Source organism: Cololabis saira, chromosome 3 (assembly GCF_033807715.1).
Source record: "Cololabis saira isolate AMF1-May2022 chromosome 3, fColSai1.1, whole genome shotgun sequence".
NCBI classification, from domain to species: Eukaryota; Metazoa; Chordata; class Actinopteri; order Beloniformes; family Belonidae; genus Cololabis; species Cololabis saira.
In genome coordinates this window covers 7,065,657-7,209,835 of record NC_084589.1, presented here as the reverse complement: position 1 = coordinate 7,209,835, position 144,179 = coordinate 7,065,657, and the positions used below count along the sequence as shown (strand labels likewise).

General features: G+C 42.3%; 5 protein-coding genes across 8 annotated transcripts in view; 2 read left to right on the top strand and 3 right to left on the bottom strand.

The window, feature by feature from the left end:
* Positions 1-44,115, top strand: part of LOC133440842 (adenylate cyclase type 3-like) — a 53,200-nt gene extending 9,085 nt beyond the window's left edge. Inside the window, exons 4-20 of the mRNA XM_061718170.1 lie at positions 4,844-4,955; positions 7,746-7,873; positions 9,894-10,052; positions 11,577-11,742; positions 13,952-14,071; positions 14,703-14,845; positions 19,704-19,865; positions 19,955-20,042; positions 24,690-24,806; positions 25,900-26,171; positions 27,313-27,394; positions 29,619-29,777; positions 33,962-34,108; positions 36,985-37,098; positions 38,235-38,361; positions 41,734-41,858; positions 43,774-44,115. Coding sequence (XP_061574154.1) covers positions 4,844-4,955; positions 7,746-7,873; positions 9,894-10,052; positions 11,577-11,742; positions 13,952-14,071; positions 14,703-14,845; positions 19,704-19,865; positions 19,955-20,042; positions 24,690-24,806; positions 25,900-26,171; positions 27,313-27,394; positions 29,619-29,777; positions 33,962-34,108; positions 36,985-37,098; positions 38,235-38,361; positions 41,734-41,858; positions 43,774-43,953 — 2,401 coding nt within the window. The 3' untranslated portion in view covers positions 43,954-44,115. The remainder of the gene's footprint in view (positions 1-4,843; positions 4,956-7,745; positions 7,874-9,893; positions 10,053-11,576; positions 11,743-13,951; positions 14,072-14,702; positions 14,846-19,703; positions 19,866-19,954; positions 20,043-24,689; positions 24,807-25,899; positions 26,172-27,312; positions 27,395-29,618; positions 29,778-33,961; positions 34,109-36,984; positions 37,099-38,234; positions 38,362-41,733; positions 41,859-43,773) is intronic.
* Positions 44,116-48,649: 4,534 nt separating this feature from the next.
* On the bottom strand, positions 48,650-84,243 carry LOC133424974 (NACHT, LRR and PYD domains-containing protein 3-like). 3 transcript variants are annotated; one of them, XM_061715607.1, is made up of 13 exons: positions 84,146-84,243; positions 68,023-68,155; positions 67,797-67,940; positions 64,430-64,508; positions 63,934-64,141; positions 61,009-62,803; positions 60,538-60,711; positions 57,013-57,186; positions 54,084-54,257; positions 50,570-50,722; positions 49,829-49,875; positions 49,581-49,698; positions 48,650-48,846 (listed from the first exon to the last, which is right to left on the bottom strand). In XM_061715607.1, exons 2-13 carry the CDS (start codon positions 68,109-68,111, stop codon positions 48,831-48,833), a joined length of 3,171 nt encoding a protein of 1,056 aa, XP_061571591.1. In that variant the 5' UTR covers positions 68,112-68,155; positions 84,146-84,243; the 3' UTR covers positions 48,650-48,830. The 3 variants fall into 3 exon arrangements, with proteins under 3 accessions (XP_061571591.1, XP_061571583.1, XP_061571599.1); XM_061715599.1 differs by having other exon boundaries at positions 48,650-49,698; XM_061715615.1 differs by lacking the exons at positions 63,934-64,141; positions 64,430-64,508; positions 67,797-67,940; positions 68,023-68,155; positions 84,146-84,243 and adding an exon at positions 63,478-63,687 and having other exon boundaries at positions 48,650-49,698.
* Positions 84,244-93,155: 8,912 nt separating this feature from the next.
* On the bottom strand, positions 93,156-97,396 carry LOC133424257 (uncharacterized). The gene is made up of 2 exons (XM_061714753.1): positions 96,221-97,396; positions 93,156-96,132 (listed from the first exon to the last, which is right to left on the bottom strand). The coding sequence occupies exons 1-2, from the start codon at positions 97,394-97,396 to the stop codon at positions 93,928-93,930; spliced, it is 3,381 nt and encodes a 1,126-aa protein (XP_061570737.1). The 3' UTR covers positions 93,156-93,927.
* A 4,500-nt stretch (positions 97,397-101,896) lies between these two features.
* Positions 101,897-130,458, top strand: LOC133424963 (WD repeat-containing protein 26-like). Of its 2 annotated transcripts, XM_061715584.1 has the most exons (14): positions 101,897-101,997; positions 107,977-108,076; positions 108,255-108,311; positions 109,140-109,276; positions 110,776-110,873; positions 112,362-112,518; positions 112,851-112,989; positions 113,126-113,266; positions 113,895-114,014; positions 120,291-120,436; positions 121,003-121,081; positions 122,813-122,942; positions 124,041-124,235; positions 127,290-130,458. In XM_061715584.1, exons 2-14 carry the CDS (start codon positions 107,996-107,998, stop codon positions 127,310-127,312), a joined length of 1,503 nt encoding a protein of 500 aa, XP_061571568.1. In that variant the 5' UTR covers positions 101,897-101,997; positions 107,977-107,995; the 3' UTR covers positions 127,313-130,458. The 2 variants fall into 2 exon arrangements, 1 of the variants encoding a protein (XP_061571568.1); XR_009770926.1 differs by lacking the exon at positions 127,290-130,458 and having other exon boundaries at positions 122,813-123,134; positions 124,041-124,173.
* A 2,993-nt stretch (positions 130,459-133,451) lies between these two features.
* Positions 133,452-140,251, bottom strand: LOC133440841 (protein cornichon homolog 4). Its single transcript, XM_061718169.1, has 5 exons — positions 140,176-140,251; positions 138,377-138,445; positions 137,301-137,413; positions 135,952-136,092; positions 133,452-134,023 (listed from the first exon to the last, which is right to left on the bottom strand). Exons 1-5 carry the CDS (start codon positions 140,242-140,244, stop codon positions 133,996-133,998), a joined length of 420 nt encoding a protein of 139 aa, XP_061574153.1. The 5' UTR covers positions 140,245-140,251; the 3' UTR covers positions 133,452-133,995.
* Between the last annotated feature and the right edge of the window lie 3,928 nt (positions 140,252-144,179).

Below are 144,179 nucleotides of genomic sequence, written 5' to 3'. Positions count from 1 at the left end.
GTCTCTGTGATCGTGTCAGTGATATTAACGAGTCTCTGATCGTGTCAGTGATATTAACGAGTCTCTGTGATCGTGTCAGTGATATTAACGAGTCTCTGATCGTGTCAGTGATATTAACGAGTCTGTGATCGTGTCAGTGATATTAACGAGTCTCTGATCGTGTCAGTGATATTAACGAGTCTCTGTGATCGTGTCAGTGATATTAACGAGTCTCTGTGATCGTGTCAGTGATATTAACGAGTCTCTCTGATCGTGTCAGTGATATTAACGAGTCTCTGATCGTGTCAGTGATATTAACGAGTCTCTGTGATCGTGTCAGTGATATTAACGAGTCTCTGTGATCGTGTCAGTGATATTAACGAGTCTCTCTGATCGTGTCAGTGATATTAACGAGTCTCTGATCGTGTCAGTGATATTAACGAGTCTGTGATCGTGTCAGTGATATTAACGAGTCTCTGTGATCGTGTCAGTGATATTAACGAGTCTCTGATCGTGTCAGTGATATTAACGAGTCTCTGATCGTGTCAGTGATATTAACGAGTCTCTGTGATCGTATCAGTGATATTAACGAGTCTCTGTGATCGTGTCAGTGATATTAACGAGTCTCTGATCGTGTCAGTGATATTAACGAGTCTCTGTGATCGTGTCAGTGATATTAACGAGTCTCTCTGATCGTGTCAGTGATATTAACGAGTCTCTGATCGTGTCAGTGATATTAACGAGTCTCTGTGATCGTGTCAGTGATATTAACGAGTCTCTGTGATCGTGTCAGTGATATTAACGAGTCTCTCTGATCGTGTCAGTGATATTAACGAGTCTCTGATCGTGTCAGTGATATTAACGAGTCTCTGTGATCGTGTCAGTGATATTAACGAGTCTCTCTGATCGTGTCAGTGATATTAACGAGTCTCTGATCGTGTCAGTGATATTAACGAGTCTCTGTGATCGTGTCAGTGATATTAACGAGTCTCTGTGATCGTGTCAGTGATATTAACGAGTCTCTGATCGTGTCAGTGATATTAACGAGTCTCTGTGATCGTGTCAGTGATATTAACGAGTCTCTGTGATCGTGTCAGTGATATTAACGAGTCTCTGATCGTGTCAGTGATATTAACGAGTCTCTGTGATCGTGTCAGTGATGTTAACGAGTCTCTGATCGTGTCAGTGATATTAACGAGTCTCTGTGATCGTGTCAGTGATATTAACGAGTCTCTGATCGTGTCAGTGATATTAACGAGTCTCTGATCGTGTCAGTGATATTAACGAGTCTCTGATCGTGTCAGTGATGTTAACGAGTCTCTGATCGTGTCAGTGATATTAACGAGTCTCTGATCGTGTCAGTGATGTTAACGAGTCTCTGATCGTGTCAGTGATGTTAACGAGTCTCTGATCGTGTCAGTGATATTAACGAGTCTCTGTGATTGTGTCAGTGATATTAACGAGTCTCTGATCGTGTCAGTGATATTAACGAGTCTCTGATCGTGTCAGTGATGTTAACGAGTCTCTGATCGTGTCAGTGATGTTAACGAGTCTCTGTGATCGTGTCAGTGATATTAACGAGTCTCTGATCGTGTCAGTGATGTTAACGAGTCTCTGATCGTGTCAGTGATATTAACGAGTCTCTGTGATTGTGTCAGTGATATTAACGAGTCTCTGATCGTGTCAGTGATATTAACGAGTCTCTGTGATTGTGTCAGTGATATTAACGAGTCTCTGATCGTGTCAGTGATGTTAACGAGTCTCTGTGATCGTGTCAGTGATATTAACGAGTCTCTCTGATCGTGTCAGTGATATTAACGAGTCTCTGATCGTGTCAGTGATATTAACGAGTCTCTGTGATCGTGTCAGTGATATTAACGAGTCTGTGATCGTGTCAGTGATATTAACGAGTCTCTGTGATCGTGTCAGTGATATTAACGAGTCTCTGTGATCGTGTCAGTGATGTTAACGAGTCTCTGATCGTGTCAGTGATATTAACGAGTCTCTGATCGTGTCAGTGATATTAACGAGTCTCTGTGATCGTGTCAGTGATATTAACGAGTCTCTGATCGTGTCAGTGATATTAACGAGTCTGTGATCGTGTCAGTGATATTAACGAGTCTCTGTGATCGTGTCAGTGATGTTAACGAGTCTCTGTGATCGTGTCAGTGATATTAACGAGTCTCTGTGATCGTGTCAGTGATATTAACGAGTCTCTCTGATCGTGTCAGTGATATTAACGAGTCTCTGATCGTGTCAGTGATATTAACGAGTCTCTGTGATCGTGTCAGTGATATTAACGAGTCTCTGATCGTGTCAGTGATATTAACGAGTCTGTGATCGTGTCAGTGATATTAACGAGTCTCTGTGATCGTGTCAGTGATATTAACGAGTCTCTGTGATCGTGTCAGTGATATTAACGAGTCTCTGATCGTGTCAGTGATATTAACGAGTCTCTGTGATCGTGTCAGTGATATTAACGAGTCTCTCTGATCGTGTCAGTGATATTAACGAGTCTCTGATCGTGTCAGTGATATTAACGAGTCTCTGTGATCGTGTCAGTGATATTAACGAGTCTCTGATCGTGTCAGTGATATTAACGAGTCTCTGTGATCGTGTCAGTGATATTAACGAGTCTCTGATCGTGTCAGTGATATTAACGAGTCTCTGTGATCGTGTCAGTGATATTAACGAGTCTCTGATCGTGTCAGTGATATTAACGAGTCTCTGATCGTGTCAGTGATATTAACGAGTCTCTGTGATCGTGTCAGTGATATTAACGAGTCTCTGTGATCGTGTCATTGATATTAACGAGTCTCTGATCGTGTCAGTGATGTTAACGAGTCTCTGATCGTGTCAGTGATATTAACGAGTCTCTGATCGTGTCAGTGATGTTAACGAGTCTCTGATCGTGTCAGTGATATTAACGAGTCTCTGTGATCGTGTCAGTGATGTTAACGAGTCTCTGATCGTGTCAGTGATATTAACGAGTCTCTGTGATCGTGTCAGTGATATTAACGAGTCTCTGATCGTGTCAGTGATATTAACGAGTCTCTGTGATCGTGTCAGTGATATTAACGAGTCTGTGATCGTGTCAGTGATATTAACGAGTCTCTGTGATCGTGTCAGTGATATTAACGAGTCTCTGTGATCGTGTCAGTGATGTTAACGAGTCTCTGATCGTGTCAGTGATATTAACGAGTCTCTGATCGTGTCAGTGATATTAACGAGTCTCTGTGATCGTGTCAGTGATATTAACGAGTCTCTGATCGTGTCAGTGATATTAACGAGTCTGTGATCGTGTCAGTGATATTAACGAGTCTCTGTGATCGTGTCAGTGATGTTAACGAGTCTCTGTGATCGTGTCAGTGATATTAACGAGTCTCTGTGATCGTGTCAGTGATATTAACGAGTCTCTCTGATCGTGTCAGTGATATTAACGAGTCTCTGATCGTGTCAGTGATATTAACGAGTCTCTGTGATCGTGTCAGTGATATTAACGAGTCTCTGATCGTGTCAGTGATATTAACGAGTCTGTGATCGTGTCAGTGATATTAACGAGTCTCTGTGATCGTGTCAGTGATATTAACGAGTCTCTGTGATCGTGTCAGTGATATTAACGAGTCTCTGATCGTGTCAGTGATATTAACGAGTCTCTGTGATCGTGTCAGTGATATTAACGAGTCTCTCTGATCGTGTCAGTGATATTAACGAGTCTCTGATCGTGTCAGTGATATTAACGAGTCTCTGTGATCGTGTCAGTGATATTAACGAGTCTCTGATCGTGTCAGTGATATTAACGAGTCTCTGTGATCGTGTCAGTGATATTAACGAGTCTCTGATCGTGTCAGTGATATTAACGAGTCTCTGTGATCGTGTCAGTGATATTAACGAGTCTCTGTGATCGTGTCATTGATATTAACGAGTCTCTGATCGTGTCAGTGATGTTAACGAGTCTCTGATCGTGTCAGTGATATTAACGAGTCTCTGATCGTGTCAGTGATGTTAACGAGTCTCTGATCGTGTCAGTGATATTAACGAGTCTCTGTGATCGTGTCAGTGATGTTAACGAGTCTCTGATCGTGTCAGTGATATTAACGAGTCTCTGTGATCGTGTCAGTGATATTAACGAGTCTCTGATCGTGTCAGTGATATTAACGAGTCTCTGTGATCGTGTCAGTGATATTAACGAGTCTCTGATCGTGTCAGTGATATTAACGAGTCTCTGATCGTGTCAGTGATATTAACGAGTCTCTGATCGTGTCAGTGATATTAACGAGTCTCTGTGATCGTGTCAGTGATATTAACGAGTCTCTGTGATCGTGTCAGTGATATTAACGAGTCTCTGATCGTGTCAGTGATATTAACGAGTCTCTGTGATCGTGTCAGTGATATTAACGAGTCTCTGTGATCGTGTCAGTGATATTAACGAGTCTCTGTGATCGTGTCAGTGATATTAACGAGTCTCTGTGATCGTGTCAGTGATATTAACGAGTCTCTGATCGTGTCAGTGATATTAACGAGTCTCTGTGATCGTGTCAGTGATATTAACGAGTCTCTGTGATCGTGTCAGTGATATTAACGAGTCTCTGTGATCGTGTCAGTGATATTAACGAGTCTCTGATCGTGTCAGTGATATTAACGAGTCTCTGATCGTATCAGTGATATTAACGAGTCTCTGTGATCGTGTCAGTGATATTAATGAGTCTCTGTGATCGTGTCAGTGATATTAACGAGTCTCTGTGATCGTGTCAGTGATGTTAACGAGTCTCTGTGATCGTGTCAGTGATGTTAACGAGTCTCTGTGAGTCTCTAACGTTATCCGACCATCTCATTGATTGAAAGTTTCTCTTTTGTCCTGCAGTATTCTGTTCGCCGACATCGTCGGCTTCACCCAGCTGTCGTCGTCTTGCAGCGCTCAGGAACTCGTCAAGCTCCTGAATGAGTTGTTTGCCCGCTTTGACAAGTTGGCTGCCGTAAGTTTTATTCTACCTACACTCGCAGGGGCGAAAATCCCGGGGGGGACAGGGGGGACAAGTCCCCCCCCATTAGTAAAGCTGTCCCCCCCTAGAATAATTTGAGACAGAATTAATAATTTTGGAACAATGCAGTACTATTTAGTAGTGATGCACCAACATGAAAATTGTGGCCGAAACCGAAATCGAAAATAATAATAAGCAGTAAAATCTCATTACACTTAAAACAAGAGTCATCACCAGAAAAATAACTTATTTGACAATTTTCACCTGTTTCAAGTAATTTTTCACTTGAAATAAGTAGAAAAATCTGCCAGTGCGACAAGATTTATCTTATAAGCAAAACAATCTTGTTCCACTAGCAGATTTTTAAGTGAAAATCTACTTGAAACAGGTGAAAATTGTTGTTTTTTTCCAGTGATGAGTCTTGTTTTAAGTGTAATGAGATTTTTTTTTACTAAAAATTAGACATTTTAACTTGAAATAAGACAAATATTCTTGTTAAGATGTTGGGTTTTTGCAGTGTATTATGTCAGATGTGCTGTATTATTGCACCTTCCACCTAATACCATTGTTTTGTATTGCTCTAAGAAAGGTCTTCTGCCTGTTTGCGAGATAGAGTTGAAAATGTCAAAATGCTGTATTAAAGGAAGGCTAAAACTTTTATTCCTTGTCCCCCCCTGGATTTATTCTCTAAAATTTTACTGTTTATTGTCCCCCCCAACTATGAAACGGGATTTTCGCCCCTGTACACTCGTATGATGTTTGAACCTTGTACTGCGTCATATAGATAGATTTAGGTAGACTGTCCATCCATTATTTTAACATTTTCATCTCCGGGTGCTGGTTGACAGGAAAAATGAACCCAACAGGAGAACTGTCTCCTGAAATAACAAAAGCATCATAAAACTCAGAAAGGTTATTCAACAAAGGACTTTCCCGCCGCCTGGGTCTGAGATGGGCTGGCTTTCAATGCTTCGTAGTCCAAGTTCGAAAGCAGAAAATGACTAACAAAAGAGCAGAAACCAGAGTGAATGTTTGTTAGTTAACTGAGAAATCAGCTGAAGGAACTTCCACAAAGAGCAATTCCAAACATAAGACAAGGCAATGCAAGTTTATTTATATAGCACAACTCAACACAAGGTAATTCAAAGTGCTTTACATTAACATTAAAGGCTGCAAGACACAATTTAACAGTAAATAACAAATAAAATGAAATAAAATGATAAGAAAAGAGGTAAAATAATAAAAAGCACAAGTCATTAAAAAGTAAGGGCAGTAGATCCAGCAGGTTCATCTCATTCTTACAATGGCAAGAATTACGTTTCTATACGGTCAAAACGTACAAAGACCGGGTCAAATACAGTATTACAAAAGTAATCTGTAACAATTCTTACAGTGAATTAAACCAATTTGGCAATTCTATGCCACAATGTCTGTTTCCAGGCCTTATTTCACACAACTGACGAGAATTACGTTTCTATACGGTCAAAACGTACAAAGACCGTCATTAATCATCCATCATTAACAATTAACAATTAACACAGGGAGATGAACAGCATCGTTGATGACCTGGTATTTTATGATACTTCTCAGTCCATCAATGAAGTTGTCAGAAAGAGCCTTCAAAGCTTTTCTCCAGGAATTGCAGATCAACGCCATGACATGAGCAGAAATCAGCCCAGATGCTAATCTGACTGAGCATTTCTGGTCCATGACCCGGCTTCATCCTGCAGAACTGAGACCAACCTGTGTTGCAGATCTGAAATAGAAGACCTTGTTTATTCACAAATGAGATGAAGTTGAGGAGAAAAAAAACATCTTGGGTTCATAGTGACAGTATATTACGGAAGAGTATTAGGGCCAGGCAGGAGAAAAATTAAAATAATATTTTAGAGGAGGAAGATTTTTTTTTTCATTATGCACTTTGAGAAAAAAGTCGAAATGTCGAGAAAAAGTCGAAATGTCGAGATTAATGTTGAAATACAATTTCGAGAAAAAAGTCGAAATCACCAGATTAATGCTGAAATACAATTTCAAGAATAAAGTCGAAAATTTCGCCTTTTTTCTCAACATTTCAACTTTATTCGCAACATTTTGACTTTTTTCTCGAAATTGTACTATACGTTTTTTAAATACAAGGGACAAAGAGATTTTTGACTGATGAATGTTTTTATCTTAGTTTTCAGGGTATCCTTGTTGACCAGTCAGGGCTGCGGTACAGATGTATTTCCCATGATGCATCATTGTTTCTAACTAACCTCAGCAAATGAATGGGACAGAACTGGAAACATCCTGTGTATGTCACCATTTGTCCCAGCATTCACCTCCTACGGGGTAAAGCAACAGGAAAAATTGCACCAGGTTTTAGCAGGTCTCTCAGCTCTTCAGTTGCTGAACGTCCGTAAGATGACGTAGATGTCTTTTAGGGATGCCCCGATACCATTTTTTTCACATGAGTACGAGTATTGTAATTTGTGTACCACTAAAATAACTAGGCTAAAAATGCAATGAAAAATGCAATAAATTGGAAGACCGGTTTTATTTGCAACAGATAAATTCAATAAAAAAAAAGAAAATGAGTAGAATAACTGTTTTAAACAAAACATCTCCCCTAGAGTCACTTATCAGTAACTACCACAACAATGAAGTGGTATCGGTATTGGAGAATATTTGCGAGTACGAGTGTATGAGAGCAGTATCGGCCCCGATACCAGTATCGGTATCGGGGCTTCCCTAATGTCTTTGTCTGATCTTTGCGTTCGTCTGTCTCTGCATCTCCGCCGTCAGAAATACCACCAGCTGAGGATTAAGATCCTGGGAGACTGCTACTACTGCATCTGCGGGCTGCCGGACTACCGGGAGGACCACGCCGCCTGCTCCATCATGATGGGCCTGGCCATGGTGGAGGCCATCTCGTGAGTGGACGCATGAGACGTCAGGAACCCGCTCATTTCTGCTTCCACGCTCAACATTATTAGCAATAATTCACCAGAGACTGCAGTTTCATAACCTTTAGTATCATCTTTTTTTATTTTTTTGTGGTTCTAGTGGCCCTTTATTGAAGTTGCAGACAGGAAGGGGGTAGAGAGAGAGGATGGGGATGACATGCAGCAAAGGTGCACAGGCTGGGATTCAAACCTGCAACCACTACAGGACTGTAGTATCAGTATATGAGCTGCTGCTTAACCCACTGCACCACCGAGCGGCCCGACCTTTAGTTTAGTCTTTGATGAAGGCAAACATGTGCATGCACGGCTTTTGACCAATCACAGTCAAGAAGGCCATTGCTTCTCTCCCATCACATTGATTTAAACTAAGGAGGGGCAGAAAATAGTTACAACAGTGTCACCAAGGGCATCACTGGTCCTTAATGCTCTAGTACTGGGTTCCATATCCTGGAGATCTTCAGAAGAATGCCAGATAGTTCATGTCTCAGTCTTTCAACCAAGCCCCAAACTTGGGGCTGAATCAGATTTCCACAGTTTTAGGATACATCTGTTGGCGATCATCATGCCAAGTGTCAGGGCAATATCTATGTTTCGGTACAAGTTTTCCATAGTGGCAAAATAGGGCAAATAAAGCAAATAGAGCCGTTTCAGGATCAGGTGTTACAGTAATCTTGAAGAGACCAAAAAGTGTACAGTTTCGAGCAGGTGAAGACTATTTCTAAGCCTCCAATGATATAATATACTGTCTAACATTAAGTCAAGTTGCCAAGTGAGCCAGAAGTTGCTAAACTATGTTGTGATCCATTTTATGTAACGGAAAGCTTGTCTGCATCAGTGTTTTAACCAAAGGTGGGTAGAGTAGCCAAAAATTGTACTCAAGTAAAAGTACTTGGTGAAAAAACTACTCAAGTACTGAGTAACTGTTGAGTAACGTCTGATTTATTTTTTTAACGCAACCCTTCAAACAAAATAATAATCTTCAGGCAAATTAAATCAATAAAATAATAAAATAAATTAAAATTAATACAAAATAAAAAATAGCTTACATTAAAATAATCTTAAAGTAAATTCAAGTACTTTAATAAATAATAAAATAATAACAGAATAAAAAAATAAATTAAGTACAAGTAGCACAAAATTTCAAGCATTTGTACTTTTCTTTTTTAACCAGGCAGAACTAGAACAAGCCCATGAACTCATAGAAACTCTGTGTGTGTTTGAGTCTGTGTAAATGTGACAAAACATGCAAAAACTAACATTTTTCCCAAAGAATCCATCAGTGATGTCATGAGATTGACGCGTACGCGGATAAAAGGGATAAAAGAAAAGTAACAGCTCAACGTAGCCTAATGTAGCGGAGTAAGAGGAACAGTTTCTTCTTCACAAATCTACTCAAGTAAAAGTAAAAGGTATAGTGATTCAAAACTACTCCTAAAAGTACAAAATATCCCAAAACTTACTCAAGTAAATGTAACGGAGTAAATGTAACTCGTTACTACCCACCTCTGGATTTAACATTAAGCATTGGGCTTCCAGTTCAGTACAGAGTAGCAGTAACCCCTCATCCTCCATCCATCAAGGTTGTGTGAGAACACAGAACCTCAGAGGTGGATGCTGCTTCATAATTATAGCTTTTACCACATCCATCCTGTGACTGCTCTTATCAGTCAGACACTCTCGGAAATCAAAAAGTATAGTAACCATCAGTTAAAACACTGAAAAAAGACATTCCCTACATTTTGGTGGCCCTCAGCCAGTAGATGGCTCCTCCAGGTTACTAGGCAACATGGTCCACTGAGTGGCTGTTATGCATCTGCCTCTAAAAGTATTGTGAGGTCTTTTTCTCCGATTTGATGTTGATCGGGTGCTTGAAATGAGCTCTGTATTAGCTGGATTTATGGCTTGGACATGGATTTCTGAGCTTTGTTTCCGTTTTTCAGCAGCTTCATGCTGCTGCTGATTCACTTCCTCTGTCAATCATCGTCAGGTATGTGCGGGAGAAAACCCAGACGGACGTGGACATGAGGGTCGGGGTGCACAGCGGCACTGTCCTGGGAGGAGTTCTGGGCCAGAAACGCTGGCAGTACGACGTCTGGTCCACCGACGTCACCGTGGCCAACAAGATGGAGGCCGGAGGCATTCCAGGGTAAGAAGAGTTTTTATTTTTACTTATTTCTTTATTTCATTCATTAAAAGAAAAACAAAACAGCTCAATATAATTACAACAAATCTCTTTCCTTGAATGAAAGGGAACAGAAAGAAGACTAAGCTTATTTTATCTGCCCCTTTTTCCTAAGAAATCAAATTTCAATTAATGTAATAATTAAATAAAACAAATTACAAATAACGCAATAAAAAAACACTTTTCAATAAACGTAATTAAAAAAAAAAAACAAAAAAAAAAACAAACAAACGTCAAACACAGATAGTCGTATTCTTTTTGATTCAAAGAAAAAAATATGACAATAATGCTAAAAAGAGAGAGAAAAAAAAGAAAACCCACCTAACATAACAATTTTCATGATATTTCTTCATCAAACTGGCTTTTATTATTCTTTTAAATGTAATGTTTGATTTGCATTCTTTGGCTTCTGTATCCAGATTGTTCCATAAACTGATACCTTTTACAGAAACACAACGTTCCAATAATTTCAACCTGAATTTTGTTTTTTTAAAGATCTCTGTTCCTTATAAGTTATACTTATTTTCTCCTTTTTCATTTTTTTTTCTGTATATTGATTGGCAACATTTCTTATGAGCTTTCCACATAATTTGCATAATTCTGTGGTCCACTAATTCAAGAAATTAGAAATTATTCCTTCAGTTTTAACTGAAGGAATAATGGATTTGATGGAAGATCACCCTGGAGAAGTTGGAAGCTCGGCTTGGCGGGAAGTGATTACAAATTCGACTGATTGGAGTCGCCATTGATGAACCAGGGACTGAAGGCAGACGGAAAATTACTGTGGCTGCCTGTTTTCAATATAATTGTTGATCCTATAATCTGGCCTTGACAGAGCGGTTTTTGGCCGATCGCTCTGGTCACAATCTTCCTGGTGGAATGTAAACAAGGTGACTCTGCCCCCACTACTAACCCTCCCCCTCTCCCACAAACACCTGTGGATCCCTGTTTTCAGAACTGCCTGATAACATCAAGGACATTTGGCTGAGAGCAGCTCTGGGCGAAGGTTCAGGGACTCATCGCTTCACATACACTTACTGATAAACACACACACCTCCTTCAACTCAACGCCTTCCTCGGCCCCTCCCTCTTATCAGCCCCCCCCAACAGTCTCCGGGTTTCGAGCGGATGATGTCTGTTGCTCTGTGTGCTGCTGAGGTGTTTTTTTCACCTTGATACTGTGTATATACTCAGTGTGAAGATGTTTCCCCCCCCCCCCCCCCCCCCCCCCCCCCCATCCCAGTGTTACCCTTTGGAAAACAGGCGCACAATACCATCGTGCCGCCACCGGTGTATCCGAAGTTTTCTAAGCTGACTTAATAAACTTGATTCTGATAAACTTGATTCTGATTCTGATTCTGAAGATGGTCACTTCCAGTAAGAACCGTGTCTGTTGCAGGAAGAACCAGGTCCTCGATTTGTTTAACTTAAACTTGCATTCTGAACAGATGAGACACTTTCTGATCTTCTGACCTCTGTGTGCACCAGGCGCGTGCACATCTCTCAGAGCACCATGGAATGTCTTCACGGGGAATTCGATGTGGAGCCGGGGAACGGCGGCGAGCGCTGCGATTACCTGAGGGAGCGGGGCATCGAGACCTACCTGGTGGTGGTTCCTAAAGGACCGCTGCGGAAAAACGGCATCAGTGGCGTGGTGAGTCCCGCCTGCTCAACCCTCCAGACACCCACCGTGACGTCAAATGTCACCCCATACTTGGTAAAACTTTATCCTTATAGACATGAGATCAGGCACTTCAGCGGTCTCAGAATTATGCTGGATTCACACTGAAAGTGTGAAAAATCTCCTGTGGAGGCTCAGGACGCCGGCATAACTGCTTGATAGTCTGTCGAGGCCTGCAGTGGGCGGGGCCTGCAGTGGGCGGGGCTTTCAAGCTGCAGAACTGGAGGGAACAAAGTGCATATAGTCTACATATATTTATATATAGCATCTTCCGTTTCCTATTTCACCATGGATCACACTTTGGGAAGCCTTTTTTCATATTTCAGCATTATCTCTGCATAGAAAGGAGTGAGTTTTGATGATCCTTAACCAGGTTGGTCCTGGATCAACAGCAACCACACTGCAAAAACTCAAAATCTTACCAGGAATATTTGTCTTATTTCTAGTTAAAATGTCTAATTTTTAGTAAAAAAAAAAAAAACAAGAGTAATCACTGGAAAAAACAACAATTTTCACCTGTTTCAAGTAGATTTTCACTTGAAATAAGTAGAAAAATCTGCCAGTGGAACAAGATTTTTTTGCTTGTAATGAGAAGATAAATCTTGTCCCACTGGCAGATTTTTCTACTTATTTCAAGTGAAAATTTACTTGCTGCGCCGCATGCGGCTCTTTGCCCGGTGTCATGCTCTTGCAACTTTATTTGGTAGGTGCAGTGAAAGACAGACACGTCGGAAGTGGGGGAAAAATATGCCGCGACTGGAATCCAACCCGCGTCGCTGTACAGGGGAAGGTTTACATGAGTCACCTGCTCAACCCGTTGAGCCATACGGGCGCGCGCTCCTGTTGAATTTTGCGTTTGTGGTGCACTCTCAAAATGGCAGGGAAAAATGCGCAGCCAAACTTTAATTTAATAACTATTAATATATATTATATACATACATATTAATTTTTAAGCAACACATCCCGACAGGCCGTGGCTACGCTCACACAGCTGAGGGGCGTTCTCCGGCCCGATGCGAAGTGATGTATTGCTTTTATAAAACGGTTACCAATAATGTAAATATGAAAGAGGAACTCACAGTATATTTTATGTGGTTTTTAATTAATCAGAAATACATATTATCCAGTAAAAATAGCTCCACTGTGGAAAAAAGTAGTCCCATCTCTCCAGATGTAGCTCCGCATGTCGGAGACAGGAACTCCTAAATCCATTCATCCATCGTTAGCTCCTCCCCGGAGATCAAGGTTTACCGTGGACATGGCAGATTAATTGTTAACAAAAATAAAAAAATATACTTTAACACCAGCTACTTTTGCTACCTGCTGTAACCGTCAAAAAATATGTAACAGTTGGTTGTTGTCATTGATACAGTGTTGCTTCCCTGACGCGGAATGATATGCTGTGATAAGGCCGTAGAATAGAAGCCGTGGTTTTAATGAAAAAAAAATCGCTTTCCGTCTGAACAACCGCAAAGTCTTGAGGTGTCTGTGCAAAGACGACAAACTAATACCAATACCATCTATATAACTTAAAGACAAGAGTATCTCTGAATGTTTCAAACCAAAAGCAAAATAAAACTGGACAGGTGGAAAATGTTTGCTTCCATGAAATCCTGCTCTCAAGTGAATGACAGCTTCTTGCATGTTGTGAGGCATCTGCTTAATTCAGAAAAACAGAGCAGATTTTTTTTCATTAAAACTTTTCTCAGAATTCTGAGATAATTATCTCGTTAATTCAGAAAAACAGAGCAGATTTTTATTTCTCAAGTGAGAGTAGCCACTCAGAAAATTCAGGGGCCTGATAAAACTGTTAAAAAAAACAGAGTTCAAATAAATCCCACTTACTGCAACAACACAGCATGTGCACAGTTCATTGGTGTTATTGCTTGTATGAAAAAGCAGTACATTGCTATTACTGTAAATTATCTGTGTTTATTGCTAAATTATCAGTAATGCAGTTAATATAGACAAAATTATGAATATGTTGTGTCGATATAGATGCTCCTAAATGTTGTGCTGGTGCTCCTAAAATTTTCAGTAAGGAGCACTGGTGCTCCTAGTGGAAAAAGTTAGTCTGGAGCCCTGAGACATAAATATTAGATTCTGTACCATGCAACGTCCAGAACGCACAGATTTGAAGATTTGATTGCTCATTGCTTCCTCTCTGTTGGCGTCCCATCAGAAGCTGTCTGTGACCTCGTCCAACGGAAACTCCCCCCTGCTGATCAACACCACCGAGTGCAATGGCAGCATGAACACGTGCTGCACCACCCCTGAGGAGCCGGAGGACCTGGACACGAGGGTAACGACAACAAACACACCCACTAGAACCGGCTTCAACTCCATTAGACCTGATCTAGCTCATATAACTCTCCTTTAGCAGCTGGTTTAAAACCACCGTACACTGGCAGGTTTGATGTTGAATGTCAAAGTCAAAATTTCGCGAAAAAAGTCGAAATGTCTTGATGTAATGACTTGGCAACGGGAGATATTCTAGTCCGCTCAGCTCCTTGTGCTGTTTCTCTGGTTTCTTTTCATTTTCTTTTCTCTCCTCTTCTGCATCCCAGTCATCAAAATTGTTAAATTCACCGAATAAATTAAAAGAAATGACTAAATCACTCATGTCGCCGTCCTGCGGTAGCCGGCTCTTCTCTGAATCTCTGTTGCCGTGGTTACCACCTGGCAGTTGATCCAGCACAATGATATTAAAGATTTCAGGCAATTTGACCAAACTTGTTTTCTAGGTGTAGGTTATCACTTTTAATGGACACCTGCCAGCCAATCAGAATCAAGTATTCACACAGACATTGGTATAAGATCTCAGTAGTAGCATGTTTGTTGCCAGAAATGTAACATGGAGCGAGTAGCCCGCAAACAGAAGCTGAGCTCTTTTCAGAGTATTATATTATGCCTTTCTCCATGTTTGTTGTCAGGTGGTGAATCCATCCTTCCCCAACCCTCGGAGAAGGCTGCGGCTGCGGGACCTGGCTGAGAGGGTGATTGATGCTCAGGAGAACGAGCAGGAGCTCAACAAGCTGCTGAATGAGGCTCTGCTGGAGAGGGAGACCGTTCAAGCGTATGTGAAACATACCTACCCATGTCTGGAGCCGGTGGGCCATCAGAACAGCTCTGATCAGGGGACCTCACTTAGAGGTTTACTAACACGAACTAGAGGTTTACTGACACTAACTAGAGGTTTACTAACACTAACTAGAGGTTTATTAAACACTAACTAGAGGTTTACTAACACTAACTAGAGGTTTACTAACACTAACTAGAGGTTTACTAACACTAACTAGAGGTTTACTAAACACTAACTAGAGGTTTACTAAACACTAACTAGAGGTTTACTAAACACTAACTATAGGCTTTACTAAACAGAAAGGTTTTAAGTTTAGTTTTAAAGGTGGAGGTGGTGTCAGCCCCCTTAACCCAGATTGGAAGTTGGTTCCAAAGTAATGGTGCCTGATAGCAGAACGCCCGCCCTCCAAATCTACATTTAGATACTCTAGGAACTACGAGTAAACCTGCACTCTGAGAGCCGAGAGCTCTGCCAGGAACATAAGGCACTATCAGGTCTTGCAAATAATGCAGAGCTAAGCCGTTTTGAGCTTTATATGCAAGTAATAACATTTTAAATTGGATTCTGAATTTTACGGGTAGCAAATGGAGCGACGCTAACACTGGAGAGACGTGGTCTCTCCTGCTGATTCCTGTCAGTACTCGTGCTGCTGCATTTTGGATCAGCTGGAGCCTATTCAGCAAATTACTTGGACATCCTGCTAATAAAACATTACAGTAATCTAGTCTAGAAGATACAAACGCATGAACTAGTTTTTCTGCATCACTCTGCTAGAGGATTTTCCTAATCTTTGAGATATTACGGAGATGGAAAAATGCTATTTCAGGGCTCCAGACTAACTTTTTTCACTAGGAGCACAGTAGCCCCTAACTGAAAATTTTTAGGGGCACAATCAGAAATTTTAGGAGCGCACATCGTTTATCGACACGCTAACCAGATTTTTACATTTCTACTACATTTCAGTATATTAGTAATACATATTTCATAATAGATTAATGAATTCAGGGATTAAAGCAAAAAAAAATATTTTTGACTGAAAACATTTTTTTCAGGCCAGTTCATATTCCCCCGCCATCTATGCGCTGCACCACACTTTAAGAATGGCCCCTTTTTTGCCGTGCGGTCGTTTCCCAAAGGTTTCAAGTAAAAAAGTTAAATGCTGTATTAGCCCTTCTGTTTTCTGTTTTTTATCACCATTTGATTCGATCCGATATTAATGTGGGTTAGTGTTATTAAAAATGTTTTTTGAGCTGTTGCCTGAATTATACGACTGTAAAATAACTAGTGAAATAATAATTTCACAATAATTATTGTGAAATAACTAAAAAATAAATAACTCAAATGGGTCTTTCAATATCCATTTAAAGTGCAAAAAGAAGGAAATATCAACAGCTCATGCAGTAAACAAATAATTTTAGCTTGTCTAATTTATTCTGTCACCAGACACACAGCTTGCCATGAAGCATCAGGGATTTTTCAGGTATGTCATGACAAACTGTGTGTCCAATAACAGAAAAAACCAAACAAGCTATGAACTTCATTGAACTTATATAACATTTTGAAATTTAAGCTGAAATATCCAAAACACTGAACACTGGTTGTGCACGGGTGGAGGTGTGTATGAGTGTATATGAGTGTATATGAGTGTGTATGAGTGTGTATGAGTGTGTATGGGTGTGTCCTTGTCTGTGTGTAACGTGCCTGGCGATTCAATGATCTGCAAGTTTTGCCCGCACACAGTTGACTGGACACGAAAAGATACATGCGAAAAAAGATCATTTACTTTAACGGCGACGTCTGTAGGTGTAATAATCATAATGTTGTGTTACAGTACCACGCGCTCTCCTCACGTGGAGCGCGAGAGCGGGGTCTGTTTCTTAACGCAGCTGGTTGTCTGCGAGATTGACGCACATGGCAGCATAAACACAGTCTCAAACAGCAAGTAATTTCCAGCATTAACAGTCCTGCTCAGCCCGCCGTCTGTACGGAGTAAACTTTGGTTCTGTATTTTCTGAGCTGGTTTCTCAGGCGGCCGCTTCGACGTTTGTTTTCTTCACGAGGGCAGCGGGGGCGGGCGGGGGAAAGAAGCGCAGGTTCCCCGGCTCTTTTTTCAGCATTTTTTCAAAAGAAAACTTAATTTAGTTCAAGTTTTAAAAACCAGCGCTTTGTTAACGCTACCGCTGCTCTTTGACGCCGTGTTCATTGTTTGATAGTTTCACACCACACGCATGTGTGAATTAAATGACGTGACTGCTGGTCCCCCAGTCTCTGACAAGTCGTCTTCCCTGAGGGACGGGGGCGAACCCGCCCTCCTCTGGTTCTGATTGGATAATACCAAGGCTCTGGCAGCTTTATTGGTTTACAACAGCGTCAGTTTAATGTCCAACATGATTTAATTGGATAGTCTAACGGCTGATTTATGGTTCCGCGTTACACCAACGCAGAGCCTACGGCGTTGGTGTAACGCTGGCAAATTTACTGGTCGCACGTGTGCGAGTGGACATGAAATTCAGTCGCACATACTCAAATTTTGGTCGCAAAATGCGAGCATTTGGTCGCAGTCTGGAGCCCTGTATTTTACAAACCTGATTAATATACAGTTTAAACGACAAAACAACACCAAGGCTTCTCACAGTTGTACTGGAGGCCATCGCAACACCATCCAAAACCCTTCCCAAGGGAAAACAATAACCAATATCACTAGTTGTTGTTTTGAAAATAGTTGCTGCACCTGTCTGAAAACCAGAAACAAACTAAGTTGGGAACACTGACGTCAGCTCAGTAGCTACAACTGCTACTACAGGTTAAAGATGGGTCAGGGAACGGGCCCGTGAGTTGGGCCAGGAGCCTTGTTGCTTGGCAACAGTGCCAACCACTACTTCCTGCCCCACGCAAGCAGCACCTAGCAGCAGATGTTGGGCCCCAGCACTGCTCGTGTTACGGTATATCACACTGTTGAAAGTTTAAAGCATTTACTTCTTGCTTCATTGGCTTTCCATCCTGACGGTGATGTCACCTTGCTCTTTGATAGCCTGTAGCGCGATTGACCAAACGAGTTAATTCCCTCTAGCCTTGCTCAAGGGCTCCGGATATTTGCGTATTACCCCGCCTGTAATATGGCAGCATACTGCGTATAACCCTTCACCAGTTCCATTAAGAGCAGAGTCCCAAATTTTCCCAAGGGCAATAATCAAATGTTAAATCCCTCTTGCAGAGGGGTCACCACGGGGATCATAACCGGCACATCGATGTGGGCACATGTACGGAAGAGTATTAGGGCCATGCAGGAGAAAAAATATTTGAGAGGGGAAGATTTTTATTTTTTTTTATTGTGCAGAAAAAAGTCGAAAATGTTGAGAAAAAAGTTGAAATGTCGAGATTAATGTTGAAATACAATTTCAAGAATAAAGTCGAAATTTTGCCTTTTTCTCAACATTTCAACTTTATTCACAAAATTGTACTTCAACATTAATCTCGACATTTCGACTTTTTTCTTGACATTTCGACTTTTTTCTCGACATTTTGACTTTTTTCTCGAAGTGCTTAATTGAAAAAAAAAATCTTCCTCCTCTAAAATATATTTTTATTTTTCTCCTTCCTGGCCCTAATACTCTTCTGTAACTGTAGCGTGATTGACCAAACAAGTTAATTCCCTCCAGCCTTCCGCAAGGGCTCCGGATATTTGCGTATTACCCCGCCTGTAATATGGCAGCACACTGCTCCTAATGGAACTGGTGATGGGTTATAAGAGTCCCCAATTTTCCCAAGGGGAATGATCAAATATTAAATCTCTCTTGCAGAGGGGTCACCACGGGGATCATAGCCAGCACATCTATGTATGTGGGCACATAGATTTGCCCTGATTTTACGGCGGATGCCCTTCCTGACGGGCATCCGGGAGAGACCGACAAGCATTCCCACTCAGATACAGTACACACCTACAGGGGCTTTAGAGTTATCAATCCATCCAGAGATACAGGGTTTGGACTGTGGGAGGAAGCCGGAGTAGCTGGAGAGAACCTACACGAGCACGGGGGAACATGCAGACTCCACGCATGTGTGTGCGTGTCTTAACAAAGTATCTAATTATTATTATTATTATTATTGATATTGAAATCATGCAGCATACAGCACCTCTGTACACATGCAGGTTCAGGATAGTGCATGTCCACATGACAGATAAGCTAAGTTGTCAGTTGTGTGAAATAACACTTGGAAGACCTGGAAACAGGCATTGTGGCATAGAATTGTCAAATTGGTTTAATTCACCATACGAATTGTTACAGATTATTTTTGTAATACTGTATTTGACCCGGTCTTTGTACGTTTTGACCATACACTGCAAAAACTCAAAATCTTACCAGGAATATTTGTCTTATTTCTAGTTAAAATGTCAAAAAATCTCATTACACTTAAAACAAGAGTTATTACCAGAAAAATAACTTCTTTGACAATTTTCACCTGTTTCAAGTAAATTTTCACTTGAAATAAGTAGAAAAATCTGCCAGTGGGACAAGATTTATCTTCTTATTACAAGCAAAAAAATCTTGTTCCACTGGCAGATTTTTCTACTTATTTTAAGTGAAAATCTACTTGAAACAGGTGAAAATTGTTGTTTTTTTTTTTTCCAGTGATGAGTCTTGTTTTAAGTGTAATGAGATTTTTTTGACTAAAAATGAGATAAAAACTTTAACTAGAAATAAGACAAATATTTTATACTTTTTATTTGTTATTTATTGTTTAATTGTGTCTTGCTGCTTTTAATGTTGATGTAAAGCACTTTGAATCACCTTGTGTTGAATTGTGCTATACAAATAAACTTGCCTTGCCTAAGTCCGGTGTGTTTCCACAGGCTGAAGGGGAAGCACACCAACAAACTGTCCCTGAGGTTTGTGGACCCGGAGCTGGAGACCCGCTACTCGGTGGAGAAGGAGAAGCAGAGCGGAGCTGCCTTCTGCTGCTCCTGCGTGGTGCTGCTCTTCACCGCAGTCATGGAGGTGCTGATCGACCCCTGGTCAGTCCCTCAGCACCAGCCACGCTGCTCCCTGCAGGACTAGAGGGGCTGGACACTGATCACTGCTCTTCTGCTGGGTTTCCCAACAGGCTCATTGCTAACTACGTCACCTTCGCAGTGGGAGAGGTGCTGCTGCTCGTCCTGACCGTCTGCTCTCTGGCTGCCATCTTCCCCAGAGTGAGTCTCAGACGCCCACCTGCAGTTTCACCTGCTGGATTCTCAAAGAACATACCGTCTGTTAGCTTTGATTCCAAGTTACAAACAGGAACCTACTGGAGAGGTGTGTCCGCAGGTGTTCCTCCAGACACACCTACTGGGGATTCTAATGGCGCTTTTCCACCAGCACCTACTCGGCTCGACTCAACTCGGCCTGATTTCTTTTCTACAGGACTGTCTCAGAAAATTAGAATATTGTGATAAAGTTCTTTATTTTCTGTAATGCAATTAAAAAAAACTTCATACATTCTGGATTAATTACAAATCAACTAAAATATTGCAAGCCTTTTATTATTTTAATATTGCTGATTATGGTTTACAGCTTAAGATGAAGATTCCCAGAATATTCTAATTTTTTGAGATAGGATATTTGAGTTTTCTTAAGCTCTAAGCCACGATCAGCAATATTAAAATAATAAAAGGCTTGCAATATTTCAGTTTATTTGTAATTAATCCAGAATGTATGACGTTTTTGTAATTGCATTACAGAAAATCACAATATTCTAATTTTCTGAGACAGTCCTGTATAACAATTCAGCACCTGGATCAGAAGTAGGAGGTTGGAGAAGCTGCTGTGACGTATTTGATTGTGTGATCTAAACGAAGAAGACAACAACACTAAAGATGTAGAACCTGGAGGAGATGATAGATGTGCTGCTGGATCTGTGGCTTGTGTTTGATATCAAGTTAAAAAATGAGAGTGAGAGAAGATTCAAGCAGCAACGCTTTATTTTGTTAGTTCGTCTCGGTGCTGCTGAAAAGTCAGCTGGAGCCGTGAGCAGCTATGAAGTGACAGAGCTCCTGGTAGATCTGGTCGTTCCTTATCTCCGTCTAGATCTTTTTAATTCTCTCCTCAGCACCAGGTTTATGAACATCTGACCCTCAGAGTTGGATCATGAAACAGACTTTTGCTGCTGTTGCTGGTTGAATAAAATGGACAAGAATCCGTCAGAGTCTACTAACTTATCAGACGTCTGACTCCAACCCCCCGACCAATCGGTGGCCTGTAGTGTGATGATGTCAGATACAGCCGACTCAGCAGCTTAGAACCTCGGCAGAATAGTTACAGAAAAGTATCTACTCGGCATGTTAGACCCCTGGTGGAAAAGAACCAAACCGAGGCGAGTGGAGTCGGGCTGAGTAGGTACTAGTGGGAAAGTGCCATAAATGGTGGGAGTGAGATAAGAGCAGTTCCGATGGACAGGTTTCCTCTCCAGGAGGACACTGGATCATTCACGGGTGGATGGATGACCTCCATCTTCATGACGCTGGTGCTGAATGCCGGCGTGGTGTTCAGACTCATGTTCATGTTTGCTTGGTAGCAGCAGCAGTTCAGATCCCGCTGTGATGGAAATGTTCTGTATTGATGTCCAGCCAGAGGGCAGGTATTGACTGGAGCTGCCACCACGCGGGTCAGGTCAGTCAATCTGCTCTGAGAACATAGATGGTGCTGGGGGCTCGGCAGGCTGCCAGTATCACACCAGCCACCCCGGTGAGCCCAATGTGCCTTTGCCACAGTGATGGACACGTGTCCTAGTGGGACCAGGTCCACGTGTCCGAGTGGGATCAGGTCCACGCCTCCACCCCACTGTTGGACACTGGTTTGTGTGTGCTAACGGTCCATCAGAGCCGTTACCCAGCCCGTGCTCCAGGTCTGACTGAGAAGCATTTGAACTCGAAATCAGGACATTGACAACAAAAGGTCTTGAGATACGTATTTGTTAAAGTATTCCTTAAAAGTTGATGAAGACATTTTTATGAAGTTAGGGAGAGTTTCTTTTAAAAAGTCATGTGTTCCATCCATCCATTTTCCACGACTTATCCATTCCCGGGTCGCGGGGGCAGCAGTCTCAACAGAGATGCCCAGACTTCCTTCACCCCAGACTCTTCCTCCAGCTCTTCCTCCATCTCTTCCTCCAGCACTTCTTCCAGCTCTTCCTCCATCTCTTCCTCCAGCTCTTCCTCCAGCTCTTCCTCCAGCTCTTCCTCCAGCTCTTCCTCCAGACACTTCCTCCAGACAATTCCTCCAGACACTTCCTCCAGACACTTCCTCCAGACACTTCCTCCAGACACTTCCTCCAGACACTTCCTCCAGACACTTCCTCCAGACACTTCCTCCAGACACTTCCTCCAAACACTTCCTCCAGACACTTCCTCCAGACACTTCCTCCAGACTCTTCCTCCAGACTCTTCCTCCAGACACTTCCTCCAGACACTTCCTCCAGACACTTCCTCCAGACACTTCCTCCAGACACTTCCTCCAGACACTTCCTCCAGACACTTCCTCCAGACACTTCCTCCAGACACTTCCTCCAGACACTTCCTCCAGCTCTTCCTCCAGCTCTTCCGGGAGGAGTCCGAGGCGTTCCCAGGCCAGCCGAGAGACATAAACCTGAATTATGGTTCTGCGTCAAACTAACGCCGTGTCTACGCCATCTCCGTGACGCCGCCGTGAACCTTCGGACTTCTCCGTCACTCCATTTCTCCGTGATGCAGTACCCCCCGCTAGTTTGCGATCTTTTCCTGAATGGTTTATCCGACTTTTTCCGGTCACAGTGAATCAAAGAGATAAGGACAACTATTGTGCTAAAAACCAAAACAAAAAAAATGACACATACACGAAGAAAAGAGCGCTGAAAGTTCACGACTGCTTCAAACCGGAAACCGGAAATGCGTTGCTACCAAGCGAACCAATCACAGCCCTCTCCGTCTGCATGTGGTCTGTGTCGCCTCGACGCGTAGTTACAATTTTTGGGAGGTGACGTCAGTGACGGCGTCAGTGACGGAGGGATATGCCTGGAACACCTCCCTAGGGAGGAGGGACATGCATGGAACACTTCCCTAGGGAGGAGGGACATGCCTGGAACTCCTCCCTAGGGAGGAGGGACATGCCTGGAACTCCTCCCTAGGGAGGAGGGATATGCCTGGAACACCTCCCTAGGGAGGAGGGACATGCCTGGAACACCTCCCTAGGGAGGAGGGACATGCCTGGAACTCCTCCCTAGGGAGGAGGGACATGCCTGGAACACCTCCCTAGGGAGGATCCAGGAGGATCCGGTACAGATGTCCAAGCCACCTCAGCTGACTCCTCTCAATGTGAAGGAGCAGCGGCTCGACTCCGAGCTCCTCCCGGGTGACCGAACTCCTCACCCTATCTCTAAGGGAGCGTCCAGCCACCCTGCGGAGGAAACTCATCTCGGCCGCTTGTATCCCCGATCTTGTCCTTTTGTTCACTACCCAAAGTTCATGACCATAGGTGAGGGTAGGGGCGTAGATTGACCGGTAAATCGAGAGCTTCTCCTTTCGGCTCAGCTCCCTCTTCACCACGACGGTCCGGTACATCGACCACATAACTGCGGACGCTGCACCGATCCGCCTGTCAATCTCACGCTCCATTGTTCCCTCACTCGTGAACAAGATCCCGAGATACTTGAACTCCTCCACCTGAGGCAGGACTTCCCCACCCACCCGGAGAAGACACGCCACCCTTTCCCGGTGGAGAACCATGGCCTCGGTTTTGGAGGTGCTGATTCTCATCCCTGCCGTGTCGCACTCGGCCGCAAACCGCCCCAGCACATGCTGGAGGTCCCGGTCCGAGGAAGCCAACAGGACAACATCATCTGCAAAAAGCAGAGATGAAATTCTGAGGTTCCCGATATTTTATCGATATGCATGTGTAGGAACGATTATCGATACATAAATCCAAGTATCGATTAAAAAAAAAAAAAAAAAATATATATATATATATATATATATATATATATATATTTTTTTTTTTTTTTTTTTTAATCCTGATTTTTTTCCCCATTTTATCACCCAGCGCTCCTACCTAAGTCAGTCCTGGGCATTGCTCCATCTACCAACCCCGGGAGGCCCTGCACTGAGCTCAGGTCTCCTCCTTACTTGAGGAGTGAGCAGGCTGCTTCTTTTCACCAGGCAGGGTGGGGTTTCTCTGGCCGGACGTGGCGCGTGGAAGGATCATGTTATTCCCTTATTGTAACTAGAATATCGATATCGTATCGGAAATCGTATCGTCTTGGGACCTAGTGTATCGGAATCGTATCGTATCGGGAGGTCAGTGATGATACCCAGCTCTACTACCCATCAAATGTCAGGCGGTGAAACCAAATATGTACTTAAAAAAAAAAAAAAAAAAAAAAAAAAGCTCCAAAGCTATGTAAAAAAGTACGGTACACAGGCTATTTGCCAATAATAGTGCCAGCTTTGTCTCCTAACTGTTGGTAACCACGCCCACCTTGCATGTTTTCCCTGCTGATAAATGATAAATGGAGACATTGGCTATGGTTTTAAAGATAAAGTAGACAACTTGTAATAAAGAGAAGGACGTCAGTGGTAAGTGGCCACAGAGCTCTAAGTGGAGATGCACCTTCAGTCTGGACTATTTACTGTAGGTCACTGACACCTTTTAACACTCAAACCTCCTTCAACACTGATTAAAGCCTCTGCTCCATGTCGGGAGGGAAAGCTGGTAATCAGCCATCACAGCTTTGACGTGTTCAGTACGCATAAACGCCTCCCGCTTCCAGCTTTCTGTCATGATAAAAAAGGAAGTTATGATAAAGTGATTTTCTTATCATTTGATGTCAGGTTTATCCAAAGAAGCTGGTGTCGTTCTCCACCTGGATCGACCACACCCGCTGGGCTCGGAACACCTGGGCCATGGCAGCCATCTTCATCGTCAGCATCGCCAACATCGTGGACATGGTGAGCACCGGGGGGGGGGGGGGGGGGGGTCTGTACCTGGACCCCCTTATAATCCAGGTCCAGACCAAGGCTTCTTACCTCCCAAAGGGGAGTGTTTCCCTGACGTTCTTTATGTAATAGTTAGGGCTGTCAAACGATTCATTTTTTTAATCGTGATTAATCGCATGTTGTCCCTAGTTAACTCGTGATTAACCGCATACTAATCGCACATTTATTCACACATTTTTTGCTGTTCTAAATCACCTTAAGGTATTATTTTTTAATGTTTTTAATACTGTTAACAACATGAGAAAGGGCAAATATGCTGCTTTATGCCAATGTTTATTCAACTTTCCACAAAAAAAAGCTTTTCCTTCATTCCTTCATAAATACAACACAATGTAGTCCCCAACTTTACACTTGTAAAGACTAACTTAAGATTCCTTGTTTTTTAAGCAGCTCAATGTAAAACAATGAACCATACGCGTCACAAACATTGTACAAGAAGTGCATTGGTCAGTTAAATTTTCCAGGTAATTATGTCTAACCTCATATGGAGGAAAATAAAATGCTCAAAAAATATCCCCTTCTCCTAAGTGGGATCAAAACGGGGATACAAAAAATAAATTGCAAACTGCATCAGTCGTGTGTTTGGCTGCCAGTGGTATTTAAGACTCGACGTCAGTAAATGCAAATAACTTTAGTCTTGTCCAGCGAACCATCTGCATGTTTTTGAAAGTGAACTTTTCATTCTCTATCTTTCCTCGCTTTTCAAAAAAGTTCCTGCAGTAATTCACCATACTTTTCCTAAAGCTATGGGTGCCGTCGATTGCCAGAAATTATAGAATATAGCGCGTTTTTAGTTTTTTATCCTGCGCGTTAATCGTGCGTTAAATAAATTGTTGTCGTTAAGAGGACGTTAAGTTAACGCGTTATTAACTCAATTATTCACTTTGACAGCCCTAGTAGTAATTGATCGGGGATCGTGTTCTTGTCCCTGGAAACCTCCTGGAGACAACTGTTGTAATAGACGCTATATAAATCAAATGAAAAGAGTGCTGTGGTTGCTGGAGCTGACGGGTTTGGAAGTGACACACATGTGCCTGATCTTCAGCTGAGCTGTCGGCCTGCAGCTTCAGATGCGGGTGGCAGCACCGGGGCTCCCTCCTCTTCTTCCTCCGGCCCCGAAGGCTGTCTCCACAACCCCAAATACTACAGCTACGCGGCGGTGCTGGCCCTGATGGCCGCCACCATGCTGGTGCAGGTCAGCCACATGGTCAAGCTCACGCTGATGCTGCTCATCACCGCCACCACCGGGATCGTCAACATCTGCAGTTGGAGAGACGTCTTCGACCGCTACGACGTGGCCCGCTTCCAGGAGTACAGGTGATTAGAGCCAGCACCTCCCGGACCGTTTCCCAGTCCTCTGATCACAGACTTACCCTGGATTCACACTGAAAGCACCACAGGTGTCACAGGCGTCCGGTTGCCATTCATTTTCTATGAAATTGCGCTGCGAGAGGCGTCCAGAGCGTCAATTTGAAGTTGAAAAATCTGAACTTTATGTAAATGAGCAGCGTTGACGCCGAGGCAGCGTCCAATCACAGACCAGGATTCCTGAAGAAAGAAGCCTCAATGCAGATTGTACTTTCATGTACACACAAATGTACCCTCATTCACATGCACACATGAGCAGAGCTGTGCACTAACAAACTTATTTTATCAGGAATTAATATATTTCATCCAGCAAACTGACATTTTTGCTGATTTGACTGCCGTTTTTACCTGAACTGCTCATGTGAAACACTAACTGATGGTTGAGGAGCTGGATGGTCCCAAGGATTTTATTTGTTACATCGTTCCAACGTAAAATAATTAAAAACTGTGCTTATTAATCACAAAACACAGTTTAAACATCATGACTAAATCCGCTCCGACCCGGTGTGTGTCAGTGTTCACCAGACAGACTGCAGCTTCACCAGGACCAACGATGATGGTTGATGTTGATCCAGGACCAACCTGGTTAAGGAGCATCAAACTCTCTCTTATCTACGCAGAAATAACACTGAAATATAAAGAAGGCTTCCCAAAGTGTGATCCATGGTGAAATAGGAAACTGAAGATGTGCAGCTTTATACAGATATATGTAGGCTATATACACTATTCCCTCCAGTTCTGCAGCTTGAAAGCCCTGCCCACTGCAGGCGTCCACAGGCGATTTTTGACACTTTCAGTGTGAATCCAGCATTAACCTCTGACATGACGCAGACTTGTCCTTTTATTGAGTGCTCTGGTACCTGGCTCGATTATACTAAGATCTAAGACTGAATCCTTACACAATCTCAACATGCAGCACACCAGACAAACAGGGAAATCTCTGCTTTAACCTGCCAAAGACCAACTTAACTTGAACAACAGATAGATAAAGATATTATTCATTATAATTCATTGTAGAGTCAGACGGCTGTTTAGCAAAGGGTTGACTTCATCTGCCGCAGAAATGTGATGTCACTGTTGTTCTTGACAGCTTAAACCTGGTTCCCTCCAAGTTCACCATGACCACCATGATCTTCGTTATGATGGTCAGCTTCTACTACTTCTCCAGACATGTAAGTTCACCTGTCATATGATCGTATTGGCTCTGAGTATCTGACATATTTAATCTAAGATAAACAATGACGACATACTCCTTTTCACTGTCGTAGCCGTAATTTCCTTAACAAAAAGGAAGCAAAAAGAAATACAAATTCTTGCATAGAACTGAATTCCCCCCCACGATGCAGCAGCTTGAAGATCCAGTTTCAGCAACAGGAACTCTCAGGAGATCCTTCACTGCAAAAACTCAAAATCTTAACAAGGATATTTGTCTTATTTCTAGTTAAAATGTCTCATTTTTAGTAAAAGAAATCTCATTACACTTAAAACAAGACTCATCACTGGAAAAAAAAAAAGAACTACAATTTTCACCTGTTTCAAGTAGATTTTCACTTAAAATAAGTAGAAAAATCTGCCAGTGGAACAAGATTTTTTTGCTTGTAATGAGAAGATGAATTTGAGTGAAAATTTACTTGAAACAGGTGAAAACTGTCAAATAACAAGTTATGTTTTCTGGTAATGACTCTTGTTTTAAGTGTAATGAGATTTTTTGACTAAGAATGAGACATTTTAACTAAAAATAAGACAAATATTCCTGGTAAGATTTTGAGTTTTTGCAGTGTTCAGACCTCTACATGAGATCCTTCGTGCCCACAATAATAATAAGAAGAATAAGAAAATAAAAAATCTATGAAGAGACTCAAATCAAGTTATGAATTTGAACATATTTATATTTTCACACAAAAACATTGAGACTAAACGTTAGGATTAAAAAAGAAGGTACTAACTGCTGGTGACTGATTATTCAATTGCAATTGTGACAAAATATTTCTTATTATATTGAAATGAATTTCACAGTTTTATTTGAACGTAATCCTGCTTAAACAGGGCTGTACGCTTACTTTTTTGAATGGTAGCACTGGTGCTAGCAAGTTAAAAATTTTAGTAGCACAAATAAAAATTTACTAGCACACCCGGGTGGACAGTTAGTAGGGGTGTAACGATACACTAATCTCACGATACGGTACGATACAAGATACTGAGGTCACGATAACGATACGATATTATAGCAGTATTTTTTTAACAACCTTGAATGAGAAACATATGACTGGAAAAAATGGTCTTTTATTTGAAAGACACAAAATACAAAACAATACTGTGCGTTTGCCCTATTGTTACAGTTTGTAATGCTTTATAACTGTTTAAGTTTTAAAGAGAAAGCCAGGCCAACCATTTTCCACAAACTGAACTAAAAGTAAATGTCAGGTTTGCATTATGATCTTCAGTTTCATATAAATACAAATATTTAGACACAAACTGAATAGTTTCTCTCATGTATGATTTGACTTTTTTCTTTTCCAGAAATTTAACCACTAAAATTAAATAAATAAATAAAAGTAAATAAATACATACAATTTTACATATTAAAAAAAGATTGATTCATGCTCACCTTATAAGTGTAAGAGGAGATTTATTTTTGTTAAGAAGGTTATTTTGGTAATTCAGGGTTCATTATGTTATAAATATATTCTTTATATTCTGATGTAAATCAGGGACTATAATTACACTAGTCAGTTTATCTGTAGTGATTAGTATGTTTTAGATTGGGCGGAGTGATACAGCACTAGCTGCTGTGTTGATGTTCTAAAATCCTACACTGTTGAGCGGACAGTAAAGTACTCTCAAACTCAGCAGAAGTTTCCCCGTGTTTATCCTACTCACGACCCGAAAAAGGTTTAATTTAATAAGGTAAGGCTTAACTCTACACCAGACTTAAAAGTTCAGAGCTCAAAACCCCGCTAGAGTCCCGTGATCGGGACCGCAAAAAGGTACTTCTTTCTTCTGAGCGGAGTAAGATTTTGGTCCGCTTGTCGAGGCGCAGTCGCCACGCGCGGTCGGATCATGGATGTATTAATAGTATTAATAGCCTTTCCACACGGCGCCCCGGCCGTATGGTCGCGAAAATACGGTATTTATATATGAAATGTCAGAATAGGTAATTTTTTGACGACACCCCAGGGTGCCGCGACACCCGGGTTGAGAAAGGCTGGTGTATTGATTTTCACACTTTTTTTAACATGACCCCAGCGCAACTCACTCGCACAAATGCGAGTGGATACATATTTCTCTTCGCACCGGATGATTTTTATTCGCAAATGCGATGAAAACTGTCGCACTGTACAGCCCTGTTAAACGTTGTGTTTGGGCCTCCTCACTAACTGATGTGTCTGCGTGAAGGTGGAGAAGCTGGCCCGCACTCTCTTCCTGTGGAAGATCGAAGTCCATGAGCAGAAGGAGAAGGTGTACGAGATGAGGCGCTGGAACGAAGCTCTGGTTACCAACATGCTGCCTGAACACGTGGCTCGACATTTCCTTGGCTCCAAGAAGCGGGATGAGGTCTGTTGCTTACGGCTGAACGCACATACTCAAGCAGCGTTGCCAACTTAGCCACTATTCAGGTCTTATTGGAGAATTTTCTAGTGTGAAAGGACGTATGACGCTGAAGCGTCCACGTGCCCCGCTCCCATACCAGAGCACTCTCAGGGCAGCCCAGCGCTGTTTATTTATACATATGTACATATATTATACATATATACCGGTTAGTCTAATAGAGACACAGGTCTCATATCCAAGAGACCCCTGTTTTACACAATAAGAGGCAAGTTTATTTGTACAGCATAATTCAACACAAGGTAATTCAAAGTGCTTTACATCAACATTAAAAGCGGCAAGACAAAATTAAACAGTAAATAACAAATAAAATGAAATTAAAAATGATAAGAAAAGAGGTAAAATAATAAAAAGCACAAGTTGTTAAAAAGTAAGGGCAGTAGATCAGAGACGATCAAGATGGAAGAAAGAATGATCTTGGCTTTGAGTCTGTGTGAGGAGATGTGGGATGAGACTGCAGGACTATCGGGACATCAATAAAAAGGGACAAAAGTGGAGAGAGATTTCCCAGAATTTGAACATACCAGGGGCCTCATGTACTAAGAGTGCGTGGATTTCAACGTGAATCCGTGCGTGGAATTAACAAGACCGCAAAAATCTCTATGTACAAAGCTGTGCGTACGCCCAAATCCACGCAGGTTTCTCTGTACATCCCAATCAGCGTGGATTTGAGCGCACATGCGGGAGCACAACACTCCGCCCCGTCTCCTCCCTCAAATATATGTTTGAATATGATATGAAGATAATTATCCATTAAAAACTGCTCATCCTAACAAGAAATGTGCAAAAACAGAAACAAATAAAAAAAAAAACATCGGCTCTGAGCTGGAATAAATCATTCATTTTTGAGCATTTCTTCCGATTTCAGCTGGTGTCGGACTCCAGTCCTCGAGGGCCGGTGTCCCTGCAGGTTTTAGATGTTTCCCTGCTTCATTGCACCATGATACAAGTGACTGTGTCATCAACAGAACTATCCAGACTTTGATGACAAGTTGGTGACGATCATTAATTAGAATCAGGTGTGTTAAAGCAGTGAAACATCTAAAACATGCAGGACACCGGCCCTTCTGGGATTCAGTTTGACACCTGAATTATGGTGTTCTTTGCTTTGCGTTGCGTTCCGTGAAGAGTTGTGGTTTTATTATGATCGTACGGGTTTGTGAATGTTTATGGGCAGCGTTAGTGCATCATTACACTCTGCTTTTCTTGTTTGTAATTTAAGAACCGACACCAGAATTTTTGGTGGATGAAAAACGGCTCCTCGTTCTGCTTTATTGTCATGCATATTATATACTAACGGATTAAGACCAATGTACACGTTTATTGAGTCTTACACATTGTGGATGTCCGCGATCACCCCTCTCATAAGTATAACAATGTGAACAATATACATTTATATTTAAAACATGAAGCATCAAGATCTGATTCCTCTGCTGCAGAAATAAAGACAATTTGTGCCGACGGGATTATCGAGGTGCAAACGTGAGAAATAAAGAGCAAAGTTGCTGTAACTCGGATTGTTGCATCCGCAGGAGGAGAGACCGGTCTAGATCCCGGTGTCGTGCCAAAAAGTGATTGCCTCCCAGAATCTGATTTCTCCCCTGAAAATGGGTCTTTTTACCTGCCAAAAATTGATTGAAGGCCAAATACACTTAATGGAAGGTTGTTTCTGCCTAAATATGACTTGATCTCATTCTTGAGCTTCATAATCTGAAACTGAAACGTTGTAGCGCTCTCGCTCAACGGGCTGCTGTGCGCGCTCCGGCGGCCACAAATCAGAAGAAATCAGATTCTGGCAGGCAATCACTTTTTGGCACAACACCGGTTTTTGCTTCAAAATTAATTTTAATGTATTTCTGTCCAGACACAGTTATGGGATGTTTTAGGATCTGGCTTTAATCTCCAGTAGTCCTCCCATTACGGTCGTCATGACGACAGACAGATGTTCGACCTGTCAGCAGCTCCAGCTGAGCATCATGTTGGTCTGAACCGGAGCAGCTGGTCCAGTTCAGGACAGAGATCCAGAAGATCCTCTTGGTACCTAAACCAGCTGATGGTCCAGTCTTAGTCCTGGACCAGCAGATCGGTTTGGTGCCTGAGGACTCGCTCCTGATCCTGCATCAGCAGGTTCCTCTAACGGAGCCAAAGCTCCATCAGGATTTGCGGGTTCCATCGTTGAGCTCCTTTAGTTGTTTGTTCAGATCATGTGGTTGATTGTGAGATTATTGCAGATCCACTCTTGTGTAACTTATCTGGTGATGTGGGGACTGTCGTGTCCTTCACGTGGTCGTAAACTTATTGTTGACGTTACGTTTCCTCATATTCTGCACTTCACTGCATCACCAGTGAGTGTCGCCAACAGACAAAACCTCAGAAAAGTGCGTACAACAGCCTTGATGTGTGAGTGAAGGACCGCAGCTTTCTACGTTCACGTCATTCTTTGTACATCTGACCGTGAGCGTTGAAAGTGGCGTACGCACGTTTTTTGTGCGCCGCACTCTTAGTACATAAGGCCCCTGGTGTGTTTAAAAGTGGTAGAAATGTGATATTCTTTTGCTCTTTTAACAATAAAATGTTAGTTTAAAATAAAATATAGCATTTCCATGCCTCATATCAGGATCAATTGAATCATTTATCAATATATGGTTATGAAAAGACCACGTGTCAATACTTTTGTAAACTGAAGCACATACTTTACTACATGTCCACTCAGTATATCTAAAAATCTGCACACATTATTGTCATAAGGGTCCTTATTGACTGTGTCGTGGATTGTGGTCATAACTTGAATGTAGCCGCCATCCCCCGCCATTGAATGGGAACTCTCGATTTCTGGTACCTACTCATTAAAAAAAAACATTAAAATCACTGGTTTGTTCTAGGACAGTGAAATTGTAGGATCAAATGCCTTTCGACAGGACAAAGAAAAACATACACTGTAACACCTGGTGTCTGGAGAAGTCCGTCACTCTGTTTTTTTTTCAAAATACGAAATCATATCCAAATAAATCATAATTTTGTCATACTTTGTCTAATTAACTTCAAACTTTGCATACAAGTTGTTTACCATGATGTAAAAACATCCAGTCGATTTTAGTGATATAAGCCCAACAGCTGATTTATGATGATTTTTTTTTTCTTTTTTACATTTTGAGTTAAACAATAATTTATGATTTTCTTTTTTTTTTTTTTTTTTTTTAACATACTTTTTATTATACATTTTTAAAATGATACATGTCCAGTGCAGTATATATACAAATAATTTGAAATATGTAGCAGATCCAGAATACATACACAGCAATGATTCCTAAGGTCCTCAGTGAATCCAACATTTCAGGCAATTCCCAGGTTGCAACACTTTGTCAAATTTTGCTGTAAAAAGGCTCCTCTGACCTCTAATTCCAAATCTTAGTTTTTCCAGAGAAATACGGCTATCGACGACTTCCACAGATGTGTTGAGGTTGAGGTTCTTCTCCCACCCACTTAGGCATAACAGCCTGTCAGCCCAACATAAGCAAAAACTGTAGTGTTTTTTTTTTATTATATTTTTAAGCAAGAAAGTTTAAATGAAGCTGAATTGTAGCACATCATGCCAAGATCATGTAGAAATATTTTAAAATTTTTATGCAACATCCTTGACTTTTAACACATTTTTTTTCTAAATCTCAAGGATTAAGCAGGACTTTTTAAGTGACTGGTTGTGTCACTTAAAAAACCCGCTCTGTGTCAGGAAGGGTCAAACATGTAAAATCAAATCTACGACTTCCATACCAGATCGGTCGAGGCCCGGGTTAGAAACGACCGCCATCGGTGCTGTTCACGTACAGCGTGACGGTGGAAATTGTACTACTGTTCATCGAAGAAGGAGAGGAGGAAGGTGTGCTCGTAGGAAGAGAGCAAAGAGGAACGCCAAGAGACTAGGACTGAGAGTAGGAACTTGTGGCTACATTAAAGCGTTAGGAATAATGTATTGTCTATATATGTCTGTGTGTGGTTTACAGTGAGATCTTTCTTACTGGCTGAACCAAACTAAGTCAGACAAATCTCAGGTGTCTCTGGGCTTAAATATTTGACATTTACTGTCCAGGCTGGTGGTTGGTTGAACATTAACCTCATCTTGGCTTCTGCAGGAGTTGTACAGTCAGTCGTACGAGGAGATCGGCGTCATGTTCGCTTCAATCCCCAACTTCTCTGATTTCTACACGGAGGAGAGCATCAACAACGGAGGCATCGAGTGTCTGCGCTTCCTCAACGAGATCATCTCTGACTTTGACAGCGTAAGCTCTTTCCCTGGTTCTGCTTTTTACTGGAATGTTGCTAAACTGAACGCCACATATGGGAGGACCGATTCCAGGTCTCTCTGGATGTCCTGGACTTATAACAGTTTAAGTACTTTAGTGTGATTATCTCAGGTCAGTTTTAGATGGTGGAACAAGCACACTGGTTAGTTTAGTTTAGCTCTAATCTTGGTTTTAGTAGATATGTTACACTGCAAAAACTCAAAATCTTAACCAGAATATTTGTCTTATTTCTAGTTAAAATGTCTCATTTTTAGTAAAAAAAAAAATCTCATTACACTTAAAAACAAGACTCATCACTGGAAAAAAAAACATTAATTTTCACCTGTTTCAAGTAGATTTTCATTTAAAATAAGTAGAAAAATCTGCCAGTGGGACAAGATTTTTTTGCTTGTAACGAGAAGATAAATCTTGTTCCACTGGCAGATTTTTCTACTTATTTCAAGTGAAAATTTACTTGAAACAGGTGAAAATTGTCAAATAACAAGTTATTTTTCTGGTAATGAGCCTTGTTTTAAGTGTAATGAGATTTTTTGACTAAAAATGAGACATTTTAACTAGAAATAAGACAAATATTCCTGGTAAGATTTTGAGTTTTTGCAGTGTAAGTAGATCGGTATTTACTCACAGATATTGATGAAAACCTCTAGGATGAAAGAGTCCTCTCAACAATGCCATACAGAACAAAATCCTTTATCAGGCATCAAATTCTTCCGCGGATCCGCGGAATTCCGCGGATTTTGGTCTCAGCAAAAAAGTTCTGCGGTTTCCGCGGAACGGGGAAAAAAAAAAAAAAAGAGTAGGGTTACGGCGTAGGTTCTGCGTCGATTTAACGCAGTACCATAAATTACCCTTCACAGACAGACAGCCAGGACGCGGCAGCAGCAGAAATTAAGAGGAGGCGGCAGCTCAGTTTAAAACACATTTTTGCAGCGGGACAAAAAAGCAGCAGCACTGCTGTGCAGAGATGAGTATGGGGTTGCCACCCGCCCCTTGAAATACGGAATTGTTACCTAATTGGGAATTAAAAGTTGCGTTCTGTATTGAACCAATACGGAACCCCTTTGCGCTCCGTTGCCTCGTTAAGCCTTAATTATGGTTCCGCGTTAAATCGACGCATAGCTTACGCCGTAGGGTATGCGGCGACCCGCAATGTACGGCGTAGGTTGTGCGTTGGTCTGACGCGGAACCATAAATCAGCCTTCACCTCTCACTGCTGCTAACTGCACCGACACGCGCGGCTTTAAACAAAAAAAAAGTCAAGTCAAGATGTCTCCAGAGGCTCCAGACACCCCACCTCGTCCTAAAAGAGGAAACAGAGGTCTCTCTGAGGTGTGTCAGACAGCATGCTGCAGGGAAACCTCCACAAACGTAATATAACGTCCCAGAGGAGCCAGGCATCTGTTGCAGAGTTCCTCATACCTGAATCATCCCCTGAGCTTGATATGGTGTGATACGGGACATATATTATGCTCTTATTTATTGGTCATAATATACAGGTGAAGGTCAGAAAATTAGAATATATTGCTAAACTTAATTAGTTTCAGTAAATTCAACTAAAGGTGAAACAAATATATTATTTCCCACTAGGCCTACATGCAAAGTGAGATATTTCAAGCCTTTATTTGTTATAATTTTAATAATTATGGCCCACAGCTTATGAAAACCCCAAATAAAAAATGAAATCAATAAAGAATTAAATTATAAAAAATAAAGGCTTAAAATATCTTGCTTTGCTCAGTGGAGCTCATGACGTGAGCTCCTCATCACTGAACTTTGAGCAGATCTGTTCGGAGTTCCACACCACAGTTCTGAAAGACAAGGAGCTGCTTGTCTTTTGTCGTTTTGTCATTTAATTTAGGTGTGAAAGGGGGATTCTGGCCATTGTAGAAGTTTAAGATATAATTATCTTGATTTCAAGATTTATTCATGCATGAAGAATTACCCATGATGATGAACGTGTTATTATGTTATCAAAATGCATCATTCTTTGCAAAAATTCTGATTTTTTGTGTGTATTCTTGCATTGATAAAAGATGTGATTATGGAGCTTTGAGACCACCAGAATGCACCATTTTGAGTCTATTTTTCAAAATGTTTCGGGGGGGCATGCCCCCGGAACCCCCTAGAGGGTTCGGGCGTGTTGCGCCCTCACTCGTCCGCGTCGAGAATTTTCCTCTTTTTTTAGGACAAGCCATTCTGATGCCTGCTTTATGCTTCCCTTGGCGTTATTAGAAAATAAAGTAACAAACATGAAAACTGTTATTTTTTACCTGCATTTCTATTTAGTTTCAGTTAGTTTTGCACTATTCATTTAAATTTTTATTTAGTTTTTGTTTTATAAGGAGCTTCAGTTTGTTATTTTGTCACTGTTAAATTCATTTTGACTCTTAGTTTTCTAGTCTAAGATGCTTATTGATCATCAAGGCCGACCTCGTAATCCCTCAGGGCTGTCTCCCAGGCAGAATCCTGGCCCCGTGTGGGCAGCCTAGCGGACCAGTGCTGCGTATCTTAGGTCAATATTTGGTGTAAATAAAGTCAAAGGGTTTATGAACTCTTCCCATCACGAACGGATGCGTGGAAGTTGGAGCAGCCGGATCTGTCCAGTTCGCTGGATGTTAATTATAAAGGTCTTGACAACATTCAAACATCCAAAGATGAATATCTGTAAGTTCTAGTAAAGCAAAGACGTGTCCTGTGCTGAAACACAGATGTCAGGGTGAACAGACACATCCCAGCAGCGTCCGGATGAAGTCAGCTGTAAAGCTGCTTTCAGGAAGCAACCCTGTGAAGTTTGATAACATGTCGTGTTAAGCACCTCTAAACAGGAAATGTGATGTTTGCCGTGTCTGCAGCTGCTGGACGAGCCTCAGTTCCGCTACATCACCAAGATCAAGACCATCGGCAGCACCTACATGGCCGCCTCCGGCGTCACCCCCGACCTCAGCAACGGATACGGCTGCATGAAGGTACGCAGCTCACATGACCCCAGTCTGAAGGTACGCAGGTCACATGACCCCAGTCTGAAGGTACGCAGGTCACATGACCCCGGTCTGAAGGTCAGCAGGTCACATGACCCCAGTCTGAAGGTCAGCAGGTCACATGACCCCGGTCTGTTCCAGCTGCATGAAGCTCCAGTTCCTGGTTAACCTCATACTGACCAAGTCCAGGTCTGGTGCTTTTACACTAGTACCTACACTGCAAAAACTCAAAATCTTAACTTATCTTAACTACGTACTAAAAATGAGACATTTTAACTAGAAATAAGACAAATATTCCTGGTAAGATTTAGATTTTTTGCAGTGTATTCAGCCCAACTCGACTACTTTTTCTGTATCTATTCTGCCGAGGTTCTAAGCTGCTGAGTCGGCTGTATCTGACATCATCACACTACAGGCCACCGATTGGTCGGGGGGTTGGAGTCAGACGTCTGAGTCAGGAGGAGGAAATCAGAGAAAGAGACTCTGACGGATTCTGGTTCATTTTATTCAACAGGCAACGGCAGCAGAAGTCTGTTTGGTGATCCAACTCTGAGGGTCAGATGTTCATAAACCTGGTGCTGAGGAGAGAATTAAAAAGGATCTAGACGGTGATAAGGAACGACCAGATCTACCAGGAGATCTGTCACTTCATAGCTGCTCACTTAACTTGATATCAAACACAAGCCACAGATCCAGCAGCACATCTATCATCTCCTCCAGGTTCTACATGTTTAGTGTTGTTGTCTTCATTTAGATACACAATCAAATACGTCACAGCAGCTTCGCTCCAACCTCCTACTTCTGATCTGGGTGTTGAAAAGAAACAAGGTTGAGTGAAGTCGGGCTGAGTAGGTACTAGTGGAAAAGCACCATAATTGTCCCTCATACTACTGGTTTAACCTGCCACGACCAGGTGCATGTCTCCGTTTACCCCAGACTGAACAGGACCTGGTCCCCGTTGACCCCACATCCACCACACCTCGTCCATCTCCTGCAGAATTTAAGTTTTTAGAGAGGATTTTGGAGAATATAAACTACATTGTGGAGACGGGATCCAGGATCAGGAATGCTGAAGTCATGTCTGGTTTGCTTCACCTGCAGGTCTCTCCTTTTCTCCCCTGCAGAAAGATGAGCAGTCCGACAGAGAGCGGTGGCAGCACCTGGCAGATCTGGCAGACTTCGCTCTGGCCATGAAAGTCACGCTCATGAACATCAACTACCAGTCGTTCAACAACTTCATGCTGCGCATCGGTACGTCCACCCTCCCTGGAACACTCACCATCACCTCATTACTCACCTGGAACCAGTACTCGAGTTGTAAAAAACAATCAGGGGGGATGGTGGATTTTATCATATGGGGACAGATAATTTGTGCTGATTACAAATAATATAATATATTACAAATAATAGCAGTGACCAAAACACCTGCAGAAATACTGCAGGAATGACATAGCAGCAGTTAAATGCAGCCTTCTGTAAGCTTTAAATATCCACTGGGCTTACATCAAATACATCAAAACACAACAATAAAAAACACTTTTCTGAACTTATCAATATGACTCTGTCCTTCACAGGATAAGTAACATGGATCACTGCAAAAACTCACAATCTTAACAAGAATATTTGTCTTATTTCTAGTTAAAATAAGTAGAAAAATCTGCCAGTGGAACAAGATTTTTTGGCTGGTAATAAGAAGATAAATCTTGTCCCACTGGCAGATTTTCCTACTTATTTCAAGTGAAAATGTACTGATCCAGTGAGGATGAGCAGGAGTGATCAGATCTTTTTAGATTGTAACCTCCCTTCATTGACTTATTGTTTAAACCAGGATATCATCTCAAATGACTGGTTCCGAGAGTTTTCAACAGTAGGATGGGGGGCAAAGCCTTCAGTTCAGGCTCCTGGTTCTGGTGGAATCAGCTCCCTGGTTTCAGGGGGTTGGACACATGACCCATGGGTCCTTTGTCAAGCCTTTTTCTTTCGTATTGAATTAACATTCCATGAATTTTTAAAGTTCAAATAACATGAAGTATATTATTAAAGGAATACGATGAAATGGATTGTTTTGAAAATGGAGGGAATGCACATGACGTCACAGATGCGACTTCATAGCGGGTTACGCCCACTGAGTGTCAGAAAGACTGAGTGGCACAAAGACTGAGTGACAGCGTAAACTTTCAGTTTGAGCAACTGGAAAACATCTAAAATGGGAAAGATCTGTTGTGCGATCGACTGTACTCATAGATTTAGCAAGAAATCAGAGTTATCGTTTTACAGACTGATGAAAAATAAGCTTAAGAGAGACAAATGGATCGCTGCAATTCACAGAAACAACTGGATTCCAGGCACCGAAACGTGGATTTGTGGTTCCCATTTAGTATCAGGTAATGTTGGATTTTTGGGTAGCTAACGTTAAACGGTCAAGTCATAAAGTTCGGTGTCCTCATCACTTTAATTTCTACAACAAATCCTGCCTTGAAGTCGGAACAAGCGTCAAGACTTTTGTAACCCTTCAAGCTTTGCTTCATGTATTTCCCCGGCGTAGAAATTAAGTACATAAATATCAGGAAACTGGATTCATGGCCAAATATTAATGTCCATGGACCACTGGTTCTTGGTAACTGTACCAAATATTAATGTCCATGGACCACTGGTTCTTGGTAACTGTACCAAATATTAATGTCCATGGACCACTGGTTCTTGGTAACTGTACCAAATATTAATGTCCATGGACGACTGGTTCTTGGTAACTGTACCAAATATTAATGTCCATGGACCACTGGTTCTTGGTAACTGTACCAAATATTAATGTCCATGGACCACTGGTTCTTGGGGTAACTGTACCAAATATTAATGTCCATGGACCACTGGTTCTTGGTAACTGTACCAAATATTAATGTCCATGGACCACTGGTTCTTGGTAACTGTACCAAATATTAATGTCCATGGACCACTGGTTCTTGGGGTAACTGTAACAAATATTAATGTCCATGGACCACTGGTTCTTTGTAACTGTACCAAATATGAATGTCCATGGACAACTGGTTCTTGGTAACTGTACCAAATATTAATGTCCATGAACCACTGGTTCTTGGTAACTGTACCAAATATTAATGTCCATGGACCACTGGTTCTTGGTAACTGTACCAAATATTAATGTCCATGGACCACTGGTTCTTGGTAACTGTACCAAATATTAATGTCCATGGACCACTGGTTCTTGGGGTAACTGTACCAAATATTAATGTCAATGGACCACTGGTTCTTGGTAACTGTACCAAATATTAATGTCCATGGACCACTGGTTCTTGGTAACTGTACCAAATATTAATGTCCATGGACCACTGGTTCTTGGTAACTGTACCAAATATTAATGTCCATGGACCACTGGTTCTTGGTAACTATACCAAATATTAATGTCCATGGACCACTGGTTCTTGGTAACTGTACCAAATATTAATGTCCATGGACCACTGGTTCTTGGGGTAACTGTACCAAATATTAATGTCCATGGACCACTGGTTCTTGGTAACTGTACCAAATATTAATGTCCATGGACCACTGGTTCTTGGGGTAACTGTACCAAATATTAATGTCCATGGACCACTGGTTCTTGGTAACTGTACCAAATATTAATGTCCATGGACCACTGGTTCTTGGTAACTGTACCAAATATTAATGTCAATGGACCACTGGTTCTTGGTAACTGTACCAAATATTAATGTCCATGGACCACTGGTTCTTGGGGTAACTGTACCAAATATTAATGTCCATGGACCACTGGTTCTTGGGGTAACTGTACCAAATATTAATGTCCATGGACCACTGGTTCTTGGTAACTATACCAAATATTAATGTCAATGGACCACTGGTTCTTGGTAACTGTACCAAATATTAATGTCCATGGACCACTGGTTCTTGGTAACTGTACCAAATATTAATGTCCATGGACCACTGGTTCTTGGGGTAACTGTACCAAATATTAATGTCCATGGACCACTGGTTCTTGGTAACTGTACCAAATATTAATGTCCATGGACCACTGGTTCTTTGTAACTGTACCAAATATTAATGTCCATGGACCACTGGTTCTTGGTAACTGTACCAAATATTAATGTCCATGGACCACTGGTTCTTGGTAACTGTACCAAATATTAATGTCCATGGACCACTGGTTCTTGGTAACTGTACCAAATATTAATGTCCATGGACCACTGGTTCTTGGTAACTGTACCAAATATTAATGTCCATGGACCACTGGTTCTTGGTAACTGTACCAAATATTAATGTCCATGGACCACTGGTTCTTGGTAACTGTACCAAATATTAATGTCCATGGACCACTGGTTCTTGGGGTAACTGTACGGGTAACTATCAAGTCCAACTGACGCTAATTTAATCCCATAATCAGCTGTTATCCCGTCTTCTCCACTAGTTGCAGCTGTTTTTGCTGATGTTTTACCACTCAATGCAGTAAGGGGGCTGGTCCAGTGGGGAAGTGACGTCAATGCAGACCCTTTATAATTGACCTGTTACTATATGATCTTGTTTACTTTCTGTGTGAAACTGTAGTGCTGCAGGATAGATGAGAGAATAACATGAGGCTGATGTGTGTTCATGCAGGTCTGAACAAGGGGGGGGTCCTGGCTGGAGTCATCGGGGCTCGCAAACCCCACTACGACATCTGGGGCAACACTGTCAACGTGGCCAGCCGCATGGAGTCCACCGGGGTGATGGGAAACATCCAGGTACAGCTGCCCACGTACCGCACTAACCAGGTCCACGTCCCAGTCTCACCTACATTGACAAGTCACATTTTATTTATATATAGGGTTGCCAACTCCCTGGAAAATAAATAAGGGACCCCTCATCTGCAGGGCCGACCAACCTGGTTACCTTCACCTTTCCTGGCGTGGTGAATTATTTTTAGCCCCTTTTTTTGTGAGTGAAACGATTTTTTAACTATTTGACTCAAACCCGAGTTGAATTAGATGCATATTTTTGAATGCCATGAACACATGGAAAACTAATTATTATCCAGCAATTCACTTTAATACAAAATAACAAAATGAACTGAATAAAATAAGTATCTTTCTTAAACAGAAACCTGTCCTGCTTAACTTAAAATTGTATAAGTGAATATAAAACAATAGAAAGAAAGCAGAACATCCATTCTGTAATAGTGCACATTTTTATTGCAATAACCAAAGTGCAAACAGAAAGCCTGTAGAAAACTTGTAAACATATTTGTGCCTCAAAGGCCATGACTGTAACTACAGTTGTAGTAAAACAGAAAAACATAACTTATGAACTCAACAGCTCAATGACATTTTACGACTATCTTTTGACTCTCACAATAGGGGACCAAGTGCGTCCCTTTCCAGCTCATTACGGGACGCGTACTTTAGTTTATAAATACGGGATGATTCCATTTTTCAAGGGACGGCTGGCAACCCTAGTTGTATAGCACATATACAAACGGCTGAGCCGCAGCCAAAGTGCTTCACAGAAAGTGCATTAAATGCTAAAAGCGAAGACATAAAAAAGGGACATTTTTAAAAGATATAAGAAAAGAAAAAGCCTAAAAGACAAAATCTGGATAAGACAATATAGAAAGACACTAATTGAAAGCATAGTTTAATTTATTTTTTTCTGTTTTGTTCATGTTTGTTCTTTTTTTTATGATGTTGCTGCTGAACGAAATAAACAATCAATCAATCAATCAATCAATCAATCAAAAAGGGAAAAAAGGTGGGCCTTTAACTGAGATTTGAAAATATGTTAAGACTGGGCCGCCCGGATGTGCGGGGGGAGGGAGTTCCAGAGTCTGGGCCAGGGGTCGGCAACCCGCGGCTCTAGAGTGGAGCTCCTCTAGAGCTCCTAGTGGCTCCCTGGAGCTTTTTCAAACATGTTTGACCTTTTTTTCTTCTTTTTTTTCTCTTTTTTTTTCTTTTTTTTCCTTTTATCTTTTTTTCCTTTTTTTCTTTTTTTCTTCCTTTTTCCTTTCCTTTTTAATCTCAACATTTCGACTTTTTCCTCAAAATTTAGTACTTCAACTCTAATCTCGAAATTTTGACTTTTTTCTCGACATTTCCACTTTTTTCTCAACATTTCGCCTTTCGCCTTCATTCTAAGGCTTGTAAAATACTTCATTTTTTGCGGCTCCAGACATACAGGACTGTCTCAGAAAATTTGAATATTGTGATAAAGTTCTTTATTTTCTGTAATGCAATTAAAAAAACAAAAGTTGTCTTACATTTTGGATTCATTACAAATCAACTGAAATATTGCAAGCCTTTTATTATTTTAATATTGCTGATTATGGCTTACAGTTTAAGATTAAGATTCCCAGAATATTCCAATTTTTTGAGATAGGATATTTGACTTTTCTTAAGCTTAATCCAGAATGTATGACATTTTTGTTTTTGTAATTGCATTACAGAAAATCACAATATTCAAATTTTCTGAGACAGTCCTGTATTTGTTTTGTGTGTTTTTGGTCCAATATGGCTCTTTCAACATTTTGGGTTGTGGTCCCCTGGTCTGGGGGCCACAGCCAAGGCTAATTGACATTGAGCTCCAGCTCTGACGTTTTGCAGCCAGTCAAATATTCTCCTTTCTGATATTGGGTGAGTTTTTCCTAAGCGTGTGTTTCTCCTCCAGGTGGTGGAGGACTGCCACAACATCCTGAAGGAGTTTGGTTTCCGCTTCGTGAAGCGGGGGCCCATCTTCGTGAAGGGGAAGGGGGAGCTGCTCACCTACTTCCTGAAGGGCCGGGACAAGCAGGGCTCCTTCATCAACGGCTCCTCCGTCACCCTGCCGCACCAGGTGGTGGACAGCTGAGCCCCGGGACACGCACACCCCCCCATCAGACACTCCTGTGTGCTGACAGCAGCCCCCCCAGGACTGAACACCAAACACATGCAGGTAGCTGATTGTAGAGTCTCCTGGTTCAAACTAAACTACACAAACTAAACTCCCAGGAGACGGAGGACGGACCACAGACCAGGTTTTCAGACCCACATCAGTGTCTGACTGACAGTCTGGGGATCACATCCTTTTTCAAATCCCCCCTGCAGACCGAAGCAGATCTGGTGCCGGAGGCCCCGTCCACCTTCCTGCTCACCTCTGCTTTGACTCGGTAGGTGGTTTGATGGTGGTGGTTTGGCTTCGTGGTGCCTGACCCTTCAGTCTGGTCCTGTTAGCGGGTACAACCCCAATTCCAATAAAGCTGGGACTGAAAATATGAGCTGATTTTTTTAATTTAATGGCAGCAACACATCTGTATTAAGTTGGAACAGAAGAAAACAAAAGGCTGGGAATGTAATTAACACAAATCAAGGCCGACCGGAGGAGCATTTGACAACTAATTGTGAACAGGTCAGTCACATGAAAGAACCTCTTCTCAGTCTGGGACAAACGGGATCTAAAAACTATGGCAACATTTCAGGAAAATGTCCCTCCCAGTAAAACTGTAGATTATAGGATCTTTGATAGTTTTTACAGTGTTTATTATCATTAAAAGATTGATGGAATCAGGAGCTGGCGCTGTATTTGAGGGACAAGGCTGGAGGTCTGGACTGGATCTGGAGATTCAATTCAATTCAATTTTATTTATATAGTGTCTAATACAACAGATGTTATCTCTAGACGCTTTCCAGAGACCCAGAACATGGAGATGTGCAGGTCCTCAGATGTGACCCTGCTGGACTCGGGACCACGTCCACAGGTCCGTCAGGTCCGTCTGCACCGTCCACAGATGCAGCTTTCAGCTCCGTCATGCAGAGAGGAAGACATGGCTGTCAGCCACCTCCAGCTGAGTTCTCATCGTTGCCCCTGGCAGCAGTGTTTCCACAGGTGAAGATCGCAGGGGATCTTCAAACCCGGGTGTTCGCTCCTCCCCGAGCAACTGTTTTCCCCTCACAAATATTGCCAAACTGAAACCAATGTGTCTCTGCAGGCCGATCTGCGTCAGCACGGCTCGACTGCTGCTGCCCGGCTGCAGCCGGGCTGCTGACGAGGTCCAGGAGGAGTTCCCGTAGACCAGGGGTCGGCAACCCGCGGCTCTACAGCCGCATGCGGCTCTTTAGCGCTGCCCTAGTGGCTCCTGGAGCTTTTTCAAAAATGTTTGACCTTTTTTTTCCTTTTTTTCCTTTTTTTTTCTTTTTTTCAGTTTTTTTCTTCCTTTTTCGTTTCCTTTTTAATCTCGACATTTCGACTTTTTTTTCTCAAACTTTTGACTTTTTTCACGACTTTTTTCTCGAGATTGTACTGATTATTTCCTCGACATTTCAATTTTTTTCTCAACATTTCGACTATTTCACGAAATTTTAACTATTTCCCCGACATTTCGACTTTTTTTCTCGAAGTGCATAATTTAAAAAAAAATCTTCCCCCAGTTCTAACTAATATAGAAACATGCAGCATGTGTTGCCTTCATTCTAAGGCTGATACAAGACTTTTCATTTTTTGCGGCTCCAGACATATTTGTTTTTGGTCCAATATGGCTCTTTCAACATTTTGGGTTGCCGACCCCTGCCGTATTCGTCCGGTCCCAGCCTCGCCTCGCTGGCTTCCTGCCAGTCACAGGATCCGTTTTCAAGTTTTACTTTTAGCTTTCAGAGCTCTCCACGGTGTCTGCCCTGCTCCATGAACCCAGTGTGTCTCCCAGGCTGTGGAGCTTCTCTCCCCCAGGACCTGAGAGACTCAGCCTCTGGGGATATTTTTAAAAAAAACACCGTAAAGCACACCTGTATAGGCAGGCTTGTAGGAAAGACTTGTAAATGAATGATTTTTGACTGTTCCTGTCTGTTGTCGTCTTTGTGTTTTTATTTGATTTCTTTTCCTTGCTACCCTGTCTTTAACCTTGTGAAGCACTTTGTGAGCCTCTCTCTGTGAAAGGTGTCGTTGAAATAAAGTCGACTTACTTGCTACATGTGAACCGTAACCCAGAAAAACACTCTCCGGACCAAAGCTCAGTGAAAGTGGTCAGAGGAACCACGAACAACGGTTGTTCTACGGATGAACCGAGACCAAGACGCAGAGTCCTGCAGACTGCAGAGGAGAGGAACCGTCCAGCTGGGCATCGGCTCGGTCCACAAGCATCTCTTGTTTTAATATTTTTATTAGGGGGTAAGGCACAGTAGAACAGGAATAAAAACAAAGATATTCAGTCTACCTCCTAGGATGTTTTTTTTTTTTTAATTTAAGAACAGAACATTAGACAATTCAACAAAAATGATGATAAAAAAAATGAAAATTATTTTAAGTAATTAAGTTTTAAAGCTACACAGTATAAATTAAAAAATAGATTGGATGAACGAAATGGATTAAGAATAAAAAATGTTTCGTGTTGAAATATGTTTCCTAGCATGATAAATCAATTTGATAATTATTGTGAGGAAATGTTGAGGCAGCGCTTTTAATGAGTGAATATGAAATATTGTCATCAAAGGAGAACTTTATTCAAAAAGTTAAATCGAGCAAGTAAACGTTCTAGTTCTTCAGGATCCTTGAAGGACCTCTCAGTTTACAAACGTCGTGATCCTGATCTCGTTGGTGTTGCAGCAGCTTCCAGGCCAGTTTGTTCCTACCGTTTACAATGTGGAGCGGTGCACTACGATGAAGACGAGGCTTTAAAACCTCTCTTCAGAAAACCTACGAGTGACATCATGGAGGGTTTGTCCAGTTCTTCTTCTACAGTCTGGGAACCATATAAGCACTTTATTGTTGTTGATTTCTCCTCCTACTGACAAATGTACATAAAAATAATTATAGTACAGTGTAAAATCAACAAGGCCGACCCCCGGGACCCTGAACATGAAGAAGCAGTTCTAGATGATGGATGGATCATCTTATTCATACAATGAATGAATTATGAAAGAATGAATGAATGAAAAAATGAATTATCTTTATTTCGGTCTTGTACACACTTTTTTACAAAACAAGATGAAAAGGTAAAATAAACATTTCTTTTGCCGAAAAGGTGTAGCTGAAGCCGAAGCTTATAGTGCCTACCCTTTTTATCTTATGATCAGCTTAAATATGAGATTAGCATTACCCCGTGGAAACAATGCATGAAAAAGACAAAAATAAAGAAGACAAAATATAAAATTGACATTTCACATTCTAGAATGTTTTTGATAATATACTTTATAGTGTTTTATATTTATTTACAATATTTTCTTTAAACATTTCCTTAAACTTGAAGATAAAACTGCACATTTTTAGGTCGTTGTCACAACTATTCCATATTTCTCTTGCCTTAATTGATGTACATCTCTTTTTAATATTTGTTCTTTCTGTCGTCGTCTCAAACATGAGTTTCCCCCTCAGGTCAGAGCGGTTTCTTTTATTTGGAACAAATCCTGAATGTAGTTTGGAGCAGTTTCTGCTGGGCTTTAAAGGCAAATAGAACCGTTTTCCGCTCTACTATGTCATGGAATCTTAGAGTATTATATTTAATAAAGAGATTATTTGTTGGTTTATAATAGTCAGATCTATTAATTAGGGCCCGAGCACTTACAGTGCGAAGGCCCTATTGTATCTGTAGGAATTTTTATTGTCGTTATTCTTTCTTCTGACGAAAGGAGGGCCTTTTTTCCCCCTAAACGTGCCCCAAAAGTCACCAAATTTTGCACGCAAGCCAGGCCTGGTGATAAATGTGATATTTAATGGTTTGCATTAATGGGCGTGGCCTAATGGCTCAACAGCGCCCCCTAGAAAACTTTGTGCCTCAAGCCCCATAATACGGTTTGATGTACATGCACGAAAATCGGTACACACCTGTATCATGTCGCAACTTAAAGAAAAGTCTCTTGGCGCCATGGCCGGAACCGAACAGGAAGTCGGCCATTTTGAATTAATCGTGTAATTTTGGTGCAATTTAAGCCATTTCTTCTGCAGTTAATACGGCCCGAACCGTAACGTGCACCCAGGTGTGTTATACATCAAAATGTGCGTCTCCATCCTGCGACTACGCGCATTACTTTTCTCTTTCAAAGGCGTTACCGTGGCGACCCCCTTCATCTGATTGGTCCATATTTGATAGTTCCCCAAAAGTCACCAAAGTTTGCACCAAGCCAGGCCTGGTGATAAATTCGATATTTCATGGTTTGCATTAATGGGCGTGGCCTAATGGCTCGACAGCGCCCCCTAGAAAACTTTTCTCTGCCATAACTTTTTAATGGTTTGACATAGAGAGTCGTGGGGGGTGTCATTTCTGATATGCTTATGAGTTGTGAAGTGGCGTTGTTCTCCAGCAGTTCTGACTGAAAGCAAGCATTAACAAACTGTTCCCAGCATCAACATGTCTGGTTGTTGCGTATACGGTTATACGAATCGCTATTCCACCGGCGGACTAAAGTTTTATAGGATTCCGACAGGATCAGGATCATTTCAGAGCAACCGGTGCTCCTGCGGCGGCTCGTACCTTCAGGGACATCGAAGTCTCTGGCCCGCAGGAACTTGAGGAGGAAGAGGTCGGAGGGGCCGGTGGGGTCCCCGGGAACCCCGCACACCCACGCTCCGCCCGCCGCTGCAGGCTCTCCAGGGCTGGCCAGAGCCGCTCCGGATCCTCCGGGAGCCGATCCGGGAGCTCAGGGATCCGCTGGCCGCTCATGACCCTCTCAGTCCGGGTTCGAGGCTCCGCGGTGAGGGGGGAGGGGCCGCCCCGCGACGACAACCCATTTGGCCACTTGCTAACGTCTTCAACCCACTCATTAATAGAACACAGATCTGGAAGTCGGACACCATTTGTCAAAGTCAACTTGTTAAGGTAACATTTGCGATCTTTAGTTGATAATCCCCTTACATAGCTTGACACGCTGTTCATCTCCGCCAGCTTCTGTTGCCAAAATGCGCGCGCATACGTTCTACGTCATCATTGTTTACAAACAGAAAAAGGGTCTATAGATCGTGATATATCGTTGATTAAATTTCTTACAATATATCGTAGATATTGTGTATCGTGATATTATCGTTATCGTGGGCCACATATCGCCACAGTATTGAATCATGAGTTACTGTATCGTCCCACCCCTACTTGAGACTGAACTCAACACAGAGACACTGAAGAACCAGGCTTGAATCCGAACCTGAACCCAGGATAGAGAGGTTCAGTGAATGCGGTGTTGAAGGTGTGGAGGTGGATCAGTCTGTCAGAGGAGACGCTGTAGAAGGACAGAGTTCCAGCAGGAACGTCCACATACACTGCTACTCTGTCAGAGACTGAGGAAGAGGAGGAACAACATGTTACTCTCTTATTGTGATAGACACGGTACTGACCATGATCAGAACAAAACAGACTCCAGGAATGATCGTTCCCTCCAAACAAACAGTCTTTAGAGCTTCCTTTCCTGCTGATTCTTCTGTAACTCACTGATACAGAAACATCTCCTCTCCTCTGGACCTCCCAGTAACAGCGACCCGTCAGAACTTCTCTACACAGCAGCTGATGCCAGAAATCAAACCTGTCTGGATGATCAGGATATGACTGATCCTCCTCCACATCCATCATCTTCCTGTTTTTGTGAGACAGTTGGATGTTGTTGTGGACTGTGTTTGTGTCGATGGTGAGTTGACAGGAATCTGATGGAGAGAACCAACAACCCAGCTGCAGTTATTATTGATCTGTCATTGATCATTGATGGACTTATGAATGAGTGATGTGTCAGTGTGAAGATGGTTGAATGTGTGAATGAAATAAAAACACACTTACACTTCCTCAGACCTGGTGTCAACCATTGTTGTCCAGCAGGCTCCACCCTGAAAGGAGGAGGTGGGTCAGACCAGCACAGTCTCTTTCAGCAAACATGGACATTACATGGCTCTCACACACTGATGAAAGAACAGTCCAACACTTGGACAGATGCACTTGAATGCAGCATCTCTGAAGTCCTGTCCTGTGGTCGTCACCTTCCAGCACAGTTTCAACACATTCTTTTCATCTGATTTCATCTCTGCTGAATCAGCAGCAGGAGGAGACCATGTCATGGATGAGTGAAGGTGCAGCTGTTATTGGGCTGGGATGGGCCTGAAAACCACACTGCTGTGGTTCTGGGATGTTTACTGGGTCAAGAACGGCTTAGAGTTGTGAACTGCATCTATCAGCTCTGCTGCAGCACCAGATGAGCTGCAGCATCTCCATCTGCTCAAAGATCTCTTCTCAAAGTGTCATGGAAAACATTCACACATTATATGGTTTGTAACAAAAGGCTGTAAGTAACAGGGTGAGAAGAGGGGGGTATAAAACATGTAAATGCAGATGAAAGGGTCGGATCTCTTTTGTAATGTATACCTTCCTCTAAGAGGACTAGCATCCACATGTCGGGTGCAGGTATCTGTATTTTCCTCAGTGCAATTAACAAATTGCCACAACAAAATCCAGACAGCCACAAAGATGATGTCCACAACAACACAATGAAGAGTCCAGCACACTGATGTCCTTCTGTCTTCATACCTGAGAGTGTCCAGTCCCGCAGACAGAAGCTTCACCGCTGACTCTCCTGGATGGTTGTAGCTCAGGTCCAGCTCTCTCAGGTGGGAGGGGTAGGAGCTCAGAGCTGAGACCAGAGAAGCACAGCCTTCCTCTGAGATCTGACAGCCTGACAGCCTGCAGACACACAACACAACACACATGCAGAGACTCTGAGAGAACTGCTCTGAGACAAAGGCCCAGTCCCAATCCCCCCCCTAGTCCTACTTTTCAGCCCTATCCCTAAATTTTGCGCGTTCCCGTGAGGGTAGTGGTGTCCCAATTCCTCTTTGCATCTAGTGGTAGTGGCTGTAACGAGGGCTAGTGTGTATGAATCTAGCCCTTCACAGCGAGGGATTTCAGATGCTGACTCACCGACCAAGGGCCTGAGAAAAGTTCCCAGAATGCTTTACGTGGCGGACATTCCTTAGTTTTTAGTGAATAAAATCTATATTTGAGTTAGTTTCTGCATAAAAATGCGTTTTGATTACATTTCTAGCACGAAATATATATTTTACTTTCATAATATTCACTCAGTGGATGTACATAATCACTCGTTGTTGCTAAGATAAACTGAGCCCAGGTTGGGGATCTTAACAGTTACTTTTACGCCTGAAAAAATATTAAAACTTAATAAAGTGGCATATTAACAGCGCTACAGCTGTAATTAAAACAGCTTTTAGCTCTGGGCTTCCTGATATGGTGTGACGTATGTGCAAACGTAACTACGCAGTCGCTTACGTACCCGAACGTAAACCACGCAGTGACGTAGCAAGTGGTGTCCCAATTGTGTATAACATTTCATGTACAAGACAACTCAAAGGGGTTAAAATAAAAACATTTTAAAAAATGAATTAAAAATGTAAGAATTTAAATGCAGTAATTAAAGACGGACATACATAAGTAAGTAAAAAGGTTTTCAACTTGACTTGAAAACTCTCTACACAAGATTATAATTTTTTTCACACACACAATCATTTGTCGAGGCGGACATCAGCAGGTAATTTTCTGTTGCCTCCATGGAGAAGTAACTTAAAACAGAAGACAATGAATCACAGAGCAATGGTGGTGTGGAGTGTGTAATGGGAAATTTTGGTATAACATAGTATGCTTTAAGACTGATTAATGCACAAATCCTGTTTTCAAGTGAACATTCCTTGGACTCTGCCACACCCGCCCCTCAACCAGCGCCCAGACCTCAAGCAGAAGCACCAGCGCCCGGACCTCAACCAGTTGCGCCCCTTTATCCCCCTTTGCCTACAACCCCTCCTCCATCTTCACCCATTTCTCCAGCATCTCAGGAGATGCTGCAAGTGGAGATCGGAAAGATGAGGAGAGTGCTGGAAAGACTGACCATCAATCCCCCACCTACACTGGGCCCCTCCCGACCCTGGAGCCGCAGCAGCAGGGCACTGGAGACGCTGCTTCTGCGTCCTGTTGTGCCAGCCAGCCCACCACAGGTTGCTGAATAAAGAGGACTGGCACAAAGTTTACAGAGTGCGGGAAGAAGGAAAGGGAGAAAGCCGTGGCCTGGGGCGGGAGAGAGGCCGAAGACGCAGAGGAGGAGGCCGGGATGGAGGTGCGGAAAATTCGGACACTGGGCTCAGAAATTGTCGGTTTGTGCTGAAAGAGAACTGACTAGGGGTGGGGGAGAGAGCCGACGGGGGTGTCCGGTGGAGATGCGGGGCCGGCTGAGGGCATGCTGCAGACACGTGAGAGCACCCAAATACACAAAAACACATACACACAAGAACCTTGTTTTTCATTTATTGTAATAATTAATCTCATCATTGACCAGTATTTTGGACAACTGTGCCGTCGTGTGGGGTCGGCACGACGTAGGATCAAGCAGCCGTGCTGATTTCAGTGACAAGGCTAGGGTCCTGCGCCGATCTGAGGCCCGGTGACGGGTTTCCCCGAGCCAGGAGGGGCAGCTGACGTAAGAGACACTCTTCTCGATAGATCTAGGGCAGGGGTGTCCAAAGTCGGTCCTCGAGGGCCGCAGTCCTGCAAGTTTTAGTTGTTTCCCTGCATCAACACATCTGATTCTAATTAAGGGCCGTCCCCACCTTGTCATCAAAGTCTGGATAGTTCTGTCAATGACCAAGCTCCTTGTATCACGGTTTGATAAAAAAAGGGACACATCTAAAACATGCATGACACCGGCCCTCGAGGACCGACTTTGGACACCCCTGATCTAGGGGAATGGGTTTTTGTCTGTCTGTTTTGTCTAATGGTTGTCTTATCTAATGTTTTTGTCTAATGTTCATGACTGAAACTGTTTATTGACAATGTTGCGGTTTTCCAACATTGTGAAGTAAAGTTCAGCGCTAAAAACCAAACTGTCAAAAAGGAAAACTTATGAGCTGAAAGAAACTTAAGATGGCTGAAATAGCTGGCTAAAATAGCAGACAAATGGCTAAGCTGAAACTTATTCCTAAAATAATTTCTAAAAGACTCTTAGTCGACGAGAGACGTCCCTTAAACTATGAAATAAAGATTTTGGAAAAAAGAAAAAAAAATCTTGTGCGAAATAATATACGGAACCAACCTGATCTCACAAAAATCTGTGAAATGCCCACGACCTCTCACCACTATTTTCCGTGGTACCGACACGGAAAGTGGTATAATTCCGTGTGAGCACCACGGATATTGTAAAATTAAAACAATTAATTTAAATATCGCCTGTCTCCACTTCCTGGTTCAAAAGCTATTAAAAATGATATTTTGTGGCTGGACGACGCTCTGGCTAAGGTCTGGTTAGGTTAATGCACCACTTATGATTGGTTAGAAGTAGGAAACGCTTGTGGTTTTTGCTAAAAATAATAATTTCACATCACTTACCACCTCAGTCGTCATGGCAGCAAACAACATGGTTAAATACTCGAATTTACGTTAAATATTAGAAAATACGGTTAAATACTCGCCGTCAAAATACTGTTAAAAATAATCAAAACACCATTTAAACACTGTTAAAACAGCGTTAAAAACATGCTTTTACAAACTCACAGTAACAAACAGTACCTTGCGCGTCAAAAACGTATAACTTAGCCACTATAATAAAGAATAATATATACATAATAATAATGTCATAATCCGTGTATATATCACTACCACGGATCCCATTGACTTCGCATAGTACTATATCCGTGGTGCTCCCATTAAAACCTCAATAAAACACTGCTAAAACAGCGTTAAAAACATGCTTTTACAAACTGACAGTAACAAACAGTACCTTGCGCGACAAAAACTCATAATTTAGCCACTATAACGCACGTCCAATCACTGGGCCGGCGCTGGATACGTCACGCAGTGTGCGGAGGACACAAAATCTCTGTGTTGCCCCGAAAATTCTCTCTTCCCTCTTCATCAACCCAGCTGGTCAGTTCATCCGCTCTTGGCTTCGTGCCAAAGGGACTTCGGACCAGGCCGACCAGGCCGGGGGAGAGGGGAGGTCCGAGGCGCGCCCGCACCGGGACTGCACGCTTTAAATTCTGACCTGAGAGACTCCAGGTGACAGTGTGGACTCTCCAGTCCAGGACACAGCTTCTTCAGTCCTGAATCCTGCAGGTGGTTGTTACTCAGGTCCAGTTCTGTCAGACTGGAGGACTGAGAGCTGAGAACTGAGGACAGATCTGCACAGATGTTCTCTGAGAGGTTACAGACACTCAACCTGCAGAGGAGATTAAAGAGAGATCATGAGGTTATTTAGGAAGGTTTGAGTATAACATTTCATGTAAAAGACAACTCAGAGGGTTTAAAATAAAAACATCTTACAAAATGACTTAAAACTTTAAGAATTGAAATGCAGTAATTAAGACAGACAGACATAAGTAAATAAAAAGATTTTCAACTTGACTTATGGCTATAGTTTCAGCATCCCTGCACCAGACAAAACACCAGAAAACTCTCTACAGAATATTATCATTTTTTTCACAAACAATCATTTGTCGAGGCAGACATCAGCAGGTTATTTTCTGTTGCCTCCATGTAGAAGTCACTTAAAACAGAAGACAATGAATCACAGAGCGATGGTGGTGTGGAGTGAATTACCAGACCTTTGGACTTTAGATAATATCATAAGCTTTTAAAAGAAGCTCAAGTTATTTTTGTTTACTCAGGAGAATAAAATTGACTGTTAAGAATTTAGCTATTAATTTGTTTATTGTGTTGATACTGTTTCCTTTTCCTCTATTTCTTGTGTCTGTGTTAATGAATCGGGTTAGTCAGTCCCACATAGGTCCGAACTAGATCGGGTTCAGGTGTTTACATGCAGTTTAAAAGTCTGAACGATGTCTAATCCGATCTGCAACCCGATTGAATTGCTGCATGTAAACGTGCTGACTGACTAACTTAATCGGGTTTGAGCACCTAGATAACCCAGTCGCAATTGGGTTGTTAATGCCATGTATACGGGGACATCTGATATTGCAGTCTGCGCTACTCGAAAAATTTCCCCCAGGTGGGGTTTTCCCCCGGGGGAGGGGATTCACCCGGAAGTGAAAGGAGACGCCGCGTGCTCAGTAGTAGCACCCTGGGGTGTCGTCTGACTGCTTCAGGGGTGTCGTCAAAAAAATTACCTATTCTGACATTTCATATATAAATACCGTATTTTCGCGACCATACGGGCGCCGTGTGGAAAGGCGTACCCTCAGTTTTGTGTCATTTCTGTATTTAAAACACACACACGGCGCACCGACCGAAAAGGAGCCGTCTACACACACACACACACGCGCACCGCAGAACACACACACAAGCACATGAGTGTGCGTATTTAAAAATAGAGCGGGAGCAAAACTTAGTTTGATTGTAGGCTACTTTATTTCATTTTTTACATTAATCAAACTCATCCTCTGTTTCTGCATTAAAGAGCTCCGCTAAATCAACTCTGCCAGTCTGAATTTCCTCGCTGTCAGAGTCACTTTCTGTGCCGTGCGGCGCCTTGGAAATGCACGATTTTGCAAAAGCTTGCAAAATAAGCAGACACGTTAGCCCCCGCATCAACAATCCATCTGCAAACTGTGGCATAACTTGCCCGGCGCTGCCTTCCACTCTTGGTGAAACTGTTCCCCCTCAGTCATCCATCGCTCCCACGTGGCTCGCAGCCTTAAGGCTGATTTATGGTTCCGCGTTAACCAACGCAGAGATTACGCCGTAAGTTACGCGACGACGCGCACGTACGGTGTGCTTCGCCAATACGTTACGGCGTAGGCTCTGCGTCGATTTAAGGCGGAACCATAAATCAGGCTTCCCTTTGAACGGCCGGTTCACAGCCGGCTGGAAAAGTCTCTTTAGGCAGTCTTTCTTTTAAAAATCACCATAGTTTCTGTCCATCAGTGTGGCAACCAGGCACAACAGTGAACGATGACTTCTACTCTGGCGCAGTTATCGTGTTCAAGTTATTGATACAAAATAAACAGGACTTATGCATTTACAGTCTATTATATTTTACTCTGGGGTGTCGTGGGATTTTATTCACTTTTGAAAGGTGTCATGACTGAAAAAAGGTTGAGAACAGGCTGTCTGTTTTAGACAGATTATTAATAGGAAAGCAGTGAGAATGCACTTTTTTCCTTAAAATGCTGTCCTACACGACTGATTTGCTGCCCGCTCTAATAAGCCTCGTGCCCCCTCTGAATATTTGCTCTGGCGCCGACCCTGCACCACAGCCGGCGTCGTTCTTCTATCATCACTGCAGTCAAAAGATCCGTTGTTCTTTTCATAATCAGCACTAAAAGCTACATAATGCACGAAATGTAGGCTGCTGTAGCCTCATCGAGGTGCTCGGACGCCATCTTTCTTTCTTGTTGTTGGTAAGCGGATGTCAACCGGAAGTGGCTCTTTGTTGAAATGGTTACCTTGGGTACAGCGCCACCTAGCGTCACGGAGTCAGCCATGCTCTGGTTACAAGTGGGTTATTCAATCTGATTCAGTCTGATCTCTGAACAGCATGTATACTCAGACAAGTTATCCGATCTTCTGCATGTCTTTATCTGATCCCATCTGCAACCCGATTGAATTGCTGCATGTAACCGCACTGTGTGTGTAATTTGCTAAAGGGAGGGGGGGGGGGTTTAAAATGTGAACAGCGCATGATTATTTGTTCTATTTCACATTGTCAAGAAAGTTGTTGTGTTGTTGAAAATGTAAATCCTGACTTTCAAAAGAGGGAATGTACAGTCATAATGTCATTGTGCTGATTATAATGTTTTTTTTTCTTTGAGGAAGTGTCCTAGTGTCTGTTGTCTCTGAGTTGTGAGCATGTATGTTTATGCATTTTAATTAATGATAATGATGTAATTCAGCTGATGATTCTGATGAGAACCTAGAGAAACTACTGTGAAAGGTCAGCAGCTAACAGGAATCTAATAAAACAACCAAACAAACAGTTCTAACGGACAACAGTTGAACACTTGGTGGATTCTGACCTGAGAGACTCCAGGTGACAGTGTGGACTCTCCAGTCCAGGACACAGCTTCTTCAGTCCTGAATCCTGCAGGTGGTTGTTACTCAGGTCCAGTTCTGTCAGACTGGAGGACTGAGAGCTGAGAACTGAGGACAGATCTGCACAGATGTTCTCTGAGAGGTTACAACCACTCAACCTGCAGAGGAGATTAAAGAGAGATCATGAGGTTATTTAGGAAGGTTTGTGTATAACATTTCATGTACAAGACAACTCAAAGTGCTTAAAATAAAAACATTAAAAAAAATTAATAAAAGATTTGCGGCCGAGTACGACACGGCAGGGATGAGAATCAGCACCTCCAAATCCGAGGCCATGGGTTTCCATCGAGAAAGGGTGGCATGCCTTCTCCGGGTGGGTGGAGAAGTCCTGCCTCAGGTGGAGGAGTTCAAGTATCTCGGGGTCTTGTTCACGAGTGAGGGAAAGATGGAGCGGGAGATTGACAGACGGATCGGTGCAACGTCCGCAGTTATGCGGTCGATGTACCGGACCGTCGTGGTGAAGAGGGAGCTGAGTCGAAAGGCGAAGCTCTCGATTTACCGGTCAATCTACGCACCTACCCTCACCTATGGTCATGAACTTTGGGTAGTGACCGAAAGGACAAGGTCGCTGATACAAGCGGCCGAGATGAGTTTCCTCCGCAGGGTGGCTGGACGCTCCCTTAGGGATGAGTTTCCTCCGCAGGGTGGCTGGACGCTCCCTTAGAGATGAGTTTCCTCCGCAGGGTGGCTGGACGCTCCCTTAGAGATGAGTTTCCTCCGCAGGGTGGCTGGACGCTCCCTTAGAGATAGGGTGAGGAGTTCGGTCACCCGGGAGGAGCTCCTTCACATTGAGAGGAGTCAGCTGAGGTGGCTTGGACATCTGTACTGGATCCTCCTGGACGCCTCCCTAGGGAGGTGTTCCAGGCATGTCCCTCCTCCCTAGGGAGATGTTCCAGGCATGTCCCTCCTCCCTAGGGAGGTGTTCCAGGCATGTCCCTCCTCCCTAGGGAGGAGTTCCAGGCATGTCCCACCGGGAGGAGACCCCGGGGAAGACCCAGGACACGCTGGAGAGACTATGTCTCTCGGCTGGCCTGGGAACGCCTAGGACTCCCCTCGGAGGAGCTGGAGGAAGTGTCTGGGGTGAGGGAAGTCTGCGCATCCCTGCTGAGGCTGCTGCCCCCGCGACCCGGGAACGGATAAGCGGCGGACGATGGATGGAATAAAAAATTTGAGAATTTAAAAGCAGTAACTAAAGACAGACAAACATAAGTCAATAAAAAGGTTTTCAACTTGACTTGAGGCAATAGAGAGTTTCAGCATCCCTGATGCATTCTGGGAGTTTGTTCCACAGGTGAGGAGCAAAAGCTGAACGCTAACTCATCATATTTAGTTTTAACTCTGGGTATAGAAGGTAGGCGTCTCCCTGACAACCAGAGGGTTCTGGTTGGTTCATCATGGACCAGGAGATCAGAGAAGTATTTTGATCCGAAATCATTCAGAGATTTATAAATCAGCAGCAGGATTTTAACATCTATTCTGGGACAGACAGGAAACCAGTGTAAAGATATTAGAACTGGAGTTGTATGGTCCACTCTCTTCCACATGTTCTTTAAGTGATAACAGGCTGACTTCACTACTGTCTTAATGTGGCTGTTCAGGTATGAGTCCAGAACCACTCTGTGATTTCTGGGTTGGCTATTTGTTTTATCTTCACTTAACTGAAGAAAATTCTGGCACATACACTTTTTAATGTGATCAATGCATTTGATAAATTTTTTTAATTGGATTATATACCCTAGCTGAGATGCTTATATAGATTGGGTGTCACCTGCAGAGTCATGGTAGCATGTTTTGTTCTTTTTCATAATTTGACCAAGTGACAGCATGTAAATATTAAACAACAGAGACCCAAGAATTGAACCTTGAGGAACTCCACGTTATTTGTGTTAACTCTGTTAACTAAATATGTAGTTACCTAAAGACACAAAATAGTCTTTGTCATTTAGATAGGACTGAAAAAAGGTTAGTGCTGTGCTAGAAAGTCCCACCCAGTTCTTCAACCTGTCTATCAAGATGTTCTTGTTGATTGTGTTGAATGCACCACTGAGATCCAGGAAGACCAAGACTGAAATGTTGCCATTATTGGAGTGGATATCATTAAGGACCTTTACTAGAGCTGTCTCAGTGTTGTGATGTGGCCGGAAACCTGACTTGAACACATCAAAACCGTCATTTAGTGTCAGGAGGTTGTACAGGTTTTTGAAAAATGGGTGAAATTCAGGATATCAACATGCGTACAAGAAAGGCCAGTCCACAGCTACGACACTTTCTCAAATGACAGATGATTGGTTGCTTGAAATGGATGACGAAAAAATTGTTGTTACTGCACTGTTGGATATGAAGACAACATTTGATCTTCTTGACCATAAAGTGTTATTGAATAAGTTAAGCTGCTATGGTTTTGAATCAGCTACTATTGCATGTAGAGTTATTTGTCTGATAGGAAAAGCACTGTTTACTTTAATGGTAGCAATTCCAAGCTGAGAGCAGTGAGCTGTGGGGTTCCCCAAGGGAGTTCATTGGGTCTGCTTTTATTTTCAATATTCATCAATGATTTATTGTTGATTCTAAATCATGCCACCATTGCAATGTATGCTGACGATTCAACAGTTCATACATCGGAAAATGCGCCTGCTGAATTAACTGAGATTTAAAGGGTGGACTTAAAATTAACATTAAAATGGGTGATATGAAACGAATGAGTTCTGAATAAGGTGAATAGAAAGTGTATTGTTTTAGGTTCAAAACATTTATTAAGAGAATACCCTGTGCTATGCTTAACTATGGGTGATGTAGTGATAGAGCAGTAAAAGAAGTGAAGATATTAGGGGATGTTGTATAGAGTCAAATGTCCTGGAATAGACAAGTTGACTAAATAGTGCAGAGATGTTGTTCAACGTCATTGTTCTGATTATAATGTTGTTGTTGTTTTACTTTGAGCAGGTGTCCTAGTGTCTGTTCTCTCTGAGTGGTGAGCATTTGGTTTATGTATTTTAATAAATGATAATGTTGTAATTCAGCTGAGGATTCTGATGAGACCCCAGAGAAACTGAAAGGTCAGCAGCTAACAGGGATCTAATAAAACAACCAAACTGTCACAGTTTGGTTATTGAGTTCCTGTTTTATTTTGAAACCTGTGTCTTTGTGTTTCCGTTCTGCTTTGATCATCTGCACCTGTCTCGTTAACCCTTCTGTACATCTGGTCTTGTCTTTCCCTTGCTCCATGCTGGTCTGTACTGTTTTCCCCCTCCATGTTTCAGGTTTGTTTTTTTCTCTGCTCGCATGTTTGTTTGTTTAAATCTGCTCAGCAGCGCTTTTAGTTTTTGGTTAATTTAATGAATAACAATTTTTGGAACTCCTGCCTCCCGTTCTCCTGGGTAAGAGTCCTATCTATAATGCAACGCAAACAGTTCTAATGGACAACAGTTGAACACTTGGTGGATTCTGACCTGAGAGACTCCAGGTGACAGTGTGGACTCTCCAGTCCAGGACACAGCTTCTTCAGTCCTGAATCCTGCAGGTGGTTGTTACTCAGGTCCAGTTCTGTCAGACTGGAGGACTGAGAGCTGAGAACTGAGGACAGATCTGCACAGATGTCCTCTGAGAGGTTACAACCACTCAACCTGCAGAGGAGATTAAAGAGAAATCATGAGGTTATTTAAAAGTTGATTATGTCATTTAACAAAAAAAATAATTATATATCAATGAATGCTGATTATTTCAACTAATAATCAATTAGTATTGATCATAGCGATTGCTGCATTTCTCTTCTCTGCATGTAAAGTTTCCTGAGATGAATTATTGATGAGAACTGGTCCCACATGGACCTGAACTTAGTTGAACAGTGAATTTAACTGGTTTCCTCCATGAACACAACATGTGATTGTAAATAAAACAGATGTGTCCGTGTTCGTCCTTACACAACTTTCTTGGAGGCTTTGACCACCGGCAGCAGCCTCCGTAGAACCTCCTCTGAAGCTGAGTATTTCTTCAGGTCAAACACCTCCAGATCTTCTGATGACAGTAAGATGAAGCCCAGAGCCGACCACTGAGCAGGAGACAGTTCATCTGTGGAGAGACGTCCTGACCTCAGGGACCGTTGGACCTCCTCTACCAGAGAACCATCGTTCAGTTCATTCAGACAGTGTAACAGATTGATGCTTTTCTCTGCAGACAGATCCTCACTGATCTTCCACTTGATGTATTCAACTGTTTCCTGATTGTTCTGTGAACTTCTTTGTTTTGGTTCCAGCAGACCTCGTAGGAGAGTCTGATTGGTTTCCAGTGAAAGACCCAGGAGGAAGCGGAGGAACAAGTCCAGGTGTCCGTTGGGACTCTGTAAGGCCTTGTCCACAGCTGTCTGATAGAGGTGAGTCTCTGCTCTTGTTTTAAACCACCAGGAGGTGTTTCTTTGTTCATCCAGCAGGTTGACTGCAGACTTGATGAAGGTCTGATGGACATGAAGAGCAGCCAGAAACTCCTGAACACTCAGATGGATGAAGCAGAAGACCTGGTCCTGGTACAGGCTGCTCTCCTCTCTAAAGATCTGCGTGAACACTCCTGAGTACACTGAAGCCTCTCTGACATCGATGCCACACTCTCTCAGGTCTGGTTCATAGAAGATCAGGTTTCCTTTCTGCAGCTGCTCAAAAGCAAGTTTTCCCAGAGACTTGATCATCTTCCTGCTCTCTGGACTCCAGTGTGGATCCGTCCCAGCTCCTCCATCATACTTGACCTTCTTCAGTTTGGCCTGGACTACCAGGAAGTGGATGTACATCTCAGTCAGGGTCTTGGGCAGCCCCCCTCCCTCTCTGGTTTCCAGGATTTTCTCCAGGACTTTCTCCAGGACCGTAGCAGTGATCCAGCAGAAGACTGGGATGTGGCACATGATGTGGAGGCTCCGTGATGTCTTGATGTGGGAGATGATCCTGGTGGTCTGCTCCTCATCTCTGAACCTCTTCCTGAAGTATTCCTCCTTCTGTGGGCCAGTGAACCCTCTGACTTCTGTCACCATGGAAACACAATCAGGAGGGATCTGATTGGCTGCTGCGGGCCGTGTGGTGATCCAGAGACGAGCAGAAGGAAGTAGGTTCCCCCTGATGAGGTTTGTCAGCAGCACATCCACTGAGGTGGACTCTGTAACATCAGTCACGACCTCATTGTTGTGGAAGTCCAGAGGAAGTCGACTCTCATCCAGACCGTCAAAGATGAACGCGACCTGGAAGTCTTCAAACCTGCAGATTTCTCTGGTTTCAGTGAAGAAGTGATGAACAAGTTCCACCAAGCTGAACTTTCTCTCTTTCAGCACATTCAGCTCTCTGAAGGTGAATGGAAGCAGGAACTGGATGTCCTGGTTGGTTCTGCCTTCAGCCCAGTCCAGAGTGAACTTCTGTGTTAGGACTGTTTTCCCGATGCCGGCCACTCCCTTCGTCATCACTGTTCTGATTGGTTCATCTCTTCCAGGTGGGAGTTTAAAGATGTCTTCCTGTCTGATGGTTGTTTCTGCTCTGTCTGGTTTCTTGGATGCTGCTTCAATCTGTCTGACTTCATGTTCATTGTTGACCTCTCCAGTCCCTCCCTCTGTGATGTAGAGCTCTGTGTAGATCTGCTTCAGAAGGGTTGGGTTTCCTGCTTTAACAATCCCCTCAAACAAACACTGGTACTTCTTCTTCAGCTTAGACTTCAGTTGCTTTTTACAAACTGGAGCAAAAGAACCTTAATAAAAGTGGAAAAAAGAAACCAATTAGTGTTTATAAAGTTCAACATAATTCTCATAAAGAATCATGATGTGAACCGACACTGATCAACTCTAACGTTACGATGAGCTGTCCAATAATGTGTAGAATCACTTTTACCACCAAAACACTTCGGAACACTCAGGATGTGGAAGTGACAAGAACATTTGGGGGTCCTGGAGATTCTAGTACCAGGATGTTAGCAGTAGAGCCCTGATGGGTTGTGGGTTTGTGGGTTGTTGTGTTATTGTTATTGTTGTGGTGTCTGTCAAGTGGATTTTCCAGGTTTAGGATTTGAAAACACCAGAAGCTCTCCCCCTTCCCAGGACATCTGTGGACCTGTATAAGAACTGTACCGAGCCGTCTGATAACATCAAGGACACTGGCTGAGGAGTAGCTCTGGGGCAAAGTTCACAGACTTACCGCTCACACACACACATTGCTGATAACCACACCTCCCTCATCTCAACGCCTTCCCCGGCTTCCCTCTTATCAGCCCCCCTGACACTGTCTCCGGGTTCGAGCGCCACGAAGGCCGCGACCCTCACTTGGATGAACTGTGCCGGGATCCCGCCCACCCCACATACCCATGCAAGTTATGATGTTGTTTTGCTGTGTGTATGTTGCTTTTCTGTGCTGAGGTGTTTTTTGCACCTTGACACTGGGTATTTAATACACAGTGTGAAGATGCCTTTTTTTCCTCCTCCATCCCAGTGTCATCCTTCCTCCAAGAAATGGCGTCCGTACGAATGGGGCCTGCGGTGTGAACCGGAGTCAAGTTCTCTCGGCTGATTATGTCTGACTTGGCAATAAAGCTTTTTCTGATTCTGATTCTGAGATGATCTGATCAAATAATCCGTAGAACCATCAAGACAATCTGGAGTTCAGCAGGGTTCCTAGAAGAAGAAAACCAGGGCTATAATCTTCCAGTTATCTTGTGGTGTTGGTCGGTTAAACATATTTAGGCTGTCCTGTACAGGGAGGGTGCTGCTCTAGGGGAGGGTACCATGTGGGGGCGAATGTTGTGGCTGATCTGTGAATGTTGCTCATCTCCTGAGGCATTCTGGGTCATTTATCCAGCAGCTTAAATGTTCAGAGAAATCCTCTTACTGCTCTGCAGACGCTCAGCCAGCTCCTCCTGCTTCATTCTCCTCAGGAAGTTCACTGTGATCTTCACAAACGCCTCTCTGCTGCTCCTCTGCTCTTCATCCTCACCATCCAACACATGCTCTAGGGATTCTGGGTAATCTTGACTCAGACCCCTCTGCATCTTCTTCAGCTCGTTCTTCACAAACATGACAATGTTGTCCTCCAGCAGCTGGAACAGAAGACCACATGAAGGACACAATAAGACTGAAACCACGGAGACAAACATCAGGTCCATGATGGACAGACTGACAGTCCACTGGTCTCCAGAGACCAGCATGGAGACAAACATCAGACCTATGTTGGACAGACTGACAGCCCACTGGTCTCCAGAGACCAGCATGGAGACAAACATCAGACCCATGTTGGACAGACTGACAGTCCACTGGTCTCCAGAGACCAGCATTGGGACAAACACCAACAGAACAGAAGGAGTAGCAGTTGTTGTTCATGTACAGACCTGAAAGATGGAGTCCAGCTGTGTCTGATGCTCCTGGACAGACGGACCACTGGGGGACTCTGAGATCTGCTGGTCCAATCTGTGGAGGAACCAGGAAGAATTAGCTCACATCATGTCTGTCCTCACAGAGAAAAACACCAGCCAAAGGTCCATGAAGTCCTGTTTGGTTGAGGACAGTACATCAGTGGACTGATGGTGGTGAATGTTTACTAGTCCTGCTGATCCCACCAAGAACCTACACATGACCCCAATGAGACATCTGCCCATTCACACATTCACAAGATCCAGTTCTGCTCCAAGAAAAGTTACGAGATCAAGAAGACGGACAACTGGGGGGTATTCCAGAAAGCGGGTTTTGTTAAAACTCTGAGTTTGTTAACCATGAGATGAGGGAAACCCGGAGTTTTCAGTTCCAGAAAGCGATGTAACTCAAACTCTGAGTCAGTTACTACGGCAACTGACCCTGTGAACCTAACGTGCTCGCTAGCAGGTTTTCTTCAATAAACCCTGAGTTTCTCTCTGTCTCCTCCCTCCTGCTGAGCCTGAAGCAGCTATCCCACATGGGTGTCCTTTCCTCCGGAATCCAATTGACATCGAAGCCGAATTAATTTTCAATGCCTTACGTCAGGAGAGGATGTTTAGACCAAGATTAGATATACTTTCATTCCCTGATGAGTACCTTACAGAACGTAACCGTTTTTTGTCACACTATTATTTATCTGAACAACATTCTCCAGCCATATATATCCAACATTACAAACCGCAGACGTGCTCTCAGTTCAGAGCAAATTCTTTCTGTTGCGCTTCGTTTTTTTGCCAACGGCAGTTTTCTATACTACAACATTGGCGACGCAGAACATATTGGGAATTATTTTAATATTAATTATATAAATTATTAATTATATAAATACCGTAGATGACCAAATAGTCGCCCGCGCGCAAATACGCGCCTGTGCTCTAATAGCCGCCGGGGGTCCGAGCCCATTTGGCATAATAAACGCCGGTTCAATTAAACGCCCGGGCGACTACCAGTAATAACCTGGTAATAACACTGTATTTGCATTGTATTGTGTACAGTATCGTTCATACTGCTCTGATCAGCTCTGTGTGTCACCGTTACACAGACAAACTGTCTTTGTATATCAGAGCATGTGAGCGGAGTGAAGCGGCGAGAATTTCCGTTCCTCGCTCATAAAGGTTGTTACCGCTCTGCTCCGCCTTATTATTTATAATTTAAACTTTTTATATATTAAAATCCCAAAATATCTGTACCGTTTCTGATTGGGTGTGTGCACTGCACATCATTTTTAGACACAACAAAGAACGCGTACCGCAAAAGTTGTGTCTTTGTGTCTGTGGAGGAACCCGGCGTCCCAGCAAAGTGAGAAGAGAAAAAAAGAGTTCAGCAGACAGCGCACAACTGAAGGCTGATTTATGGTTCCGCGTTACACCAACGCAGAGCCTACGGTGCAGGGTACGCCGTAAGGCTGATTTATGGTTCCGCGTTACACCAACGCAGAGCCTACGGCGCAGGGTACGCGGCGACACGCACCATACGTGCAAATGCGCTTTTTTTTGCTATTAAAACATGATTTGTAATGTGAATTTGCAAAACTTAAACTACAAATAATAGTTTTTGACGTAACATCAGAGATTGTGCATGCTCTCTGTGAAAGGATGAGTCAAATCGGGTCGCAGCTGCTTCAACTGTGAACCGCGGTCAACTGTGATTCCTTCACGAGGAGCGACCAGGATTTCAAACACGCTTGGTTTTATTGCGACCTCACGATTCGTGATCGGGAGCTCGTCGTGAGGTGTTGTGTTGTGTACAGTGTGTACAATTTTAGTTCCAGTGGTACTATGGTGATCTCATGTGTTCTTTATAATGGTCTGGTGCTGCTCATTGCAAAAATAAATTGTAGCCTGGTGCAAATATCCGCCTGGTTCTTATAAACGCCTGGGGTCCAAGTGGATTTAGCATATTAAACGCCCGGGCTACTAAATGGTCATCTACGGTAATTAATTATATTCAATTCAATTCAATTTTATTTATATAGCGTCTAATACATCAAAAGTTGTCTCCAGACGCTTTCCAGAGACCCAGAACATAAACTCCTGAGCAATTATTACATAAACAATGGCATGTAGAAACAGCACAAAGAAGGCAGGTGGAAGCAGCAACGGGATGACCGGGGGTGGGGACAGCAGGCAGGTGGAAGCAGCAACGGGATGACCGGGGGTGGGGACCGCAGGCAGGTGGAAGCAGCAGCGGGATGACCAGGGGTGGGGACCGCAGGCCAGCACGCGGCTCCCAAAGCTCCGGCCCAATCAGCAAGCCCCAGGTTAGGTTCAGGGTCGGGGAAAGGTTGAGAAGGGGCAGGGCCAGGGAGAGGAGTCTTGACGGACAAATCTCTCCCCCACCTGACCGGGCCGTTACCCTGCCTCTCTCACTCCCACGCTGCAGGTTCCGGTGTTGTGCATTCAGAGATGCTCTTCGCCACCAGCAGAGGATGCTGCACCATATACAAAAGAGAAAAAAGGGGGGCCAGCACAAGAAACTACAGGAGCGATGGACAAAAATGATAGCTATGAGATACTTGGAAATGGAGAAGAGAGGAAGGGAAGAGGAGAGGAGAAGAAAGTGAGAGGCACCGCCCAGTGGATCATGTCAGTCCTCCCTGCAGCATAGGCCTATAGCAGCATATCTACCACGAAGCTATATTTGAGACTAACTATTATAGTCTTGTTCTATAGCTGCAACTATGACTACTGACACTAACACACTAGAGTTTACACTACCTAGAGATTTACCAGCACCAGCTAGAGGTTTACTAAACACTAACTATAGGCTTTACTAAACAGAAAGGTTTTAAGTTTAGTTTTAAAGGTGGAGGTGGTGTTAGCCTCCTTAACTCAGATTGAAAGTTGGTTCCATAGTAATGGTGCCTGATAGCAAAACGCCCGCCCTCCAAATCTACATTTGGATACTCTAGGAACTACGAGTAAACTTGCACTCTGAGAGCGGAGAGCTCTGCCAGGAACATAAGGCACTATCAGGTCTTGCAAATAATGCGGAGCTAAGCCGTTTTGGGCTTTATATGCAAGTAATAAAATTTTTAATTGGATTCTGAATTTTACTGCTTTCAGGATCAGTCCTCTGGAAGGTGAGACCTCCAGATGTGTCGACCAGAGGAAAAAGCTCATGACAGGAGATGAAGATCTATAAGGAGGAAGCTCAGATCACCATCAGGTGATGGAGGACCACAGGGGTCCAGGACTACATGGATCTACTCAGGAAGAAACATGTGGACATTTCCTAACATGAGGACTGGTTAAAATACATGTAATGTGTTTAAATACATCTCACCTCTCTGAAGAAGAATGTTGGTCTCCTTTAAAGGTAAGAATATATTCCTTTGACTGGTCACTCTTCAAGGACACACAGCTGGGTCCAAGTCCAGGTCGAGGTCCAGGTCCAGGTCCAAGTTCAGGTCCAGGTCCGGGTTTCTTCCTGTAATAATGATGTTTGGTGATGTGAGTCTTGAGCTCTGACATGCAGAAGAGTCACGGACAGTTAGAGATTCTCATCTCACCTCTGAGCTTTGCTCCGACTCTCATGTTCCCCACAAAGAGAGGTTTTAGAGGGAGGGACTCCCTCCTCTCCGTCCTCACACTGATCCATTCTGCTGAATTCACGTCCACATCAGCTCACACACACACCTTCATCTGCAGAGGAAACACACATCACTGGTGCTGCACACAGATCAGCTGATCCTGCTCTGGTTTGTTCCTCTTTTGTTTTTTTTTGCTTCCACTGAGCAGAAGAGGTCACTTGTGTTACACCTCTAAAAAAGGGTGAGAAATAATCACAAGAGTGATGCAGTCTTTCCCAAACGAGAGCATTTACTCAAGTGCAAAACAATATTCACAATAATCACGGTTACAGAGGTTACATATCATCTGACATTAACAAAACACAAGCTGCGTCCGAAATTCCACACTTCCACCCTAATGAGTAGCAAAAACACTATGAGATTTTTTTAGCGCGTCTAAAACATTAGTACGTACACAATAGTATGCGCTATCCATACTCATTCCGGAGAAATGTATTAGTGTGGATTGATGGACAATAGCTAAGCAGAAACTTCCCACAATGCAATGCAGCGGTGTTTGGTTGCTAAGTGCTGCACAGATACGTATATGTCATAAGTATAATATTCAGTATAATAATATTATTATATTGTGGCGGACACAATTATGGACCTCGCACCCATCAGGACTGTAGGGAAGGGGGCGTGGTCATGGGGCGTTTTATGGTTGCTCTGTTTGAGTTGTCAACTGTCACGGTGCATCCGAAATGCCATACTAAACAGTATATACTAAAAAGTATACATAAATTCGGCACACTTTTGAGTTAATATCAGTAGTGTGCATTAATTCGGACGTACTATTAAGAGCGGATTCTGTTCTGGAATAAAGTCCCGTTTGCCAACCTCTGGAGTCGTGCCTCATCCTGCCACAATATAATATTAATATTATAATATTTGTATATAATAATATTATATAATGTCATCTTGTTTGGGCCAGGATAACCAGGAGAGCAGAGCGGTGCTGCTACTGCTGCTGTGACAGGAGTTACCATGGTAACAACTCCCCCTCCCAATGGCCCTTCCTGCCGTGGGGGGGGGGGCAGGTGCACCCCCTCCCGACCCTGGTGTTGAGTGCATGTGATTAATGCCATAAAACCCCCCCCCCCCTCCAGAACTAAGTATCCTTGTTAAATGTATTTAATAAATGTTGAATGTGCAGTCTGTACAGTGTTATTAAAACCGTGTTATTACAACCCCTCCTTCCAACATCAGGAAGTGCCGTCAGGAAGTTGTTACCATGGTAACTACTCCCCCTCCCAACCGCAGGAAGTGTCGTGTGGCTCTGAGTAGTACGTCCGTATTAATGCACACTACTGATATTTACTCAAAAGTGTGCCGAACTTAAGTATACTTTTAGAGTATATACTGTTTAGTCTGACAATTCGGACGCACTGACAGTCTTACTTATTAGTATTAGTATTACTCTGAGACATACATCTCATTTTGACTAAATGTAAATAATGTCTACTATTAGCTCAAGAACTTCAGTAGACTCTCGCAAATAATCATAAAACCTGCTTAATAACCAATAAACAACACTGTTCAAAATACATTTACATTATGCACCTGTAAATTTGTAAACAATGGGGCTGTTAAGTCGTGACGTCACACCTTTTCAAAATAAGGCTTCCGGGTCCTGCTCCTTGTCATTCAAACATGCCGCAGTGCTGTGTTCCCCGTTTTAACAACAGATCTGAGTCTAAGACATTGATACCACTGTCATTCTTCCGCTTTCCTTGCGACGAGAAAGAGAAGAGGAAATGGCTGCAGTTGATAAGGTGAGTTACAATTCTTAAACGAATCAAGAAAAACGAAGTTTGGGCTAAAGTTAGCACTAGCTTTTGCACCTACTCGTAAAAGACAAACTGACCGTTTTAGTGGAGCGGCTAAGAGTGGATTTTAGGCAGAATCGTGCATTTGGTGATACAAGCATGAAAATTGGCATGAGCAGTCTCCATGGGTCACTTGACAAGAAAACTGGTCGGGCCACTTGAAATTTCAAGTTGGCGGCCATTTTTCAAGATGGCCGCCACCTTGGTCGATCAATTAAGTGATGTAATTGTTTGGTTGGTGATATAGACATGAAAATTGGCATGAGCAGTCTCCATGGGTCACTTGACCAGAAACTGCTCACAGCCACTTGAAATTTCAAGATGGCAGCCATTCTTTGAGATTGCCACCTGGATTTTTAAATAATATATTTTCCCATGTTAATTTGAGGTCCTAAAAAGGCCAAGAGTGGATTTTTTACTGTATTTTGTCTAACTCCTCACCCTTGACCTGTCCGATGTGGTAAAACCTGCCAGGAGTTGCCTCCTAACGGCATAGCTCTCAGGGTTCAGTGAAGTGCACAAGCTCCCTTACCACGACAAGGTAACAGTCACAAGGGAGGTTTTTTTTTTTTTTGGTTTTTATTTTTTTTACCTAAATGAACAGACAGTAACGTTGTCAAATAAATACTAAGGAATGGAGAAACAAAAAGGAAGATTATTAAAGTTGCCAGCTTTGGTGCTGAATGGATAGCGCTCCAAAAAATAATTGAACAATTATGTACTGAATGGCAATATGGGCAGATCTAGAGGCAACAGCAGCTCTGACTGACATAGCCCTGGAACCATGATAAATTGAAAATATCCCTCACAAATAAAAGGTAGAGGTGCTGACATTACAAAGTATCTCCTCAACTAAAAATATCTCTCACTGGTAATTAGCCAGTGGAAAAAAATACTAAAGAACTAAACTAAAAATGCGATTAACTGGTAAAACTGAAGACAAACTGTTGTGGCCATGGGGAGCCGAGCCATAGGTCTACACCTGAAAACACAGGTGCCAAGGGGGAGTAACCCTGGCAAAAAGAATATGCATATAGGATCTAGCAAGGGCAACTACACAGACATGTACAAGTGAGTCCATATCTGAAGCACTTACACCTTCCAGTACATGCCTTGGTGCACTCGGATTTGGTCAACTCCCAACAACTCTCTGCAATAGGTGGAAAAGGAGTCCAAAAGATTTTCCATTCCTCGCTTTAATGCCTGTCCCCACACGTATCCAGCCTCACAAGATGCACGTTTGGCATGCTCTTTGAGTGCTGCTTGAGTTGGTGGGATCAGGTCATATGGTCTTTGCTTTCTGGCAAAGAGATCAAGCCTCGCCTCATTCACAGTTGTGACATCGCTGGATCTGTCATACATTAGCACAACAAATCTCTCCAAAGCTTGCAGGTCGCTGTCATCCACTGCAGATGGTTCTGTTTTGCAAGAGCATAGAGTGGCTGGTCAGCAGTTATGACAGGCGTTTGTCTTGGATTCAGGAATGCCACTGTATCACTAACTTTGTCCATGACATGCTTTACTGTTGCAACAGAGTGGGCTTGGTCTCGGAGGAGGGGAAGCAGTGATGTAATGCTGACTTTAAAATCCAGGCTCCTCCGTTGGGATGCATGGTGCGCTGACCATGTTATATTGGCAGAAGCATCGACTGCTTGGGTTAGGCTAACTTTCTCCAGCCAGTCAAACTCGGGTGTCAAGTTTCTGTTGAATACAGTGAGGTCTGGTAAAGGTAGGTTGCCTACAGGATGGGGCTCTGAGTTTTTCTTTCTGAAGAAAGCTGGTTGGATGTTCGAGAAGAATTCAGGAATTTCAGGAACTTTTCTTGGTCTGTCATCTGAAAGTTGGAGTGGTGGCCTTATCTCACCCTCATTGTTAAGACCTGGATGTTGGAACATGGAAATACTTGTACCATGAAAGGATGTATGGGCCGTTGTTGCTGTGGTATTATGGTCAATGTTGTCCATAGCAGATGTGGTGAAGAGTCCCTTTCTCAGAATCGGTGGGCAGACAACCCCATCTACCACATACTGGTTCACCACAGATTCTCCTAGCAGTGCGGAAACCTCCAACACCCTGTCATAGGAGATGCATATCACATTCTCATGAAGTAGGTCAATGAGTTGTCGCTTTCGTGTTTTAGCATACACCGCCATTCCAATGTAAACAGCAAATGGAGTTTCACGGTCTCTCGAGTGCCTATGGGTTGCTGCACCATCTTTGCAATTAGTTTTGCAATTGTCTAATCTCTATTCTAATTTAGGGGTGGCAGTAGCTCAGGTGGTAGAGCGGGTCGTCCAATGATCGGAAGGTCAGCGGTTCGAATCCCGCTCTGTCCCAGTTTGCTGTCGTAGTGTTCTTGGGCAAGACACCTTACCCACCTTGCCTCGTGTGAATGTGTTTGAATGTGTATGAATGTTGGTGGTGGTCGGAGGGGCCGTTAGGCGCGATATGGCAGCCACGCTTCCGTCAGTCTGCCCCAGGGCAGCTGTGGCTACAAACATAGCTACAACCACCAGTGAGGATGTGTATGAATGAATAATGATTTCTGTAAAGCGCTCTGGGTGCCTAGAAGGGCGCTATATAAATCCAAGTCATTATTATTATTATTTACCCCGTAATCACCAAATCAACACAAATGTACTTTTATGCCTCAGTGTTAGAGGTTTTTTTCATGGTATAAAATTGTTTTGGCATCATCCAAAACTTAAAAAATAATGACTCTAAGTCCTCTTTACTGAAAAAAAAATGTATATGGGAAAATTGATCTTTTGAGGATCCAGTGGCGGCTCACGGCAGTTTCCATGCTTGTATTTGCCTAAATGCTCCAATAAGGTGGCGGCCATCTTGAAAAAATGTCCGCCATCTTGAAATCCCAATTGGCTGTGAGCAGTTTCTTGTCAGGGGAACAATGAGACCGCTCATGCCAATTCTCATGCTTGTATAACCAACTTTACATCACTTAAAGGAGCATGAGGCTCCTTTTAAGAAATGAGACTCTCTAGCGCCACCCTTCACCACGACGGCCGTCGGGGGTACTGCAGCCAACAGTGAAGCCGGCACGGGAGAACGGGGAGAACGTGCATGCAGCGTCATGTGACGTCACATCCGCAGGACAGCGCGGGAAATTCGACCTCCGAATTGCAGCACATTTTGCAGCACACAACCTGTTCAAGGCAACGGAGAGATACGCTAGAGGAAACATTCTTTTTGATTTGGAACGCTTCATCTGACATTATTACTAGAAAACTTAAAACGTATACACATTTTTTTCATAAATCCTGCCTCAAGCTCCTGTAACTGCTCCACTAAGATGGTGGCCATCTTGAAAAATGGCTGCCATCAAGTGGCTGGTAGCATTTTATTGATAAGTGACTCATGGAGACTGCTCATGCCAATTTTCATGTCTATATCACCAACCAAACAATTACATCACTTAATTGACCAACCAAGGTGGCGGCCATCTTGAAAAATGGCCGCCGACTTGAAATTTCAAGTGGCCCGACCAATTTTCTTGTTAAGTGACCCATGGAGACTGCTCATGCCAATTTTCAGGCTTGTATCACCAAATGCACGATGCACATTGAAATGTTTCATTTAATAAAGTGTAAAACACATTAAGTAAATTGTATCTTTATATGAGAAATTATATTGTTTTTTCAGTTGACACCACCTATTTTGTCATGTCCCCGATAGCCTTCAATGAAAGTGTACTTGGAATATAACTAATAAAACTTGAAAAAAGTCCAAACATTTTGATATAAACATAAACATATATTTATGCTTTTTTGCTGATAATGATTTTTTTCAAAATAAATTGCTAATTAATCATTAAAATCATATTATTTAGTTCTGTCCCTCAGTAACCCCTCAACCCCGTTGCACAAATGATTCCCATCCCCCATAGAAATAATAGTATGATCCATTTGAGCATATACATCAAGAAGTGACATCACTGAAGTCTTTTCAACAACTGCACACTTGAAACAGGCAAGTGGCTACCTTCTTTTACTATATTTTGTTAATTTATATTGTAGTATTGTGGTCGTCAAGATCAACAACTCAACACCATCACATGAAAAAAAGATAGAAAACTATTACTCATTAAAAAGGTTTTTCTTATTCCAAGAATATATACTATTTCTTCATCTGATGCATGCCATGTGCTCTCTCTATGGTATTCATTATATGGAGCAGCAGCCATTTTGAGCAAAAATCACAACCCCGTCACACTCAACCCCGTTACGTTTTAATGTTATAGGGTTGTGAGATTGTAATGGGGTTGTGATTTTAACACTTTGGTTGCTTGGTTATCCAATTATTTAAATGAATAATTATTATATTTGATTAATATTCTTATACCACATGCATTTTGAATGTAATAATGATTATTTTAAAGACAGATGAGATGGCCCCAACAACACCCGCAGAAAGGCAGAGGAAGTATCGGGCACGCATTAACACCGATCCTGAAAGAAGGGAGAAATACCTGCAGAGTGAACGTCAGAGAACAGCGGCAGAAACGCAAAAAGTGGAGAGCAGCTTATAAAAGAAGCAAGGAGAGGAAAGAAGCGCTGAGAAACTTAAGTGTAGAACCGACTTATAAGATGAATGTCACAAAACAAGAGGCACTCACTCACTCACTCACTCACTCACTCACTCACTCACTCACTCACTCACTCACTCACTCACTCACTCACTCACTCACTCACTCACTCACTCACTCACTCACTCACTCACTCACTCACTCACTCACACACACACACACACACACACACGTTGTGTTTTCTTTTGATGAGCTATACAGTCAGTTTACAATGTTTTAATGTATTGTTGTAGTTGTCATTGTTTCATTTGGGTTAATAAAACTCAGTTCAACTGCAATTTATATCCATTGTCCTTCTTATGGTTACATAATGAAATAGAATGTTTATACAAAATCATACGGTGAATTTGAGAGTTAAAAAACAACTATTTACATGTTAAGCTGTATTTGTCCCTTCAACCACGTTACCATCTTCAACCCCATTACCCTACTCTCAACCCCGTCACACCAACATTTATATACTTTTTTTTTTAAGTTTATGAAAAAAAAAAATATGTTTGTTGACTTCTGTCTCATATGTTTAGAGCTATCATAAGATTATTGATTTTGGTTAAAATTCTTTAGTTAAATCACATTTGTTATGAAAAATGATAAGGATGCTGTTACAAGAAGGGCCATTTCAAGCTTTTGTATAGCAAAAATGTAAGAATTTATATAATTTTTGTATTTGCAAATATTGAATTAGTTTGAGGGACATCTGATGAATATGAAAATGTTGACTTCATTTCAAATACATTTTATAATGATATTCAGAGAGCTTCCATTGTGTCCATAACGGGGTTGAAGAACAACGGTGACCACATCATGAAATGATGTCCAATATTAATAGGAATTTGATGCCTGAGATGGGAAAAATATATATTCTGGTAGTTAAATATGTCCTTAATGTTGTGAGGTGTTCATAAAAGTATTACATTTTGCTAAAAAATGTGGAAATGTCAAAGTCCAATTTGTGCCATTCTCATGGAATGACGGTTGTGAAACTGTTATGCTCTCCGTGGTTAAACACATTAATTTCCTCCGTTTCTGAGACTGCACAACCTATCTACATTGCAGTTTATTATTACTGTACATGTGTTACAACAGTTTTATATTACTCCTGTATTCTATTTTATTACTACCTGCCCAGGGAATACAGGTGGAAAATAGCAACCTGGCACAATGCATATGCTCTTGTACAAGATTAATTGTGCACTTTAAATAAATAAATTACAATTAAATTTAACTTCTACACCATTTTATATCTGAGATCCTTATTTTTACTTTTTCTTTTTCTTGCATCTTCTTTTCTATACATTTGAGCATTATTAGAGGCAGCCTGAGATTTAAGATTTCCATTGCCAATGACTGTTTCACTGTAATTGCTGTGCATGACTAATACAGAACTAAAGTAACGTTAATGATGATCAATTTATCTCTCTTTTTTTTTTTAAAGGCGTGAAAACTTCACTCCAAACTGCAACTCTAGGTTGTGCAGTTGGCATTTCCCGGATGACAGCTGACTGCTCCAGCATCTTAAGCCAGGTGATATGGTCATGGCGGACAAGGGCTTCACCATACGGGACATTTTGCCAGAAGGAGTTCTGCTGAACATTCCGTCTTTCCTCGTCAATGGACAGTTCACACAGGAGGAAGTGAACAATAACAGGTTAATCTCCCATGCAAGGATACATGTGGAGCGTTCTATTCAAAGGCTGAAATTGTACAGCATTTTGCACCACATCCCACACCAGTTCAGGAAAAACATCAACAAAATACTGAAAGTATGTGTGTTTCTAAAAAATGTGCAAACACCCATTCTGCGTGAAATTGAATGAATGATTGTCAGTGTGTTAAATGTGGAGGACTGTTTCCCAGTGGCCATAAAGATTTGTTACATGTATATAAGGGCATGATTTGAATAGTTTGACATGAAATAAGACCCATTGAGAAAAATGTATATTCTTGTAAAGTGAAAAAAAATTCTTCTTGTTCTTTCAACTGTTTGTTTGCAGAAAATTTCAATCAAAAATGTAGATAGACTGTATGATAGGGATTTGTTACATGTATATAACGGCATGATTTGAATAGTTTGACATGAAATAAGACCCATTGTGATAAATGTATATTCTTGTAAACTGATTTTCATGAGTGATTTGATTTGAGGAAAACTTGAATTAAAAAAGTAATACCAGGTAAAAAAAAAAATGTTACTGTTCTTTATAGACATGTTGTATTAAGTGTTTCAGACATTGTGTTACTGCCAAAAACTTAATTTATTATAACAGCGTAAACTGATAAGGACATTAGTATTTACAGATCATGAATGTAGGGTATGTTCAAGTGCAGACATTAACATCGTCAAATCTTCATCTGAAAAGTAAAGATGTTAAATAAATGTAGTGGAGTAGAAGGTACAATATTTACCAGAAAAAATGTTTAAAATATTTACCAGAAATGTAGTGGAGTGGAAGTAAAAAGTAGGACAAAGCGGAAATACTCAAGTAAAATACAAGTACCTCAGAACTGTACTTAAGTAAAACATGTACTTAGAACAAAAGGAGGAGAGGCCAGCAACACTTTGGGGTAAATCCACAAAGAATAGATTGCGCCCGCAAATAGCGCTGTGAATTGCGCTGCATTAGCGCCCGCAATTTGCCCCGCTTTAAAGGTGACCTATTATGGCATTTAATGTATATTTTAAACAGGCCTTGAATGTCTTAAAAACAATCTAAAGCTTGTTTTTTCTACATAAATCATAAATCCAGCCTGTGGGCCCTGTCACTAGTTTTACCGCTTCTAACCTCTTTTTCTGTGCTCCATTCTAAGGGAAGGGGGGGGTATGATAATGAGGCTCTGTGCTGATTGGCTCCCTGAATGACGTGTAGCAGGGGAGGAGAATAAACCTCGCTCCGCCAGAGCAGCCCGAGCCTGTAAATTATCACAACACTGAATTTTCACAAATGGAAACTTTATTGTTAAAAAAATAAAATATGAGTTGTATATAAATAACATTTATGCACTGCCGGATCTACCCGGCGGATGCTGAACGCTGGACGCCGGAGCCACGCCGGGCGCCCGGCGTGGCTCTGGGGCGCATCGCACATCACCGCGGCTTTAACGGGGGAATCTGACCGGTTCCGACCGGCCGGGACCGCAGGAACCGGCCTGGACTGGTAGCAGGGACTCCCGGGGACCGACCAGCGGAATTTCAGCCGGATCTGCCTGGCGGATGCTGCGCGACGGGCGCTGCAACCCCACGGGGGGCGCACAGATCGCTCCGGAGCGCATCCGCGGCGCATCGCCCGTTATCGGGGATCAAACCAACAGATTTCACTGAAAATCTCGGAGGATGAAGCTGGTCCGACCTGGGACAGACCCACGAGGACCCAGCTCCCAAACCACCCGGGAACCTGGATGATTTAACCCGGATCCGCTGCGCCGCGTCCAACTGGCTGAAGGAAGCACCGCTCCAGCAGCGGAGAGAGCTGGTTGTGGGCGTGGTTTCAGCAGCGGAGGCTGAACCTATGGAAATGAGCGCCTATGGTGACGTCACCATAGGCGCAGATTCAGAATGGCTCAAAAAAAGGTCAGGTGACACTGGGGGACTCTGTCTGGCGGGGGTCAGAGAGCTTGCAGAAATTCATGGTATTTTGTCTCCCCTGTGCTGGAAGGGTGAGGGGAGACCACTTTATATATGTTAAAACAAGAAAAAACGTGTTTTTCATAATAGGTCCCCTTTAAGGTCCTATTCACAAAAGATTTTGCTCTAATGATATACCGGAGCAAACACGCCCATAAAGTTTTGCGGCTGAGTGCAATTTGCACAGATTGGTCCATAATGAAAACTGCAGAGAGCACAACAGCCTCAACTTTCACGTATTTGTACTAGTATTTCGCATGCAGATAGATAGATAGATAGATAGATAGATAGATAGATAGATAGATAGATAGATAGATAGATAGATAGATAGATAGATAGATAGATAGATAGATAGATAGATAGATAGATAGATAGATAGATAGATAGATAGATAGATAGATAGATGTAAAGTGCAAACTAAAATATAGTCCAGTTGTGGCAGAGGTGAGTGTGTGAAACTGAGTTCAGGACGACTTAAACAGTCTTATTGCTGCGGGGACGCAAGGATCTCCTGAACCGCTCGTTCTGCAGCGCAGTGAGCGGAGGCTGCGGATCCGGCCGCTGCAGCTGCTCCTGCTTCTCCAGTGTGCCCCTCTCCACCACAGATCTTAGCGGGTCCAGACTCCTGCCCAACACTGAGCCCGCTTTTTTGACCAGTTTGTTCAGTCGCCTGGTGTTTTTGATTGCAAGGCTGCCCCCCCAACACACAGCAGCAAAAAAGAGTGCACTGGCCACCATCGTGTGGTAGAACATAGCCATCATCTCCACACACACATCAACAGACCTCAGTGTCTGTATGACATAAGCTAATGAAATGTCAAATGTTAAGAGGCTGTGCGCATTTACGCACAAGGCACAGCAGTAACTTCATTACTGTAACACCGGATCGGGATCAGATCAGGATCTGATGGTAATTCATGTTCTTTGTTTTGCTACACACACCTACAGGTCAGCTGTTAAACACACACATTCTAGATGTATATGTTTATATGGTGGAATTGTTTGTAATAAAGCAGCCCCTTATGTATGGATGAATCTTGAACTCCGTCCTGTTACTTTTATGAGCTGAGTTTGCGCGCAGTTTAATACACGCTTCTGAAAGGCGGTATTTGCTCCACTATTTTTGCGTGTGGCAAATAGCGCTGGCCTTTCTGAATTAGGCGCTTTTTGCAATGAGGCTTATTTGCATAGAAAGGGGGCAATTTTGCGCCGAATGTATGAATATTACCTAATTTGCATGCATGCAAATGGCACTGGCGCAGACTGCCACTATTTGCTTGGCAGCGCAGTTTGTGGAGCAATTCGCCTTTTGCGGGTGCTTTGTGAATTAGACGCTCTCTTTTTGTCTCATTTGCACCGGTTTAGCGGCCGCAAAAGCCGCGCAATCCTTTTGTGGATTTGGCCCCAAGTGTTGCTGGCCTCTCCTCCTTTTTGTTTTTAATTTACAACTGTGACACAATGTTTGGAAGGAAACACTCTTTATAAAATGTTTCCAGAATGTCAATGTTAAGAGCCCATGTCGGATCTTTGAGCACTGGCAGGATGACAAGGTCAAGAGGAGTCCATACAATGAGGTGACAACTGTTAGCTCCAGTCAGTTGTAGGTTGCCCTGGATCTGATGCCAGTAGTTATGGAGTTGTTTTAGTGCCAGGGTACCAGTTTCTTCATCCAACTCCAAGAAGAAGTCCCTACTCTCTGCTGCTTGTAGGATGGTCTTGGCTCTGGCTGACCACGGACATTTCACCTCAATGATGCAGTCATCAGATACTGTCCCTTCTGGAGAACCACCGAGTAGGCCGCTGTGAGACAAGAACAATCCCCTCTCCTGGATGACAACACCTGTGCAATCCGTGAATTGTTGCTTAGCCCTTGCCTCATGGTGGATTCCCCAGTCACATGCCTTAAAAAAAAACAAAAAAAAAACATTTATTACAGTGGTCAACAACCCTGCTCCTGGAGAGCTACTGCCCTACATGTTTGAGGTATCGCCCCACTCTAACACACCTGATTCTAATCATTAACTTGTTATCAAGCAGCTGAAGCTTGCCAAGGGCTTGATAACAGGTTAATAATTAGGATAAGGTCTGTTAGAGTGGGGGACACCTCAAACATCCATGAGCAGGGCTGGGCCCTGTTTCAGAAAGCAGGCTTAACAAACTCTGAACCTAATCCTGAACTATTTTAAACTAACGTAGGTCTACATTCTGCAGCTGCACCACGATCCTGCTCACTCAGAAATATTAACATATAATCTACAATATTATAATAATTATGTTCCATCAGTGCGATCAATTACGTCATGAGTGATAGAGATCATTATTCATTGATCCTACGTGTCTAAAGCTTCATACCGATTATTTGAATTTAAACTGAAATAACACATTATGGGGTAAATCCACAAAGAACAGATTGCGCCTGCAAATAGCGCTGTGAATTGCGCTGCATTTGCGCCCGCAATTTGCCCCGCTTTAAGGTCCTATTCACAAAAGATTTTGCCCTAATGATATGCCGGGGCAAACACGCCCATAAAGTTTTGCGGCTGAGTGCAATTTGCCCTTGTCTCAGTAAGTGAGCGGAGCTGTTTCCAGTGTTCTCCGTATTTCAGCACACAGATTGGTCCATAATGAAAACTGCAGAAATAAAAAATAAAGCGAATGAAAATAAAACGCTGTGAGGCGCAAGGGCGCAATTTCCACTGGGAACAGGGGGGACATGCCCCCCCACTTTTCAAACTCATGCTTTTGTCCCCCCCCCAAGCTTTTTTACAGTTTAAGAACTAACGGTAGGCTCAGCCTGTATTACAAATCATCAAGACACTGTGCGAAGATGGGACGGGAGCCCGCTCCCCCTCCTCCCTCCTCCCTCCGTGCTGCTCAAGGATGATTTATGGTTCCGCGTTAAATCGACGCAGAGCATACGGCGTAGGTTACGCGGCTGGCGCACCGTACAGTGCGCGTCGCCGCGTACCCTACGGCGTAACCTTACGGCGTAACCCTACGGCGTAACCCTACGGCGTAGGCTCTGCGTCGATTTAACGCGGACCATTATTTAGGCATAATTAGGCTTAACTAGTGTGTGCGTATGTGACAGATGTGCATGGGACGATTGTGAGATACGGAAATAACTGTTTTATATGAATTCTAATTCCGAATTACGTAACAATTCCGTATTTCAAGGGACGGGTGGCAGCCCACTCACCGCGGCTGCATCTGCAGCAGCAGCTGAGAGTCCTGACTGACGCTGAGCTTCACAGGGACACGATCAGCGCTATTTTATTATAAGTCTGATATATGTTGTGATATGTGATGACATTATTAAGCTGTTAAACACACACATTCTAGATTTATATGTTTATATGGTGGAATTGTTTGTAATAAAGCAGCCCCTTTACTGTATGGATGAATCCTGAGCTCCTGTTATTTTTATTTTTAAATCCGAGATAAGTCCACAACCTCACTTGATCTGACTGTGTACAGTCATGTCTGACTATAGATTTCACCCTTAATATCATTCAGTATCACACAGGCTTGAATGACATTGAAGAGAGAGAGAAACAGAGAGATGGGGAGTGAGGAGTGAGTTTGCGCGCAGTTAATACACGCTTCTGAAACACGGTATTTGCTCCACTATTTTTGCGTGTGGCAAATAGCCCTGGCCTTTGTGAATAAGACGGTTTTTGCAATGAGGCTTATTTGCATAGAAAGGGGGCAATTTTACGCCGAATGTATGAATATTACCTAATTTACATGCATGCAAATGGCACCGGCGCACCATGACACTATTTGCTTGGCAGCGCAGTTTGTGATGCAATTCGCCTTTTGCGGGTGCTTTGTGAATTAGACGCTCTCTTTTTGTCTCATTTGCACCGGTTTAGCGGCCGCAAAAGCCGCGCAATCCTTTTGTGGATTTGGCCCTATGTGTAATAAACATTTCAGTGCAGGAGCTGCTCTAACAAACTGACCTTGTCCTCCAGTCCTTGTCCTTGTCCAGTCCTTGTCCTCCTTGGTGACAGATCTTTTTATTCCAGCTGAAATAATATTATGACGTGTTATGAGTGTATATTACCACCGTTTGATGAATGGGATTCATCTTCACATAATATAATAGCTTTAAACCACATAACGTTAAGTAAATAATTCAAAACAAGCAACAACATCAGACAGCCTCATTTGCAAATTAATTACTAACCTTGTGTTGTGGATGGTGCCATCACAGACACTCGCTTAGCTGTGATTTCCGTCTTCGGCATCTTCGCCCTCTTCCACACACACTCGACATCGGTGCGGGACACATTTTTTTCTGTCCAGATCAGCAGAGCTGCCATATGGTGGCACTTGTCTCGGCCGATTGGGTACTGACTGCTGTATTTTACTGCCTGTCCCTCAACATGAACCTGACGTTACATTGAAAACATTTCAACTCTCTCACCCTAACACATCTTAGCCTAACAATACTTCTGTTGCTAGCCGGGGGCTGGCACATCATTATATTTCAACTTGCTTAACTTCACTAACACTCCAAAACATAGCTGATATAGGGACCTATAACGTTACTGACATATTAAGTTTTTCATCTTCGTTTACATCAAAAGTTGTAGCAGTCCTATCCGTTTTTTAGCATAACGTTATCATCTTTAGATGTCAACTAACTAGATAGCTTACGGCTAATTTATAACTCACCTCAACCTCGTAAACTCTCTTTTTCTGTGATGCCTGGAGGCTACCCTTAATGAAACGTAATGAAAATACGGTACAAATCGTGTCCCGTATTAGTTCAATACTGGACGCAACATTTTTTTCTCAAATAAAGGACAATTCCGTATTTTACGGGACGGGTGGCAACCCTATCTGGTACCTCAGTGAAGAAAGAAGTGATTGTAAACAAGTTCACCGGGTCCGTCATTGTTGTTCGTTTTGTTTATCTGTCAGAGCGTCAGGACCAGGTGTTGTATCGAGATCAGTTCCCCCGTCGAGATGTGTTTCCCCCTGGTCCCGCCCCCGTCCGAAATGGCCCGAACGGTCGTGCCAAAAAGTGTTTAAAATGGTCAAATATGATGATATCAGCCTGTAAATCACAGGACTTATCTGTGGTGGTGAAAGAAGTCAGCAGTATGAATTTGAAAGATGTGTGAGCCTCCCTTCATGATAAACAGAGGGGGAACGCATTCTGACAGCAGTATTTCACGCTGTCAGATAATCACAAGAGTGATGCAGTATTTCCTATAATACTGTAACTCAAGTGAGGAAGTTCCCTCCTCTCCGAGGAATGTGAAACACAAACAGTTGATCCCAGAACCGTTCAGATTAAGACTAATTTAGCATCACAGATAAACACGGAAATAAAATAAAAAACTTACTTTTTAGCTTTTTAACATGTTTTTACTGTTTTTAAATCATTTTAACACCTTATGACCTCTTTCTTGTGACTGATCTTTTTAATCATATCAGCATTTCTATGAGTTTTTTTTAAATCCTTTTAAGCATTTTTATGATATTACAGACCATGAACTGATTGTCATTTTAAACATTTTAAAATGTTAACAAATCATTTGTATTATACGTTTTACTTGTCACACACTGTTTTTAAGTTGTAGCAGATGAGAATATAACACTTTTAACTTGTCACACTTGGCTCTATTTTTTACTTTTTGTTTCTTTTGTATCCTTCAAATGTTGGAAAGGGCCCCAAAGTAGTCAGCCTGTTCTCCACCAAGCCAGTCCACCAGGACTAACATGATCTAAGTAGCTGGAACAAGTGTGAAACAACAATGAGGTGAATCTGTGAATATAGTTTTTACTGCAGAAACTTGAAAATCTTGTCACTGTAAAAGTAACAACATGCCGAATCCAGTGCAAACAAGTAGTACATGTGAGATGAGGTGTGATGATTGACTGGAGAGAATTGTCTTCAGACACAATCAAAGATCTAAGTCAGCAATGAATATTTTCTCCAACCATGGCAGAGCAGAAACAAACAAGAAGGTTCCTGCAGACAAAGTTCAAACTTACAGTTTCTTCAAACAGTCCAAAGAGTTGAATATGAAGATTCTGCAGTCTGAACAAAACCCACTGAGACGCAACGGAACTGATCCTGGAATGAGTCAGAGCTGCAACCGTGGAGGAGGAAGAGAAAGTATATATAGGAGGAGGAGGAGGAGGAGGAGGAGGAGGAGGAGGAGGAGGAGGAGGAGGAGGAGGGACAGATAGAAGGAGGAGGGTCAGGCAGGAGGACGAAGAGTAATAAATAACCTGGCTGAATTTAAAAAATGAAGGTGACAATTTATATTGAAGGTTGTTAATGAATTCCAACTAAATTATTGAGTAAATAAACAGAGATTTTTTTAGGTGTATTAATTTATTTGGGGTCACCATTGTTTGGTTCACCACAGAATAAGTCCCATGATTTACTGGCTCCTGTGTGTTTCTACCAACAATGGCCGGGTTTCCCAGATCAGTTAAGTAGTTCTTAACAGCGAAAGACTTCTTTCAAACCTTCTTAAGGAGCCTGTGAAAGAAAATCGCGTTTCCCAGAGTCGCTCTTAGCTTAAGTATCTCTTTCATTAAGAAGGAAATGAAAGATGCTGCTGACCCAGTCTTTACAACCATCTTAGTGAACAAAGACTCACAAATCCAGCCGCGTCAGGCAAAACAATATTACACCAAGCAATGAGATATTAAAACAATGCACCCCGCACAAGTTTTGATCTATTTTATACTTTAGATTTATATTGTTTAGCATTTATCGGTGACAGCAAAGGGGGGAAAAAAAAGAAAAATAAGGAATAACAAGTGTGTTCCTGTATATACTTTATGCATTACGCACAAATAAAACGATCATCATGAATATCATTTATTTGATGATTTGGCTGCTATACAGCATGTTCTCGCTGCAAATCAACCGCGTCGCCGTGCGCGAAGCAGAACTGTTTATATGAACGCATTCGTGCGTCAGCACTTCAATCCCCTGGACGTGCTGTCGGACCGGGCTGTCCAGGCAGCCGTGACACCGATCCTCCTGCGCCGCGCCCGAGCGCATCTATGTGATGACAGGGAAGCAGCAGCTGATCAACGGGATCCTTTGATGAATCGTTCATTACAGTCTCAAATACAATCAATGGTGTCGGTTTATATTAAAGAATCTTTTTGCCCAGAAGAAAAAAGAGCGAAGACAACGACCCATAACTATTTTCTTCTCTTGAAAAAACCCACCTGCGGGATGCAGCAGCATCAGAAGAGCAGGAATACGTGCGAGGCGGGGATGATCTCTGCAATCTGAAGCCCTCTATAATTGTAAAAAGAATTTCACTTATCACGGGTTCTTTTTGGAACATAACCCCCTGCGAAAAACCAAAAACCACTATTATGGGTGTAATATGAGAGGACAGTTGTGAGTTTTGGAAGGGGAGAAGAAGGGGGGGGGGGTTTGGTTGGTGGGTTGATAGTTCAGAGAGGAGAGGTGAGGGGGGGTTTTTTTGGAGCGGTTTTTAGGATTTGGGGTTCGGGTTAGAGTTTGTTTGTGTAGCTTAAGATTAGGGTTAAGGTTAGGGTTTAGTTTAAGTTTAGGGTTTTGCTTTAAGGTTAATGTTGAAATTAGGATTTGGGTTAGGGTTAAGGTTAGGGTTTTGGGTTAGGGTTAGGGTTATGGTTTGGGTTAGGTTTAAGTTTATGGTTGGGGTTGGGGCCAGGGTTAGGGTTAGGGTTAGGGTTAGGGTTAGGGTTTTGGGTTAGGGTTAGGGTTATGGTTTGGGTTAGGTTTAAGTTTATGGTTGGGGTTGGGGCCAGGGTTAGGGTTAGGGTTAGGGTTAGGTGGCTGAAATGTTTATAAGATGAATGTGATGAGATCCGAAGATCTCTTGTGGCTGAAATGTTTATAAGGTGAATGTGCTGAGATCCGAAGATCTCTTGTGGCTGAAATGTTTTATAAGATGAATGTAATGAGATCCGAAGATCTCTTGTGGCTGAAATGTTTTATAAGATGAATGTAATGAGATCCGAAGATCTCTTGTGGCTGAAATGTTTATAAGATGAATGTACTGAGATCCGAAGATCTCTTGTGGCTGAAATGTTTTATAAGATGAATGTAATGAGATCCGAAGATCTCTTGTGGCTGAAATGTTTTATAAGATGAATGTACTGAGATCCGAAGATCTCTTGTGGCTGAAATGTTTTATAAGATGAATGTAATGAGATCCGAAGATCTCTTGTGGCTGAAATGTTTTATAAGATGAATGTAATGAGATCCGAAGATCTCTTGTGGCTGAAATGTTTTATAAGATGAATGTACTGAGATCCGAAGATCTCTTGTGGCTGAAATGTTTTATAAGATGAATGTAATGAGATCCGAAGATCTCTTGTGGCTGAAATGTTTTATAAGATGAATGTATCGGAGGTATGGAGCCCCCTTGTGGATGAACTGTGTGTATTCGTGTTAGTGATTCTGTAGTTATTCAGATAATTAAAATACTTTAAGGCATAAGTCAAGTTGTTCAGAATTTAAGGTAGATCTGAATTAAATGAGAGGATGACCCTGTTGGTTTGGAGGTCGGTTTTAGGTGTATTATTCCTAGTTTAGGATAGCCTTCATTATTATCCCTCCTGGAGGCCCGGGAGGAGATAGTAATTATTGGTACCTAATATGAATTTCTGGACTTTCGTCAGTGGTATCTAGCGGATCAACAGGCGTTTCGGCCGTGGGAATACCAGACGCCCTCCGCGCTAGTGGCCCCCTTGGGTTGATCGAGTCCAAGGTCGTCCAGTGCCCAATTAATATTTTTTGGTTTTTCGAAGGATCTTATATTTACTCAGGGTACAGTGAAATATTTATGAACATTTATTGTAAACACTGTCACCGTCGGTTATTTTTATATTCATCGTTTTGTTTTCTATTTTCATGTATTTTTTGTTTAAAAAGTTTTGGTATTTTAGGAATTGTTACCTTTTTTGTAGTCCCATAATATTAGTTTTGGAAGAAGATTGAGGTATTCCCTAGTGAGAGTTACTTTGTTCACTTACCTTGAAAGATGTCTGTGTCGGCTGTGAAGTCGGTGTTTCTCTGGTTCGTGGGGTTGGCTGTTCTTCTGGAGGCTTGGAGGAGGAGGTCCGTGGTCCATGAGGTTGGTCGTTCTTCTGGAGGCTTGGAGGAGGAGGAGGCCTGGTCCGTGGTCCGTGTGGCTGGCCGTTTTTCTGGAGGCTTGGAGGAGGAGGTCCGTGGTCCATGGGGCTGGTCGTTCTTCTGGAGGCTTGGCGGAGGAGGAAAATTTGCTCATAGCTCTCAAAAGAGCTTTTGATTTTTTCTGGAGTGGCTGCCCTGGAGGTTCTTGGGATCTTCAGCAGGAAATCTTCAAGTCTTGTAATCTTCTGGTGTATTTGAGGTTTTATTCTCCGTTATCCCCGCGGGGTCCCGGTTCTTATCTTATTACAGATAATTGTCTATTTAATAGTTTTATTTTGTGTGTTAGAGTTCTTTTTTCGACATGTTTCTCTTTGGTTAGATCTTTTGCTTTAGATTTTTATTTTATTTCCCATTTATGTCACTTGTCCTTTTGATTATGTGTGTTAAAGTTGGTGTGTGGAACACTTATGTTTTATTCGTGTCTGCAGTGGCTGTGATTGGCGGGCTGTGAGCCGTGGGCGGGGTCTTGTGGTTTGTATGCAAATTGTGGCTGAGATTTTCCCCGGAGGTTTTTTAGCAACCATGAGAGAAAGGTGTAGTCATAAAGATGGGCTGGCCCCTTCAGGCTGGTCTTGGGCATGTCCTTGACAGCTTGTACGGTTAATTCCTGTACTTTTGTGAAAATAAGGGGAGATGGCTTCAGCCCCAATAAAACGAAGCTCTGTCAAAGAAAAAATATCTGGGTTTGTACATCGTTAGGGGGTTTTTTATTTTGGTTAATAATTTTAGAAATTGAGGTTTGGTTAATTTTAGATTTTTGAAGTAAATTGGGTTCCGGTATTGTTTTAAGTGAATTAATAAATTGAGTTTTCTAAGGTCTTTTTCGTTATTTTAGCAGTAACTGAGGTTGAAATACAGTTTACATTGGATAAATGCATAACAGTTTTAGACAGTAACTCAAGATAAAATGCCCTTTAAAAATGGATAAGTAACAACGAATTTTAAGGTATATTAAAATTTTATAAAGGATAAACTAAGTTAAGTCTTAGCTTTCAGTAAAAAGGAGATTTAAGGTGTATTTAGATTTTACAAGTAACAGTGGCTATGATTGGCGGGCTGTGAGCCGTGGGCGGGGTCTTGTGGTTTGTTTTGGTTTGTATGCAAATTGTGGCTGAGATTTTTACCCGGAGGTTTTTAAGCAACCATGAGAGAAAGGTGTAGTCGTAAAGATGGCCTGGCCCCTTCAGGCTGCTCTTGGGCATGTCATTGACAGCTTTGTACTGGTAAATTCCTGTACTATTGTGAAAATAAGGGGAGATGGCTTCAGCCCCAAACAAAGCGAAGCTCTGTCAAAGAAAAAAATATCTGGGTTTGTACCTTGTTTGGGGTTTTTTTATTTTGGTTAATAATTTTAGAAATTCAGGTTTGGTTAATTTTAGATTTTTAAAGTAAATTTGGTTCCGGTATTTGTTTTAAGTGAATTAATAAATCGAGTTTTATAAGGTCTTGTTCGTTACTTTAACATTAACTAAGGTTAAAATACCATTTACCTTGGATAATGAATACATTAAATCCAGATAAAATGTAGTTTAGAATTGGATAAGGTCATTTCCGTTTTTAGCAGTAACTCATCTGAAATATAGTTTAAGGTGGCTCAGTAAAATCCAGTGTTATAGAAGGTCATTTTCATTTTGAGCCCTAAATAAATTAAGATATAGTTTACAGTGGATAAGTGGACACGAATTTTTGGAAGTTAAATTTCGTTTTAGTAAATCCAGATAAAATGTAGTTTAAAATTTGATAAGTCAAAAAATGGGTTTTTTTAAAGTTAATTTCCGTTTTTTTAACAGTAAATTAAGTTATAATGTACTTTAAAGTGGTTGAGTAAAAACGAGATTTAAAAAAAATTTTTAATCCAGTTAGGTCGTAGTTTCCAGTGAAAATGAGGTTTAAGGTATATTAATTTTTTCAAAGTAAGTTCAGTTAAGTTATAGTTTTCATTGAAAAGTAGGTTTATCAGGTACTTTTATATTTTCTTGAAATAAACACCGTTAAAACGATTTTGTAAGGTTCGTGAGTAGGGTTGGTAAGGTTTCATCAAGTTCTCTAACAGGTTTGGATTGGTGGGTGATATTTATTTGTTTTATTTCTTTATTTTTTTATCCCAAGATGGGGGAGAGGTGGTTTGGGTGGTAGAGAGGGTGGGTGAGAGAGAAGAGAAAAAGTGTTGAAGAGAAGGAGTTAGGAGTAGTTTAGGAGGGAGAGGTCTCTCATCTGTAGAGCTAGTGTATGTTGTAGTAGGTATGTTTGTGTTGTTGTCTGGGTGCAAGTACGATTGTGGGGCCGGAGAGCTCGGTCGGACAGAGGAACTGGCTGGGTTAGGGTTTGTGTTCAACGGCTCCCTGCGGGAAACCAATACGCTACTGCCTCCTAACGCTCGTAGGCGTTACCAGAGTTCGCAGAAGGTAGTGTTGCACTCTCACATCGTACATCCAGTTGAGATCCGTATGCACTAAAGTACTTTTGTCAGTAGCGTATGGTGCGAGACCTCTGAATAGTTTCAGAGTTTTGATGTGAGATGTGCTGTATGGTGAATCAAGGTCACTGGGTACCCCTTATGCGTGCAGTCGGATTGTGGAGGATCCGGTGTCTTCGTCTGTGGCTAGTGGGTGTAATATGAGAGGACAGTTGTGAGTTTTGGAAGGGGAGAAGAAGGGGGGGGGGGTTTGGTTGGTGGGTTGATAGTTCAGAGAGGAGAGGTGAGGGGGGGTTTTTTTGGAGCGGTTTTTAGGATTTGGGGTTCGGGTTAGAGTTTGTTTGTGTAGCTTAAGATTAGGGTTAAGGTTAGGGTTTAGTTTAAGTTTAGGGTTTTGCTTTAAGGTTAATGTTGAAATTAGGATTTGGGTTAGGGTTAAGGTTAGGGTTTTGGGTTAGGGTTTGTGTTCAACGGCTCCCTGCGGGAAACCAATACGCTACTGCCTCCTAACGCTCGTAGGCGTTACCAGAGTTCGCAGAAGGTAGTGTTGCACTCTCACATCGTACATCCAGTTGAGATCCGTATGCACTAAAGTACTTTTGTCAGTAGCGTATGGTGCGAGACCTCTGAATAGTTTCAGAGTTTTGATGTGAGATGTGCTGTATGGTGAATCAAGGTCACTGGGTACCCCTTATGCGTGCAGTCGGATTGTGGAGGATCCGGTGTCTTCGTCTGTGGCTAGTGGGTGTAATATGAGAGGACAGTTGTGAGTTTTGGAAGGGGAGAAGAAGGGGGGGGGGGTTTGGTTGGTGGGTTGATAGTTCAGAGAGGAGAGGTGAGGGGGGGTTTTTTTGGAGCGGTTTTTAGGATTTGGGGTTCGGGTTAGAGTTTGTTTGTGTAGCTTAAGATTAGGGTTAAGGTTAGGGTTTAGTTTAAGTTTAGGGTTTTGCTTTAAGGTTAATGTTGAAATTAGGATTTGGGTTAGGGTTAAGGTTAGGGTTTTGGGTTAGGGTTAGGGTTATGGTTTGGGTTAGGTTTAAGTTTATGGTTGGGGTTGGGGCCAGGGTTAGGGTTAGGGTTAGGGTTAGGGTTAGGGTTAGGGTTTTGGGTTAGGGTTAGGGTTATGGTTTGGGTTAGGTTTAAGTTTATGGTTGGGGTTGGGGCCAGGGTTAGGGTTAGGGTTAGGGTTAGGGTTAGGTGGCTGAAATGTTTATAAGATGAATGTGATGAGATCCGAAGATCTCTTGTGGCTGAAATGTTTATAAGGTGAATGTGCTGAGATCCGAAGATCTCTTGTGGCTGAAATGTTTTATAAGATGAATGTAATGAGATCCGAAGATCTCTTGTGGCTGAAATGTTTTATAAGATGAATGTAATGAGATCCGAAGATCTCTTGTGGCTGAAATGTTTATAAGATGAATGTACTGAGATCCGAAGATCTCTTGTGGCTGAAATGTTTTATAAGATGAATGTAATGAGATCCGAAGATCTCTTGTGGCTGAAATGTTTTATAAGATGAATGTACTGAGATCCGAAGATCTCTTGTGGCTGAAATGTTTTATAAGATGAATGTAATGAGATCCGAAGATCTCTTGTGGCTGAAATGTTTTATAAGATGAATGTAATGAGATCCGAAGATCTCTTGTGGCTGAAATGTTTTATAAGATGAATGTACTGAGATCCGAAGATCTCTTGTGGCTGAAATGTTTTATAAGATGAATGTAATGAGATCCGAAGATCTCTTGTGGCTGAAATGTTTTATAAGATGAATGTATCGGAGGTATGGAGCCCCCTTGTGGATGAACTGTGTGTATTCGTGTTAGTGATTCTGTAGTTATTCAGATAATTAAAATACTTTAAGGCATAAGTCAAGTTGTTCAGAATTTAAGGTAGATCTGAATTAAATGAGAGGATGACCCTGTTGGTTTGGAGGTCGGTTTTAGGTGTATTATTCCTAGTTTAGGATAGCCTTCATTATTATCCCTCCTGGAGGCCCGGGAGGAGATAGTAATTATTGGTACCTAATATGAATTTCTGGACTTTCGTCAGTGGTATCTAGCGGATCAACAGGCGTTTCGGCCGTGGGAATACCAGACGCCCTCCGCGCTAGTGGCCCCCTAGATCCCACAGATCCCACCAGAAAGTTTAGCTGTGGTAGGATGGCCACCAATGATGACGTTCAAAACTCAGCCATGAAGCATTTACTGTATATATTGCTACGACTGAGTATCATCACTGCAGACACTGATAATAACTTGTAGCGATCATACTTGATTTAATAAACTCGTTGGGGCACCACCTTTGATTACAAAGGAAAAATAAATTGTATTTATCAATCTCTCATCTGAATGTAGGTTCTAATCTGGATTGGTCTGAGTACATCAAATAAACAACACAACGGATCAATTCAAGGAAAATGTATTACAAGCTCAAATAAACAAACGGATAAATGCACAATACAGGACTGTCTCAGAAAATTAGAATATTGTGATAAAGTTCTTTATTTTCTGTAATGCAATTAAAAAAACAAAAATGTCATACATTCTGGATTCATTACAAATCAACTGAAATATTGCAAGCCTTTTATTATTGTAATATTGCTGATTATGGTTTACAGTTTAAGATTAAGATTAAGAAATATTTTTTTTGAGATAGGATATTTGAGTGTTCTTAATTTGTAATGAATCCAGAATGTATGACATTTTTGTTTTTTTAATTGCATTACAGACAATCACAATATTCTAATTTTCTGAGACAGTCCTGTATACAAAAAGGACTAAAATAAATCTGCTAAACAAAAGTTGATGATTAACGTAAGTTACGGATGTAACTATGGTTCTGTGAATTCCTGGATGACTGCCAGTGGCAGTAAACAGAGTGGATATGTCTCCTCGCGCTCCGCGCAGGTCGAGATTTAATAACAACAGTGTCACGTGAGTGACGTGTAGGCTACCTGTGCGTCTATAAATACCGCCCGGTAGACTACATCCGGCCTCCCAGAATCTTCTCGCAGGAAGTTCGGAGTGACCGGTGTGACTGGCAGTCATCCAGGAATTCACAGAACCATAGTTACATCCGTAACTTACGTTCTGTTTCATTCCTTCCAGACTGCCAGTGGCAGTAAACAGAGTGGATGACTCATACCAGCACTGTCACGAGGAACAACACCCACCTAGTGGTCAGCCGTAGAAGCCAAAGGCAGAACGGCCGAAGCCAGCGTGGACCCAGAGGCCACGTTAAGGCGATAGAACCTGGAGAAGGTGCACGGCACCGTCCAGGATGCCGCTGCACAGATCTCAGACAACGGTACCCCTCTCATTGCCGCCCAGGAAGTGGCCACACCCCTGGTGGAATGACAGACAACGCCTGAAGGGGCAGGTCTACCTGCCACGTCATAAGCCTGTCTGATTGCTTCAACAATCCAGTGGGAGAGACGTTGCTTCGACAGGGCACGGCCCTTGTGCGCCCCCCTGTAGCACACAAACAATTGCTCAGAGCGTCGAAAGCTCTGTGTTGCCTGAAGGTAGAGCCGCAACGCCCGGACTGGGCACAGCAAATTAGCCCGCTCCTCCAGCCGGGACTCAAACGGGGGAGGATGGTATGCTGCCAACTCTATGGCCTGATTGGCATGGTCAGGGGGTAACACCTTTGGCAGGAAAGCGACATTTGGCCACAGGGTCACTCCTGAGCTGTCTGCCTTCCACCGAAGGCACGTAGGACTGACTGAAAGGGCGTGGAGCTCGCTCACACGCTTGGCAGACGTAACAGCCAACAGAAAGGCGGTCTTCCATGACGTCGTCCTCAAGGACCCCCCTGCCATAGGCTCAAAGGGGGCCTCGCCCAAGGCCTGCAGGACCAGCGGCAGGTCCCATGCTGCTGCACGCTGCACTCTGGGGGGGCGCAGTCTCCTGGCACCCCGCAGAAACTGTGCCACCCAGTAATGCGCACCAACTGGTCTACCATCGATGTGGCCATGGTGGACAGAAATAGCCGCTACGTGCACCTTCAAGGTCGAGGCCGCCCGGCCCGCCTCAAACAGATACTGCAGGTACCGCAGTACAATTTGTAACGGACAGGAGATCGGGTCAAAACCCCCGTCCCTGCACCAGGAGGAGAAAGCGGCCCAGCAATGCGAATACACCCTTCTTGTGGAAGGAGCTCTAGCATTCTGCAAGGTCTCACATACCGAGGGCTCAAGGTGCGTCAAGAATGACCCTTCCCTCTCAACGGCCAGGCCCAGAGTTGAAGGAGGCTCGGAGAGGGATGCCATACCTCCCCGCCCAGCTGGGACAGGAGGTCCGACCGTACTGGGAGCTGCCAAGGCTCCCCGTCCAACAGGCTGAGGAGCGTGGAGAACCAAATCCTCGAGGGCCACTTGGGCGCCACCAGGAGGACCCTGTGACCCGATAATCTCACCCTGTGAAGCGTGGGCATCACCAGGGGAATCGGAGGGAACGCATAAAGGAGGCCTCTCGGCCAAGTGTTGGCGAGAGCGTCCATCCCGAGCGGGGCACTGGTCTCTGCCAAGGAGAACCACAGTGGACAATGAGTCGTACACTCCGAGGCGAACAGATCCACACGGGCTTCCCCGTATCGATCCCAAATCATTCGCACCACCTGGGGGTGCAACCGCCAGTCCCCTGGGGGCAGCTGCCGGCGTGAGAGGGAATCCGCCACCACGTTGGCTCTGCCAGGGAGGTGCATTGCCCTCAAGGAGGCCAATTGAGGATGAGCCCACATCCACAACCTCCGGGCCTCGTTCAGGGAGTCCAGCGACCTGGTTCCCCCCTGGTGGTTGACATGAAACACTGTCGAAGTGTTGTCTGTCCGGACGAGGACATGCTTGCCCCTGAGAAAGGGCAAGAAGTGCCTCAGCGCCAAGTAGACAGTCCGGAGTTCTAGGACATTGATGTGCCGTCCCCGCCACAGAGGGCCCCAAACCCCCTGGACTGACCTCTTCTGCCATACCGCACCCCAACCCTGAGGTGAGGCATCTGTTGTCACCACCTCTCGCCTCGAAGGGACTGAGCCGAGAGGAACACCGTGCAATAGAAAGGTGCTGTCCCGCCACCGGTGGAGATGAATAAGGCACTGGTGGGTAACCTTGACCTTGACCCACCTGTGAAGGCGAGGGTCCATCTGGAGGCTGTTGAACCACATCTGCAGGGGGCGCAGGTGCAGCAGCCCCAGAGGTGTCACAGCTGAGGCCGCCGACAGCATCCCCAGCAGTCGGAGCCATGCGTGGACGGGCAACCTCATCCCGAGGCGGAAGGACCGTAGCAGGTCCTGAATCCGCCGTGCCCGCTCTGCAGTAAGGCGTGCCTGCATTGACACGGAATCGAGGGACAGGCCGATGAAGGTGGTCTGCTGCGTAGGACGCAACAAGCTCTTCTCCCAATTTACCGACATGCCCAGAGCCTCGATATGTGTGAGGACCCTGGATGTCATCAGCTCCGCCTCCTGGAGCGAGGGGGCGCATATAAGCCAGTCGTCCAGATATGGGAGAATCTTTACTCCCGACAGGCATAGCGATGTCAAGGCCGCCCTCATGCATCTGGTGAAGATGCGAGGAGCCAGGGACAGGCCGAAAGGCAGGACGGTGAACTGGTAGGCGTGGCCTTGAAAGGCAAAACTGAGAAACCGTCTGTGATCTGGGTGTATTGGGACGTGAAAGTAGGCGTCCTTGAGGTCTATGGAGGTGAACCACTCCCCTGGAGTGACAGATTGAAGGACGTCGCGTGTACGCAGCATCCGAAATGGGAGGACCTTCAGGTACTGGTTCAGACCCCGAAGGTCCAGCACAGGCCGAAGAGAAGTGTCTTTCTTCGGAATGAGGAAGTATGTTGAGTAAAACCCACTGCTCTGTGTATGTGGGTGAACTCTTGTGATGGCCTTTTTGTCCAAGAGTTTGGCTATCTCCTGTGACAAACACAGGGCCCTCCCGCGGTCTCTGACCGAGGTTTCCCTGACCCCGGAGGGTGGTGGGGGCCGGCGGCGGAACTGCAACCTGTAGCCCTGGGACAGTGTTCTCAAAACCCATACATCCGGAGAATGGGCTGCCCAATAGGCCAGGTGCTGATGTGAAAACCTGCCCACCGCCGGCCCGAGGCCTTCATAGAGTGCCTCGAGGATTATTTGGGGGTTTGGGGGGACACTGGTGTTGCCCCTGCACCCGCTGAGACCGGCGAGGTGGAGGGTGTGCGCCCCTGGGCTGACGCCCACCACCCCCAGCAACCCGGCTGTGCTGCCAGGGCTGCGGAGGGGGGCTCGGGGGATGTGAGCGGCGCAGGTCTTGTGCGCCCCGTCTCCTGGAGTGCTGAGCTGGGGGTCCCATGCTCGCACTCCGACGACCCCAGGCCTCTGATGCCTGTCCCGACTGCTTCCTGCGCTCCAACGCCTGTTCTGCCTCTGGCCCAAACAACTGGCCCGGCACTACCGGAAGCTTCCGTAGCGTCTGCCTGCAATCATCAGACATGGGTGCCTGCGCCAGCCACACCTGACGCCGCGTCACCACCAGGGTGGACATCAGGCGGCCAAGCTCTCTGGTCATCAGCCCGAAGGCTTGGAGCGCAGCGTCGTTAGTGTCACCCAACTCCCCGCCCTCATGCTCCGACTGCAACATCTGGGACTGGGCGAGGAGGAGCACGGAGAGGGAGTTCCCAATGCGAGCCATGCGGCCTGCCGCATCATAAGCCGTCGAGAGAAGGCTATCCGTTACCCGGCACTGAGGCCTAGGACAGCGGGCCTTATCTTTGAGCGCCTCATCTGGTGAAAGGACCAGTGAGGCGATACACGGGTCCACGGGAGGCATGTGAACCAGGCCATGTTGCTCCGCCTGGCGCATGGAGGCCAAAGTCCTCGCATCCTTGCCATGGTAGGCAAACGCCTTTGGATCTGCCCAGCAGCGCCGCAGCTCCTGCAAAAAAGCAGGCGAGGGCGGGACATCAAAGGGCGGGGCTACAGGAGTCCGGCGAAAGAATGGGTTGCTCGCCGGTTGGGCAGCGGGCGCATCATCCAGCCCGACCTTAGCCAGGGCCGCACGTAGTGTTGCCTGCAAAGGGCAGGGGCCCTCTCCCAGCTCAGTGCTCCCAGAGCTCCTGAGGGATGTCTCCGAGCCAGCCTCTGCCTGTATGCTAGCTGGGTCAACCACCAGACACGGCAGCTCAGGGGAGGGATACTCGCCAGAGCTAAACACACTGTCACGGCCTTGAAACATGGAGTTTGAAGCCCTGGTAGACATAGCATCGTCTCCACAATCTGACTCCCAGGGGACCGCCAGAGGTGGGGAGGGCAGAGCCCGCTCCCTCACTAAGGCCTTAAGCTGCTCCAGTTCAGCCCGTAAATCCTCCATCTCACTGCGTGAGGGAGCATCCTTCGCCTTCTTCTGCGTAGGGCCACTGCGCTCGTCATGGGGCCCCGCTCTGCGCTTGTCCCGGTGCTTTTTGCGGGAACCTGCACTGACATGAGCGGGCCCAGAGGGTGCGAGGTCGCTCCTAAAGAGGAGGCCTTCCACCTGACGCAGCCGGTCCTCTCTCACCGAGAGCGGCAAAATGCTGCAGTTGATGCAGGGGTCGGAGAGGGCCTCCCTCAGGTGCCCCACCCCCAGACACTGGGGGCACAATTCATGGCCATCCTCTACCAACAGTAGAGTGCCACATGATGTACAAGCCATCATCGCTTCCTCCAAAAAATAAAAAGGGTCAAGTTAGGAAATCTGGGCGAGAACCGAGACTCGATCAGAACATCTAACAGACTCCTCACACCACTGTTCTTAATCCAAACAATTCAGTGTGGAGCCAGGCAATCCAAGCGAGAACTGTGGCCGCCACAGAACGCGTCCGGAACCTCTGGACTAGCTTTTTTTTTTTTTTTTTTTTAAATATATATTTTTTTAAATTTATATATATATATATATATATATATATTTTTTTTTTTTTAAAGCTTAAGTAAAAAATACTCACCAAGCCAGGCTAGGAACCAACAGACGAGAGCAGTGGGCGGACCACTGAACGCGGCTGGGACATCTAGCATGTGGAGGAATCAGCTCAGCACAAACAATTCAAGACCGTTTGTGTGGCTGGGGAGCGAGCCAGCCCGACACACGGGCGCTCGGATCCTCCCGATGGAGAAAGGGAGAGGTAAGATGGCTTGACAGCCACAGCCTTAGAGGGCACAACGTGCGCTCCGACCAAGAGTCACAGGCAGGCTGTCAAACACCACCAACCAGAGTTGAGCTTACCTCCCCGAACCTGCAGAAAATATAGATCCGAAACACGGATCTACGGAGCGATTAACCAGCGATGTACGTCAGGTTAACAGCGAGAAGATTCAAGAGGCCGGATGTAGTCTACCGGGCGGTATTTATAGACGCACAGGTAGCCTACACGTCACTCACGTGACACTGTTGTTATTAAATCTCGACCTGCGCGGAGCGCGAGGAGACATATCCACTCTGTTTACTGCCACTGGCAGTCTGGAAGGAATGAAACAGAACTGATGTGAGAGACACCAAATCACGCCAGATGAGCTGCCGTACCGAGCCGTAGACTGGTTGAGCCGAAGGGGAATTTTGCCAAGTAGATGAACAGCCGGCCTCGGTGGGATGCTCCGGGGCCGATGTCGGCTCCTCCGGGATGTTGTGATCGTTCTGCCAGCAGGTCGACTGCACTCTGGTTCGTCTCGGCTGTGGGGGCGGACGACCCACAGGAAGAAAAGCTTGTCCCTGACGTGTCTGGCTGGGGATGGACCCATGAAATTGAAAAGGGTTTGAAAGTGAGGGTGGTAATGGCGGTAAAGAAGACCCTCGATGAGCTCTTTGAATATTTGAGTCCACCTTGGACTCACCAGTGGCCTCGAAGAAAAAACGGGGTGATAACAAAGATATTTGGTGTCAGATCACCCACAATAGTTTGTCCTCAAGTTATCTATGACAAGGACTCCAGCAGGGTAACAGCTCTATAACATAAAACTTTCAATATAGACCAGCAGTGCAGCATGCTAAACCAAGTATCCTAATCAAACTAGTTGAGTGATTGACCAGGTATACCTGTGATATTGTGATATTTTCATCCTGACGTTATTTGTAACTATAGTTACAAATAACGTGAGGATGAAAATATCACAATGTTGTATAATGTCAGCACGTGACTTCTACCATTATCTGAAAAGTTCTGAAAGAAAAAATTATGAATCATTTTGACATATAATACTTAGTTTGGTGACACTGACTGAAAAATAAATTATTATGAAAAATATATGATTAGTGTCCAACATTTTAAAATGTCGCTCTATGCGCACCGTTTGACTGATCTGAATGACACTCCCGGGAATGAATGAGCTCACGATGAACAGTGAGTGTGGGGAGTTTTACGTCCTCGCACCTTCTTTAATCGGGCCCGAAAAATTAATAAATAAACAATCTTTTTTTTTTTTTAAACTTTATTTAGCACAAAGAATGTAAAGCTCTAGGCAGGGTGAAAAAGGTATAAAATTAGGAAATAATTACAGAAACAATGGTGAAGATAACAGATTCACACAAGAAACAAAAACAAACAAAAAGAACAAGGACAGTAAGGTGCAATAAAATCAAAAGAGCAAGGACTGAGTTATGGATGAGTGCAGTTTCTTGGCAACCCTATTTATATTATCAATCTTTTTCATAGATTTAAAGTAGTTGGTAAAAAAAATTAAAAATATAGTAAAGGAGGGAGTATTTCCACTTACAAGTGTGAATATGATATTTACCCAAAATAATCACCAGGTTGATAATGTTTGAATATTTAGGATCCAAGTTATCCATATAATAAATAACATCATTGTAAGCAAAAACAGGAATTTCCTCAATTTTTAAAGATAACCAATTATGAATGTCAGACCAAAAGGACTTTGTAAAAGAGCAATTGAAAAAAAGATGTTCAATGGTTTCGGCTATTTTAAAGTGGGTTTCCTTGACTTTAGAGGAAATTGGTAATGATACGTAAAAAGAGAAGGAAATAAATACTTTTTTTTATGAAAATACTTGAATTTAACAAACAAACAAGGCACATTGAATCTGCCATGGAGCAAGCACATTAGAAAAGGCGTGTACTGACTGGACAAATTAATGAAATAGGAAATAGAAAATAAGGAACAAAAAAGAACTTAAATTAAATTAAATAAATACATTTTCTATACATCATAAATTTTATGACAAAATAATGACAAATAAAATAAATAAATGTAGCTTAAAAGAAAACAGAAAAGAAATTTGCAGTTATAATTTCCTTCTGGTAGGGTTATACAACATTTCAATCAGAATCTATTAATTTATAACACTGAATGTAATCCAGCAGTTTGTTCGCAGATTTGAAGTTCATATACTTGAAGGATTTATAGTACAACTTAAATGTGTTATAAAAGGCATTAAAGATAGGTGGGGTTTTCATGAATTTTGATTTGTGAATGTAGAATTTGGCCATTATGAGAATAGTGTTAGTCGGCAAATGATCTTGTCTCTTTTCCATCACTACTCCATACATGTTACCTACATGTGATTTGAGTTCAACAGATACATTCTTTTGTCTAAACCATTCTTCCACTTGGTTCCAGAATCTTTGGGAGAGGCTGCAAGGGGAGAAAATATGTTCCGTGGTTTCAGTTTCAGAGTTGCAAAATGAGCATACATTACTATCAATATTGAATCTTAATCTAAGGACTTCCTGAGAAGGATAGATATCATTAATTAGTTTAAAATGTAATTCTTTAGCTTTGGGTGGTAAAGGATAACATAAGAATTATGTTTTTAACTGTAGTACTTTGTCAGGATCCATATCTCTGAAATCAAGTATTTATCTGTTTTGGGTATAAGTCATTTGTCAAATTCTGTCTGATTAAAAGGTTGTTGCATTTTTTGTCAAGGAATAGTATAGTATATCACCAATAAATAGGTCTGGTAAAGTTAACAATGGCATGGTGTTTTAAATAACCTCTTTCACAAAGAGTAAGAATGCTTTTGGAATAGCATTAATGAGGCAGCAGAATTGCTTAGGGTGACAGAAAAAATCTAATTTAGCACAAAATTATTATTATTATTATTATTATTATACGATAACAGTTGTCCATCCATATCTAGAATGTCAACCACTGACCAGATATTTCTATCCATCCACTCTTTATAATACAGAGATTTATTTCTATGTAGAATGTATCTGTTGTTCCAAAGTGGCGATAGGTTTGGGGTGAAGTTGTGTTTGTAAAGCATTTGACAGTAAAACAGAACTTGCTTGTGAAAGCTGGATAGCTTACTTCTTAATGTCATAATCGCATTTCAGAAGAAAATGTAATCCTTTAACAGAATTAAATATCTTAACTGGAAAAATATGCCATAAGCTATCAGGGTGTTTTAAGTAGGATTTGAGCCAATTCAACTCTATGGTTCTTCAAACAATCAAAATCGATGACTTTTAAACCACACATCATTATAGTTTTGGACCAGGACAGATTTTTTTAAATAATGTGTTCTATTATTTCATTTGGTTCACAGATTTTATAAAACATAAGTCTAAAGCTAATGAGTATGAAAGGTGTAGAATTCGGGATATGCTTTCAACTTTACTAAGGTAAGTGGAAATAAATGTTTAAATCTTTAACCCCAGCAAACGCTGCCGCCTGGCGGTGACGTCATGACGTCATGACGTCCGTTACGTTTGTAAGAGCTACGTCGGTGTGAGAACAACAACAACAACCGACAGCAGCTCCAGCGGCTCTGACAGCCATTATAACCCCCCAGAAAACCCCGCTCAGGCGGACCCGAGCCAAGACATGCGCCCGCCGCGGCGGCTGTGAGCTCCGCGGCCCCGTCCTCGCTGACCGACAGCAGCTCGTCGGCGGCGAGAGCCCCGCGGAAGCCCCTGCGGAAGGTCCGCGGAAACCCCGCGGAAGCCCCGCGGAAGGTCCGCGGAAACCCCTGCACCTGCCCCGCGGAAACCCCGCGGTCCGGGGGGTCTCTGGGTCGGTCCACGGGGACATGCAGGCTAACGGCAGGGGGCCGGAGCAGGAGGAGGGGGGGCTGTCCTACCGGAACGGGGCTCGGGACGCGGGGGTCCCCCGCTCCAATGGACTCCCGTCCGCGGCTCCTGTCTGCGAGGCTGACAGCAGCGGAGGAGGGGGAGGAGGAGGAGGAGGGGGAGGAGGAGGGGGCACGTCAGAAGCCAAGAAGAAGAAACGTCCGTCTCCATGTGACCATGATGACGTCATCAGACTCATCGGACAGCACCTGCACGACCTGGGGCTGAAGTAAGTGACCACGTGACTCTGACAGGTGGGGGGGGTCAGACCTGCTGGGACCTCACAAACATACCCCAATGCAAGATCCCCGTCTGATCAATCTAAGTGTCAATCTAAGGCCACGCTTACACATAGCCGGGTATTTACAAAAACAGAAATTTCCCCCTCTACGTTTTGAAAAATACCATCATTTATACAAGATCGTTTTCAAAATCTCTTCATTTACACGAACCCGCATAAATAGCTGTTAAGGTGCTATAAGCAGCCAAACCTACAGGGGGCAGTGTAACGAGAAGCATAAAGTCATGCTAGCCGATCAGAATCCTGGAAAAAAACATCAACAAATGACACGTGTAACTTCCAGTTAAAGGAGCTTGAGGCAGGATTGATGCAGGATTTATGATAAAAATTTGTAAACGTTTTAAGTTTTCTAGTAATAATGTCAGATGAAGCGTTCCAAACCAAAACCAATGAGCCCTCTAGCGTATCTGTCCGTTGCCTTGAACAGGCTGTGTGCTGCAAAATGTGCTGAGATTCCGGGCCGGAATTTCCGGGCCGGAATTTCCCGCGCTGTCCTGCGGATGTGACGTCACATGACGTTAATCTCTCGTCGTGAGGTGTTAATCTCTCGTCCTTACCCCACGTATACTGCACGAGGCACGACCAACGGTTGGGTCGAAATCCGGCCCGATCCAAAAAATAGTCGCACAAGTGGAAAATCGGTTCAAAACGAGCCGACAATCGCACAGTGTCTGCCCGGCTTAAGGGTGCTTTCACGCCTGTCCTGTTTGGAGCAGTTGTTACGAAACTTAACTATGGTTCTGTGTTAAACCAACGCAGATCCTACACCGTTGCCATGACGCCGTTGTGAACTCTTCGGACTTCTCCGTCACTCCATTTCGCCGCGGTGCAATACCCCCCGCGAGCACTAGGGGGTTGCGTTATTTTCCTGAATGGTTTATCGTTGTTTTATTTTTATTTTTTATTTTTATTTACGGACTTCCTCAATGAGTCGCTCCTCGACTTGGTCCATGTTGATAATGTTCTGTCCGTGTACAACAACAAGATGTTTAAAAATGGTGGGGATGGTGCAGTCTGGAACCGGAAATGCGTTGCTACCAAGCAAATCAATCACAGCCCGCGTCAGGCTACGGCGTAGGCTACAGAGAGCCTCCCCCGTAGCCGCGTACCCTACGGCGTAGGCTCTGCGTTGATTTAACGCAGAACCATAAACCAGGCTTAAAAATTGGTTCATTTGGTATATCTGAACACAGCAATCGCACTCGGATTCGGGACAAAACAAGCGAGCCGAGATCCTAGGAGAGGTGGTCTCGGCTCGCTTCCATTCCAGACCTGGAGCGGTTCGTTTGCAGTGAGAACATAATCCACACAGCAACCCACACAACTCACTCATAACACTCGCTTACGATGCTCCATAGTTGTTGTTTTTCCCAGGGTACAGAAGAGGAAACTCCTTCTGTGTTCATTTCTGACCAATGAGAGAACAGTTGGTTTGCGCATGGCATTTGTTAACAGCTTTGAACCGCTACAGACGGTTGGTTGCCTTGTGATCACAAGCGAAAAACGTAACAACTGTATCTATTTAGCCCCTGAATCGGAACAAAACAAAGGCCACAGGTGTGAAAGCACCCTTAGAACTAACAATTAGTCCGTATTAATGTGCATGCTTGTATACGGTGGGACAAAACCGGAGCCCCTGGAGAAAACCTGGAAAATAACCCAATTCTACTTTAAAGGTTGTGGTTAATAGTTGCTAAAGGTATTTGGTGCCAAAATATGAAAGTCTGATTTCACCTTGAATTAATAATTACAAACTGCTGCAGAAAACCTTAACAATACAGAGCAGTTATTATCATGGATTGAACTTAATATAATACGGAGGTTGTTCTTATTGGAAAAAAAACAGTTACACATGCCATTCCCACCGCCCAATACCATTTACCTGAAACACAATGGCTTACTCTGTTCAGGTATCTGTGGAACGTTGACGTCTCCACCAAAGTCTCGATGGCTAGCATGAGTTCCCTATCATTCTCTGGACTATCTATAAGAAGCATTTCTAGTACACCGTAAACATTTCCAAGCCTTTTAACCAGATACGGCAAAAGTGTTGCTTCCACATCTTCTAATATTTCCAACGGAATGTGAAAGGTGACATGTGGCCATAAGTTATTAAATATACTTTCAACTACTTCTGTTTTCTCTCTTAGTGTGATCTCTATATTAGTTTTAGTCATAACTAAATGAAGCAATTTTCTTATCAGTAATTCTAAGGCTAGTCTCTCAACTTCTTCCTCCATGTTGGCTGATCTTGTCTCGCTGTGTTGATCAGCTGTTAGTTATTTATTGTTCTTAAGAAAATCTACTGATCTTCTGCCTGTGAGGCTTCCAACGTACTGATGTTGGAAGACTGTAACTGGTTGTCTTAAGAATGATATGATGTAATAAAGCAAGGGGCGGGGCTAAGCAAACCAGAAGCTCCTGCCTATGATGTCATATTGGAACCAGTGATGTCATCTATGATGTCATATTGGAACCAGTGATGTCTTCAGTTAACTCCTCCTCTTTTTTGGTGTTGCACAGGGAAATGATAGCTATGTTCATTATTATTCATCTCTTTTCGACATGTGGTGAAACCTTTCCTTAAAAGGATCTTCTATCTATGAATAATTTGGACCACTCCCCCTTTGTCTTGATCTTGACGCTGAAATGTGTCTAAGATTAGCTTAAAGGTAAGCTATTATGGCATCTAATCTATTTTAAACAGGCCTTGAATATCTTAAAAACGAGCTTTTGATTGTTTTTGCTAAATAAATTAGAAATCCAGCCTCTGGGCCATGTCTTTATCTTCCCATTCTCTAACCTCATTATCTATGAGGGATTCTGAGTGTGCAGGGCTATGATAATGAGGCTCTGTGCTGATTGGCTGCCTGAATGACACGATACACCGCTACGAAAAAATGGCGGAAGCTCCGGCTGGAGGATTTACACCGTGTCCTAACTGCATGCGAGCGAGCGTCAGCGACAAAATCAATTCCATTGCTTTATTTTCTATTGGACTGTCCTAACTGGCCGCGCCGTTTTGAGATGAACATTTGTCGGACGCCCTGCTTCTTCCTGTCACTCGCGAGGAAACAGTCATGATGAGGAACGGCTGATCCAGTTAGTTGAAATGAGAAGTTATCTCTATGATTCCTCCTCATTTCACTACAAAAACCTCAATAAAGTGGCAGCTGCTGGAGGGAGATGGACAGAGAGCGTCCGATGTCACGCAGTGCTACACGATAGTTGGACGCTCACATGCAGTTACAGTGTTTAGTTGTGGGCGTGGTTTGCATTTTGGTTACGTAACGAAAATGCGCAGAATCTGAACAGCTTGTAGATCCACATCACACTGGACAGCTCATCCAGGCGGCTGTACAGAGACTGCAGAATTTGGTTGCTTTCCTCCTTCTCAGGCTGAGGGGAGACCACTTTATATATGTTAAAGCAAGAAAAAAACGTGTTTTTCATAATAGGTCCCCTTTAAAATTTAGGAGTTATGTACAGTGGGGCCAAAAAGTATGTAGTCAGCCACCAATTGTGCAAGTTCTCCCGCTTAAAAAGATGAGAGAGGCCTGTCATTTCCATCATAGGTAACGTCAACTATTAGAGACAGAATGGGGGGAAAAGAAACCAGGAAATCACATTATAGGATTTTTACCTAATGAATTGGTAAATTCCTGGGTAAAATAAGTATTTGGTCACCTACAAACAAGCAAGATTTCTGGCTTTGACAGACCTGTAACTTCTTCTTTAAGAGGCTCCTCTGTTCTCCACTGTTACCTGTATTAATGGCACCAGTTTTAACTGGTTATCAGTATAAAAGACAACTGGTTATCAGTATAAAAGACACCTGCCCACAACCTCAAACAGTCACACTCCAAACTCCACTGTGGCCAAGACCAGAGAGCTGTCAAAGGACGTGAGAAACTAAATTGTAGACCTGCACCAGCTGGGAAGACTGAATCTGCAATAGGTAACAGCTTGGTGCTACTTAAAAAGCGTCGCTGCTTGAAGCTTCTCTCACTCTCATTTTTTAACTTGATATCGAACACAAGCCACAGACCCAGCAGCACATCTATCATCTCCTCCAGGTTTTACATCTTTAGTGTTGTATTCTTCGTTTAGATCACATAATCAAAAAAAAATGTCTTCTCTTTGTTTCTCATAGCTGATGAAAATTACAGGCCTCTCTCATCTTTTTAAGTGGGAAAAGTTGCACAACTGGTGTCTGAATACTTTTTTTCCCCATTTTATATTTATATATATATATATATATATATATATATATATATATATATATATATATATATATATATATATATATATATATATATATATATATATATATATATATATGCACGCGCAGACACTTGTTAAATCAAATAAATTATTGGAAATAAGTGTAACTGGTGACCTCTCCAGATGACATGAATTATATTCTTCTTTCTATCAAAACTATTTGAACAAACATCAAAAGAAAAATGGAAAACGTTTTTTATCCAAGGACATTTTCACAAAGTTGGAAATGTAAATATTATCTGATATAATTTTGATGAAGTATTTCTATGTTAAACTTCTGGTATGTGACACATTTATGAGGTGAGGAGTGAAAATGTGTGAAAAGGAGCACCATCACCAGAACACCAAAACACCTTACATCATAGACAACATCAGTGTGATTTTATTACATCTGATGATAGTTAAATAATCAGCACAGTAATGACGCATTTGACAGTGTTGATCTGTGATGTTTAATCTGAGACAAAATCACCACAGCAGCGTCCAAAAGTGAATTCCTCTGCTGTAGGGATGGGCGGTATGGACTAAAACATTTATCACGAAAATTTCTGTAATTTATCCCGATAACGATTAAAATGACGATTAAAAAAATACCAATTCAACTCCACCTTTTTAACTATAAATCTATCCCCACATTTAGTCTTTGGAGCCAAAACACTGCTCTAAAAGAATACTAAATGCTACTAAACGTCATCAATGGGAATTTATCGTTCTTTCTTTCTTTCTTTCTTTCTTTCTTTCTTTCTTTCTTTCTTTCTTTCTTTCTTTCTTTCTTTCTTTCTTTCTTTCTTTCTTTCTTTCTTTCTTTCTTTCTTTCTTTCTTTCTTTCTTTCCCTTTTCTCCTTTCTTTCTTTCTTTCCCTTTTCTCCTTCCTTCTTTCTTTCTTTCCCTTTTCTTCTTCTTCTTTCTTTCTTTCTTTCTTTCCTTTTTCTCCTTTCTTTCTTTCCTTTTTCTCCTTTCTTTCTTTCTTTCTTTCCTTTTTCTCCTTCCTTCTTTCTTTCTTTCCTTTTTCTTCTTTCTTTCTTTCTTTCTTTCCTTTTTCTTCTTTCTTTCTTTCTTTCCTTCTTTCAGGCTCATTTCTTTCTTTCAGGCTCATTTCTTTCTTTCTTTCAGGCTTCTTTCTTTCTTTTTCTTTCTTCATCTCTTTCTTTCTTCCTATCTTCCTCTCTTTCTTTCTTTCTTTCTCCCTTCCTTCCTTCCTTCCTTCCTTCCTTCCTTCCTTCCTTCCTTCCTTCCTTCCTTCCTTCCTTCCTTCCTTCCTTCCTTCTTTCAGGCACACGTACGTTGTGCGTGGATTTAACGCAGAACCATAAATCAGATTTACACAAAAATCAACGGGAATTCATCGTTTTTACCGCAAGATGAAAAATTCTTACCGTGGGGAATTTTTTTGACGGTTTATCGTGAAGTGTAAAATATCGCCCATTCCTACTCTGCTGATGATTCAGCTACTTAGTTGTCTGCGTATGAGCCCCTGCAGAGACCACGGACCAGTGGACCTGACAGAAACTGGGGGTGGCATTGGACAGAGCTAGATGGACCGGTTCTGCTCTGAAGACACATTTCCTGTCTAAAATCATGGTTCTGGTCAGTGTTCTGAGTCGTCTGTGTTGTCTCTTCCAGCCAGACGGTGGATCTCCTGATGCAGGAGTCTGGCTGCAAGCTGGATCATCCCTCTGCCACCAAGTTCCGCAACCACGTCATCGAAGGAGACTGGGACCAGGTAGAGCCGCGTTACCTGGAGCACACGTCCAAATCTGTGGAGGATTAAAAACGCAATCTCTCCACAACTCTGGACCGACTTCAGGATTTAAAACCATTTTTGCTAAAACTCAAGTTCTTGCGCATTAATGCTCCTCTCCAGAAACCCATCTCTGTTTCTTGCTTTGTCCCTTTTCCAGGCTGAGAGTGACCTGAATGAACTGAAGGCCTTGATGCATTCTCACGCTGCTGTAGTGGTAAGTCCAGAGTCTAGCACACCTCAAACCCCCTACCAGATTGGTTCTGGTTCCTACTAGGGATGGGCATGATTAATCATATAATCAATAATTAATTAAATGATTAATAAGGACACAATCTTTCACAACTCAAACTGTAACTCAAACTTTCTAAAATGAGATACTCTTCCTCTGAAAGTATCAGCTATTCACAGCAACAGACCAGGGGCGCCCAAACTATTAAATGACATTGTCCATCTGGTAAAAAAAGGCAGGTGTTAGTAAAGTTAGTCAGAAAAATCCAACATGAACGTTTCCTGTCTGCACGGAACATAAATGTACGGGCCAGGATGATGGTTTCCTGTTTAAGTTCACAACTTTGAAACAAATCTGCCACAAATGATTCATCTTCCATCGCGTAGACTGAAAACTCATCTCTTTGGTCTGGCTTTTATGTAGCATCAAATTTTATATTTTTATTCTGTTTAACATTTTTTAGAGATATTTGTTTTATTTATTTATCTATTTCTTGTAATGTTTTTATTATTATTATTATTATTATATTTTATTGTTGTGGACTGATTATATTTTAGCCTTAATTCTTGAACTTTTATCATTATATCATTTTAATTAACTATATTGTATGGTAGTGTGCATTGGTCTCCCAGTTTTTATTTTTGTTTTTATTATGCTTATTTTTTATTTTTCACTTTGTATTTCATGTACCTGGATGAAAGGTGCTATACAAATAAAATCTGATTGATTGATTGATCGCTGCTGACTTCAGGACGATTGTCCATATACGTCATAATGACTTATGTATTTGTCTTGTTGTCCTTTCCTGCCCAGCGGATGAAGTTCCTGCTGCTGCAGCAGAAGTACCTGGAATACCTGGAGGATGGGAAGGTCCTGGAGGCTCTGCAGGTCCTGCGAGCCGAGCTCACGCCTCTCAAGTACAACACAGAGCGGATCCACATCCTGAGTGGGTCAGTTAACCAACACGCTCTGGAACACTGATGGAAACGGCAACTGAATCTGGGACAGAGGTTTATCTTTACAGCCTTTACGGTAGTTCTGAAGACCAGCTCTGTGTGCCAAGTATGTAGACACATACGGTTGTTGTCTCTCTGGTGAACAAAGATGTCATAGATATAGAATAAAAATCAAAATAGGGATTTAGAAGACAAAGTAAAGTCTTAACACACAAATATGCAATAATGTACATTAGTCCTGGCCTGGAGGACTCTGTGGTACCAGTTGGCCCTGGTCTTCAGGACTGTTGGCGTTTTTACACCAGTACCTACTCAGCACGACTCGACTCGCCTTGTCCTCGTTTGTTTTTAGACACCCAGATCTGATGTAGGAGGTTGGAGTGAAGCTGCTGTGACGTATTTGATTGTGTATCTAAACGAAGAAGACAACAACACTAAAGATGTAGAACCTGGAGGAGATGATAGATGTGCTGCTGGGTCTGTGGCTTGTGTTCAATATCAAGTTAAAAAATGAGAGTGAGAGAAGCTTCAAGCGGCAATGTTTTTTAATTTTGTTAGTTTGTCTCTGCTGCTGAAAAGTCAGCTGGAGCCGTGAGCAGCTATGAAGAGACAGAGCTCCTGGTAGATCTGGTCGTTCCTTATCTCCGTCTAGATCCCTTTTTTAATTCTCTCCTCAGCACCAGGTTTATGAACATCTGACCCTCAGAGTTGGATAATGAAACACACTTCTGTGCTGCCATTGCCTGTTGAATAAAATAAAGAAGCCGCGAGTCGGTCTTCCACTGATATCCCGCTTCCTGATTCAAACGTGTCCAACCCCCCGACCAACCGGTGGCCTGTAGTGTGATGATACAGCCGACTCAGCCGCTTAACACCTCGGCAGAATAGATACAGAAAAGTATCTACTCGGCACGCCTCCACCCGCCTCCACCCGTAGTGTCAAAGCGCAAAACGGGGGCAAGTCGAGTAGTGCTGAGTAGGTGCTAGTGGAAAAGCCCCATATGTTAATCCTGGTCCGGAGAGCTCTGAGAAGCCTGTTGGATGTGACAACATTTCAAGAGTGAGAGACCTTCTTAAACCTGGTGGCTGATGAAAACATCCAGAGAGAGCTAGATGGGGCCACGAGGAATAAAAAAATATACCAGGAGCTTTCTCAGTCCATGTCTGCTCAAGGCTACAAACATCACAGCAGTTTCGCTCCAACCCGCCTACTTCTGATCTGGGTTTTGAAGAGAAACGAGGGCAAGGTGAGTGGAGACGAGGCGAGTGGAGTCGGGCTGAGTAGGTACTAGTGTAAAAGCCATAAGTGTCGGAGGTGAACTGTCCCAACCTCACCTGCTGACCTCTGTCAGTCAGGAGATCCACTCAGGGCAGCTGGTGTGCTGAGCTCGGACAGTTTGGAGCAGAGGGTGGAGGACAGTGTTGAACACTGGGCTGAAGTCCAGAAACAGCCTCCATGTGTTGGTCACAGGCTGTGGTCATGTGACCTGCAGGTACTTGATGTGCAGTCATGCAGAGGACCTGAGGCTCAAAGCTGAGTGGGAGGGAAAAGGCCTGGCATCCAGAACCAAACTGCTGGACAAACTTCAGAGTAAGTCCCGTTCACACTACACTCACCCACAGCCCAATTCAACAACAAGGTGATTCAAAGTAGCGGAGAAGAGAAGTGAAAATGGAGGAGCAGGTGAAAGTTAAAACGCCCCAAAGGCACCTTTGATAAAGGAATATGTCTTTGTGGAAAGGACTTTGCTCAACACCGAAACAGCTCAGGTTTAGCCAGATAAACGTAAAGCACCCGGTTGCGAGCGCAGCCACAGCTACAGTTAGCAGCAACGATGTTGCCACAGCAACGCTCTTCCCAAACTAGACTGGAGGAGAGCACTGTGCATGCGCACGTCTGCAACAGAAAGGCTGGCGAATGTTCCTGCCAAGTGGATGTAAATGGCTAGGACTGCATCTGTTCAAGTCTGTTAAATAAATTACTTTATAAAGCCACTTTTTGTTGTTATATATCAATGTTTTGATCTGCCACAATAATGTAATGAATTTAAAGGAAAACACCTCAGGTTGAGGGATTTTCTCAGCTATTTTTAGGTGAGATTAAAAAAGAGATGAATTAGATTAATTAATGACAGATCTTAATTAATTAATCTAAAAAAAATGTAATCGTTATGGCCCGTTTCCACTGAGCCATTTGGTCCGGTACGGTTCAGTCTGGTTTAGAAAGGTCCGGTCAATTCAGTTGAGCGTTTCCACTGGAAGTGGGCTCACCACAGCCGTGGAGACGCTGCCAACGGCAACAATGGAGGTCGTTTTTGTCGTTTTTGTTACGCTTGGCTTTTGGTACTTCGTCTGTACAATCCATCCCACGTTGTCTGAAAGAAGATTGCAGGCGGCGAACAGTGTTTACAAACTCTCGCGCTGCTTTCCCGCTTGCTTTTGACGTGGGGAGTGACGTTTTTTTCTCTACCAGTCAATAGATAGTATCGAGTGACGCCAGTAGCTTTAGCCTTACCGTACTGTACTATTTTTCTATGGACCTACAAACAACGGGGGCCCAAAAATGGTACTTTATGCTTCGGTTTAATGGTACCATTTTGTAATGGAAACACACAACATACCGGACCGGACTGTACCGGACCTTACCGAACCGCTCAGGGAAATGGGCCATAACATGACTCAACAATCCTGTTACATGACGCATTCCTCCGGTATCTGGACTTAGCTGTAACATGACTCAGCACTCCTGTAACATTACCCAATATTCCTGTTATCTGACTCAGCAGTTCTATGACATGACTCAGAAGTCCTGGGACACGACTCAATAATCCTGTAATATGTTACAAGTGTCAGCAGACTCGTGACACAAGTTGGCGGTGATGAGGGGAAACATGGGTGCTGAGTGTCAGTTGTTGGTGTGTATGTGGTCTGAACTCTGTGTGTGTGTGTGTGTGTGTGTGTGTGTGTGTGTGTGTGTGTGTGTGTGTGTGTGTGTGTGTGTGTGTGTGTGTGTGTGTGTGTGTGTGTGTGTGTGTGTGTGTGTGTGTGTGTGTGTGTGTGTTTGTGTGTGTTTCTACAGCTTATCTACCTCCTTCAGTCATGTTGCCACCTCGTCGCCTCCACACTCTCCTGCGGCAGGCCGTGGAGCTGCAGAGGGAGCGCTGCCTCTACCACAACACCAAACTGGACGGTGGGCTGGACTCGGTCTCCCTGCTGCTGGACCACGCCTGCAGCCGGTGAGAAGACACATATTCTACCACAGCAGAACTCCATCAGGGACACAGAGCTGCTCTGGACCACAGCAGGGCAGAGCAGCTTCACTGTTGTTGTGAAGTTGCCTTCGTCATATTTTGTTTTAGTGAAGCTCAAAAGCACATGCATTGGTGGAAATTGACACAGAGATCATTCAAGCAATTTTAATCACACAAAGTTTATTTATTCACATGCAGCACACCAAATAAATGGAAACAACTCATTTTTAAATCCACTCACTGTGGAGTGATTTGAACATACATTTCAAAGACATCATCTCTGGTTGGTAGATGAATGTGTCTGCTCTGACCTGCAGGAAGCAGTTCCCCTGCTACACTCAGCAGATCCTGACTGAACACTGTAATGAAGTTTGGTTCTGTAAGTTCTCCAACGATGGCACCAAGCTGGCCACCGGCTCCAAAGACACAACCATCATCTTGTGGCAGGTCGACACGGTAACGAGCATTTGTTTATCAGAAAAGCAAAGTCTTGAGAGTGTGAACACTTGAGATGTTTGATTTTCCTGAAGGGAACCTCTCCAATAAAACCTTTATCTCTCTCTGTGGTTGATGGTTGACTCCTGGCCCCCAGGAAACTCAGCAGCTGAAACTGATGAAGACTCTGGAGGGCCACGCTTACGGGGTGTCCTACCTGGTGTGGAGTCCAGACGACGCCTACTTGCTCGCCTGCGGTCCTGACGACTGCTCGGAGCTGTGGCTGTGGAACGTCCAGGTAGACACACCTCACAGGTTCCCCAACTACAAATGAAATGAAATTGTGCACTGCTTTTCAGACTTCTGGACCTCAGATGAACTCTTAACTGTGCAGTGTTTTTGTCTTGTTTTGTGTTTTGTTCTCATTTCGCTGTCTTCATTTTGTGGAATGTCTCTGCTTTCTTTTTGCAGAGTATTTTTAATTTGATATTCTCGTTATCTAGTGGAAATGTATTTGGTTTGCTTTTCTCATGTTATGTTTAGTACTGTATTATTTTAAAATGTTGGTGGACCCCAGGAAGAATAGCTGCAGTCATGCTGTAGCTAATGGGGATCCTAATTAAACAATTAAACAATCAAACTGAGGAAGGGTTCATGACTGTTGGCAACAGTGATTGACAACAAAAAAGAAAAAAAAAAGTTCCAGCATATGTAGAAATGCCTTGAGACTGCAGGCCATGGTCACATTCCAGCAAGTATTTGTGAGAAAAAAAACAAACATGCTTAAAAAAAGTGGTCCCAATATATGAGTGTGGGGCCTTGGTGCTGACAGAAGCACAGGATCAGTATCAGATTTTATTTTCAGGTTCAGAGCATCAAATGAAACAGGTGTGCTGTATTCTGTTTGCTGCTTGGTTTTTGTGCAGACGGGGGAGTTACGAACAAAGATGAGTCAGTCTCACGAGGACAGCCTGACCTGTGCAGCCTGGAATCCAGACGGCAAACGCTTCGTCACCGGCGGCCAGAGAGGCCAGTTCTACCAGTGTGTGAGTATCTGACACCAGAGCCACTCCTCACATCTGTGCACTCGGAGCCGATCTGGGAACCAGGAAAAAATGTGCTGTGTGCACTAGGGCTGCAACTAACGACTATTTTAATAGTCGACTAGTCACCGACTATTGAAACGATTAGTCGACTATTCGGATAATTAGTCATTTTTTCTTAAATTTAGTATGTCGCTTTAATTATGTGGCAAATGATAATAAACACGAGAAAGATGGGTACTTCAATGAAAAATACAGGACTGTCTCAGAAAATTAGACTATTGTGATAAAGTCTTTATTTTCTGTAATGCAAAAACGTCATACATTCTGGATTCATTACAAATCAACTGAAATATTGCAAGCCTTTTATTATTTTAATATTGCTGATCATGGTTTACAGCTTAAGAAAACTCAAATATCCTATCTCAAAAAATTTAAATATTCTGGGAATCTTAAGCTGTAAGCCATAATCAGCAATATGAAAATAATAAAAGGCTTGCAATATTTCAGTTGATTTGTAATGAATCCAGAATGTATGACATTTTTGTTGTTTTAATTGCATTACAGAAAATAAAGAGATAAAGAACACAATATTCTAATTTTCTGAGACAGTCCTGTAGATATTTTATTCAACTTTGCCGCTGTTCATACAAAAAGTTAATAAAATGTCCTATTTAAAACTGGTTGTTGAAACCCGACGTGCTTTCTCTTCAAATGCTTGTGCATTACCAACGTGCTCCCGTCATAAGCAAGGTCTGCTTTGCAAACCTTGCAAGTCAACTTTTTATTTACCGTATCGAGGCTAAAAGGCTCCAAAACTTCAGAAGTTTTGTTACGCGCAGCTGCTACAGGACGGGACGCCGTCATTATTGTTTACCCGCTACCGCTCGGCAGAGACGCTATCGCGCATGCGCGATTCTCGGGAGAGAACGTATTGAAGTGAGACGCCTCACTCCATTGGAAAAACACGTCTGCCGACAATTGTCGACAATGGAATTCATTGTCGACAATTTTGATTATCGATTTTTGTCGACAACGTCGACGAATCGTTGCAGCCCTAGTGTGCACAGAAGTTCAGCTGCCGTTATGAAGTGCAGGTCGTGGTGGTAGCATCAGAAGCAGAGAGGCCCAAGCTTCATTCTCTGCAGAAACCGTCTCCGGCAACAGAAGAGATCATGAGAAACGTAACTCTTCAGTGTGTCCTGGTTCTGCCCTGGGGACTTCTCCGGGTTGGACTTGCCTAAAAACACCTCCCAAGCGACGTGTCAAGTAGAGCCCTGCTATAGCGGGACTGTTTTCTTCATCCCGCTCCAGCAGCGTTTATATCCACTCCCACCCGCATCCGCAAAACTCTGGGAATTCATGCCGCACAATAATAGAGATGCATTGATTTAGTGTCTTCTCCCGTCCCGTAAGAGAAATGTCCTGGACATTTTATATGTACTTAATTTCTACACCGGGGAAATACACGAAGCAAAGCTTGAAGGCATACAAAAGTCTTGACGCTTGGTCCGACTTCAAGGCAGGATTTGTTGTAGAAATTAAAGTGATGAGGACACCGAACTTTATGATTTGACCGTTTAACGTTAGCTACCCAAAAATCCAACATTACCTGATACAAAATGGGAACCACAAATCCACGTTTCGGTGCCTGGAATCCAGTTGTTTCTGTGAATTGCAGCGATTTGTCTCTCTTAAAGGAGCATGAGGCTCCTTTTAAGAAATGAGACTCTCTAGCGCCACCCTTCACCACGACGGCCGTTGGGGGTACTGCAGCCAACAGCGAAGCCGGCACGGGAGAACGGGGAGAACGTGCATGCAGCGTCATGTGACGTCACATCCACAGGACAGCGCGTGAAATTTGGGACCGAATTGCAGCACATTTTGCAGCACACAGCCTGTTCAAGGCAACGGAGAGATACACTAGAGGGCTCATTTTTTGGGTTTGGAACGCTTCATCTGACAGTTTAGAAAACTTAAAACGTATACGAATTCTTTTCATAAATCCTGCCTCAATCCTGCCTCAAGCTCCTTTAAGCTTATTTTTCAGCAGTCTGTAAAACGATAACTCCGATTTCTTGTTAAATCTATGAGTACAGTCGATCGCACAGGCTGCCTGAGAACTGGTAACTGCATTTGTATGGAACAACGATTCATTCAAAATTAAATAAATAATTAAATTATGAAATATTCGTTTTAAATAAATAAATATGTCAATGAAATAAATACAAAATTAAATGAAATCTTTTTTTGTTTTAAATTACAACTTTTTTACAACGCTTTCACGTTTGCCCTCTCCTAAAGTCTTCAATAATGCTCGAAAACGTCACAAGATTATCATTGCCTTTTGGAAATTAACAAACAAGCAGACAAAAAAGCTGCAGAGGAGTCTGAAAACTCAGGAAATATAGCGACAACACGGCCCACGATGTTGATGTTATAGTTTCAGATTCGTGAGCCTAAAGAACCACTCCACTGCATTTTAGATAACTCATTATTTATCGAACTCCACACATTTTTTGCTGTTCTAAATTACCTTAGGTACCTACCTTATATACCCAAGGTATTTTTTTAATGTCAATGTTTATTCAACTTTCCACAAAAAAAAAGCTTTTGACCTGAATGTAATAAATACAAACACAATGTAGTCCCCAACTTTACACTTGTAAAGACTAACTTAAAGGGGACCTATTCTGAAAAACAGGTTTTTTCTTGCTTTAACATATATAAAGTGGTCTCCCCTCAGCCTCACAACTCAGAGAAGGAGGAAAGAAACCAAATTCTGCAGTGTCTGTACAGCCGCCCGGATGAGCCGTCCAGTGTGATGTGGATCTACGAGCCAATAAGATTCTGCTCCCGTCGTTACGGAACCAAAATGCGATTTACATCGGTTGGACTCCGATGCGTGAAACCACACCCACAACTAAATCCTCCGGCCGGAGCCTCTGCCATTTTTTTGTAGCGGTGTATCGCGTCATTCCAGCAGCCAATCAGCACAGAGCCTCATTATCATAGCCCCGCCCACTCAGAATCCTGCATAGATAATGAGGTGAGAGAATGGGAAGATAAAGACATGGATCAGAGACTGAATTTCTAATTTATTTAGCAAAAACAATCAAAAGCTTGTTTTTAAGACATTCAAGGCCTGTTTAACCCTCCGGGACACCTAGGCGCATTTTACGCGCTTTTCACTTTTCATTTTTGGATAATTTTGGCTGAGTTCATCCATATGGCATGAATTTTGGTGAGATTGTGTATTTTTATATGATCTTTATATTTCCAGCTCAGCTCCTACAGTAAGTCTAAAATACACTCTGTAAAATACAATTGTTACACTCTGACCCCTTAGCGCAAAAAACGCGCCATTGAAACCCATTCAAACTTCAATTTTTGATCTCGCTTCCATTAAAGCATAATAAATGCATTTTATTATATCTAGGTGTCAATCTGGTCTTTTGCCTTGGAATTGATCATATTTACTACTCTGAACCAGATTACCTCATTTTTACCATATTTGGCATATGGAGAAAAAACATGCTATTTCCACTGGATGGCACCGTCACAATTCACCCCTCCCCCTCCCTTCATGTGTGTGTGTGTGTGTGTATGTGTGCATGTACAGTTAGTATATGTGTGTGTGTGTATGTGTGTGTGTTTGTGTGTGTGTGTGTGTTTGTGTGTGTGTGGTGTGTGTGTGTGTGTGTGTGACCTTATGACATTATGAGCAAAGGCTTTCAAGTGCCACTGTTTTCATTCATTCACATGGTTTTTGTGCAGAAGTTTAAAGCCCCCCTAAGATTATTTTGTATAAATGCACACCACACACACTTACACAAGAGGTCCATAAACACAAATAAATCCAAACATGGGGCATTTTGAATCACATGAAAGGTGCAGCCATAGACAAACTCCTGCTTTTTGTTGAGTCGTTTACACAGCTGCGACTGCAGCCAAAGTTTATAAAAATGCAACCTGTGGAACTAGTAATTTCTTATTTGGCAAGATGGAGAGAGCCTATTGAGTGCACAACGCTTTGGACATAGCGATGGAGTCTGATTCTGATCGCGAGCAAGAGGAATCTGACACAGAGAACACAGATACTACAGACGAGGAACCGGTGTCTGAATCGTCTTCTGAGAGCTTGGATGTGTCCTCTGACAGTGAGGAAGATGAGACTTCCAGAAGTGGGGAAATTCAGTAGCAGTGAAATTTTCTTTCATCCTTTGGACCACCGTGGATCCCTCATGGCAACGGGGAAAAAGTTAGCAGAGGAGGCTGTTCATTGAGGAGCTGGGGAAGACTCTTGTGGCTCCACAAATGGCAAGGAGACGCCACCTCCCCGCACACCAGCTGCTGCGGCCTTGGTGTTGGTGCTGAACTCAAAGGAGACCCAGGTCCAAGCTCAAGTGCAAGCCCATCCCCACACACCACCCAGAGGAGGAGGCAGTGTGTTTTGAGCACCAGCAACAAACAAGTCTGCTCCACCTGCAGAAAGTGTGACAGTCCCATCTGCATGGAGCACCACCAAATTGTTTGCAGCTCCTGCCTCACCTAAACTGACTCACACACACGCAGTAGAATATAATATTAATGTATAATATGTTTTATAGCTACCTTATGAAAAGCGCGTTTTCTGCGCGAAGGGGTCTAAGTGTAACTATTTGACACTGCACAAAAAATAATAATGCATGAAAATCAATGTTGCTACTCATCATTGACATATCCCAGGCTGTAATAACCCAAAACAAAAAAATCTACTTTGCATGTAGTATATTGAAAATAATTCAATTTTTCTGTTTTTTTCATCTAAAAACATGGTGGCATCGTGACAAAAACCTGGCATTTAAAGGGTTAAATCTTTAAAAAATCATGAATATTTGATATCAATACTTAGGTCAGATATTGGTGAAAGAAATTAGCTCAATTAAAGTAGAATATAATATTAATGTATAATATGTTTTATAGCTACCTTATGAAAAGCGCGGTTTTTGCGCGAAGGGGTCTAAGTGTAACTATTTGACACTGCACAAAAAATAATAATGCATGAAAATCAATGTTGCTACTCATCATTGACATATCCCAGGCTGTAATAACCCAAAACAAAAAAATCTACTTTGCATGTAGTATATTGAAAATAATTCAATTTTTCTGTTTTTTTCATCTAAAAACATGGTGGCATCGTGACAAAAACCTGGCATTTAAAGGGTTAAATCTTTAAAAAATCATGAATATTTGATATCAATACTTAGGTCAGACTTTGGTGAAAGAAATTAGCTCAATTAAAGTAGAATATAATATTAATGTATAATATGTTTTATAGCTACCTTATGAAAAGCGCGGTTTTTGCGCGAAGGGGTCTAAGTGTAACTATTTGACACTGCACAAAAAATAATAATGCATGAAAATCAATGTTGCTACTCATCATTGACATATCCCAGGCTGTAATAACCCAAAACAAAAAAATCTACTTTGCATGTAGTATATTGAAAATAATTCAATTTTTCTGTTTTTTTCATCTAAAAACATGGTGGCATCGTGACAAAAACCTGGCATTTAAAGGGTTAAATCTTTAAAAAATCATCAATATTTGATATCAATACATAGGTCAGATATTGATGAAAGAAATTAGCTCAATTAAAGTAGAATATAATATTAATGTATAATATGTTTTAAAGCTACCTTATGAAAAGCGCGTTTTCTGCGCGAAGGGGTCAGAGTGTAACAATTATTAAAGGTGTCCCGGAGGGTTAAAATAGGTATTAGATGCCATAATAGGTCCCTTTTAAGATTCCTTGTTTTTTTTAAGCAGCTCAATGTAAAACAATGAACCATATGCATCACAAACATTGTACAAGAAATGCATTGGTCAGTTCCATTTTCCATGTAATTATGTCTAACCAAAACTGCAAACTGCTATCCAGTGTTGTCTGCTTTTGACGAGGGGGGGGGGGATTATTACTGCAAGTGGTATTTGAGACTCGACGTGCATCGATGGTAATTCATTTCAAATGAACAGTACATGCAAATAACTTTAGTCTTGTCCAGCGAACCATCTGCATGTTTTTGAAAGTGAACTTGCCGTTCAAAACTCCACCATACTTCAAGCTACGGGTGCCGTTGACCGCCAGATATAAGATAATGCGCTTTTTTTTTTTTTTCTTTATCCTGCGCGTTAATAATGCGTTAACACATTCCTAACATCTCACCCTAACACTGGCCTGGTACTGGTTCCTACTGGTTCCTGCCTCTGGCTTTGTTTTAACCTGTGCCTCCCCTCAGGACCTGGACGGGAACCTGCTGGACTCGTGGGAGGGGGTTCGGGTCCAGTGTCTCTGTTGCCTGGGCGACAGCCGGACGGTCCTGGCGTCTGACACCCACCAGCGCGTTCGAGGATACAACTTCGAGGACCTGACAGACAGAAACATGTAAGTAAAGACCCGTACTGAGCAGATTACGACCAGTTTGGCTCTTTAGTTCAAGGGCTGACTCCATCAAAATCAAACATTTAACACGCTGCTCTACCTCGGGGGAACTAACACGCACTTCAGCGCCCACAGTGTCCCCGGCAGGAATCAAACCAAAACAACCCAGTTCACTAGTAGTGAAGTTGTGTTCTCTGACAGGTCTTCACCTCTGGCAATGATCCGGGCTCTCAGGGGATTTTTACCCTCAATGTTTTTCTGACAGGATTCCAAGTCAAAAGGGTTGTTGCTTTGCAGGTTATCCAGGTTGCAGGTCTGGTTGGGCTGCAGGTAGAGTGAGGATTGGTGCCAGAAAGCATCTCTGAAACACAGATATAACTCTCCCTGCATTTGATGGATACAGAACAGGCTCCATGGTTGGATTCAAGTTAATGCTGCATCCATCCATCCATCGTCTGCAGCCATTATATTCTGTTTACGGCCACAGGGAACGAGCATTTTCATGTGTGATTTATCCCCCCTAACACACATTCAGACCCTTCTCTGTCATATCTGTGGTCCAATTCCAGAGTGCAGGAGGACCATCCCATCATGTCCTTCACCGTCTCCAGAAACGGAAGATTGGCTCTTCTTAACGTGGCCACTCAGGTGAGCACCTCGTTTTCTCTATTCACAGGGTTACGGCACTGGGGCTGCAGCTATCCAATACTTTAGTAATTCTACTGAAAATTCCATCCATTGATCGGATAAAACATTTTTGTTTAGTTAAAGAGTCCTCCGCTCTCAGAGTAACCAGGGTGTTGGTGGAGAAGCTGCAGCTTTGAGGACGTACTGTTGTGTATCAGCTCTGTCTTACAGTGAAACATGCAAGTGTTGCCTTTCACTGCAAAAACTCAAAATCTTACCAGGAATATTTGTCTTATTTCTAGTTAAAATGTCTCATTTTTTGTCAAAAAATCTCATTACACTTAAAACAAGAGTCATCACCAGATAAATAACTTGTTATTTGACAATTTTCACCTGTTTCAAGTAAATTTTCATTTAAAATAAGTAGAAAAATCTGCCAGTGGGACAAGATTTATCTTCTCATTACAATTCACTTATTTTAAGTGAAAATCTACTTGAAACAGGTGAAAATTGTTGTTTTTTCCAGTGATGAGTCTTGTTTTAAGTGTAATGAGATTTTTTTTTACTAAAAATGAGACATTTTAACTAGAAATAAGACAAATATTCTTGTTAAGATTTTGAGTTTTTGCAGTGTAGTGGCCAGCTGGAAATGCTGCCACACTTTTGACATTTTCTGGTTTTTCTTTTAGTTAAAACCAAACATATCCGCCTCTTTCTTCTTTTACATATGTGGCGTCAGCGCGTTGTGTCGCATTAAACGTAGTCTGGTGGAAATACCTGCTTTGAGCTGCAAAATTAAACGATTCCTCGAGGCAGAGAAAATTCCTCCATCATTTTTTGTAATCGAATTACTCAAATTATTCGAGGAATCGTTTCATATGGGCAGAAATATGTGCCACTAGAAACTGAATTTGAATCATTTATATTTAAATTAAATTGCTCAACTTGAATAATTGCATTAAAAAACTGAATCTGAATCACATAATTTGAATTTGTATTGTTTAATTTGAATCATTGCATTGAAAAACTGAATCTGAATCACATCATTTGAAATTGAATTTATTAGTTTGGAACTAATAAATAAAATCTAACTAAAACTAATAAAATCTTCACACACTCCTCAGCAGAAATGTTTCTACTAAACGGCAAGATATAAATCTACACTTTTTACACAGAATGGAGAAAACACAATAGGTTTGGAAATATCTAGCTCCCATTAGTCGTTTATATTTTTGAAAGAAAATAGGTTATAGTAGTTTGTATCTGCACTCGATTGCTCTTCCTCAACAACCCGGATGTCTGGCACAGTAACTCCAGTAAATTGAAATTGAATTGCAAGAACTGAATTTGAATTGTGAGAACTGAATGTGAAAGTATAAAGAGAGTTGAATTTTCAGTGAGGATCAAATACAGTTTCAGAACAATTGAATTCAATTTCATAATGTGACATTCAGTTTCAAGTTTATAGAAATTCAGTTCCAAACTATTAAATTAAATTTCAAATTATGCTATTCAGATTCAGTTTTTCAATGCAATGATTCAAATTAAACAATACAAATTCAAATTATGTGATTCAGATTCAGTTTTTTAATGCAATTATTCAAGTTGGGCAATTCAAATTCAAATATAAATTATTTAAATTCAGTTTCTAGTGGCACATATTTCTGCCCATAGTTTCAGCCGTAGTTCGGTTGCCCCCCGGGCTGGTGCTGGCCCGGTACTGTCACGGCTCTGACGGCCCGTCTCTTGCAGGGCGTGCACCTGTGGGACCTGCAGGACCGGGTTCTGGTCAGGAAGTACCAGGGAGTGACCCAGGGCTTCTACACCATCCACTCCTGCTTCGGAGGGCACAATGAAGATTTCATTGCCAGTGGCAGTGAAGGCAAGACCATGAGATCTTTATTCAGCTCCCCCTGCAGACTGACACCGCTCACAGGTTACAGGTGCTCCACATCACCATGGCAACAGTCCTGAGGGCCATTCAGAAAGGTCCTGTAAGGCCTGTCATGCAGAGCTAGATTGATGTGTGTCTGCAAATCCAATAAGAGCAAGACCTTATGGTTTAACTCTAAAGGTAAAAGTTTCGTTTCATTTTTCGTTTATTTTTGAATATGTATAAAAAACAAGAAAAAAGACAAGAAAACAAATCCAGGTGGGCATTCCACCACATAAAGAAAAAAAACAACACCAGAACACATATTTCAAGTTACATGTTGGAAAAGGAGTGGGAGGAAGAATAAATGCATTTAATCCCACCCCCTTTCCACAACTGTCTGTATTTATTTTTTATACTATACACTAATTTGTATATTTATCATTTTTACTAAAATAACCTGTTTAATACAAGATGTAAGCTCTATAATAAATATAATGTAACTATGATATAAATATATTATAACTATTATGTAAATATAATACGTATATCTAAGTATATAAACATACAAAGACAACATGACAGAATAGCAGAACACACACACACTGCAAAAACTCAAAATCTTACCAGGAATATTTGTCTTATTTCTAGTTAAAATGTCTCATTTTTAGTCAAAAAATCTCATTACACTTAAAACAAGAGTCATTACCATTACCATTACCAGAAAAATAACTTATTTGACAATTTTCACCTGTTTCAAGTAGATTTTCACTTAAAATAAGTAGAAAAAAATCTGCCAGTGGAACAATATTTTTTTGCTTGTAATGAGAAGATAAATCTTGTTCCATTGGCAGATTTTTTTCTACTTATTTCAAGTGAAAATTTACTTGAAACAGGTGAAAATTGTCAAATAACAAGTTATTTTTTTCCAGTGATGAGTCTTTTTTTAAGTGTAATGAGATTGTTTGACTAAAAATGACATTTTAACTACAAATAAGACAAATATTCCTGGTAAGATTTAGAGTTTTTGCAGTGATCAGGATTGAAGCTGATAAGCGTGTAATGTGTGTGTAATGTGTGTGTAAGTCATGTGACGTGTCTCTTCAGACCACAAAGTCTACATCTGGCACCGGCGCAGCGAGCTGCCCATCGCAGAGCTGACGGGACACAACCGGACGGTGAACTGTGTCAGCTGGAACCCGGTTCTGCCCGGACTGCTGGCCAGCGCCTCCGACGACGGGACGGTCCGAATCTGGGGACCCGCCCCCTTCCTGGACCCCCAGGACCCAGAGGGGATCGGGGGTGAGGACCCGCTGCTTTCTGCTTTGCTCTGGGATCATTTGCTGAACTTAGTCCTAAACTACACGTCCAACAACACAATAAAATAACTGTCCTCATACGTCCATCCACACAGTATAAATAACTGTCCTCCACCCAGGGCTGCCCCTGACCAAATTGGGGCCCTAAGTGAAATGTTATTTGGGGCCCCCCCACCCTAAAACCTCTCCCCATCCAAAATGTATCATTGCTACAAAATGAACGTATCACAACATGCCATTTAACTTGACAACCTTTATCAATAATAACATATGTAGGTATGTATAGATAAAGTAGTTTGACTGTATAAGTCAAATCAAATCAACCTGAAATAATAAATAAATATTAAATAAAAAACTTATAACTGAAATAAACAAGTCACAAATAGCGATCAATTACTCATCAAAAGAAAGTTACCTCCACCACCTCAACCCCCCACAAAAAACTGAAATCAGGTCTCGCAGGTCTGAAATCAGAGTTAAACACGCTCATGTTCCTTTTACAGACGCACATTTATCTCATTAAAAAGAGTCAAACTTATTAACATTATAAATTGATATAAAACTACAGCCAATTTATTATATATTGGCTAAAGTTTGTAGCATATATACGGCCACCTGGTCATTTTACCACTCTTTTTCAACAGAGGTGAATACATGGGGCGTTAACAAGGCGTTCAATAAATGTTCATCACGGCTGGAAAAACAATCCTCCAGTCCAGACAGAGATGGAGACAGATTCCTGTCTAATGAGCAGCAGCTCAGGTGTTTTATTTCAACAACATCCAAGTGAAGCACGAGTTTCCTCGTGTTTTGCCTTTTTTCTTCTCTTGCTCCTGATTTGTGATGTATTTTGGATGAAAAGTTTAAATCTCTGCAAGAGCCTGCCTGCACCTTCTGATTGGTCAGATTTCAGGTGCTGCCAATCATTGCACGGCCTGATTACTCAAACCATTCAGATCTCTTTTTCCCCCCTCCTCCTCCCGGTAGCACATATGTGCATCAATTAGCATATGTATTGCCGTGCAAATGCGTCCCCTCGCGCAAAACGTGGCCCCCGTTGGAAGATGAGGCCCTACACACAGCTAGTTCTGCGTTTAGGGAGGGACGGCAAAAGTCTAATGGTCTGGTCACAGGTTTGAGGCCGGCTATAGTTGAGCAAAGAGTTTCCCATTGATCGGCCATGGACATCATTTCCACACCTAGTTGTAGAATAGTAAACCAAAAAATAAAAAATGTTTATTACCAAAAGGGCATAATAAGCCCAGCAATGGAATGACCTCACAAGAACCACTTTTAGAAGGATGGAAACATTTCTAAGAGAGCTAATAATGAGCTGTTAGAGGGCAGTACCATGACTGATGGAACTGTAACTGCTTCTCTTCCACGTATGTGCCTGAGGGGGGTGGAGTCTGGGAGGGTTACACGTGTATGTGGTAGGGGTGTAACAATATATCGTGCCACGAAATTTCGCGATACAAAAACGTCACGATACGTGTCGTGGAGGTGACAAACTGTATCGCGATATTGGGTTATTAATATTAATCTATTAATCTATAGTAACGTGCAGGGTATTGGTGACGACCGCGCCTCGACCCGCGGACCAAAATCTTCCTCCGCTCAGAAGAAACTGGTACCGTTTTGTTCCCGATCACGGGACTCTTGGGGGGTTTTGAGCTCTGAACTTTTACTGATGTAAGGCTGGTGTAGAGTTAAGCCTTACCTTATTAAATTAAACCTTTTACTTATGTAAGGCTGGTGTAGAGTTAAGCCTTACCTTATTAAATTAAACCTTTTTGGGGTGGTGAGTAGGATAAACACGGGGACAACTTCTGCTGAGTTCCAGTGTACTTTAATGTCCCTCAACAGTGTAGGATTTTAGAACATCAACACAGCACCTAGTGCCGTACTGTGGCGTATCACTCCGCCCAATCTAAAACAGACTAATCACTACAGATAAACTGACTAGTGTCATTATAGTCCCTGATTTACATCAGAATATAAAGAATATATTTATAAAATAATCAACCCTGAATTACCAAAATAACCTTCTTAACAAAAATAAATCTCCTCTTACACTTATAAGGTGAGCATGAATCAATCTTTTTTATGATGTAAAATTGTATGTATTTATTTACTTTTATGTATTTATTTAATTTTAGTTGTTAAATTTCTGGAAAAGAAAAAAGTCAAATCATACATGAGAGAAACTATTCAGTTTGTGGCTAAATATTTGTACTTGTATGAAACTGAAGATCATAATGCAAACCTGACATTTACTTTTAGTTCAGTTTGTGGAAAATGGTTGGCCTGGCTTTCTCTTTAAAACTTAAACAGTTATAAAGCATTACAAACTGGAACAATAGGGCAAACCACCCTTTCACAATTTGATCAAGCCCAGGGGTCGGCAACCCTTTAGCGCCGCCCTAGTGGCTTTCTGGAGCTTTTTCAAAAATGTTTAACCTTTTTTTTTTCCCTTTTCTTCTTCTTTTCTCTTTTTTTCCCAATTTTTTCCTTCTTTTTCCTATCGACTTTTTTCTCGTCATTTTGACACTTTCTTCTTTTTTCTTATTTTTTATATCTTTCCTCTTTTTTTTCCCTTTTCTTTTTTGACTTTTTTCTCGACATTTCGACACTTCTTTTTTCCCGTTTTTTTTTTCATTTTTTTTCTTCCTTTTTCCTTTCGACTTTTTTCTCGACATTTTGACTTTTTTCTCCATGAACTATTTACTTTTAGTTCAGTTTGTGAAAAATGGTTGGCCTGGCTTTCTCTTTAAAACTTAAACAGTTATAAAGCATTACAAACTGTAACAATAGGGCAAACGCACAGTATTGTTTTGTATTTTGTGTCTTTCAAATAAAAGACATTTTTTTCCAGTCATATGTTCCTCATTCAAGGTTGTTAAAAAATACTGCTATAATATCGTATCGTTATCGTGACCTCAATATGGTGTATCGTACCGTATGGTGAGATTAGTGTATCGTTACACCCCTAGTATGTGGGGGTGTCTCTTCTTATGTTTGTTTGTGTTTCCATCAGGATGCAGCAGCATGGACAGCTGATGCTCTTCAGCGTGGCTGTGAGCGGCACTAAGAGCCTGGAGACACTTGAATGGAGCAGAGCAAAGACTTGATTGGATATCTGCTGGGTGGAGGCGTGGCCACCAGGCCGGAGGTGCAGCTGGACTCCTCCTCCTCTTATTTATTGTCCACCCCCGTATTTATTCAGGACTTCTGAGCCTGCAGAACCAGGAGGGTTCTGTGTTCTGCAGCTTCTCCCTGACACACACAGCGTTGGAAATATGAACCGTCAGCCGTTGTGTGGGACAGTGGAACCTTCTCAGCCATCATGGAAGACAATGCTGCGTTGTCTGCTGTCACTTATGCATGTGTGGTGTGGTACGTTCTTAGCCATCGTGTGAGAGCCATCTATTCTCACATGTATGACAACAGAGTTCTCCTGTCATGTATGACGTGACGTCTTCTCCCCTGTGTGCTTTTCTGGTGCTTTTCCACCAGTACCTACTCAGCCCGACTCGCCTCAGTTTGGTTCTTCTCCACTAGGGGTCTAACGTGCCGAGTAGATACTTTTCTGTATCTACTTTGCCGAGGTTCTAAGCTGCTGAGTCGGCTGTATCTGACATCATCACACTACAGGCCACCGATTGGTCGGGGGCTGAGGAGAGAATTACGAGAATAAAGTCATAATGTTACGAGAATAAAGTCGTAATAGAATTACCGTAAGTCGTAATATTATGAGAATAAAGTCGTAATATTATGAGAATAAAGTCATAATTTGAGAATAAAGTCATAATATTACGAGAATAAAGTCGTAAAATTACGAGAATATAATTTATGAGAACTCTAACAGGAAGAGCAGTCTTCTCCCTGTGTTAAAATGAGGAATATTGAGCATCTTGTGAAGTTATATTTATATATTTATAATATATTTACTATTACGACTTTATTCTCGTAATTTTACGACTTTATTCTCGTATTATTATGACTTTATTCTCATAATTTCCATTTTTTTTTGTCTTAGTTTGGCCCTAATACTCCGTCGTACCCTGCTGACTAATTAGAAGAAAAAAAAAGCGTCGCCGCTTGAAGCTTCTCTCACTCTCATTTTTTAACTTGACATCAAACACAAGCCACAGACCCAGCAGCACATCTATCATCTCCTCCAGGTTCTACATCTTTAGTGTTGTTGTCTTCTTCCTTTAGATACACAATCAAATACGTCACAGCAGCTTCACTCCAACCTCCTACTTCTCCAGGTGCTGAATTGTTATGGAAAAGAAACCAGGTCGAGTAGAGCTGAGTAGGTTTTAGTGGAAAAGCCCCATTTGTCTCGTCTGGTCTCTCCTCCCTCTGGTCTGCACTCTGGTGTGGTTTTATTGTTTCACTAGTTGAATATTTGAATAGTTTTGGGTTCTTGGAGACGTGCTGGAGGAGTTTCCAGCTGTGCAGCTGCAGGATGAACATCTGTCCAGGCGTGGGGAGTTCAGGGACCGTGTGCTGTGGAGGACGATTCCCCGTCAGAGACCCTGCTCACACCAGTCCATGAAGACGACAAACTTTCCCTCGGTGGTTCTTCTACAGCAGCAGAACTCACAGTGAACAATAATGATGTTTTTAATCACGTTCTACACATTTTCTCACCATTTCTGTTGTTTATACATAAGTGAGCTTAGAGGACAAGCACGTCTACACTCACACTCTAACACAGATAGATGAATTTATACAACATTGCATTTCCTTTGCCTGACCTGTGTTTCAGTGTTGCGCCTGCTGTTATTTTTTGTGTACATTTTCTTTGAGCTGCATATGAAGCACCGGTTTTTAACAGATCTACTTGTTGTTTCCTCCACACTTCTTTGTTGACTTCTGTGTTGGATCAAACTGAAGTTCTGGTCCTGGAGAAAGCTGCAGGACTCTGAGGATCAGCTTCACCTGCTTCACCTCCTCCAGCTTCACCTCCTCCACCCCGGGGCTCAGGAGGTCTGACCCCCAGAGAGCTTTGGGGGGGTTGGCCTCACTCAGACGGGTCCAGGGGGAACTCCGTCATAGAACTCAGGTGTACGGAAGAGTATTAGGGCCAGGCAGGAGGAAAATTAAATACAAATAATATTTTACAGGAGGAAGATTTTTTTTTATTTGATTTTTTTTTTACTTCGATAAAAAAGTCAAAATGTCGAGAAAAAAGTTGAAATGTTGGGGAAAAAAGTCAAAATTTCGTGAATAAAGTTGAAATGTTGAGAAAAAAGTCAAAATTTCGTGAATAAAGTTGAAATGTTGAGAAGAAAGTTGAAATGTCAAGATTAATGTTGAAGTATAATTTCAAGAAAAAAGTCGAAATGTCGAGAAAAAATTCATAATGTTGAGAAAGAAGTCGAAATGTTGAGAAAAAAGTCAAAATTTCGTAAATAAAGTTGAAATGTTGAGAAAAAAGTCAAAATTTCGTGAATAAAGTTGAAATGTTGAGAAAAAAGGCGAAATTTCGACATTATTCATGAAATTACAACTTTATTCTTGAAATTGTATTTGTATATAACAATAATCTCAACATTTCAACTTTTTTCTCGACATTTCAACTTTTTCTCGAAGTGCACAATAAAAAAGAATCTTCCCCTCTCAAATATGTTTCCTCCTGCCCGGCCCTCATACTGTTCCGTCCAGGTGGGGGTTGGTTGGAGGTCTGGCACCATCCTGGGTTCAGGTAGAGCCCTGGTTAACAGGTCTGTGGTCTGTGATCCTCAGGTGGAGGTGGGTGGAGGTCTCACCTCCATCACAGAGATCACTGGAGCTCCGGCCTCTTTCACAGGGGAAACGGTGGAGCGTTTTCTGACCAGATCTGCCATGGAGACAAGAGTGCAAGTACGGCTGGGTGGGTGGGGGTCTGGGCTCCATCATGGAGCTCGGGTGGGTGGAGGTCTGACCTCCGTCAGAGGACTCAGGTGAAGCGTGGGTGGAGCTGGGATTCCTGCAGCTCATTCAGGATCTCCACTTGTTACAAATGCAGTAGAAACTGTTTTTCCTGCGGTTTCTGAAACAAGCCACTTTCCACTGAGATGTTGTTGCAGAAGTGATTGTACTGTCCAGCCTAGTTCTGTAGGAAAACTGTTGTGCGTGTGTTTTAAATAAAGAATTCAGGGTTTTAAAAAAGTAAGTTCATGTGCAACTGAGTAGAGAGCTGCCTTCACTGACTTTACTACAACTGGGAAAATACATATATTTCAACTAAAAAAAATTATATACTGATATATATATATATATATATATCAGCAAGTACTTGCTTTTAAAGGTACTTAAGTATCCAAAAGTAAATGCTTTTAAATTTACTTTAAGTAAAAGTAAGAGTAAGAGTAAATTTCTTATTTTCCACATCAGTAAATTACTATATTTTTTCTAAATTAATTTAAGTTGCAAAGATTAAGTTGTAAATGTCTGTGGTTTGTCTGTGCCCTCGTTTTTTACTCGGTCGAACTCAAACATTGAGTTAAGATACGGCCAAGGATTTTGTGAAAGTTCCTGCTCCGAGTCCTCATTATCAGACTCAGACGACTCAGAGGATTGTCTTTCTTCTCCTGACGCAGGCGTAGCCATTTTTGCAGCTATGTCTTGACTTGTTGCGGCTCTGTCTTGACTTGTTGCGGCTCTGTCTTGACTTGTTGCAGCTCTGTCTTGACTTGTTACAGCTCTGTCTTGACTTGTTACAGCTCTGTCTTGACTTGTTACAGCTCTGTCTTGACTTGTTGCGGCTCTGTCTTGACTTGTTGCAGCTCTGTCTTGACTTGTTACAGCTCTGTCTTGACTTGTTACAGCTCTGTCTTGACTTGTTGCGGCTCTGTCTTGACTTGTTGCAGCTCTGTCTTGACTTGTTACAGCTCTGTCTTGACTTGTTACAGCTCTGTCTTGACTTGTTGCAGCTCTGTCTTGACTTGTTGCGGCTCTGTCTTGGCTTGTTGCAGCTCTGTCTTGACTTGTTGCAGCTCTGTCTTGACTTGTTGCAGCTCTGTCTTGACTTGTTGCGGCTCTGTCTTGACAAACGCAGGCTACTTTGGCGGTATGGTTTTGAGGAGGCTTGACGTATTTCCGCTTTACGTACATCCCAGTGGAGAGCGTGCACTGTGATAGGTCTCCTCCTTTGACAAAAACAGCTTGTGTCCAATAGGATTTTAGGGAAGAAGAAAAAAGAGCAGACCTGAAAGTAACGAGTACTTTTCAGCCTTCCTAGAAATTTACTCGAGTAAAAGTAAAAATATTTGTCTTGGAAATGTATTCAAGTAAGAGTAATAAGTACCAAAGAAATGTAATACTCAAGTAAAGTACAAATCCTCTGGATATGTACTTAAGTACAGTACTCAAGTAAATTTACTCCGTTCCTGTCCACCACTGAATATATATATATATATTATATATATATTATATATATATATATATATTATATATATTATATATATATATTATATATTATATATATATATATATACAGTAAGTATATATATAAGTATATGTATATACTGTATATGTATATTTATATCTATATACAGGACTGTCTCAGAACATTAGAATATTGTGATTTTCTGTAATGCAATTAAAAAAACAAAAATGTCATACATTCTGGATTCATTACAAATCAACTGAAATATTTCAAGCCTTTTATTATTTTAATATTGCTGATCATGGCTTACAGTTTAAGAAAACTCAAATCTTATCTAAAAAAATTTGAATATTCTGGGAATCTTAATCTTAAACTGTAAACCATAATCAGCAATATTAAAATAATAAAAGGCTTGCAATATTTCAGTTGATTTGTAATGAATCCAGAATGTATGACATTTTCTTTTTTTTTTTTAATTGCATTACAGAAAATAAAGAACTTCATCACAATATTCTAATTTTCTGAGATAGTCCTGTATAAGTATATAGTATATAATGCCTACCAGTAATCCACCATCAGTAAATCAGTTTTACCTGCCATTGTTTATGTAATAATTCCTCGGGGGTTTATGTTCTGGTCTCTGGAAAGATCCTAGAGACAACTTCTGTTGTATTAGACGCTATATAAATAAAATTGAATTGAATTGAATCCCAACCCCACTGGCCACAGGAAGAGGTGGAAGCAACAAGTTCACAACCACGTGAAGGACATGAAAGTCCCCACATCACCAGATAAGTTACACACGAGTGGAGCTGCAACAATCTCACAATCAACCACATGGTCATAGCGTACAGTTAAAGGGAGGATGGGAACGATGGAACCTGCTGTTAGAGGAGCCTGGTGACGGCAGGATCAGGAGGAGACGGTGCTCTAGGAACTCTGTTGATTGGAGCCACGCACTAGCTCCCCTACAGTCAGTACTCGAGTTGTAAAAAACAATCAGGGGGGATGGTGGATTTTATCATATGGGGACAGATAATTTGTGCTGATTACAAATAATGTAATATATTACAAATAATAGCAGTGACCAAAACAGCTGCAGAAATACTGCAGGAATGACATAGCAGCAGTTAAATGCAGCCTTCTGTAAGCTTTAAATATCCACTGGGCTTACATCAAATACATCAAAACACAACAATAAAAAACACTTTTCTGAACTTATCAATATGCCTCTGTCCTTCACAGGATAAGTAACATGGATCACTGCAAAAACTCTAAATCTTAAGAATATTTGTCTTATTTCTAGTTAAAATGTCTCATTTTAGTAAAAAAAATCTCATTACACTTAAAACAAGACTCATCACTGGAAAAAACAACAATTTTCACCTGTTTCAAGTACATTTTCACTTGAAATAAGTAGAAAAATCTGCCAGTGGAACAAGATTTTTTTTTGCTTGTAATAAGAAGATAAATCTTGTCCCACTGGCAGATTTTCCTACTTATTTCAAGTGAAAATTTACTTGAAACAGGTGAAAATGGTCAAAGAAGTTATTTTTCTGGTGATGACTAAATGTTGAAATAGCAGTAAAACCTGTACGGTGCAGCTGACCATACAAACATCAAAATGCAGTTTGGCTGAAATTTTTTGCCTGATGTAATCAGTGTGATGGACTGCACACACACTGCAATAAAGGTGCCACCTGTGCATGAATTTACTTCCATAAATCAAAATAACTTTCACTCAATCAACGTACAAATGATGTGTGATGCACAAATGTGGCAGGTTCTGGTTCAGAGATCACACTGAGGCAAACGCAGTCCAATCTGTCACTTTTATTATGAAAAAACAAAAACTGGACACTCAAGTGGGAGTGGTGATGGTCTCCATGGCAACAGCCTGGTCATGTGACCTCGGTGCTGCTGTCAGAATCTCTGTTTTCACTTCAACGCCACGAACATGGAAGGTGTTGTCTCAGAAAGTTCAACACGAGAGCGGAAGCTGCTGCTGCTGCAACACGGACACGAGGAGCCGGTCTGGTTCTGATGAGGGTCCGGTTCTGATGAGGGTCCGGTTCTGATGAGGGTCCGGTTCTGATGAGGGTCCGGTTCTGATGGGGGTCCGGTTCTGATGGGGGTCCGGTTCTGATGAGGGTCCGGCTGCGGCTCTGATGTGGGTGGGGTAACTATGGTGACGGTGTGTTGAATCAGTAGCAGGGTAGAAACAGGGTTGGAACAGGTTGAATGAGTCCGTTGTCATGGCAACACAGTGATGAGGGTTCTCCAGAAGGAAGACTGGACTGGGACAGCAGGGGCTGGTGTTGGACCGGAGGGGGGTGGACCTGCGGCCCGGCAGCTGATCACCTCAGTCATTGATTAGAGCCAGGATCATGCTGGGAAACAGAGAAGGGACATGTTAGAGCTGCTGCACCGGTGCAGGACACTTCCTGCATCACCTGGTTCTCTTTTGGTGCTTTTCCACTAGAACCTACTCAGCCCGACTCGCCTCAGTTTGGTTCTTTTCCACTAGAGGTCTAACGTGTCGAGTAGATACTTTTCTGTATCTATTCTGCCGAGGTTCTAAGCTGCTGAGTGGGCTGTATCTGACATCATCACACTACAGACCACCGATTGGTCGGGGGGTTGGAGTCAGACGTCTGAGTCAGGAGGAGGAAATCAGAGAAAGAGACTCTGACGGATTCTGGTTCATTTTATTCAACCAGCAGGTGATCCAACTCTGAGGGTCAGATGTTCATAAACCTGGTGCTGAGGAGAGAATTAAAAAGATCTAGACGGAGATAAGGAACGACCAGATCTACCAGGAGCTCTGTCACTTCATAGCTGCTCACGGCTCCAGATGACTTTTCAGCAGCGCAGAGACAAACTAAAAAAATTAAAAAGCGTCGCCACTTGAAACTTCTCTCATTTTTTAACTTGAATATGGAACTAGGGTTGCCACCCGTCCCGTAAAATACGGAATTGTCCTTTATATGAGAAAATAATGTTGCGTCCCGTATTGAACTAATACGGGACGCGATTTGTCCCGTATTTTCATTAACACATACACACGTCTGTCACACAAACATCAACACTAAATGTATCAATAATGAACAAAATAAAACACAGGAAACATTAAGGCCAGCAAAATCTTTGTGGCGGGACAACAGGACCTGCTGCGTCTGTCCCAGATCTTTATGTGTGCCAGACAGCGGGGAGGACTCGGGCGTCACCTCCAGGTAGGGCTTGGGAATTGGGAATTAAAAGTTGCGTTCCGTATTGAACCAATACGGACATATATTATGCTCTTATTTATTGATGTCATAATATACAGGTGAAGGTCGGAAAATTTGAATATATTGCAAAACGTCATGCGTAGTAAATTTAACTTAAGGTGAAACAAATATATTATTTCCCCACTACAATGAAAGTGAGATATTTCAAGCCTTTATTTGTTATAATTTTGGTGATTATGGCTCAGTTTATGAAAACCCCAAATAAAAAATAAATTAGAGAATATTTCATGAAATCAATAAACAATTCCATCATCAAAATGATAACAAATAAAGGTTTAACATATCTTGCTTTGCATGTAATAAGGTAGGTAATATATTAGTTTCACCTTTTAAGTTGAATTATTGAAATAGGTTAACTTTTACACCATATTCTAGTTGAATTATTGAAATAGGTTAACTTTTACACCATATTCTAGTTGAATTATTGAAATAAATTAACTTTTACACCATATTCTAGTTGAATTATTGAAATAAATTAACTTTTACACCATATTCTTGTAGGCACCTGTAGGCTATATTCTACATCTGGGCTGATGTGGATGTACATATATAGCATAATAATAATATAATATAATATAATATAATATAATAGCATAGAAGGATATTTCAGTTGGTCTTTACAGTCATGCAAGTTCAATGCTATTAAAGCACTTTAAACTTTAAATCAAAGCATTTTGTTTTTTCATATAAAATAAACACATTTTTATGCAGTTTAGAAGTTTTGGGGCTTTTTTTTGGCTCCTGCACTGCTGAAATCGGGGCGTCCCTTATTTCTATTTCTGAAAGGTGGCGACCCTATATCAAACAAGTCACAGACCCAGCAGCACATCTATCATCTCCTCCAGGTTCTACATCTTTAGTGTTGTTGTCTTCTTCCTTTAGATACACAATCAAATACGTCACAGCAGCTTCACTCCAACCTCCTACTTCTGATCTGGGTGTTGAAAAGAAAGGAGGGCGACGCGTGGGGCTGAGTAGGTGCTAGTGTAAAAGCTCCACTAGATGAAGCAGCAGAGCCCCGCTCTCACCTGTACAGGTAGATGAAGAAGCAGAGCAGGTGGTATCCCAGCTTGATCATGGCCTCCTTCATGTGGGACTTGAGCAGCCCCCGGTTGTGGATCTCCGTGGGGTCAAACACGCCCATGTTCCCCAGAGGAACCTTCATGTACCTGCAGGAACAGAGAGAGACAGTGGTGGCTCCTCAGAGCAGGTTCTGGCTCGTCCTCAGGGCTTTTACACCAACTCAACATGGGTGCTGGAGACAGTCCCTGTTAGGGGTGGAACAATATATTGTGCCACGAAATTTCGCGATACAAAAACGTCACGATACGTGTCGTGGAGGTGACAAACTGTATCGCGATATTGTGTTATTAATATTAATCTATTGTGTTGATAGTAACGCGCAGTGTATTGGTGACGACCGCGCCTCGACCCGCAGACCAAAATCTTCCTCCGCTCAGAAGAAACTAGTACCGTTTTGGTCCCGATCACGGGACTCTTGCAGGTTTTGAGCTCTGAACTTTTACTGATGTAAGGCTGGTGTAGAGTTAAGCCTTACCTTATTAAATTAAACCTTTTTGGGGTGGTGAGTAGGATAAACACGGGGACAACTTCTGCTGAGTTCCAGTGTACTTTAATGTCCCTCAACAGTGTAGGATTTTAGAACATCAACACAGCACCTAGTGCCGTACTGTGGCGTATCACTCCGCCCAATCTAAAACAGACTAATCACTACAGATAAACTGACTAGTGTCATTATAGTCCCTGATTTACATCACAATATAAATAATATATTTATAAAATAATGAACCCTGTATTACCAAAATAACCTTCTTAACTAAAATAAATCTCCTCTTACACTTATAAGGTGAGCATGAATCAATCTTTTTTATGATGTAAAATTGTATGTATTTATTTACTTTTATTTATTTATTTAATTTTAGTTGTTAAATTTGTGGAAAAGAAAAAAGTCAAGTCATACATGAGAGAAACTATTCAGTTTGTGGCTAAATATTTGTACTTGTATGAAACTGAAGATCATAATGCAAACCTGACATTTACTTTTAGTTCAGTTTGTGGAAAATGGTTGGCCTGGCTTTCTCTTTAAAACTTAAACAGTTATAAAGCATTACAAACTGTAACAATAGGACAAACGTACAGCATTGTTTTGTATTTTGTGTCTTTCAAATAAAATACAATTTTTTCCAGTCATATGTTCCTCATTCAAGGTTGTTAAAAAAATACTGCTATAATATCGTATCGTTATCGTGACCTCAGTATCGTGTATCGTACTGTATCATGAGATTAGTGTATCATTACACCCCTAGTTCCTAACAGGTTCTGCAAAGTACCGGTTCCAGTCACCACCAGAACGTACCTGTAGACGTTCCAGGCTGCTACAGGGAAGTTGAGGAGGAAGATGAACCAGTGCATGGAGACCAGCATCAGCATGGAGGAGAGAGACTGAGCCACCATCTCTGGAATCACCCACTGGAGAGAAGAACACACACACAAGTCTACTGTTAGCTGGTCACCATCACCACGGTGACATTAACAAGCTCTCAAGCTTCAATTTAGACAGATATTTTTAGATTGTCTGCACACCCCTCTATGAGTGTGTTTACACGGGAAGTTTAATTCCTCTTTAATTCAGAATTAAAATTAAATCTGATTTCAAATGAGTAAAAATAACCACGTAAACACCTAATTCTGAATGAAAATGGCCATTCTGAATTAAACTTAAATCCGAAGTAAGTGGCTGGTTTATTCTGATTTTAAATCTGAATAAAATAATTCCACGATCATGTTTACACTCATTCCACTTTAAATTAATTCTGGTCTTTCTTTCTGCTCGTTCCCTCGCCCGTCTGTCTCCATGACGCTTATATTCCATGCTGGGCTTGTTTTCCAAACAAAGTTTCAAGATGCAGCACGGTCAAGAGCAGAGACTATTTATTTAATAAATAGAAATCATTAAAAGAACAGATGGAAACAGGAAACATCAAAATGGTGACCTGTTCAAAGTTGTAGCGGCTAAGTTAAATGAAGGAGGTCTCAGATAGAGACGCCACCTACGGTTCTTCTGGTAGACGTAAATACGTAAAGACGTCCGCCCCCCTATCCAATCAGAACCTTCCCAACTCGAAGGAAAATAGTTTAATTCTGAATTATTTAATTGGGAATAATTAATTCTGAATTAAAAAACATCATGTAACCGTGTCCAGTGTTCTGTGTCCGGATTAGTGTTTTAGTCGACTTATCATGCGACACTGATGGTCACATGAAGGACCAACATTGACCCAGAAGATCAACTTGGTAGGTTAGTCTGTGCATCTCTGTGGTTTGTGAAGGGTTGCAGTTCCAGATGTCCCCCCTGGACCACAACACCTTCACACACTGACAGCAGAGGTCTGGAGATCAGCTGGAGCTGCAGAAAGAGAAGAGAATACCTACTTTGTTGAGTTTGGAGCAGCAGGCCCTGGCGTTGATGTAGTCACATTCCAGATCAGAGAGGGTGATGATCTGAACCTGCTGTCAAGGAGTCACACGTGCACGCAGGGATCCTGGTACAGTCATTCCACTGGTTCTACTCAGTCCATCAGTCACCAACCCTTACCAGTTACTGTTACCAGTACCGGGGTCACGCGGGAGGTCGGCAGACGTTTCACCTGAACATCAGCCTCATCTACCTAACCCTGGTTTATAAACTCACCAGGTACAAAATCCAGTTTTAATTAGAAATTAAAGCTGCAAGCAGCGATGAACCTCCCGTTTTCCCTCCCATTTCTGCAGGAATACCAAGTGTTTCTTTATTTTTATACCATATTCAATCACGTGAACCTAAATTATATGTGTATCTATGCATGTGTATAGATAGGTGTATATATATGTGTATATATATATATATATATATATATATATATATATATATATATATATATATATATATATATATATATATATATACACACACACACACACACACACACACACACACACACATATATATATATACACACACATATACATATAGGTATGTATGGGTATAGATAAATATATGTGTGGTGTGATTATGTAAGTAAATATATACATAGATATAGAGCAGATACAGTATAGTGTAAATAAGTATATTTATATTAATATTTATATGAGCATGTGTGTACAAATATACAGGACTGTCTTAGAAAATTTGAATATTGTGATAAAGTTCTTTATTTTCTGTAATGCAATTACAAAAACACTGGATTCACTACAAATCAACTGAAATATTGCAAGCCTTTTATTATTTTAATATTGCTGATTATGGTTTACAGCTTAAGATTAAAATTCCCAGAATATTCTAATTTTTTGAGATAGGATATTTGAGTTTTCTTAAACTGTAAGCCATGATCAGCAATATTAAAATAATAAAAGGCTTGCAATATTTCAGTTGATTTGTAATGAAACCAGAATGTATGACTTTTGTTTTTTTAATTGCATTACAGAAAATAAAGAACTTTATCACAATATTCTAATTTTCTGAGACAGTCCTGTATAGAAATATTCAACTATGTGTGTGTGTGTATGTATGTATGCATGTATATGTATGTGTGAGTATAATTACAGTATATAATAATAATAATAATAATAATAATAATAGGCTACTGTTATTTAGCAGTGTGAGTACAGTGTGTGAATATTTATAAATACGGGTTAAATGATCAGTCAATGGGGGTAGGACTATGTACATGTAGGCACATGTAAATCAAGATAGCAAGTTTTAAAGGATGAAATTCTTTGTTTTGTTGTTTTGTTTTCTTAAACTTCTCATAAAGTGTTGTTTTTCTTTACATGTACAAAAATAAATCAAATCAAATCAAATCAACCCAGTAGCTGAGTCTCCTGTTAGATCCTGTGATTAAAGCGCAGTAACCTGTAAATCTGGACGGGTGAGGACAGAACCAGCTCCCCCAGGTCTAGTTCAGCCCGGACCTGGGGCTGGAACAACCACAGCTCTGTTTCTCCCATGGTTCCTCCTCACACCCGGACTTTGGACCCGCAAGGTTAGTCCGATCCCGAGAAAACACCCAGATCAGGGAAGAAAACACCGTTCAGGACAGGTAAGACCTGCCCAGACCACGTGACCACGCCTCCCCGGCTCGGACCGTGGACCGTAGACCGGCCCGGGGGACCGGAGTACCGGGAGAGCCGGGACCCGGACCCGCCACCCGGGTCTGTTCTTCAGGTGCTCCACACCCGCACATGAAGGATACAAAGTACACGGAGAGGAAGATGAGCGCGCAGCAGTCCACCAGCGACAACACGAACACCACCGCCTCCATCTTTCTGGCTGGGGCCGCTTCTGCGCAGCCGCAGACGGCGGCCCCGGGAGCGCCGTGCTGCTGCCGCTGCTGGCTCTAGCGACTGCTGCCTCCTGGCGGAGCGGAGGGGAATGAGCGCAGGGTAGCGTCGTTTATTTTCATTCTGAAAGATAAGAGGCTTAACGACTATCACAAAGGTTTTTATTCTGACACTTCACAGTCTTTAAGTTTGTCTACATTAGAAAAAGCCCACTCAAATTATATCAAACGGCCCATTCCCCCCAAAGTCAAGGAAACTAATTTTAAATTCCATCCATCCATTATCTATACCCGCTTTATCCTTTGCAGGGTCACGGGGGTCTGCTGGAGTCTATCCCAGCTATTTTCAGGCGAGAGGCAGGAGTTACACCCTGGACAGGTCGCCAGTCCATCACAGGGCCACATATAAACACACAACCAGACACACTCACACTCACACCTATGACAAATCAGTGTCCTTCTTGGTTAATGTCATTCTCTTACTGGCTAAATATCACATACATTGTTGTAAGTGGAGAAAAATGAAGCCCTTCCATTATTTTATAAATGATTTCAAAAGTTTTTTTGTTTCTTTAAAAAATATTAATTAACTATGCAAAAAAATTATTAACTGATATATCAAAGTATCTTTTATTTTAAGTCTCTTTCTGAAATGTCGATGCTATTTGCTTTAAAATGCCTTACGGTTCCTTTGTATTAACTTTACTTGTCTATCTTATTTTTGTTTATATGTCTCTTGTTCATGAAACTTCCAAAATGTTCTTTTTTCTTATTATATTTCCTCTACTAGCAGTTCTGTGTGAAGTGTGTTTTTCTTGTTTAAAAAATTGTGTTCAATAAAAAAAAAGAAAGTTAAGAGGCATTAAAGAGGATTAAAGGCAGTACTCGAGTTGTAAAAAAAAAATCAGGGGGGATGGTGGATTTGATCATATGGGGACAGATCATTTGTGCTGATTACAAATAATATAATATATTACAAATAATAGCAGTGACCAAAACACCTGCAGAAATACTGCAGGAATGACATAGCAGCAGTTAAATGCAGCCTTCTGTAAGCTTTAAATATCCACTGGGCTTACATCAAATACATCAAAACACAACAATAAACACTTTTCTGAACTTATCAATATGACTCTGTCCTTCACAGGATAAGTAAAATGGATCACTGCAAAAACTCAAAATCTTAACAAGAATATTTGTCTCATTTCTAGTTAAAATGTCTCATTTTAGTAAAAAAAATCTAAGTACACTTAAAACAAGACTCATCACTGGAAAAAACAACAATTTTCACCTTTTTCAAGTAGATTTTCATTTAAAATAAGTAGAAAAATCTGCCAGTGGAACAAGATTTTTTTGCTTGTAATAAGAAGATAAATCTTGTCCCACTGGCAGATTTTTCTACTTATTTCAAGTGAAGATTTACTTGAAACAGGTGAAAATTGTCAAATAAGTTATTTTTCTGGTGTTATTTTTCTGGTGATGACTCTAAATGTTGAAATAGCAGTAAAACCACATTCATTGATGAAATGACATAAGGGATGGAAAGGGGGGATGGCAGTTTTACAGGGGGGATGATTTTGATTGGATTTTTATTTCAGGGGGAGATGCCATCCCCCCTCAACTCCAGTACTGGTTAAAGGGGACCTATTATGGCATTTAATGTCTATTTTAAACAGGCCTTGAATGTCTTAAAAACAAGCTTTTGATTGTTTTTTCTACATAAATCAGAAATTCAGCCTCTAAAGCATGACTTTATTTTTACCGCTTCTAACCTCCTTCTCTATGAGGGATTCTGAGTGGGCGGGGCTATGATAATGAGCACTGTGCTGATTGGCTACCTGACTCGATGACGCGAATGACGCGATACACCACTATGAAAAAATGGTGGAAGCTCCGGCCGGCAGGGTTTAGGCTGATTTATGGTTCCGCGTTACTGAACAACCAAAGCAGAATAAACACGGAAGAGCGGCATTTTTAAACAACGGAGCGTTGAAGACGGCGGTTAAGTTAACAGACTCTTTTATTATTACATCCATTTATTTAATAATGGATGTAAAACAGAAGCAGCAGTGGTCTACGGTACAATCCATCAACAGTAACATCGGCGGGCTCCGTGCCCACCGATGGAGCGGCAGCCTCGCGTCTGAGTCCGCGGGGAAGCGCTCCAGCCCTGGGACGCTTGGACACGAGGCTGCCGCTCGATCGGCGGGTTCCCGACCCGGGGGGACGCGTCCCAGCCCGCTCCCAGCCCGTGTCCCAGCCCGCGGTTCTGGTTCTGCGTTACACCAACGCAGAGGCTACGGCGTAGGTTACGTAACCTACGCCGTAGCCTCTGCGTTGATGTACGCAGCGACGCACGCCGTCATTTCTTAACAGTCATTTCCTGATAGATTTCATCTATTAAACCAACATTTATCTTCCTAAATGATTTATTTCATCCAGCGTAATTCTACAACTGATAGATTTCATCTATTAAACCAACATTTATCTTCCTAAATGATTTATTTCATCCAGCGTAATTCTCAACAGAGCTGCAGGTTTCTCCCCGGGGAAGACGGCGCAGGTTGAGCCTGCTCTGAGGAGCTGCTGTGCCCCGGGGCTGCCGGCTCTCTAGTCAAACAGGCGTTATTTGGATAAACTGAGCCCAGGTTGGGGATCTTAAAGGTTACTTTTAAGCCTGAAAAAAATATTAAAACTTAATAAAGTGCCATATTAACAGCGCTACAGCTGAAATTGAAACAGCTTTTGGCTCTCAGCTTCCTGATCAGGGTAGGGATGGAAACGAGGGGGAGTGGTGGTGACGTATACAGTAACGTGATGACGTGGCTCTCTGGCCAGCTGCTGGCTTGTGTAAAAGCAAACTTACTTAGAACCAACCGCGAACCGGCTCTAGCACCAGCACTAGCACCAGCCCTAAAACTAGCTCGGTGTAAAAGGGGTATGCTTCTATTCTCTTCCTGTCGCTCGCGTTGAAAGCCGGTTGAAAGCGCTGTAGGAAACAGTCATGGATGAGGAACGGCTGATCCAGTTAGTTGAAATGACAAGTTATCTCTATGATTCCTCCTCATTTCAGACTCCAAAAAATGCATTTGAACACTGTTTTTCTTTGATTGGAAATGTTTTCTTTGATAGAAGTGAAGTTTTTTAGTTTGAAGCAACCTTTTTGATTGTAGTAGTGTTGTTTTGTGTTTGGGCCATATTATGGGTAGGACATTTGTGTCTTTATCATTTAATCAAAAAAGAAGTTGCTTCAAAAAGAAAAAAACATTTTCAATTAAAAAAAAAAATCACTTCAATAAAAAAAGCTTTCAATCAAAGAAAAAAAGTGTTTGAATGCAAAAAAAAATTTGAGACCCAAAAAATTGCATTTGAACACTTTCTTTTTTCTTTTTTTTTTTTGATTGAATCATTTTGACACGAACATCCCGCAGTGGGTTTTGAGTTACAAAAAATAAGGTAAAAAGGTAAGTTGAAGTTGAAATAAAAGTGTGAAAAGTTCAAAGTATAAAGTGAATCTTGACTATTCCCACCTTATTTCCGACAATATTTTTATGCTTTTCCTAGATTTCTTTAAAGCCTTCGATACTCTGGAGGACAGCTTTCTCCTCCACTCATTAAGAAAATTTGGATTTGGTGATTTTTTTCTGTGATGCCATTAAAACCCTTTACAATAATGCTAATTGCACAAGGTTGCCCAATATCTCCGTATTTATTTTCACTAGCTGCCCAACTCCTATGTGATCGTTTCCAGTGTAGTGATCTACCAACTACCAACTTCCAATCTGAGTTAAGGACGCTGACACCACCTCCACCTTTAAAACTAAACTTAAAACCTTTCTGTTTAGTAAAGCTATAGTTATAGTCCATGAGCCAAGAGCCCAAAATTGACCAATTGCAATCAAACAGGTGGGCAATTT

Coding starts and splice junctions, on each gene's coding strand:
- LOC133424974 (XM_061715599.1), bottom strand. CDS start 68,111: ATGGATCAGTGTGAGGACGGAGAGGAGGGAGTCCCTCCCTCTAAAACC. Junction 60,712..61,008: donor AAAGCCTCCAAGAAAGTTGT/GTAAGGACGAAC, acceptor TCTCCTCTGCAG/GTTGAGTGGTTGTAACCTCT. Junction 54,258..57,012: donor TGTCACCTGGAGTCTCTCAG/GTCAGAATCCAC, acceptor TCTCCTCTGCAG/GTTGAGTGTCTGTAACCTCT.
- LOC133424257 (XM_061714753.1), bottom strand. CDS start 97,396: ATGGCTTGTACATCATGTGGCACTCTACTGTTGGTAGAGGATGGCCAT. Junction 96,133..96,220: donor TGGTGGTGACGCGGCGTCAG/GTGTGGCTGGCG, acceptor TGTTTGGGCCAG/AGGCAGAACAGGCGTTGGAG.
- LOC133424963 (XM_061715584.1), top strand. CDS start 107,996: ATGCAGGAGTCTGGCTGCAAGCTGGATCATCCCTCTGCCACCAAGTTC. Junction 109,277..110,775: donor CGGATCCACATCCTGAGTGG/GTCAGTTAACCA, acceptor TGTGACCTGCAG/GTACTTGATGTGCAGTCATG. Junction 114,015..120,290: donor GAGGCCAGTTCTACCAGTGT/GTGAGTATCTGA, acceptor GCCTCCCCTCAG/GACCTGGACGGGAACCTGCT.
- LOC133440841 (XM_061718169.1), bottom strand. CDS start 140,244: ATGGAGGCGGTGGTGTTCGTGTTGTCGCTGGTGGACTGCTGCGCGCTC. Junction 138,446..140,175: donor TCTTCCTCTCCGTGTACTTT/GTATCCTTCATG, acceptor CAGCAGGTTCAG/ATCATCACCCTCTCTGATCT. Junction 136,093..137,300: donor GCAGCCTGGAACGTCTACAG/GTACGTTCTGGT, acceptor CTGTTCCTGCAG/GTACATGAAGGTTCCTCTGG.